Genomic DNA, 139,347 nt, shown 5'->3' on the forward strand with positions numbered 1-139,347 from the left:
CTATTCAAACTTGAAGTTTCAGAGAGCTACACCAAATAGTGTAGCAACTTGACTACCGCATGGAGTATTTTTTTGCTGACATGGCACTTCTAAGATGGTTTGTTTTCGATTTTGCTATCTTCTTTGGAGATGCTCTAATACCCTGTAGTGGGTAAACCTCATGATATTTGGAGTATGTCCCAGAAATTTGATTAGGGAACATTTTTGAGGAAGTTTATTAGATTCTTGGGATTGAGCCTGTAAGTCTAAGGTTACTATCGGAGATTGTGGGGATCATCTTGCTAGTCAAATCAATTTGGGAATGTGATTCTAGTTTGATCACCACAATTTCCAATAGTAACCTTAAGTTACAGGCTCAATCGTGGAACTCTATTTACATCCTAAAAATGTATTCTGGGTTGATTGTAGTTACGAATCAGTTTCCTGTTCAGAATATAACCCATTCCAAACGACGATGTTGAAACCATGGAGACCTGGAAGCACATTCCCATTATCATTCACATCCTTTCCATCCTAACTGAGCCTAAGAAATGAAGATCATTTTTTCTCCATATGGGGCTGATAAAATAAAATGAAAAAGGATAATGTGAGTTGAAAATTTGGTATTCATCCACAGAGATTCCAAAGAGAGTATTGCGAAGACCTTGGAGGGTCATCATGTTTTATGCTGCATATGATGAAATTGAGTCATATGCATCCACGGGTATTTCATTTTCTGTTGTGCTTTGTTTTTTAATTAGACTTTTGCTTATTCGGAGCTTGTAATTGCTGTTGTTAGGATGTACGGATCAGATAAAAGAATCTGGTTGTTTTTTCACTGGCAGGTACTTTTTGTGAACATGATGTCATTCTGTTTTTTATCATGCCTAAATGTATAACGCATGTGTGCGTGTGTGGTGTGATGCACTGATTTGAAGGTGGCTAATTAGTGTAGTGTGCCAGGTTGGGAAATGTAGAGTATGTGGTATGCCGGGGTGATAATGGTGATGTTCATGCCTTTCACAATGTGTGTCGCCATCATGCCTCTCTTCTTGCCTTTGGAAGTGGGAAAAAATCTTGCTTTGTGTGCCCCTATCATGTGAGTTCCTGTGTCGCCTCATGGAGATCATCTACTTGATTCATTTTGAAATTTTTTGTGTCTTTACTACTTTTTCTACTGATAACCTGGTATCGTTGTTGAGGATGTGAAGGCTTCCAAAAACATTCTTATTCACTACTTAGGATGCCATGTTTCTCATGGCATGAAAATGGTTGGCAACAACCAGGTTTATTGAAACAAGGCTTCTTTCCAGATGAAAAATAAACAGATTAAGCTAATGCTTTTGAGTCCTTGTCATGTATCTAATGGCCGATGGCATAGAATTACAGCACTCAAGTCCACTCTTACCCTTTTCATTCTGTAAGTTAGATTTTATTACAAAAATAACATGGAAAATGTAAAAATTACTAAATGTTCTCAAGTAAATCTTCTGTGTCTTCTCTCTGTTCCATTTCATGTTTTCTTCTTTTACAGTCTGTTAGTTTTAACTGCTTGTTGGGTATATCCAATCTAGCTATGGAGTTACTCCATGGTGTTGGTGATTTGTGGAAGTACTGGTTGGATAAGAAATCATAAGTGAGCTTACTTACCCTGGTAGGGAGCGGGAGTGGGAGCATGTAGAAGCTTCTAAGGTTGGGAGCATCAACAGGAGCTCATTTGTCTTTCATAAATAAGCAATTAATATTGTGAAAAATACATTTTGAAGTTGTATGAATGAATATTTGAGATTATCATATTGATGTCAGGAATTAGTTTTTCTACATATAAAAACGTATTATGTTAATTCGCCGACACTTTTCAAATGGAAAAGCCAGTTGACACCAAGGCCCATGGTTACCTCTTGCTCATGCAGCCAAAATTGGCAGTCATCCTCATAGCCCACTTCACTATCCTTTCATTATTTGGCAGACTGTCCAAATATTTCTTTGGATTGGTCTCTCTTCTTCTTTTTCTTTAGGAGTATGGATTTGAGAGATTCCTTCCAATTAGGAACACGATCCTACTCCATGGGATAGAGTTTTTCTTTCTTGCTTTAGAGTACAAGAATTGATTTGGGTCTCTAGGCCTGCCCTCTCTGATGCCTTTCAGCTTTGATTTAGGGGCATGGTTCCGCAACAAAAAAGTCCCTTTGGCTCCTCGGTTCTTGGAGGTATAGGGGGCCACTGTTTAGAGCAAGCCACTTTATGCATATATTGCCAAATGTTAGGTCTATCTCCAATCCTCCCCCGCCCAAACACCCAATGACTGGGGACTAAATGGGTTATGTTATTTTTCTGTTGTGTAACTTTAGAGTACAGGAGCAAGGTTCAGGAGCAGAATCATGACCCTAGTAGGCAGATCCTGCCACTAAGGGTCTGATTTACAGGACTAATCTTTGTTGCACAATGCATTGATATGGTAGATTCCCAAGGGGTGCCCAGCATGTTTTACGGTTGATATATTTCCTGTTTTTTGTTTTATAGATTCAGTTAATATAGATAATTTATTTGTAGCCAACTAACTAGAATTTGATGGACACCTTGTCATAGTGCCCTAAGTTTAAACTCCATAGTATGTCTAGTTACTCATGTTTCTCTGTTATCACCGTCATCAATGTGTTGCTTGTTGATTTCTCAAGCTTATAAGCTGTTCCTCATAGCTGTCTATAGTTCATTTAAGCCATTTTCTTGTGTTGTAAATATAGGATGGTAAAGGAAAAGTTTAAGAGTTGGATAAAAATTAAAGCAAATTGTATAAATTGTATGGTCACAAGCACCTAATGGCTGATGCCCTTAAATTCTGATCCCTCAGATGCGTAGATAATTTGGACATAATGACAGATACAAGGTCTGTAACTGAAATTGGAAAGAAAGGATAAAATCTTTAACGATCGAGTGTTTTATTTATTTTTGGTTCCTCTGTTAATTATTTGTAGATTAATTAATGATCGAGTGACTGATTTGTTATTTTCTGTAGGGTTGGACTTATGGGTTGGATGGAGCACTTCTAAAGGCAACTAGAATAACAGGAATACAGAACTTCAATGTTAATGTATGAAGCAATTTCATTGCAGTAGCAACCTCATTTTCTCATTCTAATAACATACTCTAGGATAATTTGGCTGATATATCGGCCATGGAGGGCAGGAATTTGGACTTAAGCCGCTGAAAGTAGCTATTTGGGGACCATTTGTCCTGCTCAACATGGAACAGAGTTCTTCTCAACAAGGAGCTGATGGAAAAGCTGTAGCAAATGAATGGCTAGGTAGCTCGTCAGAGATACTGAGTACAAATGGAGTTGACTCTTCCCTGAGTTATGTTTGCAGACGAGAATACACCATTGAATGTAACTGGAAGGTTTAATTTTTTCATCGTTGTTTGCCCGTTTGATTGTTTATTTTGGTTGATGACCCTACATCCATGAAGGGCTACCCCTCAATGCCATCATGTTGTTATTTGTTTGACTCACATTGCTTATTTTGGTGAATAAGCAAAACTGCATGAAATAAAAATTGTTCTCACTACCCGGTGCTTATTTGGTCATTCCGTCTGTTGATTACAGCTAAGCAATATGCAAAGAAGGAATCGAATCTAAGGGAACCTAAGGACAGTATTGGGCCTATTGGCCCATCCTGGTTTTCTCTGATTGATAGAAATTGAAGTTCTTTGACTAATACTTCAAAGGGGAACAAGATGTTCTTCTTTTCTTTCTTTTTTTAAATCAATTTTATTGTCTGATTTCAGTGTCTTTTACTTATTAAGTTGTCTCTCCATTATGGAAACAAGCAACTCGCACTCCAGCAGCAAAGTTCCCAGTGCTGTTTATTTTTTTTATGTCCGTGGATCACCGATGATTTTGCAAGCTTCTTGTTGCAGGTTTTTTGTGACAACTACTTGGATGGTGGTTATCATGTTCCATATGCACACAAGGGTCTTGCTTCTGGTCTTAAGCTCAACTCCTATTCTACAACAGTATGGTCATCGAGTTCATCTTTCTGAAATTTGTACTTTCATATTCCAAATAAGATACTATGGCTATGATATTTAGTCTGAGGCACCTTGAAATTTGTACTTTACCAGTTTGAGTTATGTTTAGCGATTCTGTTACTTCTAGTATTAACTTTTTATATCATTCTTCTGACGGTTGTCTTTACTATCTCTTGCTCATTGCCTCCAATAAGAAAGGTATTTGAGAAAGTTAGCATCCAACGATGTGGCAGCGGTTCAGCGGAAACTGAAGATAAGATTGATCGACTTGGATCTGAAGCACTATATGCTTTCATTTATCCAAATTTCATGATTAATCGGTAAGTTCGCATAAAATGATTTGGGTTGATTTACCCGTGAGGAATTGATAAGCAACGAAATGGCATATCCTTGGCTTTTCCCTTTTCGTCCTTGCAGGTATGGACCTTGGATGGACACCAATCTAGTACTTCCACTAGGACCCAGAAAATGTCAAGTTATATTTGACTATTTTCTTGATCCTTCCCTTAAGGTATTCTCTTTTGTCCCAATTTGCACATTTAAATTTGTACCATAACAATTACAACCCTCTTGTAAACCCAACCTGAATGCTCATCCCTTTCGGAATTAGACAAAACAAAACAAGGGGAACGAACTCAAAAGAAAAGAAGATTGATGCGATTTTTGGGAATTATTTTGATGGCAAGTTGGCAATCACTTTGTACATGTGTTGCCAAAGGTTAGATACCAATGGTTAGATATGCACGCAATCGACTATTCCAGATGCTCGTTACTGGAGTCTAAGCTAAAGTAGTCTTAGCTAAAATGAACCATAGTGCTCTCACTTTTCGTGTTGCTTTGCCATCTATTTGGCTTCAGGATGACAAAGCTTTCATAGAGAGAAGTCTAGAAGAGAGTGAGAGAGTGCAGGTATGATCAAAATACATGTTAGAAGGTCCTTGTAATCTATTGAAATTCCATTAGCTCCTTTTCCCGAAATGTATTTTGTCATGTGACCAGATGGAAGATATCATGTTGAGTGAATCTGTTCAGAAGGGCCTTGAATCACCAGCGTACTCTACCGGAAGATATGCCCCATCTGTGGAGGAAGCCATGCACCACTTCCACCATCTGCTGTATGAAAACCTTACAAATTGACTGCTTTTTCTAGTTAATGTAAATTTCCAGTTGATAACCAACTTTCAGGTTTCTGCCTCTTTGCCCATATTCCTGTGTACTATCATATCTATCCATTGGATACTGTGTTTTGGGGGATACTGTTTCTCATGCTCTTAATGCTTTATTAAGATGTGTCTACGATTTTGAGTCTCTCTCTCTCTCCCTTCCCCGGTTTTACACTGTTTTAGAGATTGTTGTCTTAAACTAATGTGAGGCTCATGTATTATTACTCTTATCTTTTGGTACAAAATAGCTGCTAGAAATGTACGTGGGGCTACCTGCCTTTTTCTTTTCTTTTTTCCAAATTTGATTGGGAAGGCAAAGTGCCTAACTATATTGCAACACCGAAAAGATCGAAGTTGACCAATGAAGTGCATCGATGCACATTGAAGCTCCATTTTTCTGTAACCATCCTAAGGATGTTGTAGTCCCCACCTTTGGTTTGCAAGGTAGATCTTTTCCACACGGAGGTGGTTGCCCATCATGAAAGAACACGATAAATGGTGTCAGACTAAGGACTTGGGGCAGATTGAGACTAGATTTGTATGGGAGGGGGCGAGGATGTTGAGGCCCGGGTCCACATACTCCCTTAAGGGACATCAATATTTGTCGTCGGAGTACTACAATTATGAGATGGATGGAGTATTTATTAGGAGGATTTCAGTAAATTTTATAGAAAAAGATGACAATGGACAGCTTCCAATGGGCACAGATCCTTTGTCCGAAAATCCTCGTGTACTTTATTTCTTACCACATCGTTCTGAGATAGGGGACAGTTTTTTCAAGTTAATCTATAATGCATTTTATGGATGTATTTTGATCTACATACAAAGTGGAAGCAAGAAAATAACAACCAGAATGAACGATTGCAACCATTTCTGTTAAGCTGGAGATTGAAGTATACTTCAAGCAGCTGGTACTACAACCTACTTGCTACTACTGCCCTGATTCAACCGTTCGCCTTCTAGCCGGTTGACTGAAGCATCCAGTTTCCATGGCAATGGCCTCCAGCCTCGGTTTTTTGGTGAGACCCTAGAACGAGTGTGGATTCGAATATTTCGTGCTTGTTGCCGTCAACTGGACTGCATGCATGATCTTGTGATTGTTGCAGGAGAGATGGCACCGTGGATTCATGCTTAACGCATTCATTTCCAGAAATGCCAAATCTCTGGCCATGTCATAGTTTCACTTGCGAGATTGCTAGAGCCTAGAGGGGGTATGAAGAACGAGTCTATGGGTTTGGTGATGTTTTTGCCTTGGCATGGTCTTATGACATAGAGTACTCATAAGATCAACGAGAGAAACTTATTCATAGCTTCGTGCAATCTCAGCTGTCCAAAAGTGTTTTGGCCGGCCGAGATTGAGTGCCGTAAACCTTAATCACGGCTCTCCGTGAATAAGATTTTCTCAATATCTACAAGTAAACCAGCAGCTTCCCATGTGATTTCCTCATGCATGGGGAAATGGGTTCGCCATGGTTCATTTTTATGATTTGAGTCATTCATTTTACGGAAAAATTTTGTCCACTGTTGTTTTTGAAACTTATTCCTAACTAGGTCAAACAACATTGATATTTGTGCAAAGTACATTGAAACTCTAATTTTTTTTTTACATTAAATATGGATTTATCCACTGCTTAGTGGGGCTGAAGTTGGCAAAACCCTTTTGTTTTTTGCTTTAGGAATGGGGAAACCTTTCCATGAGTAGCCTGAGAGAAGGATTAGTCTATAGTTCACTCCTTTTTGATGTTCACAATAGCAAGTTACTGATATCCGATTGACATTATCTTTTCCACAAATAATTTATGCATGGTCACTTGCAAATTGAAGAGCTCATATCATCTCATCTCAAATGCCCACAGCTTTACTTTCATGTTTTGCCATCGAAACCCTGAATTCGAATTAAGGTGAAGTACAGTGATCTACTTCCAACGATTCCATACATTAATCTGGACCGGGGCAGGATTTAGAGTTCCAACTTAGGTAATGCTTAATGCAGCCCATCTGGTCCTTAAGCGTACGTCACATCTTACGTAAACGGTCGCAGCCAGTGCACGAGCATGCAGGGACTGTACGTAAACGGTCGCAGCCCACGAGCATGCAGGGACTGGGAAAAGGCTGATGTATCCCTCCATACAGGCAAGAGAAAATAAAGAGCAGATGCTAGTCACAAACTCTAAAGAATAACATCCAATACATCAATTAAGTAACACTGGGGGGATGAGAAGGGGCAAGGTTGACACTAAAAATTTAAAATGCAGAATAATTGAGCTGAAGTATCACCGTTATCATTATGCGTAAATAACTGAGTAGAATCAAAATTTTGATACAATTTCAGACATAAATAACAACAAAAAGGGGAGAACTTTGTAGAATCAAAATTTGGATACAGTTTCAGACATAAAAGACAACAAAAAGGAGAGAACTTTCCATCGCAATTAGAAGCCTCTCAATCCTCGTCCGAATAATTGAACTTCACTGAGTGGGCTTGCAGATCGATCTGTCCTCCTCTGTAACTACCACGCTTCTTCTTTGTTTTTTCATGGCGAAAATCCCTAGAGAGAGAGAGAGAGAGAGAGAGAGAGATCAACAACAATATTAAACAAAGCCCACAAAGATCATACCAACATGAATTAAGTTTTTGTCAGCCTAATGCAAACATAAAGGGAAGCTGGCTTTATTCCTCTATTTTACAAGATTCCAAGATGTCACCTGACTCGCCCCTATTATCTTCTGGGTTTTTTTTTAATCGGCCCCTATTATCTTTAGTTAAATCAGAGAATGTTAACCCAATCAATAGGAAGAAGAAAAATCAAGTTCTTGAAGGACAGACTAAATCATAACAATAACAAAACAAGGAAAACATTCTATTCTAAAAGAAGATAGAAGTAGGATTTTGCAAACATACTAATTACGGCTGTCCACGGGTCGGATTTGGGCGGGTTCGGGGGTCCGACCCGACTTTTGTCAGATTGGTTAAATGGTCACCCGAGTCCGACCGAAACCCTTGTCGGGTTCAAACCGAACCGAGCATTGATTGGTTCGGGTCGGATTCGATCGGGTTGTAAATCAAAATCACATATTCACAGTAAACTCTGAAAATCACAGATCCAGAGGAAACTACCACAAAATCACCAATTTACTACCACAAAATCACAAATTTTTGTTTACAAATTCGCAGCTATTTTTTTCGATAGACAAATTACAGCTTTTCCACAGGCCATGGTTTATTCTAGAGAGAGAGAGAGAGAGATGATTACATATCAAGGCTTGAAAAAGAGTATATCTGCAAACCTAAATACAGTATCATCGTTTTCAGGGGAACAATATTGTCGTCATTAGCCTCCATGGGTTTGATCTTGCTGCTTTGATCGCTGGGACAAACTCTTTGGAGTCTCCATACAAGAATCAGGAAGGATTTCTCTTGACAGTTTCAAATCGAAGAGAGAGAGAGAGAGAGAGATTTAGGGTTCTTGGGGGAGGGGAAATGGAGGAGGATGACGACTATTAAGGTTCTTAGGCTTGGGAGGTGGGTCGGTGGGGGTGGCCTGGGTGGGGGAGAAGTGGCGTGGCATGGGATGGTGGGGTGGGGTGGGGGAGAACTGGAGAAGTCCAGATTGCAGAAAAGAAGTAGCCTGGTATTTCAGCAGTGTATCTTGACTGTATCAGGGATTTTTTCACTTTATATACTATTTTTTCGGTCGGGTCGGGTCCACCCGAGAAGTTATATACTACACCCGACACCCGACCGAAACTTTGCAAAATCCGACGAATGGGACCCAAATCCGACCGAAAAAGGGAATCAGATCCGTCCATTAGGTATATTTTCAGGTCGGGCCGGGTCCATGGACAGCCCTAATGCTAATGGAAAGTATAGTCTTGATACCATTAAAAGTAGCCACAGATAAGTTTACACCCGAAAAGATGAAAAAAAAAAAGTTTTCAATAGATACGTAGAGAAATACAATTAATCCTGCACCTTACGTACTAGTTCGGTCTCTATTCTTGTCATTCATCACCTAACACAAAAAGATACACAAGGCAATCTACTTGCCATGGCTTCTAGCTGTAAAAAGTTTTTCTAATCAGTTAGGACAAGGAAATTGCTTCATGACCGTGCCCAAATTAACTAGTTCTGGCTTTTCCAGGAATCACTGTTCCTCCAAAACTTCTTCCTTTAAATGCACAATATGAAGGATTAAAAGGATAAAACGGAGATAAAAGAGGATGCCATAGTCCTTAAACATACCTTCCTTTGACCTGCCCCAGTATTTCCTGTGCTTTTGCTCCATATCCATTGTCCGCACCACTCTGCAAGACGTTTCAAAAAAGAGATAAACGAACACTGTAGCCTACGAACAGAAGAAATTGAGAAACAAGAATAATAATTACTAAGAATAAAAGTATAACAAAATAACAGGGAAAAACAACCATACCTTGGCCCAATAAGAATTATCTTGGAGCCTCTCATCAGCGAATTTCACCTCGTCAATTTTCACCCTCTGAAATGCATTTACTGTCTTTGGCTGCCAAAAACAAAAACAAAAAAGAAGCAGACATTGAGGTGACAGTTATACTAAGTGGACCTGTTATATTAACAAAGATGGCATTGATACTACCAAAGATTAAATCATCAAAATGAAAAAGAAGGAAAACAGGGCAGTAGAAAGGGACCAAGAAAATAAACAAACATCGACTAAAAGAATCTATGCTGAAGCCAAGGATGTTCTATTTGTTAACAACACACTGAACGTCTGAACCTGTCGAGGGAAGGGAAGAAATCATAAGGAAATTTTTAATAGTGCTGCTTTATACTCACTGAAATTTGCATTTGGGGCAGCATTTGGTTTCTGAAAGGTGTAGTTTAGTTTTAAAAGGGTGGGACAAATATAGACTAATTTAACTATATTTGGGTTCCCGCAGAACACTGAATTTAAAAGAACCAGTGTTTTCCTCACACCAACTAGTAGTAATTCAAGGCCACAAGTTAGGGTAAAAGATGAGCATTATTGAGCAGTCGAGAGACGGGTTTCTGGACATGGGGCTGCTTGGGGGCTAACTAGGCTTGTGTACAGCGACTTGGATACTGGCCAAAACACACACAGAAGAACAGTGACAGTTATTATCATGGAATAAGGATAATACACTCGACTTTACCCATCCAAAGATTGAAGTAAATTCCAAAAGCATGATTGTAGTATATAATATATCACATAAAATCAACTCCCGCAAACAAAATGAATCGACAACCTTTTATAAGCTACTGAGCTACTCAAATTCTCCTAATATATTCTAATATATCAAGGGAGAATACCAATTTGTGACTCCTATTCGAAGTTGGCTCACACTTATAATTTCCGCAATCTATAAGAAAACAAACCCAATTTTTACTGATGTTTTTTACCTTCCCTAATCAAATAACTGAATAGAGGAAAACAGATGTTGACATAAAACAGAAAGCACAGAAGCATCCTGTCCCATGGTGCCTAAAACACCACTACACCAGTAGAAAAGAACCTCTTACAAAATAGCAGGCATATTAGGTACTAAACCTGATTAAGCAAATGGAACAAAGGCGACTCTGTTCATGCTTCAGAGGATCTGGCTAATTCTATATACTACATAATTATACTACTTCTGTTATACGAAGAGAGATTACTTATCAATCTGTTGTCTGAGAACATACAGCGATTTAGGTACTACTGTACTTTCTTTACCTGAAAGGCATGTCATATAAGGAAGTACAACTTTGATATAGCCTAACGCAAGGTCAAACAAATGTGGACCAAGGCAGAGTTTGCAAATTTAACTCAAGCACAAACAGATGATCCGTTCACGAGTTGCATGCACCACCTCTAGGCGGCTCATGCTACAAGATTCAGCCTACGTGTTTATCTCTTTGAATTACAACTTAATTTACTCTTCTAACAAATTAGCACCCACACAATAGAGGCACAAAGAATAAATTAATTGCTTTCATGAAATAACTTTTAAGAATGCACCAGAGTACACAAAAACCACCTAAAAATCATCTTCATACATTATCAAATAATAAATTCAACTTCCAGAACACAATAACTAATTAGAAACCAGAAGCACCATACCTCTGCTGAACCCTGATGTTGCTTTCTTCTGGTTTTCGGAGTAGCAGATTTCACTCCATCTTTCTCGAAGTTCCTATTTGTGGGTGCCTCAGTCTGTTCACTAGATGTGTTTTGCAGCTCATATTCACTAACGGAGCCATTTTCTCTTTTACTTTCTATCCCATCTCCTGCATTTGCATTAACTTCTGTAATCTTCTCACAGATCTTTGTTTCTTCCAAAGTAACAGTTTTTCTGCGTTTTGATTCCTCGCTTGCTAATTTCTCCGCCGGGTGTACCTCATTTTCTTCAGAAGCCAGTCTTTTCCTTTTCTTTGAACTCTTTTTCTCCTCCAAGGGAACATCATGCATGTTCTCCAATGCAGATTTATCAACATTTTCAATGTGAGAATCCATACTCTTCTTCTTTTTCTTCTTCTTTTTATCTTTAGATTTACCTTCTGCCTCAGAATCAATTTTAACTTCGTCTAAGGACAGTTTTGAATTCTCTTCATTCGCCGGTGGTAATGGATCTACTGGCACTGGTTCAACATTAGCATCATGTGGTTCGGAAATATATTTGCTTTTCTTTTTCTTCTTATCCGTTTTTTTCTCAAGGGATTCATCTATTTGCAGCTGACCAACTGTATCAGCAGTGGATTCCTTCAATGCTTGTGTAATCACTTGTTCTGTTTGAACCTTTTTGCTTTTCTTCTTCGCTTTCAACTCAGCATTTGGTGATGCAAGAGAATCTTTCACTAGTATCTCCATGGAGTTCTTAGAAGATTCAGCAATTCCATTTTCAGACTGATTTTCTACAGCATTAGTTTCACCTTTATTGCTTTTCTTTTTCTTCTTCTCTCCAACAGTTTGCTTAATGGCAGAACCAAGGCTATCTCCAGATTTCTTGTTAGTAACATCAGTCACCAATTCTGTAATTCCACAGAACTAGTGTAAAGATACAGCTAGATATCATCAAATGGATTGATGGTGAATATATTTTGAGAGAAAAGAGGAGGGTGGGTGAGAGACAGAGAGAGAGTGCAGGAGATAAAAATATAGAATGTACTTCCATTAGAATAGTATACCTTGGTTCTTGTAAGTGTCAAGATTTGTTTCAGCACGAGCACTGCACACCAGAGAAGCTTAAGTAGCATGAAAATGGAGATTGGGATATAGAGGTACGATTAACAAAAGCAAAAGAAATGAAAGTGCCGCACTAGATTTCTTAGACACTTATGCTGCACAGACACTTCCAAGGTGGCACATCACATTACTAAAACCATACTATTGCTTTTAATTACTTAGAACGACGATAATGACACTCAAAATTATGATGATTTATTCAGATCTAGAATGACATACATCCAAACCCTAAAGGAAATGAATTTTATAGTCACAGACAGCAAAGAATATGCTATCACTCTAATGAGATGCATCAACGCTCAAAAGACATCAGCTATGCCAACAGAGATGAAGTAAGAGGTCTTTATACATTTACATCGCACACCTCAGAGTCTCAGACCCAAAACCTACACAAGCATCCCAGTCCCCACCTTATAAATGGCTATACTGTATGCTTGCTGGGAAGATGCAACTAAACCAACAGTTATCTTTAGTCTTGTCAAATACTGGTAAAAGAAGAGAAAATAAGTTTCAGAGATAGGTTGGAAAAGCATAAACAGTTGGACTAAAGGATCAGCTTCATGAATCCCAGGGTTGTAATGACACACGCATCTGTTACACATACAAACTCAAGGATAAATCACTTCTAGTCCTACCATGTCGCCAAATATTTGCCGTACAAATCTTCCAAGTTCAGCGAACACGCCTTCCAGTTGTTAGTCTGCACCAAAAGATCAGGATCATTCACATGCTACAGTCCAAACTGCAAAGAAACATTATGAGCCTACCGAATAAGAAATCATACTGCCTATTGCTGTTGATTGTATTGAATCGAAATCCTTTTTCTTTATTTCAAGCCAAAAATCATGTTGGGCAGTAGACAGAAGAAGAAGGATATGTATGCAGTAGACAGAAGAAGAAGGCTATGTATAAGAAGTGTTCGACTACTATCCGATGTGTTTAGTATTCCTTTATTGCTTTATGATGCATATTCTATTCGCTAGACATTAGGCCAAGGTTAAAATTGTTTAAAGCTCCGGAGAACCTTTACCAAAGAAAGCGATAAAATGTGCCTTTACAGAAATAGCGGCATAACTCTTCATGAGCGCCTCAGAGATTGACATGCAACTAGAAGGGGGGAGTTCTAACAAAAAAGAGATTAAAAGTATCTAAAGACACGCCTTTCTTTCCAAAACATTCAAACTTCACACCATAAACTCAATGCACAGATTTGTTTTCAATCATAGCTACCTTAAAAAAACCAGGATATTGACTTAAAATATCTAATGGAATTTCCAACGTGTCACGAGTTCAAGGTGAAAGCTGTTAACCAGCATAAGCATTTATTAGTTTCCGGATGCAACAGCATTAAAGTGAACAATCCAAACAAAAAATACAATCTCTAGTTTACAATATGACATCATCATCTAAATTATGATCACAGACACATCACAGCGAAATTCCACACAGAGACAATTTTTTCTTATGTTTTCAGAAAGATAATAGAGTTGGTCTTTCCAACTTGCAATCAATTCCGCACACAATGAAACGGCTAGATGGAACAAGACAAGAACACCCTTTGATCAAGTGAATTCTTATTCTACCAAAAAGGTCCTTCCCACACACAACATCCCAAGCATGTAACATGCATGGAAAATAAATTTATTCAGACTAGAAACTATCAACAATCCAAGAAAGTAGTATATTTGCCACAAGGTTGTGTTTCTGCAGAAAAAACAGGATTGTGTTTGCTTTTGGTCTCTAGGATCAACCCCTCTCTCTGCACACGGCCCCCAATAAGTTTTCTCTCCAATTATTACTCTCATTTCTCTATCTCTCTCCCCCCTCATTTCCCCAAAAACCTACCTCTAAACCAGTGTTCTAAAACAAGGAATTAATCAGCGATTAATCGCCGATTAATCGTTGGCAGAGCCTATCTGATTAGGTCCGACTAACGATTAATCACCGATTACTAATTAATATGAGCCGATTAATCGCTCGAAGGTAGCTGACCGCCCGACTAGCGCCAAACGACTTTTAGAACATTGCTCAAAACTCAAAACGAACACAGCCCTTGTGTTCTTGCAATGGAGACGACAGGAGCTCCATGGTACAAATTCACATTTCCATATCTTAATGGTCTAACGGTGTTTCTTTTGATGAAAACATTATTGATAAGATTAAGATACTAGTATAGATCACACTTTCATCTCACAAAATAAACTTTTCCACTTCCGGGAAGCATTCAAATAAGTTCCAACATGTAAAATCTCAAGTACTAAAACTTTGAAATGACAATGAGATAAATGAAAAAAGAACTTCAACGAGTCTCGTCTTTTTTGGTGGGATCGTTTTGAACAGACAAGTTTCCATTCTTCCAAAAGTCGGCCGCCTAAGCCGACTAATCCTTGCCTAGGCGCTAGGCAGTGGTCCAACGCATAGATTAGGCAGCCGAATAGTCAGCACCTAGTCCCCGCCTAGGTGCTATGAGGCCAACTAGTTGGCGACCAGCGGCCCTTTTTCCGCCCGACCAGTGCCTTTATGAACATTGCAAGTTCCGCAATCCAGAACCGATGCAAGTTTCTCATAACGAGACCCAAAAGTCTACGTATAGGACACTGCCATTCTTTATATCTTATCTACCACCTATCCAAACAAATAAAATGTAACTACGATGCCAAAACAATAAACTCTACCTTTATTTGGCAAAACACACTTATTGGCCTGCTCAGTGTATTTGAACCTTAGGCCTGAAGTTTGAACCTTAGGCCTGCTTACTCTACTCAGTGTGTATTAAAAGCATCTCCAGCCGTCATTCTATCCGTCACTTAAACTCAAATAGATACATTAAAAGCATCTCCAGCCGTTACTCTATTCTTCACCGAAACTCAAAATCTGAGTAGAAAAATCACATAAACTCATCTTCAATCATATACTCAAACTCACACCAAAATGAACTCTCAAACTCATACCCAAATCAAGGGAGACCCTAATTATTTACTCAAACCCTATCCAACTCAAATATAACACTTGTCATCTTCTATCTAAATTTGCTCTCTCGCCTACTTTACTTCCACTTGAAAGTTAAGACATGGCAATTGGCAATTTTATAACAAAAGACTAGAGTTTGTCCACTGATGAGTTATATCAAATGGAGCTTTTACTCAAATTTGAGCGAAATTACAAGTAATTATTCAGTGGTCTTGGGGCACCCCACTTGGTGGCTCGACACTCTTAACCACCACACATTTCCGTGACACTTAGTACTAGGCCCCACACAAATGCATGGTGGATAAGGGCGTCAGGGCGCCACGTGGCACCACCAAATATTTTTTCCATATATTACATACAAATATTCCTCTGTTTAGAACCAAATTTGGCTCCCCATCGGAGCTCAAAAGTTCGAAAGTTCTATTCTCTGGTTCCAAATTATGGGTACAGCACCAAAAATGACTATTATTGGACTTGCTCTTAAGAACTGCAAAATACACAAACTGAGCAGCACCAAACGTATATGTACAATAGTGAAGTAAGAGGCAAGGATACCTCGATTTGAGCTTCGGAGAGTAAGCGTTTGAGAGCTTTGGAGAAGCCGTTGCGTTCGAGGTAGCCGAGGACGGATTGGAGAAGAAGGGCCTTCTGGTCAGGATTCAGGGCTGGGGTTTCGCGGTTGCTGCATTGCTTCATCGTCGTCGACACCTTAGTGCTTCTCTCGGCGAGCAATACCTGGCGAGGCTTGAAAGCTAGTAGGGTTTGGTAATTAGGGTTCGTGAGCGCGCTTCCGCTGTTCTTTGCTCGGAGCATGCAGGAAACGAGACCCCTTTTGTGTGTGTGTTTTGTCTGCTCCAGGCCAGGTGTTGATTAGGGTTTTAGGAGTGGGGTTTCACAGAGGGGAATTTTCACTTACACCCCTGTACTTTGAAGATATTTTACGGATACCTCCTCAACTCTATTTTTAACCAATGATACCCCTCGTACTATCAACCAGAGTGAGATGGCTAAGACCTAGGTTGGCATAATAAGCCAAATGGCTTCTTTTTCCTTTTTTTTTCTTATTTAATTTTTTTTTGCATGTGTTAGTTTCTGGTCGATTTTTGTAGGATTATTACTTTGTCATGATATGATCAATCTATAAAGTAAAAAATTGCGATTGAAATTCAATTTTTTTGAATAAAGACAAAAATAAGACAATTTTTTCATCTTTATTCAAAAAAATTAGATTTTGATTGTAATTTTTTACATTTTAAATTCCTCTCGTCGTGATGAAGCAATAATTTTTAAAAAATAACGAAAAATTAACAAATGCGAAAAAATTTTGAATAAAGAAAAAAAGAAGTCATTTGGCCAAACTCCCTAAGTTCCTCTAAAGGCTATTTGGGATTTTTCTTGTTTTGTCCCTATTCAATTTTTTTTTTTTTTGCATATTTCTTTTTGGACTTTTCGTTGGATATTTTCAAAAAATATTTGGGTAAAAGTCATAAATTTAAAATTTTTCGAGACGAATCAATAATTTTAAAAAGTTAGGTGTAAAAGCGAAAAAAATTTAAATAAAAACAAAAAGTCCAAAAAGATTAGCGGAATTAGTCTTATATCTTAAAAGATGAAAAATACTTTTGTGACACAGCTTCAAAAAGAGGTCACGCTAAAAGGAATTCAATCTTTATATATTATAAACAATAGATAGATACTTCCCCAAAATGTAAGACGAATTACGTGTCATTTTAGATCGTTTATATCTTTCGATTTATAAAATTTGACTATAAATTTCGTTTTGGGATTTTGGATTTTCTTTTTGTACACGGTCCCCAATAAATTTTCTATCAATTATTACTTTCATTTCTCTCTCTAATTCTCTCCACTCATTATCCAAATCATAAAATGAACGCGGCTCGTGATTTTCAAAACTTTATTTAATATAACTAATTAGATTATATCTTTCGATTCATATTGCATAATTTTTACTATTAAAAATAATTAAAAATGACACGTCCTGAAAGATTCTAATCATTCTAAAATTACAAACACTTAAATTCGCTTACATTTACATTAAGACCAACACACAATACACCTCCGGTATGGGCTCCACCAAAAAATATGAGTGTGTAAAGTGTATTTGTGTAGTTATAAAATTATTGTAGATTTTTTGAGCATAAAATTAGGGCGCTGCTATTCGCAACCCTTTATTTTCTCCAATAGCCCACTATATTTCGGTAAATAGTTGTTGAAAATCATACATAACATTTTGGTAAATAGCTGTTGAAAACAAGATTATATTTCGGTAACTACATGTCGAAAATATGTTCAACTCTCGGTAAACAACCGCCAAACATACATTTTCGGTAAATAGCTGTTGAAAAAATTATTATATTTCGGTAATTGGATGCTGAAAATATATCTCAATTTCGATAACTAACTCTCGAGTATAATTGAAAATTTTTAACGGGTTATAAAAGAAAATAAAAGGCTGCGAATAGTAGCGCCCTAAAATTATTCGCCCGCCAATGAGCCGCAAGGATTACCTCCGTCTCTGAAACAAAGAGAAAATAAATAAATCAATAAATCAATTCCGTCGCTGTAAAAAAAAAAAAAAAAGGATTAACTCCGTCCATCAAGGGCTCAGATTTCTCCTCACGAAAGTAACCAAAATATGAGCCGTCGGATGTCTCATTCGCATCACTGATCGAAACCACCCCTACACAAAACCCTAATCTGGTTCGTCACCTACCTATATACGCAGCCGAGCATCCAGCTCCTAAACCTTCGCTCCTCAGACCTATCAAACTCCTCCTCCTTCCGGATCTTCCAGGCACTTCTAAGGTTCTCTCTCTCTCTCTCTCTCTGAAGTATGTATCTATAGATCTCGTAAATGGATACGGATTGTTGTATATGCATCGATGCCTATTTCTTTCTTGATCTGTTTTACTGAAGCGATGATTTGAATTGTTGTTTTTTTCCTTCCTCGACTCCTGAGGGAGTTTTGGAAAAGCATTTGTGTGTTACATTTTCTTCATTGAACAGTGGATCATTTAAGCAAATGAATGAAGGCGTTGATCCTGTTTCTGTTTCTTTGCCAGTTAATTGGAGGGTTAATGTTTCTTGTAGTCCCACCAGTTTGACGTTGATCCGACTTTGCAAAGTTAGCGTTGTTTAGTATATCGGTCTAGTCTAATGTATGGATAGTCCTATTATGCAGTGAGCCTTATTGAAATCTGTGTTTATTGTTTTGTGGGTTATAGAAGTGAATAAAGGCTCTGTGAATCGGCTAGTTTAGTGTGAGATTGAGATAGGCGTGGTGTGTTTTGAACCACCTTCAGCTCTGTCTCTGTTGGTTTGTAGAATTGGATGAAGGCTTTCCAAATTTGGTTTATTTACTTAATAACTTTATTATGGCATGGTCTATGTCGAAGATGGTATTGTGTAGAAGCTTGTTTTATCATGAAAGCTGAGAAACAGAGTTGGGAAGATGGAAATGTTCAACTCATGAGTGCCTTTACAAGTCCTTGAGATTATTTTTGTACTCTAAATGTCCTGTAAGTTATATGGTGGATAAATTTTCGGCTGTAGTGTAAAATATTAGTTTTTGTTTTGTTGGAAACCAGTGGTCCATGGAATCAAGTGGTCTATGGTAACCCGTTTTGCAGATTGCCGGTAGGTTTATCTTTTATTTTGTTTGACTCCCTTGTCCAACTGATTGTCATTTTCTTCCTTTTTGCGATTCTTTTTATCACAGAGATGGGTGAAGAAGTTAAGTGTGCAGTGGTTCCGGAGTCAGTGTTGAAGAAGCAGAAAAGGAATGAGGAATGGGCTCTTGCAAAGAAGCAAGATCTTGAAGCTGCAAAGAAGAAGAATGCCGAGAATAGGAAGTTGATCTTCAACAGAGCAAAGCAGTACTCGAAGGAGTATGAGGAGCAGGTACTGATGAATGCATTCTTCTTCTCAACTAGGCACCCTCTGATTTTTCTTGCATTTTTTTTTCTCCCTGTCAATTAACTGTTGGCATCTCTGCTTTTCAGGGTAAGGATTTGATTCGATTGAAGCGTGAGGCAAGGTTGAAGGGGGGATTCTATGTCAGCCCGGAAGCCAAGCTGCTGTTTATTGTCAGAATCCGTGGGTAAGAGATTTCTTAGTCTGATACTGTACTAAAACTGTAAGCAATTATGATTATCTCAGTGGGGTCCAATTTTAAATATGTAGGATCAATGCAATGGACCCAAAGACGAGAAAAATTCTGCAGCTTCTGCGATTGAGACAGGTAATTTATAAGTTACCTCGATATGTATTAAGTACTGGAAATTAGCTAGATCTGGGTTTCTAGGACAGTTAGAAGGTTTGCGTCCTTGATGGACCAGAAATATGTGTGGGCTTTGAATAACTATGGTATCTTCTTACTCCAGCATTGATTAACACTGTTTTTGTGTCACTTGTGAGTTCTTACCAGCGTGTTCATCCATTCAGTTAGCATTGTAATTTTGTACCTGTTGTAATCAACATTACGATAAACCAGTTCTATAAAGAGTTAGAATATGTTGCTTGTTTAGGCTGCTTGGGAAAGCTAAAATATGCTATCCAAGAGTTATCTAGTTCTTATTTTTAAATTTTTATTAGTTTGTTTATAGTCGCTGGTATTTGGAATTATAAAACTTCATGCCATTGGAGCCAGAGGCCTGGTCATGTCTCTATGTTGGATTTGTTTTTGGTAGTTTGAAGCAAATTGTTTGTGTTTGACTTGCCCCAGTTATGAGTTATGAAAGAATCGATAATTCGATATTAGTTCCTGGACTGTGGTAGAGGATAAAATGTGGTTCAACAAGGGAGCGTCTATCTGAAGTTATTGGGTTCAATTTTTGATTTTTCATGACAGCTCCACCCTACATCACTTCCACTTTATTATTTTTGTTTGTTCCCCCATAATTTAACCTTGAAGGAGATAAAATATGAAAAATTTGGTTGCTCAATACCCTAAATTCACGCTTTTGGTACTAAAGGTTAACCATGCTTGTGAATGTGCTTTCGTAAATGTCCACTGAAGGCTTCAAACACTAATTTTTTTACTTGATCGCTATGATTCCTCTTCGCATTGTGAATGTACGAGTAACGACTCAACACCTATTGGCGTATAAGTGTTTGCTTTTCCAATGCTCAGCAATGATGACACATTTCCTGTTTTCCACTTGTGTATGTTTACTCTTGAGATCCTAACATAGAGTGATTGTGTAATTGAGTTCTGAACTGCTGATATTTATGTAATAACCGAGCAGAATGGATTAGAAGGCCCTTTACGAAGAACCTGGCTATGATGTAGGTTGCGCTTCTAGACCCCTATTCATTAGTGTGCTCCACCTTTTTGTTTACCATGCTTTGGTGATTGACTGATTCAAGAACGCTGCTATTTTATGTAGTTTGATATCTTAAGTTATCAAAAGAGTTAACCTGTGAAGTATTTTTTATAAGAATATTAGATTTTTGACTGTGCGGTTTTTATATTCTCTCTTTGCTTGGTTCCTTCTTTCTTATGACATTTACTGTTAATACAAAAGTTTGTATAAGGTGTGTTGATTTATTGTTATTTGTTGGATTTCAGATATTTAATGGTGTCTTTTTGAAAGTCAACAAAGCCACCGTGAATATGTTGCATAGGGTTGAGCCTTACGTGACCTATGGGTATGCAATTTTATCATGCAACTCGTAGTTTAGAACTTTCCCCAGGTTAACAAATTATCTGAGAAATTGATTCATATGGAAACGCAACTGTTTCAGGTATCCAAATCTGAAAAGCGTTAAAGAGTTGATTTACAAGAGAGGCTATGGGAAACTAAACAAGCAGAGGACTGCTTTGACTGACAATTGTATCGTTGAACAGGTTTGTTCATTATAATTCTAGTTTATTTTCTGTTATTTTGCTGCTCTCTGCAATGTTTCTCTGCGTAAACTTTTACCTTGTGATACAGGCTTTGGGTAAGTACGGAATCATTTGTGTTGAAGATCTGATCCATGAGATCATGACTGTCGGACCCCACTTTAAGGAAGCAAACAACTTTTTGTGGCCCTTCAAGCTTAAGGCACCACTCGGTGGTCTGAAAAAGAAGAGGAATCACTATGTAGAAGGCGGCGATGCTGGGAATCGCGAAGACTACATCAATGAGCTCATCAGGAGGATGAACTAGCTGGGGTTTTCTGCGGTATCTGATTTTCTTCAAACTTAATTTTTGTAGTTGCTCTCTGTTGTTGTTTTGAGATGATAGTAATTCTGTTCCTTAGTTTGGATAAAGATAGTTGCCGTTGTGGTGTTAAATCTATGCTATTTATCCTGGGATTCAAAATATTTTTCAGCATGTTCTTTGAAATTTGCTGGGGTGGCTTTATTCTTGAAAACCATACTTATTTTGATTATTGCCTTGTGCCATTGTTCATTGCAATAGCAGTGTCCTGAAAAGTTCTACTCCAGTCAAGAAGTCGCAGAAGACTGAGTGAAAGGTTTGTTTGCTAAACAGCAAATTCACCATTACCTGTTCCTGTTCACCATTACTATCCATCTCGGTGGTGAACAGATCTCGTGGTAGCCCTCTTCTCTTGAGGGGGAGGGGGAGGGCACACAGGAATCATATCGAGTATTTTTGGGTGGACTTTATTTTGCAGTTTACCCTTGATCTCCCTTCCCGTTTGATTTCAAAATTTGACGGTTAAATTCCTGCACTTATCAGTATCGTTCCAATTCTATCGGATGCCTGCAATGAGACAATTTCTGCACTTCTTATCCTGCACAAGATACAACTCTCTGTTTCATAATTTCCTTACAAAAATTATGTCGTTTATCGATTGGAACTTACTATCTTGTATCTTGTAGGAGTACTAAAACGAAAAATCTACGCCTACCTCTACTTTTCACCCTTCTCCCACCATACTCAATCTTACCGTCCAAAAGTATTTTGCACGATCTGAATTTTAAACCAGACCATTGATTTCCGTAGTAATTTCATATCTCAATTAATTTTTGGTTATGGCTTTTAAAAATAACACACAATGTCAAAAAACGAAAGGGTCACCAAAGAAAGGGTCTTCCTTTCTATATTAGAGAATGGACAAGTGTTATACTCCCTCCGTCTCTTTTTTAAGTGTCCTGCTTCGTAACACCAACTTATTAAAAAGACATCATCATTACACCTTTCACATCAATTTTTTTCTCCACTTTTCCTACTTACCCATCATCATTACACTTTTACTCACTAACTTTTCAAAATAAAATCTACTTTTAGGGACAAAAATAGACAATATACCAACTTTTACCCCCCTAACTTTACAAAATAGACATTTATTAAGGGACAGCCCAAAATGGAATACTGGACACAAAAAAATGGACGGAGGGAGTAGGTTTTTTAGAATGGCTAGGGTACATACCTTCCAAAAAGGGTGAATCGTGTGCCCTTCGTATTTTAAGCCATAAAATCTTATAACGATCACAAAATTTTATAAAAGTAAAACACAAAATTCGTATTTTGAACCACAAAAATTCATAAATAACTCAACAAAAATTCGTAAAAGTGACCCAAAAAATTCATAAACCTAGAGCCATTTTTATTCACCTTTAGCCATCATTTTTACCACAATTCGAAAAAGTAAACCACAAAATCCGTAAAAGTAACCACAAAAATCATAATAGTTCATTTGTATTTGACCGAAAAATCTCATTATAGGAACCACAAAAAATTCATAAAAAGAGCCACAAAAATTCATAAAATTAAACTACCACAAACCTCATGTGTCGGACCACAAAAATCCGTAAAGCACGTACGGTATAACCCAAAAAAAAAAAAAAAGAGGGTGTGTATAGGAGATTTTTCCATTTTTAGATGATACGTTCTTAGAAAAATATAAATAATGAGACGGAAAAATATTATCTATGGGCTATTTCTTCCACGTTATCTGGTGGTGATACGTCCCCATAAATTTATGGTTATTAAAGCTACGTGTTACTCTTTATACATGTTCCAGAAGCATGCATTTCACGTAAACGCAACACCTGTATCTGATCAAGATTATAATTATGTAATGCTCCATTACATGAAGGGAGAGAGAGAGAGAGAGAGAGAGAGAGAGAGAGGCCATATGGAAGCACACAACGAGAGGAAAGAGCAGGTAGAGAAAGAGGAGAGAGAGAGGATGATGAAGAAAGAGGAAGAAAGAGGTGAGGAGGTGCACAGCAAGATGCCGGAGGATCCAGCGACAAAGGCTAAGGAGGTGATTCGCGAGGCAATTGTCAGCGGAGGTGATGATCAGAGAGATGATCAGGAGGAGGATAAAGCCAGAGAGCCCGATGACGTTCTCGTATTTTCAAGAGCCGTAAACAAAGTTGATTCTTCCCTCGAATGATTGATTCATCGTCTCGACTATAACTTCGTTGTAATGGTGTATCGAATTCGTCTTGAATAAATTAAATTAGTGCGTACGTAACTTCTGTCCTGATTTGTAAGGGTCGCAAAATGCTTATCCAATTGACTTGGAACGGATGAGGTTCTCATTTTGCCCTCCCTTGGAGATAAGGTAGGAGTATCTTCTGTTTTTTTGGAAAAATGAAGGGTAAATGTTGGAGATTGAAACCTTTTAGGTGTAACCGTTGTATTCCCCACAAATTTTGAATTTTAAAAATAGCCAAATAAATTGGGATGGGATTGAAGGAGTGTCGGTCTCGACATGTGGTTTGTTCAAGCCCAACTTCATACTTTGTTGTCAATCTACTATTAAGTCGTACAAATAAAAAATATATATACAAGTACAAAAAATAACATCAAATTTTCAATGTTTATTTAGCTTGAATAACATAAAAAAAAAAAATCAACATCGTAATGTAATTTCAGTTATAGTACTTTATAATTAGCATAGTACTTTATAATTAGCACGATCAGATTCGAAGAAAATAACTTCTCCTTGCATTTTTTTTGAAGTAAATTTGTCAATTTAGTTGTCGTACTTTACTTATCTAAGAACTCGGGATCTGTTCCGCTAATTTTTGATTATTTGGCTTTTTGGGCTTTTTAGTTGATATATGCGGGGTTGGTTCTAACTTTTTGGAGGCTTAAAGTAAAAATAAAAAATATGGCATTTTTTGTTGGATTATAATAAGGGATAAAAAAAAAAGTAGGATAAGCCCTTACAATTCAAAAAATTTCGGCCGCAATATTCTTCAGTATGAATAGGAGATTTATTTTTTTTGCCAAAATGTTAGGAGGTTTCAATGATAAGAGAAACAATACATCAAGAGGAGCACGATCTTCACAACACAACGGGCAAATCAAGCTACAAGGGAGAGGCCAACAAGAAAGCACCTCATTCCCACACACAAACCTTCTGGGCACAATATTCGCCGCAGAAAAATCGCACAACCAAACCAATGGAATCCCCTAAAGGGGAGGAAACGGCCCCATCAAGGGTAGGAAACCAAAAAAACAAATGCAGTAGAGAAAAATAAACCAAAACCTACAGAAACAAATCTACACTCCTAAATCTAGTCACCGAGATCGCAGATCACCGCAGCAATCATACCCCACCATCTAGCAACACCAACAACTATCTCCTTCCCATAACAACAACCTTGTCAGGCTCGAACAAGCGACACCCAAACGACAAGACTGGGTCGGCCTAATAACGCCGATAAAACTCGCACGGTGAGGAAGATTGAAAAAGAGAGCACATAGCGCGGTCTGCATGCGGACGATTGGCGCCCTTGATGGGGAGCACCAAACTCAGGGAGGGACAGATCTGGAGAGAGAGAGGAGGAGGAAAGAGAACCCAAACCATAATCATATCATCAGACAAACTGTCGCTCTAGTTTCGGGACTTATTTGCAGTAGGATCTCACCAAGCGGCTCAACAACTCGTCATAGTACGGAGTGGACGACTGGTGATGGAGGGGTGGGGCCGTGGGGGGTGGGGTAGGGTGAGGCGGCAGCCCCAACCCCCACCAAGAAACCCTACCAAATGTTTGTAAAGAGAAGACAGAGAAAAGAAAAGTTAGAGAGAGAGGAGGCGAGAATAGGAGTATGAGTACTTGTTGGTTATGTTTGGATGACCGATGTCTCAGTAGGACTGTAGGAATATCAATATGATTTTTAAAGAATCAATTTCTTAGGATTTTTTTTTTTTAAGTAGGAGTAGGAGGATTATGATCTAGGAATTGAATTTTTAGGGTATAATACTTTAAGTAATTTCAAACACAGTTTTTGAATTGATTCAATCCGAAACGATTATTTTGGAAATTATCAAAGTCAACATTTCTTTTTTTTATTGATTGAGTCAGGAATCTAAAATTAACATGGTGAAGGAGAGATCAAATTTCCACTTAGTTTAGGAAGTGATTCCTTTTTGAATATGTCATTATATACATTCAGAGATCATATTTTCACTCACTCTTTGAATGTGTCTTTTGGTTGAATATGTCATCCGTAATTACATTTTTATTTATGTCTCTTTCAAACGTCAAAATTAGATGTGGCAAATGGGCGAGTCTGGACGGGTTGAAACAGGTTGCGGGTCAAATATGAACGGGTCAAATAGTAAACAAGTTGAAACGGGTCGGGTCGAATATGAATCAAATCAGACCCAAACACGCCCGCCCGATCCGTTTTTTTTTTTTCTTTTTTTTTTTTTCCTTCTCTCTCGTCCCCGTTTCCCCCTTCCTTCTTTTCCTTCTCTACTATCTTCCCCCGATATGGGTTGAAACACGTTCACAAATGGGCAAAACTCCGTGGGGTCTTTTGACTATATAAGCCAATTTTTAATTTTATTTATTTGTATGTTCTGCGTCATTTTTTTGTGAATTATTGTTTTGTTCAAAGAGAGGAATCAAAAAAGAAAGACAATGAACAAAATAACCCTCCCCTTTTTTTTCCCTCCTTCTTTTCCTTCATACTTATAAAGTCTATCAAATTTTGCTAAAAATGGTCCAGTTTTTTTTTTCATTCAAAATTTCCGTCCCTGAATTTTGTAGCATGTCACAATGGTAACCCTCTATTGATAGTGCTCCAAATGAGCCGAATTTAAAAATGTTCAAGCTCGGCTTGTTCACCGGACTACATAAATTGGAGTAGAGTTGCAACTACTTTGACATCAACTTGTTTATTAAACAAGTCAAAAATTTTGCTTGAGTTTAGCTATTTTACTAAACAAACAAATCATCTAGTTTTCATTCAAAAAACGAAAAAAATAAAATAAAATTGGACCATTTTTTTGCAAGATTTGATCGACTTTATAAGCAAGTGGATCCGGATCGTAACAGTACGTGGCACTTCCTCTGATAAAAGTAAGAGAGAGAGAGAGAGAAGAGGAGCATGTGCTTTGTGACTTGTATTTTGTTTTGTGAGAGAGCCGAGTGACTGTGACTGTCCTTTGTATTGATGGCAATTCTGTAACAGAAAGTCTGCTTACACAGCAAAAGCTGCACAGCAGCCGTGCACAGATCAGTTTTGCGCCTTTGGAAGATCCGAGACGGGCGCAAAATTGGTTTGTGCACGGCTGCTGTGCAGCCTTTGCTGTGCAAGTAGCAGCGTTGATTCTGTAATTAGCTTGACCTTTATTTCCGTGTTTTGTGTTTCCTTCCTTGTTTTATAACAGGCTGTGAGTGTTTTTCCCAACTCATATTGGACTCATTTTTAACTCATCTAAACTCATATAAATATGAGTTTATATAGGTCGCGGGTTAGGTTGGGTTATAAATGGACGGATTGGACGGGTTAAAAAAATATGAATTAGAATTGTCACTTCTAGTCAAAATTATGAAAAAAATATAGCATTACATTCCTATTATTGTCTCTCAAACGTTAAAATCATGAAAATATGAGATTACATTCTCATTTATCTTCAAGATTCCAGCCATCACCCTAACAAAAGAATACTCTGCCCTTGTTCGGTTGTGGATTTAGAAAAAAATTTCCAAACCCAAATTCACTTATTACCTATATATCAATCATTACTTTTATTTTTCTCTCCACTCGTTACTCTTATATCCAATCATTAATATCATTTCACTCTCAATCCCTTTTTACTCATTATCTTATTTCCAATTATTGTATTACCTTATTTTCTCTCTTCACTCATTAGCCAAAAATGCCGCAATAATAAAAGTTGTGTTGTAAACGCGACAGATGTCATCACTAGCTTGTACGTCCCTAAAATGGTCCCAGGTTCTTAATTTGTTTCGTCCCAACCAGAGCCTTTTTCTCGGATAAAAAAAAAAAAAAAAAACCAGAGCCTTTTTCTTCTTGCGAATAGATAGAAAACAAAAACTCTTGTCAACAAAAAAGAAAATAAAAACTGCATAAATTTCGAACATATACTTTTTTAACGTCACTTCATATTTTATCTTACAAACTGGAGTTTTTTTTTTTTAAAACAAAAAAAACAAAAGAAAAACTCGAAATATCAAACACTCACTTTGATATTGGATCAACCAAAAAAGAGGGGGGAAAACACTCACTTAAAAATGGTATAGTATTCTAACTTAATCATCCATAGTACCAAAAAATTTACACATTTTCATAATTTAATCATCCGTCATATAGACACAAGTAGTTTAACGATCTATCAAAATGAAACTCGATGTACTTTTCAATCCCGAAAATCGTCCGGAGTCATTATAAATTAAGCTTCAATGAATTTTTTAAAAAAGAATGATTTTTCTATTGAATTGGACTGAGGGATAACAAATTTTCGGTGCTTAGAGAACGTTTTTGCATACGTAGACCCACATTTTTTTGCTATTATTTTTGGACCTAGGGGTGGCATGTGCTGCCACTTCCCCCACCAATTGCCTCCGCCACTGCACCACTTTCCCACGCCACAGGCACATAGCAATAACCATAAACGGAAAAATTTCTGTTGTGCCGTACGGATCAAAATCATATAAAAAAACGAGACACACACGTACACAAGATATTTACGTGGTTCGACAAATAGCCTACTCCATGTGAAAGGAGATTTCTTATTGACAGATAGATGCAAATAAAATGCTAACTGATTGCTCTTGTGCAATTAAAAGTTCGTTGAACTTAAAATCGAACAAATATTTCGAAACGCGTTGAAGTAAGAAAAACGGACAAATAAATTGGAACGGACGGAATATAAGCCTGCCATGATTGTCTATCTATGGGTACAAGAAGATCAAACGTTTGGCACACAGAGTACATAAATACTTCCTTTTGATCTTGCAGCAAATGGGAAGAAAGCAGAACCTCCACTTCCTCTCCACATCCACAGCTTCCACCTTTCCTCCACAGTGTGGGCATCCCCCAGGGGCTTGCTCTCTCCCCAACTCTACCTCCTTTTCCTCACATACGTACCCCAGACACATTCTCTCTCTCTCTCTCTCTCTCTCTCTCTCTCTCTCTCTCTCTCCTTATATTTGTTGGTGTTTGTAGATATTTTTTGGTTTGATAGAAGTAGCTACGATGCTATATATTGTCATGACTATGTACTTGCAGGAACTGAGGTCCCTGTAGTGCCACGACACTACAAGGGTCTATTTTGGCTATCAATAGTTTAGATTTCATTTTGGCAAAACGGTTCGTATTTGCAAGTTAGAGTTGAGATGAGATTCGGGAAGTTGATCGTTGAGATAGACGGGTCGGGCTGCACGCTACACCCCGTAGTGCATTTATTAAGCATTCTAACAAATTTTGGCACAAGCCAAACGTTTAATAGGATGCTTCTTGTAAAAATAGCAAACGGTTAATGCACCTTTTACACGCACTTTCCCCCCCTTTCTTTCTCAAACCCCAATTATGGCCCTGTTTGCTAGTGAGAAACGGGGCTTCTCTAGCACTTGTCCTTTTCGATTCAACCCAAGGACAGCTCTATTTCAAAGATCAGTTCTAATACATCTGGACGGTTAGAATTATAAGCACAATTAAGTTAGAATTATAAGCACAATTAACATAACGGTTGTACGCGTAGCATTTTTGTTCAAAGATTATGGATAGGCTGAGTTTTTTTCTTTTTTCACCAATATTATATACATCAGCTAGCCTCGCCTATTTATTTGCATAGTTGAAAGTGGGTGTTAGTATGTTTTATTTGCATAGTTGAAAGCGGGTGTTAGTATGTTAGTTCACTGAGGGTTCAAAAACTATCCATAGTCCTGAACTTCAAACCGCCTCTTGTGGGGCTCAAACCATGCCTCCACTAAAGGAGGCATACCAACTGAGCTAAGAGCTCATCTATCTATCAATATATTTATAGAAATGTGTTGATATCTCACAAGCCTCCAACTCCTAATCCTTAATTTTCTAGATTTTTTTATTTTTTTTAAGTTTTAAAATTGGGGGGGGGGGGGGGGGGGGGAGGGGGTGAGAGAAAGGGGAGAAAGAGATTTTGGAGAAAATATGGAAATATTATTCAATGTCCCATGGGCATTCTCACTTGGCGGCCCAATTTAAACGCGTGTGTTTTATACGTTTTTTTTTTGAATTTTTAAAATTTCCATCATGATTAATCATCTGTCTCAATAAGAGAGTCTAAAAAGTAAAATTTGTGAACAAAAGCGCTCACGCGCGCTTGCACACACACATATATGTATATGTATTTCGCGAGAGGGAGTTCCTAACTTCTTCGCATAGAGTTTTTTTTAAATTTTTTTTACCAAAAAAAAAAAATTACAATTAGGGGTGGCAAATTAAACCAAAACCCATTAAGAAACCCAAACCCACCTATTAAAAAATAGATCTAATCCAACCCATTTATTAGTTGGATTAGAATGAGTTCTAACCCATTTATTGTTGGGTCTAAATTGGATCAACTTAAATGCCTAATGGGTCATGAACATTACCCAACAAAAAAATACTGTAGCAGATTTTACGGTGAAACTAGACGGACCAAGATTTGCGATTGGGCTCCAACGGCCGAATCTTCATCGACTTCATCCAAACCCAAAGCCACTAGATTGAAACTCTAATCAATTCATTGTTTCGTTTTTTCCTAAACAAAACCCAAATTGGTTTGGGGGTTTCAATTTCACCAAAACCAAACCCAAATCAAATTCTCCTGATGAAGTCAAATTCCCCTCCAATCCTCGACGACGAAGTCGTTACGGGGAGAGAGAGAGTTCACGGGCAAGTGGCACAGTGATTCACTGGGTGTGGCAAGTCCGGAGTCACTATAGAAAATGGGGTTTTGACAAGGAGGAAGGCAAGACTGCGAGAAGAAGGATTTGAGCCGTTTTGCTTGTCAATATTCCTCAAAATCGGAGAAAACGTGAGGCCGTGGGAAATACTAGTATAACTTGATAATTGATTTTTGTGGAAGAAAAGTACAGTAATTTTACGAGGGTATTTTAGTCATTTAGATTTACAGGGGTAAAATGGTCATTTTAGTGTACATTGGTATTTTTAGTTATTTTAAATTTTAGTATATACTCCGTAGTATGTAATTGGGTTAATGAGCGAGGTGGGTTTGATTTTAAATAAATGGGTCGGATTGAGTATAGAATATTGAACTCGTAATTAATGGGTCTAAGGGGGGGGGGGGGGGCTTCTGTCCCAATTTTGGGGCCCACCCCGGTCTCTCTCCGATGATCTGAATCGTTCACTTTGTAGAGCTCGTCGAGTAGAACAATTATGCAAAAAATTAGCTTAATTGAATATCATTAAGGGGGCCCCAAAATGGGGTGCAGCAGCACGCTGATCATCGGAGCGAGATCGGGGTGGGCCCCAAAATGGGGTGCAGCAGCACGCTGCTGTCCCCTTGGGGACAGCAGCCCCCCTCCCTCCGTCTAAGGGGGTGCTCCAACTTTCAAAAAAGAAGGTTTTGGAAAAAATAATGTAATTTCAAACCCAAAAATTATGTGTTTACGCAAATAATTTTCTTACTAATATGGATCTTGTTTGATAGATTTCATTGAGATCTTTTATACGGTGCAAAAAAAATCAAAAAATTATTTTTCATTTTCATTATATTTGAATTTAAAAATTGAAGAAAAAATACTTTTTAAAAAAGAAGGTTAGTTGGAACACCACTTAAATGGATCAATAACCTATTAAAGACCTAACACACTTATAACTTATCAAATTTGACCCAAACCTGCACATTTGAGACCCTTATGTTCGGACAAATAAGTCAAAGTGGCTTATTTTTTGTCGTTATTCAAATTTTTTTCGTATCACTTGACTTATTGTCATTTTTTTTGGAGATTATTGCATCCTCACGACAAGAGGTATCTAAAAAGTAAAATTTTTTGACCGAAATCTAATTTTTTTTTGAATAAAGACGAAAATAAATCAATAAGCCAATTTTTTCGTCTTTATTTAAAAAAAATTGAATTTCGGTCAAAATTTTTTACTTTTTAGATTCCTCTTATCATGAGGATGCAATAATCCTCAAAAAATTAATAAGGACAAAAAATAAGCCACAGTGACTTATTTGTCCCATCGGTAATTAGCAAAGTACTACAATTATTTATTTTTTTTTGATCCGTACTACAATTATTTGATCCTTTGACCTTTTGCCTTCAAAAAAAAAAAAAAAAAAGTACAGATTTTTTGAGGAGTGGTAGAGACATAAAAAATTAAAAAAGAAAATACCCTTAAAGTATATATGAACGACTCAGATTCACTGTGCAATGCATCTGAACAGTTCATGTACACTTTGAGGATATTTTCTTTGTCCATTTTCTTTTCACCTTAACATTTCTCAATTTTTTATCCTAGTTGATGAGCCACATGGGTGAAATTAATGCATGCAGAGTACGGGTGAAAGCTTTACACAGTGGTACTGCATAGTGCAGCGATCACATGGGGCGCGGGACCTATAGGCTATAGGCACATATAAACTCACATTGTTTATAAACTCACATTATTGTTTGAGATGAAGTTACAAATAATTATTCCATTGAAGGAATTTTTTTAAAGGTGGCAATTTAAATTCAGTAACGTGGTTTCATCCGAACTCTTCCATTTATAATTAGTCCATATCCATCCAAATTTAAATATGAGTTTTTTAATTGAGCCAACTTAATAAATTTACTGATTTTATAAATTTAGATGAGTTGGAAATGGATCCAACTTTAAGAAACTCATCTATTCTTTTACCGGGGCTTTTCACGAACGAATGACGGATTCAGTTAAGGTAAAAATTCAATTTCTCGCCTCCAAACTATTCTCGGTCTCAATTATTCGATCAGATTCTCTCTCTCTCCTCTAATTAGCATATCGCACTTTCTTTGCTGTTGTTCAACCAAGTCGTTCCATTTTTTCCCATCTCTCCATCTCAAATAACTATATTTATATTCTGTTTGACATACTCCTCTCTCTCCAATTTATTTATTTTTTGATCAGATACTCCTCTCTCTCCGTGACGATCAGTCCACCACATTTTAACTCCCATGGAGGAATTTTTCAGTACTTGGTGGGTACATCTCACGTGGTATCCGCTCAGCACATTCAAACAGTTCAATACACTTTTGAACGGCTTGGATTGAAACTCTCTCTATCCTCTCACCCCAACACTTTCTCTCTCATTTTTCTCTTTTCAAATCCGAATCATTCAAAAACGTAATGAATGGCTCGGATGCACCGAGCGAACACCACGAGGTACCGCTCGGCACTGAAATTTTTTTCACTCTCAAGGCTTAGATATCCTTTCTTTTAAGCCTAAAATGGCTTCAATACTTGTTTTTCGAAGACCTTCTTGTGAGTCAATTTTTCGAGGTCCGAGGTGATCGATAGATTTTAAACCCAAAAATCCCGTTCTTTTGTATCCTGAACGAGCGTCGTTCCACGTGCTCACTTTCAGCAGCGGGCACCAAAACAAAACTGATTCAACTGAAGGTTAGTTTTTTTTTTTTTTTTTTTAAACTCAAAAAAACTGAAGGTTAACTTGCCGATCAATAAAAAGTAAAAACTGAAAGGTTAATTAAAGTTTTTTTTAGATGCAAAAAAAAAAATTTTTTTTACACGTTCAGGCCTAATCCCATCCCTCACTTGTGGGAAGCTTATTAGACTTTAAAAAAAAAAAAAAACTTTTTTTCTTACACGACTAGACTTAATTTCATCCCTCACTTGTGGGGAGTTGGACAAAACTTCATAAGGATTGGATTGGATTGGGTTGGGGGGGGGGGGGGGGGGGGGGGGCTAATTTCATCCCTCACTTGGGAGAGGACCTAATTTCATCCCTCACTTGTGGGGAGTTGGACCCCGGGGGTGCCCTAATTTCATCCCTCACTTGGGGGGAGTTGGACGGGGGGGGGGGGGGGGGCTAAGTTCATCCCTCACTTGTGGGGAGTTGGACAAAACTTCATAAGGATTTGGGGGGGGGGGGGGGGGGGGGCGGGTCGGGTATGTCTTGACTCATATTCGACCCAACCCATTTCAACCTGCATATCATTGACCCATATTCAACCTGTCCATATTCAACCCATAACCCGTTTCAACCCGTCCAATCCCGCCCATTTGCCACCTTTATTTTTTTTTAACGTAGAACAGATCCTCTAATGTGATGATCATGTTAGTAGATCCGAAAATACAGGGATACGATGGAGGAAGTTCTAGTTTCTAGAAAAAATATTTTTTGAAAAATAAGGTAATTTCAAACAGACAGAAGACCACAGTCTCCACTCCACCAAAAAGTTTTTTTTTAATATATTGTGTCTCTCTATAAAGCGTATAAATGTAAGTATATTTGTATTCTCTAATACGAATATATAAATTCGGTTTGATCCGGGCAAAATAGTTTTGATTTGTCATATTTCGATTTATCATGGGAAACTAATCCATGGAAGAGAATGTGGAGTCTACAGTGGCTTCAGCCTTCAGTCTGCGACAGGACCAAGCTCAAGTTGGTGGGTCCATCCAGGAGAATCTGCTCTATGTTCATACTTGACCAATTAACACTTGGCCATTCCAACCCCCCTTCACAAGTGTGCTTGACGGGTCTGACTCCGGCGTCTTGGATCCATGCGGCTTTTCTTTTCTTTTTTGTTTTGTTTGTTTGTTGTATTTTATTTTTGGTTTGTTGTTTTTCTGTAATTTCGGACCGATGGAGTTCCGGTCCTTTCTATTTTGATTATATATATAAATCGAGTTTATTTTTGTCAAAAAAATTATGAATGGTATGTAGTGCAGTGTTGGATGTGTTGGTTTGAAATGAAAAATGTTTTCAAATGACATTAATATTATTCTTGCAATGAAGTTTGTAGTCGGATTGGATTAATTACTCCTACATCTGGACTCGAAGGATCATCTGAGTTACAATCGAACAAATTGTTAAATCCGGATAAAAAATAGAAAAGAAAAAAGAACAAATTGTTAAATTCTATCAATTTTAAAATTAATCCTAGAAATCTGTGTGTGTTTTCGACATCAATTTATCAAGGAAACGAAATTTGGTAGCAAGCACAAAGGAAAAGAAAACATCATACAATATAAGTTTGAGATGCTACTTCTTAATTTAGGCCAGTAAATATTTACAAAATTAAGAGTTCCATCTTTTATCTTCGCTTTAGACCGGCTTTTCTTGTCCGTTGCATTTCCTATTTCACGAATCGAAAAGCAAATACAGCCCAACAAATGAATTACGTGCCTCATAAGATACGGATACTGGATATATGACGACGGATGAAAGGAAAAGCAACTGTCTTTCTCTTTCTTAAATTCTCTACGTATTAAAGTTGTTTATGATTTCAAAAAAAAAATCCCTAAATATAAAAGAAAAATGGAAAGAAGCTTTTATTAAAGTTGTTTATGATTTCAAAAAACAAAAATCTCTAAATATAAAAGAAAAATGGAAAGAAGCTTTTTCATGGTGACTGCACCACTCATAGCCATTTCAGGTTCAAAATGGCAATAGTCGGTTGTGTTCGGTACGCATTTTAGTTTAGTTTTTCAATCATTACTCTACTTCTTCCTCTAATCATTATCATATTTTTTCAATTATTACTTTCTCATCTCTCTCTATCTCTCCAATCATTACTACTCTCTTCAATTATTACCTTATTTTTCCTTCAACTTATTATCAAAACTAAACTAAACTACCGATCAAACCTGTTTCCAAGATTTGGGAAGTTGTTGTGACATTTTATGGGGTTTACTTTTTGATATGCCTCCACAGAAGAATTCTGACAATGACCATTAACAGAACAAAATTTAGTGGAACAGTATCAATACATTGACGTCTTACCAACGAGGTTGCCTTTTTCACGGAGGTTCCGTAAAAGAAATTTTCGTGCCGTCTCATTTTACAGGTTCGTCTCGATTATCAATGTTCTGAATTTTAAATAAATCATTCGCGCTTTTAAACTATTCACACGAATAATTTATTTAAAATCTGAACCACCGAAAACACTTTTGAACGAGTGATATTGTTTACCTCCGTAAAAAAGGTTTTTACGTAAAAAAAGGTTTTTACGGCGCCTCCGTAAATAAGTTTGGGAAAATGACGGCCAAAAACGTGTTCTGATAATTAATACTCGCCAAGTGCATATTAAGGACATTTGTTAAGTTTTCCTGAGCCCTCATTTTTCCAATAAGTTTTCCTCCTTACCGACACAACTTCTTCAGACCAAGAAGCTTTCCTCCCTACCGACACAACTTCTTCGGACGCACCCATCAGGTAGGAGTGATGTATGGGCACGTGTGGTCCATTGACTCGTACAGTTTTCTAAGGTTTCGTTCCGGTAATTAAAAATAAGTATTTATTTTTTAAATTAAAGATGATGTATAATGTATTGTAAAAAAACGACCTACCACGTAAGAAGGAAAATAAGTACTTAAAAAATAAAAAACTAAACGAAACAAAACTTAAATTTCTCTGATAGAGATATAGCTTGAAACTTAAATTTTTAAATTTGACCGCATGAAGATCATAGCATCGCCTCAAAGGTTGATCCTCTTTATTCATTAAAGGCTAAGTTCCGCTAAGGGCTTTTTTTGTGAATTTTCAATTTTTTTACACGTTTGTTGATTTTGCGCCTAATTTTTGTGTATTATTAATTCGTCTCGACCAAGAATCTTAGCAGAACTCAGCCAGAGTCTATTCTAAATGAATCAGAAAAGTAAGGGGAAAAAAAAACATCTACCAAAAGCTAGAATCATGTTTAAAAAGTTCACAGAGAAAACCAGATGGGTCCAAAACACTGTACACTGGAGATTAGGAGAACCTCCATTGACATATACAAAAGGTACAGATTAAGTCTAGAGCAGTAACAACACAATAGGGACGCCTTCTATCGTGCCAAGATCAGGCTGATAACAAACTGGGGAGCCAAAAAATCACCAGCCAAAACTACCATTTCAGAAACCGAGAATCTTTACTTTCGAACGATACCGACTTTGAATATGACCTCGCGCTCGTTCTTGGATGTGCCCTCGCACTCGTTCTCAACTTCGAAAGCACATTCGTCTCCTGGTTGAATGCTGTTTTCCTTAACAAACGCTTCCCATCCACTTGTCAGTGCTTTGATTTGAGATTTCTCATGGTAGACGACGGGCCATAATCTAGATTCCGGGTCCCGTAGGAGAACAACTGCCCTTCGGCTTCCCGAATCCCCTTGGCCCTTTGGCTTTACTTTAGGCAAGCGCCTTGGTAACTCCTGCACAGTTGTGAGAAAAGTTCAGACATTCGAAAAGAAAGAACTTGTAATTTCACCATCTGAGAAAAGGACAAAATATGGACACCCCCTAAAAAATACGCTCATTTCAGGACACAAAAATGAAAGCAGGAACTAAAACTACTCATATTATTCTCTAGTCAATTCAATTGGTTATTGATATCCAGTGGCCAAACTGCCTGATTCCCGTAGGTCGCACTATGTTCTCGTCGTCTGATACACGGAGGCCTGTAAATAGAGGCCAATAGGAAGAACAACGGGAAAGAGCAGAAGTAATTTATCTGGAAAGACTCGAAACTAGCCTGACATGTGAATAGATGGAAAAGAATCCTCTACCACATATAGTATTGGACCTAATCGAACAAAGTCTAGGGCGCACAGAATGGGCAGAGCCCAACTTGCCGAAAGGTGGAGAACATAAGAGCCTGATACAGGCCAACCAACTGGTGTGGGTTGGACGATCAGGAAACAAGCGAACAACCCATGGTACGGCGGGCTAAAGGGCTGGACTGGACTGGATTAGGTCTAACCCGTTTGGGTGCTTGGGACATGTTGGCGCAGCATGGATGCCGAGTGGCATTGCTCAGCCACGTAAAAGCCGACTACGTGGACAAACCGAATCCTCATGCATGATGTCATATGGGAAAACGGTTGTAAGTGACATCGTGCAGGCCCGAGCTCGACCAAACTTACTTGGCACCAAATTAAAGTCCCTCTAGAGAAAGTACACTATAAACCCTAGAAAGATACGATGTTTAGTTTTACTTCCTTTAGTTGAGACTGACTTTGGCATCAGCGTGCCCTCCGACTAGAATCCGTCCTTTTGCATTTGTGACTCTCAAGAAAGGCAAAGGCTAAGTGGAAGGCATGAAAGGAAGGATAAAACCTTTTTTATTTGAGTAAATAGTTAAATTAGCAAAAAGGCAGTAATGGAACGCCCGTATTAAAAAAAATAAAATAAACCCCACCAAATAACCCACATCAAACAAAGAGGAATCATGACCCAACTATACAAGCTATTCACCCAAAAACTTTTGATTCTAAAGAATCTAAACAGAGGCTTTTTCGACCCCTTCAAAACATCTCGAATTTCTTTCAGGCCAAATAACCAACATCAAACAAAGAGGAATCATGACCCAAACTTGTTTCCTTCTCTTCCCCACTCTAGCACCTCTCCAAGCAATTAAGAGTTCCATCACATTCCCTGACATGGCCCACTGCATTCTGGACCAATAGAACACCAAGATCCATAGCTCCCAAACCACAGGGCAATGAATAAAGAGGTAATCAATCGTCTCTGCATCCCTTTTGCACATACAACATCAATTCCCAATGATTCTCCGTCTTCTAATCAAATTATCAATAGTAAGAATCTTGCCTTAAGCCACGCACCAAACAAAAAGACTAACCTTAAGCGATGCCGGAGTTTTCCAAATAACTTGCAAAGGATTTCACCAGAAAAGATCCTGACATAGATAAACACCAACGCATCTCATTCTCCCCTTCTCCTAACCCTCTAATAACATACACTTTAGAAAGCAACGTAATCAAAGCCTCCTCTTCCCACTCATGCACCTCCCTTTGCAAGCGAATATTCCATACAATAACCCCATCCTCATCCTGAAATAGTAGATAATCATAAACATTTGCTTCTCTGTCACAAAGTCAAATGATAGATATTTGGGAAAGCATCCGGCAAACTCACATCCCCACACCACATGTGCTCCCAAAATTTAAATCTTTTTTCCATCACTAACCACCATATGAGTATTCCTTACAAAAACATCCCACCCATTCATGATACATCTCCAAAGTGCCACCCTATAAGGCAATCTCACATGAAGGGAAGACCAACCTCCCCATCCGCACCCATACTTCGCCACTATTACCTTCCTCCACCATCTCTTGCTTTCACACGCAATCTCCAAAGCCATTTACCCAACAAGGCTTATCTCCTCACTCCCTAGCCTCCCTCTCTAATGGGAGCACAAACTGTATCCCAGTCAACTAGATGGTATTTGAACTCTTCCCCCACTTCTTTCCAAGGGAAATCTCTTTGGATTTTCTGTAGCCTCTTTGCAACCGAACCCAGAATGACAAACAAGGACATTTAATAAGTGGGCAAACTAGAAAGCGTACTTTTGATTAAAGTTACTATGCCACCTTTAGTAATATTTTGCTACTTCCAACCCGCCAATCTTTTTCTTTCCACAACTGAGTCCCACACTGCCTTTGATTTAAAGGAGGAGCCCAACAGTAAGCCCAATTACAACGCCGCAAGCGGTCCCACCCTACAACCCAAAAACTGAGCAAGAGCACTAATATCATCAACCGCCCCTACCGGGATCATCTCGGACTTCCCAAGTTCACCTTAAGACCGGACACAACTTTGAAGCACAAAAGAACACACCGAAGGTAGCTCGCCTGCATCAATCCACATCACAAAACAACCGAGTGTCATCAACATAAATGATGTGAGAAACCATCAACCCCAAACCATCTTCCCTTCCCACCTCGAAACCTTGCAAGAAACCACCTAGAACAGCTTTCTGAATCAGTAGGGCCCTACAAAAACTCTAGCATTTCACAAAAATTGTGGCGCTTTGATATCCATGATCTATGAAGGATCAACACCCTAAGACATTCTCGTATCCATGTTGGACACTCAGAGACGCAAGGGACACATGGACACGTGGCATGTCCATTAAAATTTCCTTTTATAAATTTTAAAAGCTTTTCAAAGTTGAAATACTTGTAACTTCAAACTCAAAAGTATCGGACCAAAAGTCTAATATAAAACATCAGAGTACGTCTTAGTTATATCATCTTCACACATAAAACTGGCATTTGTTGGGTGTTGTTAGAAGGAAAGTGTTTCATCTGCCTACAAGTTACATCAAATCCACCTTCCAATTAAGAACGGAGAGAGAGAAAGGGAAGCAAGAAACGCAAAGGCCCACAACACCTAATCACAAAGGAAACAACCTTAACCAACTCAAGATTCCATTAATGCACATTTCAAAGCCTATCGTTTGTGGCTAAAAACCTTGTAATAATCGGAAACTAAAAACCTGACATAAGGAAACAAAAGCCTAAAACTGCTTACTAAAAACATATTGAAAAGAAACTAAATGCAAATGTTCCACTTCACCTTCCGCAAACATGTTTCTGCCCCTATTTTGGGACCTTAGCATCATTGCATAGTCTTTTTTAGTACCAACAGTAAAGCAAAGGTATATTAAGATTATTGACATCTAATATTGGACAACCACAAAAACAATTAACAATCAAAAGTAATTCCATAAGTTGATGTTGCGATAACATTTTGGGGGTAGCATTGAACGTTAAACATTTTCTACTAGCTTAATTTTGACATCATGATTGAGGAAGAAAAGATACATAGCATCACGCTTAGCTCTGATTTACTAGCATTAGCCATGCATGCCTGCAAGCACGCAGTATTAATACAACTGACAGCCAACCATTGCACCAATCATTTGGGAATGTCTTATCATCCTGTGTGAAATGAAAACAGAACTTATATCTCAAGTTATAGCAACTGTGAAAAAAGATATATGAATGCAATCAACTGTCTACAGTTCAAGTTTCTAGCATCCATCCATGATATCGTTCATCATCAGCATCAGATGACACAAAAGTGTAACTCAAATAGCCCTCAGTCAAGGTGAACATGACTAAAAAGTATCTCTAAGACAAAGATATTATATAGTCGAAACAAGGAGAACAATAAAGATGAAGCAGTGCACATGCATCTGTAGCTAGAACTTGCTTAAAATGAATGGTTTAGAGTCTTTTCTATTAATGACTTAATGAGATTGAGGTATATATTGACGGTAGAATCACAAACTCAGTGAGTCGACGAGAAACATACAAGAAAAGCCTTCGTTTCAGCCACCATTAAGGAGGTGGTGCCAGAATCTGCAGACAGCGAATCAGATGTATCAACAGGTTCAGTTTTGACAGCTTTGAAGACATAATCTTCCTTTTTTGCAGGATGGTTGGAACTGTTACCAGAGTCTTTGGGCTCTGGATACTTTTCTGCAATTCATTCATCACAGTTATACTAAAGATTGGAGACTGCAAGGAATTTGTGCACGTGCCAAAAATGCAAGTACATGATTTAGACAGCAGCACTTTTGTATTAGGTAAGCGCACAAGCAGAACTGAAACTAATCATACCATTTACAATATCCCTAAAGCCACAGACTTCTGTTTTCATCTCCAATTGCTTGGTTTTTGCTTCGTTGATTTTCTCTCCTGCTGATGATAGCATTAGGTTATCAGTCACAGATATATCTTTCAACTACCCGCAAAAAAAAGAAGATATATCTTTCAACTAGGGGAAGGCAACCCAAATTTTGATAGATACAATATGAAAGCAAAGTCAATGTAAGAATAACGTGCTACCCGTACGAGGGAGTAGCAGAAAATAAACAGGGAAGGAACACACCGGATTGAAAATTGTGAGTTTGAACAGAGGCTGGTAAGCCACAGAACTTTGAAGCACCAGCAGATTTCTGTGGTGCACTTTGACAGCTGGGCATGATGGGGGTATCTTCTGTTTGGGGAATCAGAATCTGATAGCTACCTGGTTAATGATGAATCATAACACATACAATAAAATCAAATCAAATACAATTTTAGTCAAGGATGAACCCAAGGGCGGATGAGCCCAGGCGACCGCCCTACTTATGTTTCAAATTTTTTCTTATTAGTATAGTAATAAATTTTCAAAAATTGGAAAGCTATATAGGTTTGCCACCCCATGGGTTTTTCAAAAATCTATTACCGCCCGTCTAAGACTTTTGGAAAATTTAATATCTACCATTTTACCATTCTTTCTCTTTAAATATCTGCGAATATCTTAGTAGTATTGGAGTAGAGAAGATAGCAAGTCAAACTTTTAACCTTTACCCTTACCTAGCTAGCACGTGGATAAGAAATCAACCTTTAAGTTGCTTCGCATTTATGTTCTCTCAGAGTTCTAGAATTTGTCCACGATTTTTTAGCTGAGGCAAGTATTGATAACAACAAGAAAGTCGATCACTTATCCCCTTGTTGATAGATTTATTCGTCTTGCGTTAACTTTACCAATTTCTACAGCAACAACAGAGCAAGCATTTTCAGCCATGAAACTGGTAAAGACTAGACTATGGAATAGGATAGAGGACAATATCCTTGCGAGTTATATGCTCACTTACACTAAAAAAGACATTGCCCGACGCTTTGACGTTAATTCCATTGTAAATGCTTTTTACAACATGAAAGAGCATTGAGTACAGTTTTAGTACGCTAGGTTGTACATTTTGCTTTTGAAATAGAAATTGATGCATTATACCGTATGCACGTAATTATTTACGATAACATTTTTGTAATTGTATAGGTTGATACTTGATCGAATCTATCTATATGATAATTTTGTTAAAAATATTTTTACAATTTGTATTGGATTCATTGTTCCCATACCCCCAATGATTGAGGACTACATGGGTTCTGTTGTTGTTGTTGTATTGGATTCATTGTTGTCATCTTCATATGTTCTAAATTTTGCTGTAAGGTCCATCCAACCTACACTTGAATCCTACGTCCGTCCCTGATTTTATTGTGTAGGATTAGAACAAAGATCATAGACTTACAATTCAAAATACCTAGAGCTCAAATACATTCACATCACACGTATACGACATGGCCACGTCACTCTTATATACACAAACACGCTGGCGACACCTTGAATACAAACACATACATCATAGGTGTATCTTATATACTTGTAAAAGATTAAAGGACTAATCTAGGTCAAATTAGGGTTTTTATAAATCCATGACTATATGAACCGACACTAAATAAGTATTCAAGAACTAACCATTCATCACAATTTTCAATCTAGACTAACTTGTTAAAATAAATTATGAGCTCCTAATGTGTTCCAGGAATGTGTCCTAGCGTGTCCCCAAGGTGTCTTGATTAGAGAAAACGTGATACCAAACATGGAAACAACTCTAAACGTGTCGGACATGAGTCCGGCACATGTCATGTTCATGTCATAACGACACCGAGACACAAGGATGGTAGACATGTCTCTGGTTCTTAATTCCACCAAATTAACAGAAAAATAGAACAACTAACTTGATTTTGTCTTTTCACTCTGCTCGCCTCCAATTGTGTTTCCATCGCCAGAATCTTTCGTAGAGACAAGTACTACTTTCTCCGTCACTTGAAAATCTTCATTGGCCTCAGGAACTTCCAAGTTAGGTACATCCGGGGCAACAACCTTTTCAGTCGCTGGAATTCTATCCACTATATCTGCTCCGGCTTGAGATGTTAACAGTATATTACCATCGCAAGGAGACCATTCATGTTCTAAAACTACAGCAGTTCCATCAACATCAGATGTCCTCTGCATTTCAAAGTTAGACAAGTCATATAGAGAGTTCCTGTGATCCTCATGCCTGTGTCTAGCCTCCATGCCAATCATACACAACTGTACTTCATTCAACATTTTTCTTGGAGAACCATTAGCAGTAATCAAAGCGTTGTCTGTGACTATTTCCATGTTTGAACCAGATAAAACAGAAGCAACTTGATCCTGTTCGTTCATTGTATTACGATCAGTCGAGTGATATTTTCCATCTTTGGCAGCAGAAGGTGTGTTTTTCCTTCTTTTCTTCCGGCTGCCATTTTCTGCAGAAAAATGGAGTCTTTCACACCCATTTTTCCCATAGATTTGCACAACAAAGTGAGAACCCAAAATGTAATGGAACACCAAGAGATCTCCAACTTCCAGGCCATGTTCTCGAGAGAAAGAAGCCCAACCTTGATGAAAAGCCAAGGACTCCTCTCGCCAGGATAATGTCACCGTCCACCTTTGTCCACTTGCATCCTCCAGCTGAGTTTCCTTACTTGCCAAGTTTGGCATCGTCCGGCCGATTTTAGGAGGCAAGAACTGCAGAGGCCCATAGCTTAGAGCCTTAGGAATAATATATGAATGGATTTAACGAAAATCTGTCGAAGTTTGATGCACATAACATCATTGCAAGACATAACTACATTTTTACTTATTTGCCAAAGAACCTAAAATTATTCAACTCATGCAAATCCAACGTTATTTATACAAGTTTCCAGATTTTGACACCAATATCAAACCATTTCATGGGTAATAATACTTTAAGAAGACGGGAAAAAAAGAAAAGAACATGTCTCAAAAGAATGATGCTATAACAAAAGAGAAAATTCTTAGTCAAGTAAAGATAAATAATTCATTCAGCTGAACTCCTAATTTAGACAAGCACTCAATATTGACTTAGGTAAAAGTAAAATCCATTCTAAACTGTTTATTTCTGACTACCCCATGTACTAAAGTACTCTTTGCAGATTCCAACTCCACAGCCCCCCCCCCCCCTGATAATACATTCTTTGCAGACTGCAACTACAGAAGTGAACAAGACATCTTAGGTTCATCATTCATTTTCTTTTTGGCAATAGAAGAGCAAGATGTGTTGAATTTGTCTACCTGATAAAATCTCCATAATAGGCTATTGGTTAAAATTTTAGCTGTAAAAATATCTAATGAAATATTTCATAAAAAATCCGAAGGTTGATGATTCTTAACAACAGAAGTATAGCAACTCAATAAACCCAAAAGAAATTTATGTAAGGGCATGCCGACCATGCTTCAATACTCAATTTTGAACAGAAATTTTGGGCCTTTAAGAGTAACCAGTTTTCGATGGACCATTCCGAAACAGTATAAACCACAAGAAAATATTACAAGAAGCACAAAGAATATATTTTGGAAATAAATGCATATTCATGATAAATTCCTTCTACAATCCGCATTATACTAAACTACAACCTCTACTTCGTTGGCAGTAGCAATAAGAATAAAGCACTTTCGTGAATAGATTGTGTAGCAGACAGAAATAAATTATGTTTACCTAAATGACATGCTTTTAAAATATGAGATGTGAATCCAAACAGAGCATGAAAGTATATCGACTTCTATTCATTTTACAGCCGTAAGACTTCCACTTTACATGAATATATAGATGGCATACTAGACCCCAACTATTTGTGTAGGAGCAGACAGGATTGGATTCACCCTAATAGTATTAGCATACACTATATTGTGGCACCAATATTGGACAACCAATACGTTGAAACAACTCAACAGGAATAAGAGATATGTAGTTGTACCAAAACTTTTGAAAAATTATCGCCAATCATGATTTTGAAAAAGGATTGGACAACAGGTGACGGGTCTTTATTCTTTCCATGAATCAATAAGCAATTCCGATCACACTCCGCACACGCTGGTGTACCCATCTGTTCGTTCCTCTAACTGAACTCCCTTGGCTGTGTATCTGTTATGCCCATAGAGACAAAAATAAAATAAAATCAATGAGAAAAGAAAGGACGGAGGAAAATAAGAATCATAGGCTGCATTTATTAGACTAGACCAATAGTGAAGGGATACGATATTTGATGGAGACCGGACTAATAATGACAAGACTATTAATATCTCACTACCCCAGGTTGCTACATGAAATGGAACGGGAATGAGAAGCAGTACGCCACATGCATTAAATTGCGTTGAAGTGATCAGTACAAGCTTACAACATGAGAAGTTATTTTAACAGAGAAACATCCAACAAATATGATATCACTTTTCTAATAAACACAAACTGTACAAGTTTTTTTTTTTGAAGTTTTTGCACTGTTCAATGAGTACTTTTAAACGGTGGAAAAAGGTTCAAAAAATTATTCTCGAAAGCACCTTTTATTCGAGGTCAAAATGGCACGACTTTTCATATGAAGCAAACAAAATAGGATGGATGGAATAAGAAATAGGAAATACATAGGGATAGGTATGAACACATGGAATGACACAATGTAGAGCACGACTCGTAATCGATTCTGATTCTCTAATTCTGCCAAATAAACAGGGCCCTAGGCAGGATAAACTCCCCAAATTGGATAATATAATCAAAGAACTGGTGAGAGCAATCAAACAAGTGAACAACTCAATACTAAAGAAGCAATTTTCACACACTTAGTAAAGTACTATTTAACAACCCCCCCCAATAAAAAAAAAACAAAAAACAAAAAAAAACGAAACAAAAAAAACCTTAGTTAACAACTACAATCGTTAATCAAAAACGAAACAAAAGCAAATTTGTTCAATTGGAGTAAAAACTCATCTCAAAATTTTCAAAATGAAAAGACCAACTAAGAAAAGACAATCCTCTGTTTATCAAACAAGTTTTGAAAATTTTATACACATATGTACACGAAATACAGCAGATAGTATGGACATAACAACAATGCAGGGCCGGCCCTGGCAGAAGCCAAGAAACCCACTGCCTCGGTCCCCCAAACAATTTGCTAAAAACAAGGGCCCCATAAATGTAGGGTACTCCTGCATATGGGTTAAATTTATCAGTCTTGGGGTGTGGATCGGACTTAGCAATACTTCTGGAGGAGTGTTTATTCACAAAACCCAAAACATATATAAAGTTCCATTTTTTTTTAAAACAACATAGGAGCTATCCTCACACCCAAGTGGGATCAGACTAATCCAACCAGGGGCACCACTTTACGCGCCCATGAGGCTATCCGAATGGACTCTCGCCTCCTAACTGCTTGGCCTACCCAAAAATCGAACTCACGGGTGGGAGCAAACCCAGAGCCAGTGGAGTGAGACAATCCTCTTGGGTCAAAACATACAAAGTTAAAGCTTCTAAATTTCGCATAAATAACAGCAGACAGAGAGAGAGAAGACCGGAGAGAGAGGAAGACGAAGAGACAGAGTGAGAGAGGTACCCGTTCGAAGTAAGATTCTTGGGTGATTCTGGTTGGGGCCGCGTAGGAATTTGGTACTATTTATAGTGCGACAATTACGTAGCGAACGCCTGGATTTGTAGCGGTGTAAATTATTCCCCGTCAGTTTACCTTTCCAGTTCACTTCCTAACAAGGCTTTTTAATTTCAGCGTCAACTGTTCCTATATCCTGCTCAATTTAGGCCCACAAGGATAGAAAAAACACAAAGGCAATAAACATAACAACCATTCCGTGACTATACACAAATACTTACACACACTCACAAAGGAGTAGGCCCCACACACATATGGGGCCTACCTCCTTTGTGAATGTGTGTAAGTGTTTGTATGGTTATAAAATTATTGTAAACATAAACGATATGAATATAGATAAACTGTCTTTATCCGGAATAATAAATTGTCTTGGGACCAGTTTCGGGTTTACAAAAAAGATCAGCATAGTTCATTTTGTTTAAGATCTATGTAAAAGAAAATCAGCTCAATCGAATATTGCTGAGGAATAATGAATAAATAACACCAATAATCTACGATATCAAACCAGAAAGAATGAATCAGCTTGTTTATGAAAGTTTTGCAAGGATGGATATAATTAAAGAGAATTTTTTCACGGTTGTTTACGGAGCTAATTGCAACCATCTAAAAATATTTTGAACAGTTTAGATGTTAATGAAACTTCGTTAAACTCTTTCCTTGAAAAGTTTTATTTAAATTCGAATTATCCAAAAGTTGAAACGGACGGTCGAAATTTCGCGAAGCCGTGAATAAATTTCTCTCCTAACTGGTATTAAAAGGTTTGAGTGAAGACAAATGAAAACTAGACATCAGACCTATACCAACAAGACCGAAAGTAGCTCAAAATAAAATGGAACAAAGTGTGATGCAGTTACTAGTTTAAGGAAACATTGGACATAGTCAAAAAAAGTCATTGACGGCTAACGCATATTGTGGAAGTTGGATGAAATTGCATTCACTTTTCTACCAACTTTTCTATGATGCCCCAATGTGGTACTGGGGCATGATGCCTCATTTAATATGGGCCTTTAGATCAGGTTTTAAGTGAATTTGAGCCGTTAGATCAAAATCACCCATACAAAGTACGGTGGTTTTGCCTTTTTTTGAAAAAAAAACGTCATTGTACTTACTATGAATACTGACTCTAGTTACCATAGTTTATGCTGACTCTTACCACAAAATATTGTATACTTGCCATAAAAAAAGACTACACTTCAATGTTTTTGCCCTTTCTCTCTCTAACTTGTTCTCTAAGTAGCCGGTTTGGCGGGAAAATAAATTTTATTGGCGGAAAAATGTACCTTTTTGCAATAATTTTTTTAATTATTGAAAATTTATTACTTCACACCACTTTTTGCCATATTCATCCTATTTTTTTGTCATTTTTCTAATCATTTGTGTAATAGACTATCAAATATTGGGCGGAAATATAAATATAATTTAATAATATTTAATTTATAAACAAATTTTTATAACAAATTTTCGAAACTAAATATTTAAGCCAAAAAATTGCCTTGATTTTAGATTCATGTTGTTAATATATTTCATTAAATTATTTTTAATTAAAAAATATTTTACAAATATTATTGTGAAAACAATTATTCATTTACTATTTTGAATAACTTACAATTAATGTTGTTAAGAAATTCCATTAAATTTTTACTTTGTGTGTATATGTTTCTTATAACAAATTTATAAAAATAATAAATATAAACCATATAATTGTAATAATTTCCTAATTATATTTAAATAATTTATGCAATCGATTAACGTGATATTGTAATGATTAGTAGCTATACTTGACATTAGACTATTCAATTAGTGGTAGAGTGATGATTAATCTCTATAATTGACTATAGTATTCAGAATCATTTGACGGAGAGTTTAATTGATTGATCATATTCAATAAGTGATGGTTGACTATAGTAGCCAAAGTCATTGGCTAATTGTACTAATAATATAGTGATGACTAGTGTTTATCCGTGTCTAAGGCACTAGATACTGATCATGGCTAATATAAGAGTAACCACTAACTATTGAGCATCGATACAATTGGTAGTTATGAGTCAGGTAACTAGATATTAATCAATTAATAAGGATGAATACAGATATACTAATACTTAATAATATATGTGATTGACAATGATCATTGATCATAGATATAAAGGACTAAAAGAATTTAATCAAGTGATTGAACCATTTGATTCGGTCAATATGACATAATTAGCAGATGTGGTTGTTAACAATGATGTTGGTAGAAGTGACCAATGAGAACCGACAAAATTAATTAAAGTGAATTGCTTAATTTGTTTAGTTGAAATAACTCATTCAATTAGTTATGTTTTTTCATTTATTAAGAAGGTAATACACTTTTATTCAATTAACCATAAAGCAATTTATTGTGGTAGGTGTCTTATTAACTACTCCGTACCTCATTACAGTAGTGCATTAATGAAGATTCATATAATACTTACCTACCCGTAATTAGTGTCTTACTTACCACGTAGTAAGGCTACAAATACTACAAATCGGGGTTATTCTTACCCAATGTATTACTATAGGACTCAAGTTTACCATGGTTTTTGGTAATACTTACCACGTTGTTTGTCCATACTTGCCCTGTTGAAACGAAACAATGACTATAATTGAACCACTTATTTGACAAATTTTCAAGCTTACCTACCTCAAATTGTAGCATTAATTTTATTAGATTTCTCCATACCTACCTTAAAATCTTCAATCTTATCCAAAAAAATATATACTTTACCAATTTTTTCACTATCTCATGCATCTCCTTCCTTCTCTCAAGATATGACTAATGAAGAAGCTTTCTAACTTTCCAAGACAATAAGTTGAAGAAGTTAAACAAGTACGTTCTCCACAACAAGAAACTAATTTTAATTGCGATTATCTGCTCTTTAACACAATGATTTGATTTGAGTAAAAAAATTTGTTGTACAGTTTCTTTTTGCCATGATTATCATCTTGTAGTGAATTACATACCACTAGTTAGGATATGTAACAACCCGTGTTTTTACCATTAATAATTTCGTTAATATATATATATATATATATATATATATATATAGGGGGCCGGTTCTAGGGACAATACATTTGACAACAGATTTTTCAAAATTCCACGTGGGACCTTCATACAATTGATCGGAGCCATTCAATATATTTAAAACATGTTTTTAAGGGGTCTCATTAAAAATCAACTCATTTGGATATCGGTAAGGGCTTGATCGGCTCATTTAATTGATTTTTATCAAATTTGACAGGATAAAATTGAATAAGCCGATCAAGCCCTTGTCGATATCTAAATGAGTTGATTTTTTATGAGAACCTTTAAAAACATGTTTTAAACAAATTGAACAGCTCCGATTATTCACGTGGGGCTCTGAAAAATGTGTTGTCAAAAGTGTTGTCAAATGTATTGTCCCTAGAACCGGCCCCTATATATATATATATATATTATTTGTAATAATAAAAAAATTCCTTCCTTAATAGATATATACAAATATAATGATTTTATCTTTTTTATCTTATTTTTATTCAATTTGCATGCATGCATACTCCTTCCGTCTCTCCCTCTCCTACTCAGTCTCTACTTTCTCCCTGATCATATATTCGTCCTTATCTCGTCCATCTCAAAGCCCAAGAGATAGAATTTTCATTAAAATCAATCCTATCCTACACCACCAAAATTCATCTATAAATACCCCACCCCATTGACCCACGAGCATACCACGATATTTCCCACACTCCACCGACCAGAAAAGAAGAGGAAAACAGAAGAAAATCAAGCTCCAATCAATGGAGTTTTAGAGAGATAAAGTTAGAGTGAGAAAAGTGGGTTTCATAGTTATGTTCAACCGAAATCCAATTCCCCCGTTCCAATCACTTCCTATAACTCCAAGCATCACCAAACACCCCTCAATTCGATCCCAAGGTCTCCCGATCAAAGAACCCGAAGCCTTCTTCCCCAAAATTTAAGATTCGTTTTTAAATCAATCCGTTCCAATTCAAGGTATTATAATCCATTCCAACATCTTCTCTAAGTATATTAAGTGTTTATATGCTTAACCTTATGCCCCGAACGAACCCATGCATCGAAACCATGACGAGAAGATTAAAAAAACAAAATCTGGACGCGACCTTGCGGTCGCAACCTTCAGGATTTCCAGCCGCAAGAACCAGGCCCTCCAACCTTGCGGGCCACAAGGTCAACTCGGCCATACCTTGTGATAGATACCGTTTTGATTCGAAATCGTTTTGCGACCTTCCGAACAACGTTTTTGACACCCAAACTATTTTTTCTAGACTTTTCACACCTCAAAGATGATATCTTGTTAGTTTCAAATTTTATTTATTTAATTATCTATTTATTATTTATTTTACAAAATTTTCAAATGAAAAATCTTTGCGACCTCCTAATTCATGTCATTAATACCCGAATAATTTTTTTTAGACTCTTTATATTCCTAAGATGAAACTTTGTTAATCTCAACATATTTTATTTATTAGATTATTTATTATCTATTTATTTTACTTTCGGCAACCTTCGTTAATATCTTTATTTAAAATAATCCCGCGACCATCCGAACCTAACTTTTGATACTCAACTGGTTGCATAGGACCTTTAGGACTCTTATTAAGGTTATGTTAATTATTCTAATATTTTTACCTAATTAATGTATTTAATTAGTTTTTAATCAATCTAATTACTTAGAAATAATTAAAGAGAGCCTAGAAAAATATTTTTTTAAAAATTCTTTTAAAAAGTTCTTACTTATTATCATCTTGGCCATACGAGATTAAGGGCAACGGCCCATTCATAAAAAGTTGCGTGATTGCATTGCTTACTAATTGTTTTGTTTATTATTTGATTAATTTTATGTTGCACCACTACTTGATTTGAATGCTAGATTGGACCATAGAGACATGGGGTGGTATGCGAAATAGAATTCACTTAGACGGTGCTAGGTAATGGATAAATTGAGAAGTTTTTCTTTTTAGAGATTGCCTGCATGCGAGATTTTGAGATGTGATGAGATTTGTGAAGAGATTGAAACTGGCGGGAGTCCAGTGACGAATTGATAGACTGGCGGGAGTCCAGTGATGATTATGAAGTAATTTGTAAAGTGATGTATAAGATAAGCGAACTCTAGTTGTGATTCAGGCATGATAAGCTTTCCCTTTGTTGTAGTTATTGGGGTGTACACTCGGTACATAACTTAGGTGTATCTGCGACAGCAAAGGGAAATGATCTCATGGGACCGAGCATGGCTAGCGGTGGGGGAGGAAATATCTCGCGGATGAGATCTTAGATTACACGATAGGTTAATGGATAGTAATGAACTGGCTTATGTGAAAAATATCTGTTTGACTTCTTCGATTCAATATTATCTTGTTACCTGGTAGTTGTATAGTAGGAGGGGTGGTTGGGTTGGATTATTCTACTGAGTGATTTATCACTCACGGATACGTCTGTATCCTGACAAATCGTTTGCTTCGGCGATCAATTTGCCAGAGGGCGCAGGATTCAATGGAGAGGATTCAAAGATGGTGCAGTTCGACACGGAAAGAATATCAGGAACGAAGATCGAGTATGCTTCGGATTTGTATCAAGCCTAGAGTCAGCTCTGAAGTTAATGCATTTTGAATCAGTAAATTTATCTTGTGACTGTAATAGCTAAACTTTATTTTGAAAAATTATATTTCTTTAGCAAATTTTTTTAAGATTTTATTTTATATTGCTTCCGGAAAATCGGGGCGTTACAGGATAATACATACCATAAAAACTCATTTAGTTTTTATTCTTGTAAGAATGTGTATTTAGTTTTTATTCTTGTAAGAATGTGTATTTACTTTGATATATGAAAATACTTATCAGTAATTGTGATCGTATTTGACCAAATTCGGAGATGGATGACAGTGTTTGTTTGAAAGATAAGAATGTAGTGACATTTCTGATGACGGTAGCGATGATTTACCGGAGACACTCATCCGCATATTAGTAGGAATCCCCCAATTTTAGCGGGGAGACTCACGACTGTGGTAAGAATGTCCAATTTAAGTTTAATATGTCCTTTATTCGTGGTAAGTATGTTCCTCGACATGCTAAGTACCTTCAGTTGCTATTTGTTTTTTCACAACTGTGGAAGGAATGTCCAGTTTTTGTTAAGTATGCCCATTATTCGTGGTAAGTATGTTCCTCGTATAAAATAGATGGGAGGTTCATCCATGATCCATGGCTGGTCGAAGCTTCAAGCTCATCGTAGAATACCAGACAACAGGGAATGCAAAGTTAAACATACACCCAAGTCTGCAAATCAAGTTGCACTAACGCAAATCGTTTGCTTACCCATAAACAACATCATTCATTAAACAAAAAAATTCCAAAAGTTCAAAATTTCTAATGTGAGAAAAATCCCAAATTACAAATTTACGACATTCTAAATTTTGAATGCCAATATAAGCTTTGCTCGATGAACATGTCGACAGCTTATTTCCCAAATGTCCAAACTTTTCACTTATTAGTTTGAAATTAAAGATCTTGAACTGAATATCAAATTTATTAAACTTATTTTGTTTCTGCAACTTCCAAGAAATTGCAAAACCCCATTTTATAACTCCATTGCCAAGTCTGATTACTATTGAGATCCTTAACCTTTTTGCACTAAAATTCTTCGAGTTCTTGCATAGACTATGAATTGAACCCACGGTGTTGTCGAAATTGAGGGAGTTGCCGTTGTTGGAGTTGCTACGGGATTCAGAGTCGGAATGGAATAGAGAGAGAGAAAGAGAAGACAATGTGAGAGCTGATAGAGATAAACTTGGGCTGAAGAGAGAGAGAGAGAGAGAGAGAGAGAGAGATTACCTGTTACAGCTGGTAAGAGTTTTTCTGAAATCAATGGCTGGAAACTAAATGGGCAATCCAACGACCAAAAACATTTGGGGGCATGATGCCCCAAAACCGCTCTGGGGCATCATAGCCGGACGCCTTTTCTACCGATAGCAAGACAGTTTTACCGGAGTACTAGTATTGATTTGCAAAGGAAAAAGAAAAAAAAGAGTATTACTACTAGGAGTAGCTTTTATGGGCTAACTTTTTCTCGAGAGACATTTTTTTGGGGACAACAAAAAGTGCAGCAAAAATGGAACAAAAGGGGAAAAAGATGGACCATATAGAACCTTTAAACATTCAGTTCAGAGGGAAAATTGTGATATGGACTTAAAGAGTTTGTACTATGGAGTGAGGTTCACTATACCATGCTTCGCATCTTTGAGCCGTCGAATCGTACACCCGACGGCTCGGATTTCATCTTGGCAACAACGATTGAGAGCTGTTCATTGTCGAGATAAAATTCGAGTCGTCAGATGCACAATCCAACAGCTCAGAGTTCGCAGTACGATGCACCATCTCCCAATTGGGTTTCAAAAATCCAAATCTTGTGCGTTTAAACCCCAGAATTATGGATATATTTTGGAGGGAGGGAAAGTGCTGGCAGAAAATACATACGAATGAAGTGGAGAACACTAATTTATTTCTTTCTAATTTGCTAATCATTCTTTTGTTGGTAATTGGTAAAACCCTCCGCATCTGTTCTTCTAAAAATTTGTTTTGGTATTTTTTCCGTCTTTTTTGAATTTTTTAGATTAATCATTAGTCTTGACAAAAGTAAAAAATCATGATCAAAAGCAAAAGAAAAAAAATCAGTAAAGACGAAAAAGCGCAAACATTAGTATTTTTGTCTTCATTTTATGATTTTTTTTTTCAACTTCGGTTCGAAGAGTAAAATATACTGACAAAAATACCAGACAAAAGATTTAGCTAAACAAAAAAATTACCTTATGTTTAAGACTCTCTCTTCTTTAGCTATCAATACAAGAAGTTGTATTCTTTTTGTCTAGAACAAAACATTCCATAGCACTACAGCAGACTCTGGTCTCCCTAACTCCAACCATCATTCAGGCTATTGAACTGGGAAGAAGGATTCAATTGTGAACAACATTTCTATCCACAGAAAGCACAGCTGTTTTTTTTTTTCCTTTCCTCACAAAAGCACGGCTTCGAATCACAGAACAAACACCACTGGATGCTTTGTGGAGTTTGTGGTAACACTCAACTATTATGAAACCCTGCACCTTTTAGCCCTCTTTCAAACCATGTACCTGTCTTTTGAGGACCTCATTCTCCTTTCTCAGTTTCATGATTTTCTGCTTCAGTGTCTCAACATGTCGATTTGAGGTGGTATCTCGGTGATGCTCGGCTAGCTTTGTTCTGCTAATTAGCACTGCAACAAACCAGATAGAAGGTAACTTTTTTACATTTACATGAAACTGTACGTATCTATACCAGAGTATCTATTTCTAGTATACGAATTAGGAATATTTTTCGAACATGAGGCGTAACATAAAATAAGGTTCATTCAGCTATATATGTACCATATCTAAAAGTCCAAAAAAGCTGATCAACCTAATTATGAGATAGAGCATACATGACAGGGATATTTTTTTCCTCTGTTTATTCACTCACATTCTTTTTCCAAATTCTGGAGCTTCTTGTTTAGTTCATTCTTCTCTTCCTGTTCAATCATAAGGCAATCCTTCAAATCCTGAATCTCGTGATGATCTGTGATGAAATTAACAGCAGACTCATTGACAGTTCCCATTAGACAAGTGATTTCAAGAGTTCAAAATTAGCTTCCTTGGGCACTTACATTGGGTTTCCACATCAAAATGAACTCGTTTCAACCTGTTACTTAGAGATTCTGAATGGGTTTTATGCACAACCACATCTTCATGCAGTTGTTTGATAGTTCCATCATCTGCTGTCTTCTGAACTTGAAAGCCTCTGGTATGAGCAGTCCTCAAATATCAGCGTATAAAGCATAATATAAATATACAATTGACAATCACTGTTATGCATTGACATTCGCCTGATCTGATTCTCCAAATCTTCAATCTTTCCTGCGTAATCTTGTTGAAGCAATTCCATGGCATTCCTGTATTCCTGCTTCCACATTTACTACCTCTGTCACTTTGTTTTAGTGAAAAAAAAAAAACCTACAGTACAAATTATCTAGCATCAGACACTTGGGGTTGACCAACCAAAACTATGGCAAGGGTTTTCTTTTTCGTATTTTTTACTTGCTCCATCCCGTATTGTTTGTCTGTTTAGGAAAGTCGTGCTACTTTTCTGATAAAAAATGTACTTTTCTGTATAATTTTTTGAGTTTTTTGTACCATTTTATAACTCTCGTTCGTTCTTTAAACTAGAGCGAAAAAATAGGAAAATAAGAACAAAAGTGCTTCATTATTTTATCCGAAATGTGACCTGATTTTTCAAAAAGAACAAACAAGACGGGACGAAGGGAATAACACCCTTTTCCATTGCTCATATGATACTCATCAAGACAACGTGCTTTTTGTCCATTTTTTTAGACAGGCATACACCTAATTCCTCCATTATAAACCAAATACTCACATTTTCTTTCCTACGATGATCATCTCTAACTGTCTCCAGTTCTTCTTTCAAGCTCTGGCAACTGGTACGTCGTTCAAGCTGTTACCACATGCAAATAATCCATTGAAACAGAAGTAAATTAGACTAATAGTACAAGTAAAGGTCATATGCTTAATGTCAAGAACTCAAGACAAGTGGGACACAATTTTTCATTCAATGGGCTTAATAGACAGCAAAAGGGATGCACCTGATCAGCCAATTTGTTAAGCAATCCCGTATATAACTTTGCCAGCCTCTGGTTATCTGATTATAACAATGCAATTCTAGTTTTAATTAGGAAATACATGCTGTATCTTCACAAACATTTCTTAAACAAAGGAGGTTAACACTGAACATGAAAGATACAGACTTCCCTGTTTCTGTTTGCGAAGCAGTGGGGGTCGACGTAACAGAATCCAGGTTAAAAAATAGTTTTCATAAGCTGAAGTTTCATATTAGTCTACAACTGCCATTCGAAAAGAAAAAGGAGATGTGCTGATACTCAAAATTAAAGATATGCTCAGAAGGACTAAACAAGATTATCTCACCCACATGCCAGAACATAGTGCTCTAAGCACCAAACGAGACTCATCTGCAGTTATGCCTAATATCTAGGTGCTTCAAGTAATGTCGTGTTCATCTCAGACTACTCGAAGCCTTAGTTACTAACTTCATTTTTCTATAACTTTTTATATAACCTGGTTGGCTGAAATTGTTTGGGTAATTAAAGATATAGATTGACATTCTACAAATTCCAATTTTCGAGACTAGCTTAACCAATGTTGCCCTCCTTTTGTGTACAACAGAACTAGGCATAAATACTGGGAGCATGACAAGAAGAGAGACTTCACGAATCATGCCTTGATATTCCAGATTCCAAAAACATGCAGGACAGCCAGACAACTAAAACTTGGCATGTGTGATGGTCTTAGGAAGGAAATACATCCAACAATTTTAGGAAGTCTCAAGGGAGATGTATATACATACACGTCTGTGTACAGATATTGATGTATCTACAAGTAGTCAAGAAATTGTATGTACATGGATGCATAAATATATGGGAAATTTTCACTCTAACTCATGTGGACGTTATGGTAATGAGCACATAACCCCCATGCCATGAACCACAAATATCTAGAGATGGGACGTATTGGATATCTATATCCTTTGGATACTCAAATATAAGTATCCAATTGGCAATCGTATACCAGAATCTCCAAATCCGCTTTGTAAATTTTTTAGTTTTGTATACTCAAGATCATGTATCCGAACTTTTACGATGTTGAGATTGTGGCACTTCTTTCATAGTTTTGAATAAAATTGTTTGGGTAATTAAAGATATAGATATTAATAATTTGCTTACTTTTGCGACAGGAAGACAACAGTGAGATGAAAATACTACTAATAGTTTTTTGAATTGCTATCCTTATTGTGTCATGCGTGTGTTCAATAAAACTAGTTTCCAATAATTAAACAAGCACACAAGTAAACTTGTATACGAAATTTTTTCGTATAAGACTCAAGTGTAAAATGTAAAAACACATGCGAAACATGTCATAAATAGGTTTCACACTCGATAGGGAAATATCATATTTGCAGGACCTAATTAAGATTAAAAAGCAAAGCTCCTAAATTAATGCCTATTTTCCAAATTGTTAGTACTTGTCATTAGAATACAACTGTTTATCGAGATGTCTGCATCTAGTTAAACTTCAATGTCTGTAGATGCTTCTACAGTTAATTAATTAGAACTCACAAGAGGAGTGGGACAAGAACTGTGGTCTGTGGACAAAAATTAATGAAGACACCAGATATCAACCATAGTGAAGACAAGAAGGATGGCATAAACAATGCATGTTAACTGCGATATACCAATTACCTAAATTGTTGACCAACTCATTTCCCAGTATCTGATTCTCCCTTCAACTACCTCTCTCCCTAACTCGTCAATTATCTCAGGAAGCATGAAACAAACCCAAAAAGGATTCAAGTCCACATGTTCAAAAACTCTGACATTTTGGTAACACTTAGTAACTCAACTGAATGATAAAGGGAAGTATACACCAAAAGAGAAAGCAAAGGTGCAGCAGAGAAGAGTGACGAAGAAAGGAATCAAGCTCGTGTCTACCATCACCTTCATCGCCCTGCTAGGGTGGTGTTCCAAAACCCATCTCTTCTTGTTGAACTAGCAGTCTAGCAGAATCCAATGGAAGCCAGTTTTTTGATGTACTAAATGCTTGGTAGTCACAGTTATGCTAATTGTTTTTATTTCCAAATCATATGTTTGGTTTTTTTTTTTCGTTGGCTTAGCATCTATTTCATTTTTCTCTTTATTCCTTACTTTTTGTTCTTGTTCCTACCATACCTCAATTGCTGCAGGAGAACTAGTGAAGATTCCTATGATAGGATTTTCTATTCTTTATTAGCTTGGTTTAGGGACTCCATATGCCTGCTTAGGTTAGCCTTTCTTACTGTTGTCCATTCCAGAAACCTAATATGCAGGCTTCAGAAAAGTGACCTGGCTTTTGAGCTTGATAAGAAGCACGGAGTTCTGAGATTTGTTCAAGTTGGCCAATAAAATGTGCAACTTTTCTCTTGGATATATGGTTCTTTCTGATGAAGAATCAAGAATATGAGGAACTGTAAGAATCATAAGTGCTAAAACCATTCTGAAAAGAACCATAATTGCAACACTTTACCTGATTCACAACAGTAGGATAGTTATGAAACTAGGCTTCCAAAAGTCTCATTATCCATGCTTAACAGATTTCCTTCTCAGATAGGTCAAGTCGATTAATATGCCACATGCCCAAACAAATGTCATCTACATTAACTAGTGACATAACAGTATCTAACCTAATTTTAATGTCGTTACATTCGAAGATTTCGGCCACCAATTATCAACGCCATTACAAAATATTAGTCCTTTCTACATAAGTAGAACCTAACAGGAAGTTAAGGAGCCAATTTGTTAAGGATGCTTACTACACCTTCGAAAACACTATGCCTACGTAAGAAGGCATTCCAAGCAACTGTATCCTCGTCACTTTTCACACATACCTCTATCCCTTTGCTAGTATTTTGCTAGATGGCATTCAGAGGTCCAACATGATTTATTTTTCTCAAACTTATGGTTCTCATCCTATAAACTACCCATCAGAAATGTAACCAAATGACTGATAATGCCATTAACAATCTGATTTGAATCATGAAATACGTTTGGATACGTCGTGTCATGGAAAAATCATGAAGTGAAATTTAACACTCAGGCTCCGTTTGTTTCGGTGTAAAATATTTTCCTCATTTTCTATTGTTTGGTTGGACAAAAGAAAGTAAAACATTTTCCACCATATGGGCACAAATGATTTCATCCTAAACTCCCCGTAAGTTGTTTTACCCAATGGCCCGGAGAGTGTCTTCCCCGTTATCAAATCCCAACACGAGAGGAGAGAAGGGTTCAATTACCAATTGCATGTTGGACTGTTCTATAAATACTCCAAATCAATCTCTCGCTCTCTCTCTCTCTCTCTCTCTCTCTCTCTCTCTCTCTCTCTCTCTCTCTCTCTCTCTCTCTCTCTCTCTCTCTCTCTCTCTCTCTCTCATACATGCATACAGCCCACTGTAATGTATAGCTATGTATATATTTTGAAACATTGTATTCGTTAAGTCAACTCAAACATTGGATTTTCTTTTGTTTTGGAAAATACCTTTTCAACTGCTACCAAACACAGGAAAATAAAGACAAGAAGATTATTTGTTGCAAAAGTATTTAAACGAAAAATATTTTTAAGTACTAGAATATTTTACTTTGAAACAAATGGAACCTCAATTGCACAGGCCAGTAAGTATAAAAACAGTTCAGAATTTCACAAAATTTGCAGTTATTTGGGGCTTAAGAGATGAGAAGCAGACCTTATCGTTTCTTCTTTTCATTTTCCAATTTTCTCGAGCAATTATACTTAACACCGGAGTAAAGTCACACTGTTGCACATCCGTGTGTGCAAAATGTCCCACATTCAACAGCTTTAAACGTCATATCATTTTCCAATCATTGAAGCACCATCGTTGATTCCGCAGAAACATCGGGAAAAAAAAGTCTATTCAACCGAAAGACTATTTCATCATCATCATCTTCTTTCCTCGAGAACCAAACAGAGAAAATAGACAGATGAAGAACTGACCTAATTTAAGGCTGTTTGCAGTGAGTTGAAGCGCTTCTCGATTCCTGACTTCGGCATTACAGTTTGATTGCAGCATTTGCATCTGTGCAATTCCACTCTTTACGTCCTAAACAATAGAGCAAATTAGGCGTTTCAAATCCAGATTTGATTACAAGGGGAAACGACTCGGAATTCATTCGTGACGAAATGGTAAAGATGTATTGCGCATACATTGTATATCTGATCGAAAGAGGAAAGCAGCAAATCCATTTCCTCGTCGCTTGTTGCCGCCATTTCTTCTTTTTCAAACTCTCGATCTCTTTCTCTCCCTCCCTTCCTTTGAGACCCCTTCCCTTTCCTAGTATGTTTTAAACCTGAACTTTTAGGCCAAGTTCTGCTAATATTTTTAATTTTTTTAATTTAATTTTTTCATATTCGGTAGTTTTGCGCTTTTTTTTTTTTGAATTATTGAATCTGAAAAATAAAAAATTATGAATTTCAGCCAATTTCTTTTTATAATATCTAAGATAAAGTCCAAAAAACTGTCCTTCAATAGTTTTAAATTTTTTGGGGTAAAAGTCATAGAAACTCATAGCTGATTTTAGAATGTATAATCTTTCAATCTCTATAATTCGAATAATGTCGAGATCAAGATCAGATTCATTACATTCAATTTGCATTTTTTGTTTTATAAATATCGTAGCGCGTATAATCTATAACGGATGGGAAATTCTAGATTTTCTTTAAAATCGAACAACTCTATCAATTGTGTGTAATCGATTATGTATGATGCATCACCTACTACAAATCTCCACTCCCTACCTCAACAAAATTCCCCCCATTATTTGGACTTGAATTTTGAAAGTTACTCCCACACTATTTTCGCAACTTCATAAATTTAAAATCTTATTAACAATAAATCTCTTATTAGATGGTGCTCCTACCCAATCTGATTCAACAAAGACTTCAACAAGCAAATGACCACTAGCTCGATACCACAAGCCATGATTTAGATAAGCCTTGAAATACTTTAAAATTAGAGAGAAAAAAATACTCTTCCTTATGTGGAAGTCTATGTGCAAATATAAACTCACTCACCACTAATGAAAGCAAACGAATTATCGAAAGTGTCACCGGTAAGATAAGTTGAAATTAACATCGATGATAATTGTCATGATAGAGAATCAACTCTTCGATCAACACAAAGTTTAATGTTGGGATCCAGAGGTATACCCAGAGCCGGCCCAGGCACAAGGCCCACGAGGCCTGGTCCTTGGGCATCCCCGAGATGCCCAATTTTTGGGGCATCCCAATTTTTTTTAGTATTTGGGTTGGGTAGAACCCTTTTTAGGAAAGGTTTAGTCTAAGTTTTAGAAGCAAGGCCCAGTCTCTAGAGCATTGGTACTGAGGCAGTAAGACTTTCTATTTATAAAAGATTATTTGCCTTCATTGTTTCCTTCAACTAGAAATGTTGGACTATAGGTGAGAGACTTTGTTTTGCAACTTATTTGTCTCACATTGACATAGCAAAGACTTAATTGGCAAAGTGCTCACCTATAAAGCCTTCTACTCCACCTATTCCACTTGCTCACAGAGTGGTTGCACTTGAAAGCAACACGTGGGCAACAAGTATCGGAATTAAAATTAAAATCGTATTGAAAGAAAATTTCAAATTTTGAAATATGTATGTATGCATTACTAGTTAAAAGGATTTAATACTATAGTTTTAGTATTATATAAAATTTTGGGCCGGCCCTAAGTATACCCAAATATCTAAAATTTTGGGCCGGCCCTGAGTATACCCAAATATCTTGGGCCAGCCCTGAGTATACCCACAAGTTTTGATCCGGAAAATTATATCTAAATATCTTGGGCCGGCCCTGAGTATACCCACAAGTTTTGATCCCGAAAATTAAATCCATCATCATATTCTCCTCATACCCGACCGGGTATTATATAAAATTCCTACTGCTATTAGGTTAGAAAATGACCACTCCTTCGGATTGGGTATAATGGATATGAGCATAAATGACATCCTTTTTTATTGTCTTTGTTTTCCTTTTTTGGCACCTCTCTATTTCGACTAATTATTCAGCGCTCCTGAATTGCCATGTGGCATTACTAATCATTTAAGTGCTTTCGAACTGTCATGTGGCATTATTAATCATTTACATAGGCGACAAATTATGCGTACGTAGCGATAAATTATGCGATAAAAACATTACCATATACTTTTGTTAGGTGATTGAGAGATAAAGAATGACTCACATTATGTGTTAATGATATTTGATGAGAATTGATTTTTAATTTTGCCACAGGCAAAATCACTCCCCTATTTTATTGCGAAAAATACCACATAATAACGTTACACGGAACTCCGAAAGTATACCAAATAATTTGCACGAAGAATTCATTTTAAATCCGAATAGTTGATAAAACTATTGGAGGGCTGTGATCGAGCCCCTGCACCCATGCACTACAGGTTTTCGAATCCCCCCTTTTGTACTTCGACAAAAAACGAGGATTCTACTTCTTCCTTTGGCGGTGGAGTATTAAATGCTCGCCACCTGCCTCGTCGATGCCCTCGGCATGTCTCGCCAGTCCTACGATGCCCGCCGCCTCTTCAACTGGCGGAAGGGCGGACCCCAAACCGGACCCAACGCCGGGAACTTCGCCCTCGTTGCCGCCGAGGTTGGTTTTAATATGCCAAATCTTGATTTGTTATTATAACTCAAGTGTCCGAACCAGTTTATGCTCATCTAATATTTATATTTTATTTTTGGTAACTCACCTAATATGTTTCTAGTTATCTCTATGTTTTTGTGGTTTTTATTACCTCGCATTTGTTATTGTTATCACCGAGAAGGGTTTAAATATCGACCGCTACTTGGACCGCCACAGCCTCTTGAGGTGCTACACCCGATTCCCGCTACTTATCATTTGACACTCCCATAAAAAACTTTATATCTTTCTCAAAACCAATTGACAAAGAGTGAAGAGGTCCCAAATGTTATTAAGTGATCATCCATTCCACTCCTAAGCAATGTCGGACTTTATTCCCTTAGCATTCCCCTTCACGTGCATGTAGCCTCTTTATGGGTCTATCATCGTGCAGCCTTTTTGCTTGTCTGTCATTGCGGGATTGGGGATTGTAAATTTTTAAAATATGGGGTGGAATGGGGAGTGCAATTTTGTTCACCCTCCTTAAAAGATGGTGAACATTACCCTCCCTCTTATTGGTTGAAATGGTGTGGATCCCACTACAAAGTGATGTCATGCTTACCATGCAATACACTTTTTGGTAAACATGACATCACTTTGTGGTGGGATCCATATCATTTCAACCACTCCATATCATTTCAACCAATAAGAAGGAGGGTAATGTTCACCCTCTTATACCATGCGGAAAACTTTACATCTATTTCAAAATCAATTGACAATAAGTGGAAAGGTCCCAAAGGTTATTAAGTGATCACCCATTCCACTTTTAAGCAATGTGGGACTTTATTTCCTTAGCGACTCCCGCTATAGCTATTTAAAACCTTGTTGCTATGTGTCCCAAAAGCATTTTTTAAACCTTGATCACCACATCCCTAGATTGTGGAATGTCACTTATTCGGTGAAGTGCACCTCCCCGCTTTCTCACCTATGTCGGGATATGTAAACTTTTGTCCTTGTATCATGCTCCCTTTTTATATGCTTTCTCTTTCCTTTGAATTTATCGTTTTATCGTTTTACCATTTTACTAGTTTGTTTTTTGGTAGAAGTGCACAAATCAATTTCTTTGTATTTATACATATTTTTTTGGGCCATTTGGTTATTGCAAATGTGCATTGCGCAACTAGAAATTGTGTAATTCATCGACTAGATTGTTTGCATGTTCTCTTTTGTTTGTACCATGGGGCAATATAAAAGCTGTATCTTATGCATTTCTTTGAAGACATAATTGAAATTCTTTGATCACTTCGTTCGTTACACATGATTGTCGAACTTTAAATGTTTTGTGTTCAATACGCATAAAGAGAAAAAGAAGTGAATCCGTTCATTGATAAGTTTATTATACTTTCTTCGATTGTTGGAATGAATCTTGCTCATCTAAATAGACAAAATGTGGATTAGCTCATTTACAAATAGACGATGTTTGAATTAATCAAACCTAAAAACGATGATTTGGCTAGCTATTCAAATGTTCCTCTATTCCTTTTCCTCTTCTTGTTGTTTCTAAGGCCTTGACATGGTTAATTTGTTTCTAAGGCCTTGACATGGTTAATTGATACAAATCAAATAAGTCGAGATTAGTTTCTTGCTAATGACAGTTCTGATAATATTTTTTCGAAAGTACCAGAGAAAAATAATGACAGTTCTGATAATACTTGAAAGATCATCACACTAAATGAAGGGTACATTTAAATTATTTAATCAACAGGAGGAAAGAAAAACTTATATTTGCATGTTATTTGATATGTTTTAGTAAGTGATGGATAGAGAAAAAGAGTATACCTTTTTATGTGTTTTTTTTTTTACCTCGTGAGAGGGAGGAAAAAGATTCATGTAGCCGACCCCAAGTGATTGGGACATAAGGCTTGGTTTGGTTCGTGAAAGGGAGGGTTTGTGTTCAACCAAAATATGCATTAAACTCTTATTATGCTTAGACTTCTTAGTTGCACGAAGCGGGAGCGGGGGAGCAATGATCATAGAAGTGTGGGAGCGCCGTTGGGAGCGTTAGGAAAAATTATAAAAGTTATAGATATTTTTATGTATTTTAATATAGTTAAATGTCCAATTTTTTTTATTTATTCTACCACTTAAATTGCAAAACACAAAAATATTTATAATTTTAATATGTGATTCCAGCTGGGGCGGGAGCGAGATCGGTGGCGGAGGACTATAGGAGCTCCTATTTCGAGACGGGGAGCGTTTACCAATAATACATGAATATATGTAATGCAAGTAAATATTATTATGCGTCATTCATGTTAATTGCAAAGATTGTCTTAGTGACTAAGTAATATTATAGTTATATCAAGTAATTGAGCAAATTTAAGTTAATATTTTTATAATATCTTATCATTATTTGGTCTCTCTCTTTTATTTTTGTTTCTTTTGGGATTTATACACCTAAGAGGTTCTTTCCTAGTTGGGAGCGGGTTCCTCAATGGGAGCGAGGTTCCCAGGAAGGAGCACGGAAGCGAGGTTCCGAGGTGGATTCGCCACCCACATAGGAGGTTCCTGCAACTAATCTCTTATGTCCTTTGCTTTGAAATAATCATGAAAATTTAGCGAGTTCCATCCCTGCTTGTAGAAATAAATTGGTTATGGTATGTACGACTGAAGGTGGTTGTGTCGCAGGCAGCTATTTTGTAGGTACTAAATAAAGATAGCTTGGTCGGCAAAGTTAGAACTGAAATCCGTCCACTGGATTTGTTGGGGTTATCACAATGATCTGTTCCCTGTTACTCATTAACAGGTGTTGCAGAACAGGCAGGGCTCGACTTCTGGTGTACTAACCATTATGGGATTAAATGAGTTGCTTGATCGTCTAGCGTCAAGCGAGAACAGGTAAACCACTCCTGATGTTTGTAGGTGGTTATGAGTCGGTGGTTCTGGAATGTTGATCTTGTTATACAGTTCCCTGTATTTTAATTTGAACCCACTGATTTTTTTTCTTTTCATGGAGTTAGTTACTGATCAAGAGCAGATTTCCATGCGTCTTTGGCGTCTGAATACCATTTATTTTGTTGTATGCTGATACTTTGCTAACAGTCAATGGCCTTTTCTGATGTTTTGACTTAGGGGTTGTAAAGGAGTAGGCTATGGCTATGTAAACAGCTTCAAATCGTGTAGCCAGACGCAGTTCTTTTCCGTCTTTGGAAGTCCCACTTGTGTACCTTCGTTTGGAAAATCTAAAAGTTGATCATCACCTTTTCAGTTTTTCTCTACTTCCTAAATTGTTTAAAAGTACAATTCAATGGCCCAAACAGTATTCCAATAAATCGGCTACTTTTGTGAAGTTGTCATTCAAAGAGAACTTTGCCCATGGTCAACCATCTGGGAGTAACATTTTGGATGCCCTGAACTGAATCATGATCTAGGGGATAAAATATGTACAATTTGTTTAAGATGCAATGCATGCTCACAGGGAGAAAAAGGCGTGATACTTACGGTCTCTCGAATTGATTGTTTCATAGGGTATCTACTCCAGTACTTTTCTCAATTGGACCTTTCATCTCCAAAATTTCTGATTGTGAAATTTCAAAGTCTTAAAACCCATTCACTTTCCAGACCCAATTTGTACTTGGAAATATTAATGTTTCATGCAAGTCATAACCTGATTTTATGTGTAATTTGCTTATGGACTTACACATTCAATGAATAAGTATGGTTTTACTTGGCCAAAATTTCTGGAGGTTATTCACCTAAGTGAATTCTGTTGAAGAATCTCCTACTAATTCTCTCTTCCTTTTCTTTGACCCTTCCCCCTGTCCCGGACTTCAAGCCTCTTATTCTCTTCTCCTTCACGATGAACATTGAGCACTTGAGAAATTAATTTATTTCAATTTACAGTGTAAATAGCTTGTCACATTTGATCCAACCTCTCACACAATAGTGAGTCCCTTATAACTGTTGCCAGGACATAGACCATGCCGAATGCAGGTTTCACAGATTACTCCAGGAACATACTTCTCCAGATCTGCAAAAACTTGTCAGTAAAATGTTTCAAAATGCCATGTAGTTGTTGCCTTGCATTGTAACCGTATTATTTCCTAGTCTATTCAAGAGAGTATTTTTTGTCGGAAATCCTTCTAAATTGTGGTTCTCGTCACGCTGATTTCTAGCTTATTTTTTTTTCGTGTAGTACACTTTCCAATTGTGGAAGCAGAGCGGAGAAGATTTCTGTTCTTTCTGATCTGATCAAGGAAACTAGTGCACAGGAAATGAGGTGGATTATAATGATAATTCTGAAAGGTTGTTCCTATTTGTAATCATGATTACACGGTGTTGCCCTTCTAACATGTTCAAGCAATTAAACTTTTGTCTTTTCACTTTCTCTCTCTGCTCTCCCCCTTCATGAATTTCATCCTGATGCTGAAGACTTGTTCAATGTCACCTGTGACTTGAAGCTAGTATGTGAAAAATTAAGAGATCGAAATGAACGGCATAAACGCCAGGTTTGTTCAAGTCTTGGAGTGGTTCTTTTTAACATGGGAATCCTGTAGCCAGTTGCCACAGATGTATTGTCTGGTGTTATTAACTTTTAAACGTGTTATTCTGCCTTCATTGTGAGGGTAAAATTCTGTCCATTTCTTTGCCCTTTTATTGTAGTAGATAATATCACGTAGTTCACTCTTTATTGAGGAGGTTTGTTATTCAACCATGCTCTCATGATGTTTCTTATCATGTGTATTAAAGTTGGGATACATTTCTTTATGCTGCAGTTAATTTGGAGCTCCTGAGCTGTCTCTTATTGTTTTGGGATGTCAAGACTATATTTTGACAAGTTATGTTTTGCTTTGGATAAAAAATGCTTAGAATTGAGCTATTTTGCGATTCTAACCTTCTTTATTTACCTTTTAGCTGTCCAAGTCTTATCATCTCGTAAACTACTAGGATAGTGGAGGGATATCACTAAATTTTACCACATATGGAAGATTCTCCATTGTCTAATGACATTCTACTGTGCAATGTCGACTTTGCGCCCTAACTTTGTCTTCTATGAATGCGGAGAGTAGGGGTTACTATGATTTACATGACTTGGGTTGTTGACCTAAAGGCCCTAATTCTTCATTACGGGTAATATCATTTTAAATGTCTATACTATAAGGGGAGCCTTCCATTGTTTCATTTAGATTTCAATTGAAGCAAATTGGATCCTGTACTTTTAACTGTTCAACAACGTCCATCCAGAAACCCCATTAGGGATTCGGACGTGAAAAACAACTGTGAAGTCTATGTGGATGTTGAATTTACGTGCAGTCCATGTGCAGAGAGATCCCGAAGTTTACAATCTTAAAATGTTGAATGCAAATTCTAAAGGCCCCAATCACATAATTATAATGGACAACGCATTACTTCCAAATAACTTGTGCTTAAGCTTTTCGGTGGCTCCAACAAGTTATTGGGCTAGTGGAGGGTGGGTTGTTACAAATTTTATCAGAGAAAAGCCCCGCTCTTCATGGTGGGAGCTGAGTACTACAGCATTGCCACTAGGAGAAGGCTGGTGGCCATGTGTGGCGCAATGAGAATGCTGTGGATTTTGACACCCTAATCCCACTTTGGTGGGTTAGAAGAGGAGTGCAGGATAGTAACTTGGGCTTAAGTATTTTAGGCCATGTTGTTAGGCTCTAACAAGTTACTCGGCCCGTGGTATACACGGGTGGTTGATCCAAGTTAATTGGTAGTAACGGGTGATCCATTATATATCCTTCATGCTTCTCCTAACCCAGCAATATGGGATTGGGGTATCACACATTTGGTCAAAGAAAGCTGTGTAGCTTTGACCATTAGGGCTTTAATGGAAAAAGAACATGTCAAAACCTTGATAACAAAATCTAAATTGTACGGTGATGCAATGCATAGTGATTTATCTATGTTTTCCTTCTGTTTCATCAAGTTAAGAGTTCAGCGTCTATCTTCATTCTTAAATTATGGAATTTTCTTATGTACTCAACTTAGTTAAAAAGGAAATTACAGCCTTCGAAATGAAATTGCCGATGCAAAATGATAAAGCCAATCGAAAGTACATATGGCTCATTTCCCTGTGATAGTTATGTTTGGAAAACAATTTGTTTCCTAGGCTTTTATCGGAGTGAAGATGGAGTTATCTTTATATACATTTTTGGGAGTGCAGTTTCTAGTTTGAGCACTAAGATTGAGCAAGAAACTGCAGATCGCTTTAGGCCTCCATGGAAAAATGGTTCACTTAATAGTTTGGTTTTGGGTGGTCTTTTTTTGTGGGGATACTTCATAAGCAAGTTTGTTTCAGTGCCATACAGTAACTCTGGACTGATCCCTCTGTAACGTGATGGTAGTAGCATCACATAGTTAAAGCAGAGTAGCAGACATTCTTCCCCCATGGTTGCTTCCCAATGCCTACCAAAACCAAACTGCCTACATTGGTCTATTTCTTTAGACATTTTTCCCATTCATAAATCTGCTAGAAGAACTCCACAGGGTGGGGATGTGCAGCATTTGGAAAGTTGGAAAATAAACATGGATAGATATTGACACATTTCTTCAATAGAATACCTATTGATACAAATTATGAGGAATGGGTAACAATTGAAAACAGAGGCTGTTCAAAAAAAAAAAAAAATGAAAACAGAGACACAGAACATATTGTATGTACGTAGATTTGTCTAAACTTTATTGACAAAATTATATGTCCTGGAGGAAAATGTCAAATGTTGTATGATGGGATGCATGAAAGTGGAAGAACGTATGTAGATACATATGTAGCTACCATGAGCCTTTATCATAGTTTGGATTAGCTATTGATAGTTTGACATAATTTCCATTGCAATTTAGGATATCGAAGTTGGAAAACCTATGTGCCCGCAACTAGCTATGAGAGTTGGTAATGCAAACACTGCATGGAAAAAGATTTGGCTTTTGATTTAGTTCAATGTAATCGAATATGATCTAAAAGTCATATCCTTGATTTTATATGTATGCGTTATGATTTCTAAACTAGGATGATGATGATGTTGTAGAGACAGTTTTTAGGAACTTCATAATAGGACGAATTACGGATTCTATTCTTAACGCCCATTTGTTTTTTCTTTCACATGCATCTTTTATTTACTTGCTCTCTTTCATTTGAAATATGTGGCTTGTTCACGCAATTCAGTGTCCTAGCTCCACTGAACAATTTTGCTGACTATACTTTCTTGCTTCCGTCTAGGTTCATGGGAAGGAAGTAGTCATCGAGTGCAAATTTGATGGTGACCGCATTCAAATCCATAAAAATGGACAAGAGATACACTTCTTCTCGAGGTAGTTGCTGCCTGATAGTTGCAAACCTGTTGAAATCTGGTTTGATTTTATTTCTGATATAGTTCTGTTGGTCAGGTTATTCCATAATTTTGGAGTTTTCAGGCATGAACTGTAGGGTTCACCCATATGTTAAGCAACTTTTTCTTTTCTTGCTCTTTTTTGGTATGTGATAGGGTATTAGGTTAGAAAAGTGAAAAATCTCGTTCCTATTTAGGAATCCTAGTCCAAGTTGGTGTAAGGATTCTCACACTGGTGTAATGCCTTTAACTCAATGGGGATGATCTTTACATACTTTCAGAGCTTCGGAACTTTCATTCAGATTTTTGATGCTATTAAACCAAGGGTTGATGCAAATGGCTTCTAGACTTGCCTTCTTTTTGCTGCTTCTCTTCAAAGTTTGAACCCTTTGAAGCAAGGACCTTATTCGCATTGGTTGCCTTTAGTTCCATTTCTGGAATTTGAGTACCCACTAAGAAAAGAGAATTCTTTTTGTAGACCAAGTATGTGATGGATCTCTGTCAACTGAACTGTTTTCATTTTAACAACTCTGAAGATTTTAGATGTACTCTACAACTATGGCACTCATGCAGGAACTTTCTTGACCACCCTGAATATGGGCATTCCGTGACAGATGTTATAATGCAAAATGTTCTTGTTCACAGGTACTAACTATATCATTATCATGTTCATACTAAATGTAGTATTTGCAAGTGAACACTTGCTGATTGTATCCTTCCTTTCCGTGGTGGTCACTTCTGGATATGGTGTTGCATCTTCAGGAGTATGTATTTGTTAAGATACTAACTGTCCTAAAAGGTTAAGTTGTTAGGAATAGGACATGGGCCTAACATTGTATATCAAGCTATCTAATATCCTCCCTCACGTGCAACCCCGTCTTGCACGTGGAGATGCAAACATCAACACATATTGCGATAGAATGCAGAGGGGAGAAAATGCAAATAGAGAGACTTGACCCAAGACCTCTCTCCACTTGTTGAGCTCTGATACCATGTTAAGTTACCAATTGTCCCAAAAGCTTAAGCTGTTAGGAAATGGGCCCACAATGTATATCAAGCTATCTAATAGTATTGTCCATATGGAAGCATCATCCCATTATTCTATTTTTCTCTCTCGTTGCTTTGCCCTTCTTCTCAGGTGCATACTTGATGGTGAGATGTTGGTTTGGGATTGAACTATGAACCGTTTTGCAGAGTTTGGTTCAAACCAGGAGATAGGTCGATACTTTTTCCTTAATTGTTATCATCTTAACTTTTTGAGGTCTTTGGAAAATCAAGTTGGTTATATGGTCTGTTATTTCTTGTTTCGTAGCCAAGATAGCAAAGGAGGGATTTGATACTGACAGACAGGTTTGCTATTGTACAATGGCTGTGATGTTGTGTTTTTTCTAAACTACTTATAGATTTAAAGTTTGCACTTTCTTTTGGTGCAGCTGTGCTGTATCCTTTCTCTGATTATTGTTTTCTTCCGCATAGAGCTGTTGCCTGGATTTTCAATGCTGTTATTTGTTTCAGATGATGTAAAAGTATGAGTAATGAAATGTCTTATTTTCTGGAGTTTAAACTTGCACTCATGACAATGCCTTGGTTTTGTTTACCTTAACTTGAGATATGGCTAGATGTTGCTTTTGACATTCTGTATGTTGGAGACACAAGTGTTATTCATCAAAGCTTGAAAGAGCGGCAGGAGCTTCTCCGTAAAGTTGTTATGCCTATAAAGGGTCGGTTGGAAATTTTGGTTCCTAGTGGTGGTTTTAATGACCATCGGCCTTCTGGTAAGCGATGATTTGCGATCTCTAGTAAATAGCTGGTACAGTGCTGGAATATTTTTAGTACCCGGTGCAGAAGACATACTTGGTGTGAGTTTGGATAAAATGGTCTATGACGCCTTGTAAACACAATTTTCCTTGGAAAATAAAGGAAGTATGCTACAAAAATTATGAATTTTGTAGTGTTCCGGATCCTTAACATGAAAATTAGGTGAATCCGACACTTATACTCATATCCAGCACCTGCACGCGATTTCATGTAACATAGGTGCTTCATGCTGTTAGAAGTTTTGTAACTAGCCTGTTACCTAACCATTGCACCATGGTGTAACAACCCAGAGTTTATGCACCTTACTCAAGAGAGTTACTAGCCACTAGGCCTCTTTTTCATCCCTTATTACAACTTGCCTATCAAATAAGGCAAGGAAATTTCAATTCAGCCAATTCTCAAATTTGGATAAGAAACGATCTATGAGTTATAGGTTATAAAAACTTAAACCACGGGCAGTTGGCTATAACAAACTCACACCAAGTATGTTTAAACCTGAGGTTGACCACCTCCAGATGAGTCTTACGACTCTTATCCATAATCTGAGTCTTATGCCTAGTTTGGCATTAAAGTTGAAAACTGAATATGCTTCCTACGTGATTGTCCAACCAGATCGGACACATACCCCATATCCTTACGAAACTGTCGAGTGTCTGATGTGGTTATTTCATTCCATTTCAAAGAGCCCATTTTTTTTTTTTGAACGGCGAAATATTATTATTGGGGAAAGGGGTCCAACCAAGAGTTGGAAAACAGCCATAAGGGACAAAGTCCCAACACCAAAGAGCCAAAGAAGCCCAGATAAAACAACGAAGCACAAAAACACCTAAGGGCCAAATAAGCCCAAATACAACTAAGGGCCTAAAACCCAGATCAAACAGTGAAAGCCCACACACCAAGAAGACCCAAAACCTAGCCCTAATCAACAGATCCCCCCCGTCCACCCTCTTCCACCACCGCCACCAGACAGAGACAGAGCATGTACCACCAACCACTGGACCACCCAGTCGACAACCACCGTGCTACCTCCAGCAACCCATCGACTAAGCGAACCGAAACCCAAAAATCAGCCACTGCTGTGGATGCTCAACCTAAGCCGTTAAGCAAACATAGGAAAACTCAATAGTAGATCCGTGGGGGAGACCACACCGGCCGACTACCACACACACCTTTAGGCAGCACATCGGAAAACCCAAGGGAGAACCAATAAGTGAGGAAGCCAGCCATGGGGAAGCAGAGAAACAGATCTGCCGATCAAGATAGGGGAACGAAAATAAAGGGAGGGGAGGATCGAGACGGATGAAACCGGATCTTACCAATACCACTCACTGGTGACTGAGAAACCCCAAAGTTGACCCGTCGGCCGAAATCAGCACACACAAGACAGATCTGGAAAAGCCCACTCGTAATCATTCACAAGCATCGGCCAAAACCCCGCCACAATCCGCTGAAACAGTACGCCGTTCATTTTGTGAATAACATGAAAAAAGAGAGATCAGAAGCAGGAGGGTGGATGGAGGTAGAGAACGGATAGAGGGAGAGGGATGAGATAAGGTGGAGAAAGGAAGACCGGGGGGGGGGGGGGGGGGGGGGGAATGCCTTTTAGAGAGAGAGGAGAGAGAAAGGAGTCGTCTCTTTCAAAGAGCCCATTAACGTACTTCGACAATGTCTTGAGGCACGTTGGGAATATGTTATCTTGTGAGATTTTAAAGATGTGGTGAGATGTTCGGTTGCGATGGCTTTTAAGGGTTGGGTTCCAGTTTCTGAAAACTCGCCCTAGTATCAAGCGATTCATCTGATGATTTAGTTCCTCGTTTCTATGTTTTTCCACCCAAAGTTGTTTATGCACTTCAAGAATCCATGTAAGTTTTCACTATTACTGGTATGATGCTTCCTGAATAAAAGTGTGCAGCGGCTTCAAGTGTTATACCAGAGCAGTGTGTAGTAATGTCATCGTGAAAAGTAGATTATTTCGGTTGGATTCGCTAGACTAACTATAAATTTTGTTCTAAAGTTAAGTCACTGCTTAGGAAGTAGTTATATGTTTTTTAGCAGTAGTTTATTCCATTTCCTAGTGATAATGAAAGGGCCCTATCGTTGGAAAGCCAACGGTGAAAATATGCTCTACTCTGCTCGTTATTGCCGACGTTGTACTTGTCATGCAGGGGAACCATGCTGGTCGGTTATTGCTTACAACATTGATGATGTAGAGAGATTTTTTAAAGAAGCTGTTGAAAACATGTCTGAAAACTGTTTACTTTGTTGTACCTTTATTTAATTGGGTGGTTATAGATCGCCTGAGACTTATTTGGGCATCCGTGGATAGTAGGCCACATAAAGATACTTTTAACTGTATATGATATCCTTTTTTGGGTATCAAGTTAGAATTTGACCACAGCAACTGCAGATCAGTCTGAAACTGTGATATGTGATAAGTCGATCAAAGTTCAACAAAGGTAGCACTATCAAGTGAAATCGTATTGGGTTTTTTTGAGTTCAACACTCCGCTGTCTCCTTTCTAGTGATATGTTTCAAAAGGGTTTTTGAAGTGTAAATTATTTCCAAGGACTTCCCTATGCCTTATCAAAATATCTCAAATCATATCCTATACATTTGTAGGAGGCATTATTTTTTATAATTTTTAGAAGTATAGAAACAATTTTTTGAAGAGTCTATGAACTTTAGGAATAGTTTCGCTGAGTTTCTTGCCAGTGTCCCTTAGTTCTTAGGGGATACCCTTACATTTTTTCCTGAAGGTTTGGAATGTTTCCCCATTATTATCGTAAGACAGTCGTGGTTGTACAGGAAGACCAATTTTGTTCCCAAGCCAAATAGAGTTTGCTGGTGACTTTTGTTGAACTGTTGGCCACCAACTCGGCTTAAAGCTCAAACTATTGGAGAGAGCCAACTTTACTACTCCCTCCATCCCTTTTTAAATGTCCATTATAGGAATACTTGCATTTTCAAAGCCCCCCCAAAAATGTATTCCATATATTTTTTATTTTGCACTAAATGAGCACTTTAATTTGGTGCAAAAAAAATTAAAAAAATTATATGAAAATACTTTTTTTGGGGGTTTGAAAATGTACGTATTCCTATAGTTGACATTTAAAAGGGACAGAGGGAGTATTATATCTTAAAAATGGCCCATCTTGTCTTGTTAAACTCTCATCCATAAGTGGGCTAAACAAGTGCAAGTACTTTAATTATCAGGTACACTTTGAATATATCATCTATTTCAAACTCTCATGCCAGGTTGAGTTATTCACAACCCCCTCATGTAAACGCTTAAGCTGTTATAAAGGGGTTATTTTTTGTTTATATCCCTAGGATTTCATCTTTATGGTCGTCGAAACTGGGTGTAATAAGAAATTTTTTTCTTGAAATATTGTCAAAATTAATTTGAGGTTGAGAGAGGAGGTCTAAGCATCCTGCTATTTTGGCTTTTGTGGTGAGAATTTCAAGAGAGTTTTTCTGTTTGTGGGCCTTGTCGCATCAAAGTGATAAACGACTGTCCAATCAGGCTTGTTTTTATTTTCTGATTAGTGACGTGTAAGAACAGAATGCATGTACCGGAATGGTATGGGGATGTCTGTGGTGTTTCCCTTGCATGATTCTTGCATTTGCTTGGTTTCAGCATCGAACAGTCAAATACTTGTAGCTTGCAATTCGATTTTTTATTTATTACCAAGACCTGGAATTCGATTGAGAAGTTTGTAGAATGATCTTGTCACATCCCAAGTTATTGTTAACATCGTACGCTTGTCCAATACTATTGTTTGTTCTATTTGATTCACATGGTTGTGATAATTAGTTTCGGAATTCTGTCCACTGGTTGAAGAAATTGATTGACAGTATGTCCTCACCTAAATCATTCTTTGTCTTAGAGACGAAGGTATTGTGCTAAAAGACTGTGGTTCCAAATGGGAACTAGGGGATCGAAGTGGGAAGTGGTTAAAGTTGAAGCCTTAGTATGTTCGAGCTGGCTTTGATTTAGATGTTCTTATAATAGGTATCTGATTACTATTCTTTAACCTCTCTTTTACTTGAAACTGTTAGGGACATAGTTTGTACCTTATTTCATATTTCGTTTGAGTTTTTGCATAGGAGGATACTACAGGTCTGGGTGTCGTGGAGGAGAGGTGAGCATTTTGTCCTTCTCCTTGCGATAAAGTTTTCTGAGTGTTACCACTCCGCTAAATGACTTATCGATTTCTTTATATACCTGAATTTGGCTAAAGTTGACTTTTGGTGTCCTTGTGGTACTGAAGGTGGCTCAATTTCTGGTGGGCCTTGTAGTGCGTTCAAGCCCAAACACATTCCCTAGCCGGTAAGCATTTTTTTTTTTTGTAGACGTACTGGAATGAGCTGCCTTTCTTAAATGAAGTTTGGGGACTGTGTTTATTTATTGTTTTCATTTTGTATGCTCTTTTTAGGTCTTTCAGAATTTTAACCTACCTTTACTCTCAATTTACTTCGGGATGAGTTTCAAGGCTGCTATCTATGATAATCTTGTCATAAAGGCCCCGTTTCACTAACTAAAATAAGTAATTATTTTTCAAAGTATAGGTGATGTATTGTGAGAGAATGACCAGTCTAGTAAAACGGAAAATAAGTGCTTAAAAAATAAGAACCTTAGCAGAACGGGGCCAAAGTGGTTTCACTTGAGCATGTGGGAGAAATCATGGTTGCCAAACTTCCTTTGATGTGGGAGAGCACTAGAACACTCAGAATAGCATTGAATATGGTAATAACTTCCCCCAATAATGGTTGAATCACTGTAACCAATTTTGTATAAAAGGCCATGAGCTCTATTGAACCATGTGCTACCATGTCCATGTCTTCGATTTACATATCAACTTTTGTTAACATTGGTCTTGCTTATTATTGGTTTTTCTTGTATTCCTTACTGGATATTGGTGCATGGGATGTTTCAATAGTTGGTGTTTAAAGGGATAGCGACATGGTTTAGCATATCCATATGGTAGATTAGAAATAGGGTACTAGTCGTGTTGGTTAGGTTGAGACATTCAACTCAATTGGCTGATAATTTGAAATATCAACATAATACAATCGAATGAGTGATGACGATACGTATCTCGATACCACGGTTTAGAACCCTGCCCCAGGCTCATATACTAGCTTTGGAGGTGATATTTTACCATTGTGGGACAAAGCTCCTCCTCTTCTTTGTACGTACGGCCCCCAACTGGGCCCAACAATGTACTTCAAGCTATCTAACACCCTCCCTCACATGCAACCACGCTTGCACGCCAAATTTGATAGATAGAGCGAAACATAATACAAAATGGAGAAGCAGAATGAAAATGGGGAATAAATGCAAACAGAGAGAGTTGAACCGAAGACCTCTTGGAACTTGAGCTCTGATACCATGTTAAGTTACCAGTAGTCCCAAAAGCTTAATGCTGTGTTCGGATGACAACTTTGGAAAATTTGGAAAGGATTTTTGGGGTAATGAGTGGTGAGAGAAATTAGGGTAATACTTGAAGATAGGTGTAATGGGAGGAGGGAGAAATGATAGTAATGATTGAAAGTAGGGGTAAGAGTGTTTTTGGAGTTGGAATTTTTTTTTCATGTTATGATCCGAACAAGGCATAAGCTGTTAGGAAATAGGCCCAACAATGCATATCAAGCTATCTAACAAAATGAAGGATCTATATCATAGGGATCGAAACGAAATAAATTGCTCTATGGCCCAAACAAAGGGGCAATCAATGAATCCTTAACGTTGATAGGAAGATGATTTCCAATTGATTTTGTTCTACGATATCCTATTGTCAGCAGTACCTATGTTACATCGACGTTGGTGCAGCCATGCGGATTTCGGGTCTGGGTATGGACCTAAGTAACCTGATTTTTGTAATTGTTGTCGAAAGAATACCAGGACACGCCAAATATTATAGTCCTTAGGTATGTCTTCCTTTTTTTAGGATAAATATAGCTTACTAGCTGCCTTCAAGCTTTTGTACATAACATAGTTGTATGCATACATTTTGGTAAATTTGAGTTACAAAATTTGGTTGTGGGTGAATGTCCAACTACACATTGTGGGTGGTGGTTTTGAGAGCTCTTCTCGGGTAGACCCGTCCGCCTTCCTTCTCCACCGAGTAACCTGCAAAACAAATCATAGGGCTGTGACCAGCCAAACGACCCTCTGACGCTCAAGTTAGTGAGTGGAGAAGGAGTAAGTACTGTAGACTCAGGATGTCGTACATTGCTTAGGGTTTATCCTTTGGTGTTTGTAGGCAGTGCGTACTTGCTCCCAAAGTAAAGCCGTGCCTGTGAGTCACGCGTAACCGCTTCAGTTAGTGACGTCTGGCCATCACATGGCCTCCATGTACACTAATCGAGATTCTTCTAGAAACATCCAGAACTGACTCTCGGGTCATCACGCGGTTGGCACTTTGGGTTGGGTTGACCGTTGGCACTGACCGTCCTACCGGAACGCAGACCTTGGGCTTACACCTGCGTCGCTCAACGGGTGGACTGTTTGGCATGGCCCACCACCGCTCGTCTTGTGGGTTTGGTTTACTCATTATCTCATCTCAGCCCAATATAGGTTTGGCCCAATACATGGGTCGGGTTTGGCCCTCCACACAAATTCCGGACATAGAGTCGTGTCAGTGTCCGAGACAAGTACTTGAATATTTAGAAGAGCCCATGTAATGTAGATCATTACATCCTCTTTGCATTTATCCAGAGACGTCACCAGTGCTATGGGCTTTCAGGTAGGACCGTAGGATGCAAATACGTTGGGGCCTGAGACAACTGTCTCCAATGAACTGGACAAAATTGCCTCGTAACTTGGACCTTCGATGCAGTCCCTCCCTTAAAAAACCTCGTCCAGAAGGTTTTCTGTGATGTAATAGATGGAAGTTAGACTATGAGTAACCCACGTTGTGGAGTTTAATTGTTTGCACGGCACTTAGAATATGTATGTACCCTTTTGTTTTCTGAAGTCTGTCAATCTTCAAATGATTCTGACCGCATTATGTTGTTGCAGATTCATTTCTTTTTGCATGGTGGGAACTGGACTTTCTGACGAAGAGCTTGACGCTGTTGTCACTAAGTTAAAGCCTTTTTTTCAGGTATTATTTAGATAAAGGTGTTGTCTATGTAGTGTTTTCTTTAATTACCCGCATTCAGAAGGCCATGGAGACAAAGAAGACTGCTCTGTATATTAAGGTCTCCCTTCGCACTTACTCTGTGGTCTTGGTCCTAAATCAGTTGTGACAGTGGTCTTTGAAGCCATGTTTGTGCATTTTTTAGGCCCCTCAGTTTGGCCCAATATGCAATCAATTTCACATTAGGCAGGTTGCAATTAGCTTAGAAAGGCATTTTTTTGGGGTGGGCAAATGATAGATTGGCATGTTTGGTTCAACTTACTCCAAGCTTGATGCTAATGAGTAATGATCCATAAGCACATTCTACAAACATTCCACCTCCAGCTTCAAGACAATCAGCTGCTTTTCAGCTTAACTGACATATTTTTCCCCTCGTACGCTGCAAGAAGAAGCTGCACCAAACACACTTGCACTAGCGACTCCCACTTAAAAAGCCATAAGGAGCCATCATATGGTCAAAACATAAAATGTTATTTAAAATATTTTCAGGAGTGAATCTGTTGCTTGCGTGTATGAACATTTACATGTCCTATTGGCTGTTACAGTCTAGATTAAGCTGAACAGTTGACTTTTCAGGAGAAACGAACACCCAAAGAAGGCACCGCCAAGTTTTTATGCAGTTACAAATAACTCCAAAGAGCGACCAGATGTTTGGATTGACAACCCTGAAAAGTGAGCTTCTTTTTTCCTCTTTTTGAGCATGAGAAAATCTTTTATAAAAGATCACATTGTTCACCTTTTTTCTCTTTTTACTTTATTATTTTTCGCAGATCAATTATTCTATCTATTACCAGTGATATTAGAACAATAAGGTCGGAGGTATGGTCTTAGAAGATGGCTTTGATTGTTCTCTTCTTATTAACTACACAAAGATTTCTAGTTCAGTCGTAGAAAGCTTATGCGGTTTTCACCCACACAGCTTGGTTGTTTGATATCACATTCTTTGACATACTCATTGTCATATTTGTTTCATTTCCCAGGTATTTGCTGCTCCATACAGCTTGAGATATCCGCGTATAGACAGAGTGAGATATGACAAGCCTTGGCATGAATGTCTTGATGTGCAATGTAAGCTGATGAAATGTGTGAAAGTGATATTGTCCATAATTGAATCTTTTTATTTAACTCAAATGGTTTTGTGTATGGGTTTCTGCCTCCTTTCTTTAGTTTTTTTTTTTTCTGTTAAGATTGTTTTTAAAAGTATTCGGTTGGTTACTTTAGGTTTTACTCATGTTTCTTACAAGTTAGTATGTTTTATTTCCTCAATTGCAGCTTTTGTAGAATTGGTGGATTCAAGCAATGGCACCGCAAAGAGGGGGGCTGATTGTGGAGAAGTGCAGAACAATAAACTAAGAGGCATGAAATTATCACGCAAAGGAGAGAAGAAGAGAGTTTCTGTTGTTTCTCCTCGTTTCATTCAGACTGATGTTTCTTACGTAACGGAAGCGACCTTGATATTTTCAGACATGGTGTTTTGTATCCTCAATCATGTGGATTTAAATAGTTCTTAGTTCTGCACAAAATAAGTTATACAAAATTTGTCATGAATGGAAACCTTTGTATGTGTTACTATAATGTACATTTGTTAAGAGATTCCTCAAAATTGCAATAGTGTATCTTATGTGCATAAGTTGTTTAGAGACTTTTGCTGACCAGGTCAACTTGACCTGATGAACCGGATGAACATTTTAGTGTTTTAAGGTTTATGTATGCCGTGACAACTTACATATCGAGATGTGATCCTTTCAGAGGTATGCTGTCACTAAATAACTTTGGCACCTTTAGGTTTTTTAAGTGTTTTATGTAGTGTTTTTTCTTCCTTGACATCTATAGACTTTGTCAACGTGCCTCCAACCCATTCACTGGATTCCTTGCACAAAATGGTAGCGGAGAATGGATGAACTTTCTCCATGAATTTGAACAATTCAGTTACTCACTGCATTGCATCTGAATGTAAAGGTCTCTCTCTCTCTGTACATGGACTTCCATTCCCATATTTTTTTGCTTCTGCTTCTTTTTGTTCAATCTGGCTAATGGGACCTCTAAACTGAAAGAGGAAGGAATGGGACATGTAACAGGCACCCGTAGCTCTTACCTCTTATTAATAATAATAATAATAATAATAATAATAATAATAATAATAATAATATTATTATTATTATTGTTGTTGTTGTTGTTGTTGTTGTTGTTGTTGTTATTACTATTATTGTTGTTGTTATGATTATTATTATGATCACCATTTTTATTAGGAGTTTTTAAATATCCATCCTCATAGCTCATCCCACGTAAGTATTCATCCTGGTCATTTTGAACAGTTATGTTTTAATCTTTTCAATGTGTGAAATACCCTTGTTACCCCTTATTGTTATTAAGGTGTGAATATGTGTGTGTATATATATTTATTGCTTGTTTGATTCCTAAATTAAAGGGATTTGGATGAATACCACAATCCTTCTTGATTCCTAAATTAAACCTTATTGAAGAAAAATTAAAGGGATTCCGTTTCACATCACAATCCTCCAATTAAGTGAGAAATAATAGGAGAATTTCAAATTTCCAAATTTTTGAATGTGCAGATTATCAAATCCCAATTATTTCTATTTTCCTTTATGAAATATTCCTACAAATGCACCATGAAAATCAAACTTTAAAAACATGACCACATATTCATGAATTCGCCATGAATAATCACAGGAAATTTATTTTTGATCAGCAAAAAGATTATATTAAAAACTTGATAAGGATACATCAAGAAAAAAAGAAAGCCTAAACCATGATATTGATACATGGAAAAAGGGAAAATAAACTTCCAATAATGCATTGGAAGAGAGAAATAGGAAAAAAGAGAAAAAGGCCAAAACAATAGGCCAAAATTAGCAACAGACTAATTCATAGACAGCCCAGGCAGAAAAACAACTTGAAACACCTTCGGAATCTCCAGTCTTCAACATCAAAGTGTTAGCATATGAAGCATCAGCAATAGTGGGAAAGATCATACAGTTCCCTACTAGACTTTTAGCATGCCGTCTATTCCTCTTGTGAGGGAAAGAAGAGAAATTGTAGTAAGTTAGTAACTCCTTGGTCCTTCTCGCATATGCTCCCCTATTTAGATACTTTTAATTTCTATTACCAATGGAGAATCTTTCTAAAGTATCTCCCTGGAAAATGCAACTTGTCGATTTCAATCCAGGGTGCACCTTGCCTTCTTCCAGCCATTTCAGGTTTTATTTCATCATGCTTGTTCAAATGAACACGTGCAGGGATCAAATTTGAGGCAGCAAAACTTCGTGGAGATATTATTCATTACTCTTGGCTCTTGGATTGTCATTCACAGAAAAAGCTCCTCACATTGCAGCCAAAGTTAGTATTTCCTTCTCTGGCCTTGGTGTGGCTCATTAATTGAATATTTTGCAACTTTACACATAAAGATATTTGCTATCATCTTCCTCTTGAAGGTACTTCCTCTTCCTTTCCGACTCTTCAAGGAAAAAGTTGCAACAAGAACTCGATGAAAACTTTGACCCTTACTACTCGGATCTCAACATTGAAGACCTTAAACAGGTAGACTTAACAAGGGGACTGGCCTCCTGTATCTTCATTTATAGGGTTGTAAGCATATTAAGTGTCTAACTAATGGAAGAACAGAGAGTAAGGAATTTGGAGAAGGCTTTGCAATTTCAGCTTTCTATGCTGAATAAGTAGGATCATATCTCTCTGCACAAAGCTCGTAATAATTTTTATGCATATTTTATTTTTCCTATGTTGTGGAACTGTGTCCTTTTCAGCACTTAAGCAACATAAGTAGTTCAGAAGATTCCAAGACCATTGACTACTACAAAGGGAAATTCTGTCCAAGGGATAAATGGTCCTGTTTTCATGGTTGCTGCATTTACATCCACTCTTTACCTCAGACTTTGTAAGATTCTCTGTGTGGTTCTTCAACTTCTTACGAGTGGACTGTATTTTACCTAGTATAAAGGACCTACTTTTATGAAAATTGTTTACTTCGTTTTAAAGGAATTCAGATTCAAAAGTTTTAGACGAACTGGCGGTGAGGAGGATGAAGCTTGAAATTTCAATGTGTGGTGGCAAAGTCAGCAAGAGTCTTTCTCAGGCTACCCATTTAGTTGTCATATCTCCATTTGGATTCAACATGGACTTCAGTACAATATTGAGAGGGTATGGTACTAGTCCTCATATGATGAAATTGAGAATGAGGTTATTTTCTACAGCCACGAGTTGCATGCTTAAATCAATCATTTTAACTGGATTATGTGAGGTCATCAATTTAGAATTTAGGAATTATTTAGGGTGTGCTCGTTGCTTCAATCTGCTTGTGTAGGTTGCCTATTGATGATCGTCATCAATTAGGCTGGATGCTATGCAGTAAATCAATGCCGTTCTACTGTGCACCTTGCTTTGTACTTGCCAACAATAGCTCAAAAAACATTGTTGGGTCCATTTTCAAACATTAAGCTTTTGAGACTTAACATGGTATCAAAGCTCAGGTTGGAAGAGGTTTTGGGTTCTTGTCTCGCTATTTGCATTTGTTTCCTATTTGCATTCTACTTCGCCCCTTTATATTTTGTTTCGCTCTATGTATAAAAATTGTATCTCCACGTGCAAAACGGGGTTGCACGTGAGGGAGGATGTTGAATAGTTTGATATACATTGTTGAGTTCATATCCTAACAGCTTAAGCTTTGGGGACTGCTTAACGGTACTAAGTTGAGCATTGATGGAGGTTCTGGTTTGCCAGTAGAAGTTGTGTACTTGCTGCGGCTAAGTTCATTGCTATAATGAGGCCCGAAATAACAAAAGTAAAGAAATCCGAACAAACATGAAATTTGAACTTTGTGGGCTATGTTTTCTTCTGCCTTACCTAATCTCTTGTAGTGAAAAATTTGATATCAATCCTAGTTATTACATCTTTTTCACATAAATGTTTGATTATTAAGATTATACTTACTGGTGGATTACAGTAGTTGTTATTACATCACCTTCACACAAACTATAAATTATTCTTGTGCTTTGGTATATTTATAGTTCAACCAATGTTTTCAAAGGCTAACTTGAGGCTCGCCTCGAGCTAGGCTGTCAAAAAAGGCCTCAAGGCCCTCGAATTTGTGCCTTATCCTCAAAAAGCCTACATGTTATGGATTCTCTACAGCTTTCTATTTCGAATGTCAAGTTGGAAGGTCCCTAGCAATTGGATCTTTGAGACATTCGTACAAGGTGCACCTTTTGTGCATTTTTACATATTTCCTGTCAGGTGTATATTGTTTTGGGACGGCGTGGCCAGTGGCCTATAGATCTTCACAACCTCACCCTCTCTCTCAACCTGCCAATCTTTGCTTGAAGTGAAGGCACACCTTTTTGGGTATTTTGTTATTGTAAAAATTGGTGTACAGTATATGCATGCATATATATATATATATATATATATATATATATATATATATATATATATTTGTAGGTTTAGAGGTTTTATATTTCAGTTTAATCTTTTCAAATAAATTTATGAATCTATTAGACTTAAACTTAGAATTCTAAATGCTTACGCCTCAATACATCAAGCGATAAAACACCTCGCATTGCACATTCACTTGTCGGTACACTGATTTATACATTTGTATGATGAGAAATGGTTCAATTTCAGGTTATGGATTACCGTTGTTTTTTATGTTCAGAATTATAAGCTCAATTTGCATTGAGAGGCCATCTTATAATATTTCTGTATTTTTGCTCTTTGTTCCCTCTCATTGTACAGCTTGTTGTCATCTGAGGTAAATGTTATACGTGGAAGAACCTTGCATGTTGTTGGATCTCAATGGTTGGAAGACTGCTTCAACAAGGGACAGAAATTGCAAGAGGAAAGATATAGTTTCAAGCCCACTAGCTTGGAAGAGTCAAGGTTTGGAGAGTGGTAATATGAATATCCTGTATATAAGTGGTATGGCACACGAGCATGCTTCCTTTGAGATCATATTACTAAAGGAACTTCATAGGAAGTTATGTAAAGTTTCAAATGGATTTCTGATGTAGGACAGATTTAGAACCCTTAGCGTATCGCTGCCTGCAACTGGAATCGTGGTGGTTTTGGGTGGGGAAATAAGAATATTGCTTGAATAAGTGCGCAAAGTAGAAGAAATGAGAGAGAGAGAGAGAGAGAGAGAGAGAGAGAGAGAGAGAGAGAGAGAGAGAGAGAGAGAGAGAGAGAGAGAGAGAGAGATGTGCTTCACCCTTGCAAGGGCTAGGCAGTTTTTGCAAGGAAGGACCACAGCAAAAACCCAATTACAAAGGCCTTAACCTTGTAAACTCAATTCATTAATCAACTCTATTCCAAATGAAAGATTACATCTCAATTTATAATCAGAGAGAGAGAGAGAGAGAGAGATGTGCTTCACCCTCGCAAGGAGAGATGTGCTTCACCCTCGCAAGGGCTAGGCAGTTTCTGCAAGGAAGGACCACAGCCCAAACCCCAATTACGAAGGCCTTAAACTTGTAAACTCAATTCATTAATCAACTCTATTCCAAATGAAAGATTACATCTCAATTTATAATCCATGGGAAAGACTCTTCGAATTCCTAGTACTCTAAATGAAATGAACCTAATTAATGAATACATCCAAAAAGATGTGAGGCTGAACCTAGATATATGCGCACATTGAACCTACTAGCATGTGTTTAATGCATCTAGATGAGTATTAATGCAAACACTAAATACATGATGACCACCCTTTTAACTATCAATGAATATTAATGCAAACACTTAATTCATGATGTCCTTTTAATTACCAAACTACCGTAGATGACCCTTGAACTACCAACTACCAAGGACACTTATTTTTGGACCAAAAAGCCTTCTTGATGCTTGTGCTATCCTTAGCCTTTGGTGTAGGCTTCCAAAGCCTATGACTTGTCTAACCACTCCATGGCTATGTCATCAATTTCATAAGTTTTGCATGATTGCATTTGATGATGAAAATATTTTGCAATTACGGTTGAAGACTAATGGCATTATTGTAACGCCCCAAACAGACTACTGGCCAGTACCTTAATTCTAAATCCATAGGCCACACCACATGGCCAAAATGCTTAAGCCCCATGGATTGCTCTGATACCACCTGTAACGCTCCAAACATACTCCTGGCCCAAGATCATCCATGTAGAATTCCGATGTGGGACGGGGTGTTACAATCGCCCCACTTTTATAGCCTTGTGTCCTCACGAGGGGTTTAGCACTAAAATAATCAAACCAAACCAAATCCAAAGTCTAGGGCCCACATGGTTGTGTACAGAAATTGCTATGATATCACCTGTGAGTCTGTAACACCCCAAGTAGACTACTGGCCCGGTACCTTAATTATAAATCCACATGCCACACCACATGGCCAAAATGCTTAAGCCCAAGTTACTAGTAGTAGCACACATGGTTTGTTATATACCCAAGATTATCCATGTAGGCTTCCGACGTGGGACAGGGTGTTACAAATACACAGCCATGAGCAATTTGAAGTAATAAGATCAAGGCTAGGCGAGGGCACTTAGAGCAGTCCAGGGTAAAGCAATGGCAGAAATGATTTCACATTTGAGTTCTATTGTAGTAAACAACTGCATAGTCAAAGTTGCCCAATTTTTAAAGTCAGTCTGATTACCTTGTGTGGAACTTATTAAGCAGTAGGTTGTGGAACTTATTAAGCAGTAGGTCATGCATACGGATCGCTAAATAACAAAATATTTCAATGAGTTGAAGACTTCTTAGTTAAGTGTGTTTTCAACTTAGGTTTACTTCGCAGAGATAGAGGCAGATACTTTTGCACTTCTCAACGAATTTCCCAGAAAGAGTGAGCCTTAGTAGAGTTGGAGGGGAAAAAGAGCAGTAAAGGTTTGCCCTGTATTGTCAAGTAATGTGTAAGATGCATATAATGATTATAACTAGCTTAGTTTGGTTTCAATTGATGCTTTCTAGTTACTATGTTCTTCACGCTATAGTTTGCCATGAATTTGTTGTTTGTCGGCTTAATAGGTCTATCATTTGGTCACCGGATGATTGTAGGAAGGATGCATTTTGTGATGTGATGATGTTTCAATATCTCCTTGCTGATGCTCATAAATCTAGTGCCTAAACTTCCACCTATGCTTATCAAATGTATGCAAAAGTCTTGGAAGTTAATAGAGAAAATTCCTTGCTTGTGAGATCTTAAAGAGAGGTCAAGCAGAAATTCCTTACTTCTAAGAGGACTCATTTTTGTTTGTCGTCTAGTTTCATAATTTGATGGAGAAAATTCCTTGCTGTTTCAACTAACAAATTCTGAAACCGCAAACTTCCACACACTAATATTTGTTCAAATTAGACTGCTAGTTGTACCTAATTACATCTTTTGCAAAATTTGTTTTTGTCACAAGTATGCTTGTTTCCACATCTATTTGATGTGGTGTGCAGTTCCGAGTGTCTTAACATATTTGTTCTTGGAAATCAGACAAATCATTGTGTCATTAATGAGCAAAAGTCTCCATCTAATACAGTGTGTTGTCTAAAATTTATGTAGTTTAGATTTACTGTCTTGTAAATTTGCTTTAGTCAGAAGCACGTAATATCTATTTATGTAACTTGTGTTCTGTGGTTTTCTTGTCTAGGAAGCAAGATCCTAGTCAATGTGACTCGTCTTGCATGGACAATGGTGAACAGCAGAATATGTCATCTCCTCCCACCAAAGATGGAAAACAGAGAAAGGGCAAAGCTTCTTCAAGACTTTCGAGCTCTCCCTGGAAAGATGAAATAAGGGAAAGAGGAAGACCTACAATCACGAATGGACATAAAAGGAAAATTAGTGTCATCCAACTTCAAAGACCACGGGGACGTCCCAGAAAGTCTACTACCGTACATGGAAATGAATCTGACGTGAATCCGTCTTCCAAGAAGAATGGCATTGCGGAAGAGATTGAAATGGAAATAGGAGATTACTGAAGTCCAACAGTAGAAGATTCTGGTTTATCAAAAGAAAGGCGAATAGTAAATACACATGCGGTTGGAGAAGATAGCAAACGAGGAGAGTGGGTTGGCAAAGCTCAGGGAATTGAATCAGCAAGTGGAAGTAAAGTCCATGACTGCGAGAAGCTGGAAGTGATGGTTGGTCCGGCTCAATTTATGCTGACAAATATGATACCGAGCATTGGGATGATGAAAGTTGACGGTATAGATACTGCTGTTGAAGAAGGGAAGCAACCAGAAGATAACAAAGGAGATAGTGTGAAGAAGAAAAAGAGAGTCAGCTACAAAGATGTCGCAGGTGAGCTACTCAGGGATGGGTGAATTGCCCCAAGTTAATGTATTGAAACCTTGTACCTCACATCAGTTGTGTATAGAAGAATTTCCAGGGTTGTAAATTTCAGTTGTTGGATGGTTATCTTTTGTTTTTTGTATTTAGCAGTGTAGGGGGTGTTTCGGTCATTAGGGTTGGTTAGAGCTTTGTTATCTTTTACTTGGTGTAAATCTGTCTTTCTTGGTTAGAATCTTGTTCCCAGGTTCAAGTGCCCATATTCACTGGGGCTAAACAGCCTAAACATACTCCTTGCACCACCCAAACGTGGTGGGATCTTAGCTTCGGTCCCGATATAAGTGCGGTTCCCCTAAAGATAGTGATGTGCTGTGTGGGACAGTACTCTTTTTCGGAAGTGATGGGTACCACACCTACGCTTACATTTGATGTACCAAAAAAAAAAAAAAAAACTTGTTACTTGAAATAGCATTTGGGTGTGATCCTTTAGGAGATATGTTTTGGTGTAAAGTATATTGCCGTGAACATGTATTGTGATAATCAAGCGACGATCTACGTTGCATCTAGTTCTGTTTTTAATGAGAGGGCTAAGCACATTGAGAGAGATTATCACGTTGTTTTGAAAAAGGTAAATAGTGGAGCTTCTTAGCTATTTTTCCAAATGCGGAATTACTCAAAAAGCGTGTGTTCTATCATAGACATCTGATTTGAGCATTTTCAATCCAACAGCAGATAAATTCATTCCTATGATTACAAAGCTACATTCGTTTGATAGGGCGATACGCATATCACTATCGCTACAAATCAACCAATAACTGTCCAATCATTTTTTCGATGATCTAGAAGGAACCCTGTCTAACTTCTGCCAACTTTTCGCGAGTTTCTTTCATTTCTTGCCGGAGGCTCTGCCCGATTATTCCCGACGTTTCATGTGATTCTCACAATCCCTGCTGGATTTTTGCCTGTTTCTTTCTAGTTTTTCCGGGTGACCTTCATTTCCTGCTGGAAGCTCTACCCTGGCAATCTTCCAGTTCATGCAGGGGCTGTGCCCAATTTTTTCCCGATGTTTCAGGAGATTCTTCCAGTTTCTGTAGGAGTTTTGCAAGTTTTTCCCCAGTTTTCTTAGGTAATCTTTCATTTCCTCGCCGGAGGCTATACCCGTTTTTTCATCTTTTCCAGGCAATCTTCTAGTTTGTGCCGAAGGCGCTACCTGATTTTTACGGACAAACTGCTCATTTCCTTTCCGAATTGCAATCGACAGTCTGTAAGTGAATGTCAATTATATCCTTGAATTTCTGCATAGTTTAGGTTTACTTTTAGACTTGTAGCATAGTTGGCTTCGAGCGGAGTAGATGTCAGCAATCTGGCATGTCGCTCGACCCAGGCCGGGTTCCATTCTTCCTCCAGTCTTCATAAACTTGAGAAATATTTTGAAGAACGGACGTCTAGTCCAAACTAGATTCGACCTGATTCCCCTTGTCCAGGGATTACGTACGTAACTTTTTTTGTAGGCCCGGTCGACTTTTTTCAACCCTTTTTAAAAAAAAATCTTTCTCTCATCATTCGTGATACGATTTCACGCTTAAAAACGGCTCGCTGGCGATTCTACTCCTCTCGGCATCGTTTTTGCAAGCCCGGGAAATTTTTTGACTATTTTCAAAATTTTCGATTCTACTCCTCCCTGCAGCCTTGTTACAGGTGATAAGCACCCGTTAATGCAATGCAGGGTGCGCTAGTATCTAGTTTTAGTTAATTTCATCGCTTAATTAGTTGTTTCTTAATTGCATTTACTCATAAGGTATGTTTTTAGTGCTTTCAGGTAAATCGTGTGAATAAGACATATTTTGACATCATCCATGGCCCGAGTGCGTCCAAGTACCCAAGGAACCAATGAAGACCCTGTCGGCCCCTGAAAATCTGTCTAAGTATGGAAAAATCACTTTTCGAAAAAATATCGATTTTCGAGATAAAAAATGGCGGTAATTGATCCTTGAATTTTTCTAAGAGCAACTTCAAAATTGCAAGGTTTTATTCAAAGATTAAGGTCATGTTTTGAGCCATTTATTCGATAGAAAAGTATGCTGTTTTCTGTTTTACACTAAAAGCTGGGGGTCAACATTTTGATTGGATTGAAATATCAAAATTCTGGTAATGCCATTGTTTCCCAATGGAGGGTACTTCCTTATTTTTATTAAATAAATTAAAGTAAAGAAAAGGTAAAAGAAAGGTTTAAAATGCAATCTTTACTTAAGTTTAGAGAATGAAAATAAGATGTCAATCGACGTGTTAAGCCCTACGCTTGGGATATTAATGCTTCGCTTACTCCGATGATAATGTGGAATAATACCCCAAGCGTAGGGCTTAACACGTCGATTGAAACATAATAAACCGGAAATCCGGGATCGTACCCAAGGAAAAATTTATATGGCTTGGTTGGATTTGTAGATGCAAGTAAGGGCTTTCGGCTTTTAGACAGCCAACTTTGTTTTACTTTAAACGGTGGAAATAAAAGGCTAAATTAAAAACGAATTAACTAGAGAAAAGATAGGCTAAGTCTAGGAATTATCAACACTCAAGACTCAAGCTAAATCACACTCTTCATCCAATTTACAAAATTTAAGATACTTGATTATAGTTCTCAAATCGAAAGATAAAATGATTTGAAAACCAAGCTAGCTTTAGAATTCATTTGGCAAATACCTCGAGCGACAGAGCTCTAAGCATCATGTGTGGTGGGTAGGCGATGCTCCCACCTACACATGATCAAAGAGGTTAACACATCGGTAATTTGTCAAACAAACCCGAACCCTACATCAATTTCCAAATCAAAGATTAAAATTTTATTGGGTGCAAAATGCAATTTTCGCCCGAGCCATGAGATGCTAATCATCTCATGACCTAACATTGGAAAACTACTCACTCATATCTAGAGAGATAAGAGCAAGCAAAAATCTACTTAACATAATGAAATAACAAGACTTGAATTAAACTAGAGATTAAGATAGATCGGGAGAAAATAAACAACTTTAATTAAAGAGACAATGTCAAAAACTAACAACTAAAGGCAGAAATTAAAATATTTAAAACTGAAAATGAAGAACACTCAAGAACAATTTGAATTGCAATGAAATCTAATCTAGATCTAAAAATTATGCTACTTGAATCTATCTACTTGTTTGTACAAAACAATGACATAAGCTTTTATACTCCGGGGATTCACACCTGGAATATTCCCAAAATGCTCTGAAAATTCGCCCTTAAGTCCCTCGGCATCGATGGCAACGGTCTTAGAGTGCTCTACTATGGGGCTCGGCATCGATGTAACACAATACATCCCATCGATGCCGAGATAGTTAAGGGACTGGACCACTAAGGGGCTCGGCATCAATGGACCTTCTCCCTTGACATCGATGCCGAGCTCAATAGCTCGATGTTTGGCCGTCATCTTCTGCCTTGGCTGCCTGCCTCTTGCTCGGACAATTCTGCTTTTGCTCGGGCAAATTTCCTTCTGCTCGGGCAAATCTCCACAGCATCTTATTTTCATTCTCTAACATTTCTTTTACCTTTTCTTTACTTTAATTTATTTAATGAAAATAAGGAAGTACCCCTCATTTGGAAACAATGGCATTACCAGAATTTTGATATTTCAATCCAATCAAAATGTTGACCCCCAGCTTTTAGTGTAAAACAGAAAACAACACACTTTTCTATCGAATAAATGACTCAAAACATGACCTTAATCTTTGAATAAAACCTTGCAATTTTGAAGTTGCTCTCAGAAAAATTCAAGGATCAATTACCGCTATTTTTTTTTATCGAAAATCGATATTTTTTTTAAAAGTGATTTTTTCATACTTAGACAGATTTTCAGGGGCCGACAGGGTCTTCATTTCGAGATAAAAAATGGCGGTAATTGATCCTTGAATTTTTCTAAGAGCAACTTCAAAATTGCAAGGTTTTATTCAAAGATTAAGGTCATGTTTTGAGCCATTTATTCGATAGAAAAGTGTGCTATTTTCTGTTTTACACTAAAAGCTGGGGGTCAACATTTTGATTGGATTGAAATATTAAAATTCTGGTAATGCCATTGTTTCCAAATGAGGGGTACTTCCTTATTTTCATTAAATAAATTAAAGTAAAGAAAAGGTAAAAGAAAGGTTTAAAATGCAATTTTTACTTAAGTTTAGAGAATGAAAATAAGATGCTGTGGAGATTTGCCCGAGCAGAAGCAGAATTGCCCGAGCAAGAGGCAGGCAGCCAAGGCAGAAGATGACGGCCAAACATCGAGCTATTGAGCTCGGCATCGATGTCAAGGGAGAAGGTCCATTGATGCCGAGCCCCTTAGTGGTCCAGTCCCTTAACTATCTCGGCATCGATGGGATGTATTGTGTTACATCGATGCCGAGCCCCATAGTAGAGCACTCTAAGGCCGTTGCCATCGATGCCGAGGGACTTAAGGGCGAATTTTCAAAGCATCTTGGAAATATTCCAGGCGTGGATCCCCGGAATATAAAAGCTTATGTCATTGTTTTGTACAAACAAGTAGATAGATTCAAGTAGCATAATTTCTAGATCTAGATTAGATTTCTTTGCAATTCAAATTGTTTTTGAGTGTTCTTCATTTTTCAGTTTTAAATACTTTAATTTCTGCCTTTAGTTGTTAGTTTTTTTTTTTTTTTCCACGGAAGAAGCAAATTCATTAATCAAGCCATACGGCATCTACAGATAATTGCAAATAGAGAATAGGACATACGGCAAGTACAGATTTCCACCAAAATACAGAGAAACAGAGACACAATACAAAAAAAGATTAAGAGACGAAATTAATGTCTAGCGCCTATGCAAGAGCCAAACGCTCACTTCTTCACACCGTCAACATAGCCGGCTAACGTGGAGCTAGTACCCAGACACCACCGTCTCGGGATGGCGGAGCTCCGAATCAAAGATAACATTAAACCTGTGGAAATCAGTCACCCGATCTGGAAAAACCAGATCATAACAAAACCACCCAGGAAGACCCACCGGGACAAAAACCGGACCAACATCCGGACAGAAACCGGCCTCAACATCCGGATATAACCAGACAAGAGTCCGGACAAAACAAAAAACGAAACACAAAATCAAAACCCTAACCTGCCGAAACACTCAAAACAACCACCGCATCACCGCTGCTACAACCACCACACCAACCACAGGAATCACGACAGCCCCTACTGCCGCCATGCCCAATCCCAACACACCATATCCACTCACAGCATCGCCACCAACAACCCAGCAAAATCGCACCATCCACCACTCGAAACGGCTAAAGCGTCGCTAAGCAAGAGACCGGCTATCTCCAACAAGATAGAAAGGCGGTCCACAACGGGATCCAGAAAGCCGGCGGAACAGGATACACCCAGCAGAGTATCCGGCGAGATCTTACCGGAGGGGGGAGGGGGTGGAAACGAGGAAGGTGGAGGGAAGGGGAAGAAGGAGGGGGGAACAACAGCCCACAGAGGAGAGGAGCGGCGGCAAGGGAAGGGGAGAAGAAAAAAGAAGACAAAAAAAGGCGCCCGGGGGTGGAGGCGGCGCCTCCCCCCAAGCAAGCAAACAACGGCGGCTAGGGTTTCTCTAGTAAAAGTTTAGAGAGAGAAAGAAGAGAGAAGGGAGAGAAACAGTTGTTAGTTTTTGACATTGTCTCTTTAATTAAAGTTGTTTATTTTCTCCCGATCTATCTTCATCTCTAATTTTCTTCTAGTGTTGCTTTTCAATTATGTTAAGTAGATTTTTGCTTACTTTTATCTCTCTAGATATGAATGAGTAGTTTCAAGGGTTAGGTCATGGGGTGATTAGCACCTCATGGCTCGGGCAAAAATTGCATTTTGTACCCAATAAAGCTTTAAACTTTGATTTGAAAATTGATGTGGGGTTCGGGTTTGTTTGTCAAATCACTGAGGTGTTAACCTCTTTGATCATGTGTAGGTGGGAGCATCGCCTACCCACCACACATGATGCTTAGAGCTCTGTCGCTCGAGGTATTTGCCAAATGAATTCTAAAGCTAGCTTGGTTATCAAATCATTTTATCTTCCGATTTGAGAACTATAATCGAGTATCTTAAATTGTGTAATTGGGTGAAGAGTGCGATTTAGTTCGAGTCTTGAGTGTTAATAATTCCTAGACCTAACCTATCTTTTCTCTAGTTGATTCGTTTTTAATTTAGCCTTTTATTTCCACCGCTTAAAGTAAAACAAAGTTGGCTGTCTAAAAGCCGAAAGCCCTTACTTGCATCTACAAATCCGATCAAGCCATATAATTATTCCCTTGGGTACGATTCCGGATTTCCGGTTTATCATGCTTCAATCGACGTGTTAAACCCTACGCTTGGGGTATTATTTCATTACATCGGAGAAAACGAAGCAGCAGGTCCGAAAATATTTGTCAAACTTATTCCAGAATATTTTTCTTTAAATTTATAAGATGTGTTTTCATGTTAAAAATGCCTCATGGGCGTCACAGCCTCTTCTTTTTTTCTAGGCACCGATGGATTTTTCTTTTTCCCCCTAATCATTTTCTTTTAATTTTTAACATGTTTCCACGCTTAAAAATGTCTCACGGATATCTCTACCCCTCCTGCCAGCCTTTTTGCGGGCCTGGACGGATCTTTTGAACTTTCTTCAAAACTTTTCTTTTTAAGTCTACTAGAGGCCGAGCACAAACTATGTGTGCAAATCGAATTTTGATTCAAATATGCACAATATCTCCCGAACTATTACTTGTTTTTTTTTTTTTTTTTTGTGATATTGTATATATTAACAATTTTGTTCCAGATAAACAACAACAAAATTGAGAATCTAATAATTGTAGCAATCTTGTGATTGTAAGCTGAGAGCTAAATCACTTTGACAATTAAATTCTATTTGTATTGTTATAGGAAATTTCCAAGCAAACAAAGCACGCCAACCATGAATCTACAACAATTAATCTTTGTATTGTTATAGGAAATCTTTCTTAGCTAATAACATGGAGAACAAGCTTCTAATTAGAATCCCATTAATTATCCAAAATGCTCTGATAATAATAACATTCCGAATTTGTCATTATCTTCTAATTCACACACAGTACATTGAATTAGGCTCAACGATACAACAGATAGAGTCTATACATCAGTAGTTCAAAAATTCGTCACTAGTCAATTGAAAGGGAGATTTCTAATTAGGCTCGACGATACAATAGATAGAGTCTATATCTTTCTCACTCAGATTCGACAATAACTTCCAACTTGCTGTGATGGAGACCTTCCGCAGTTCCACTTGCTTGTCCCGGGACCATTGTTGGATTTGTGGAGACAAACGGATTGGGAGGCTTGATTAGCGTGTCTCCGTCTCCTTCCAGCATTTGAATCACGACATGCATTGAAGGCCTGTCAACTGGGTACCACTGAATGCACCAAAGTCCCACAATTGCTAACTTCTTCGCAATCTTGGCATCTTCTTCATCTTGAATACCGATACCTAGCTCTTCTCCACTATCCAAATGAATGTAAATCCATTCGGGAAAGTAAATTTGGTTGGTGTTATTGGCCATTACATTAGAATTCTTCTTCCCTCCGACCATTTCAAGCAACAACATACCGAAACTATAAATATCTGATTTGTATGACACGTTTCCAAAGTTCCTTGAGAACACTTCTGGTGCAATATAGCCAATAGTACCACGAGCAGTAGTCATGGACACAACACTTTGTTCTTTCGAACACAACTTTGCTTGACCAAAATCCGTTATCTTTGGATTCAAGTTCTCGTCCAACAAGATGTTATGTGGTTTAATATCGAAATGAAGGATTTGTTGATCACACCCTTGGTGAAGATACTCAATTCCTTTTGTTACCCAAATTATGCAACCTAGAGGGGGGGTGAATAGGATTGCTAGTAATAATTACCAATAAAAATTTATCTCTAACAATATATGCAAACAATAAGTATGCAATCAAAATAGAGAGATAGAGAGATAGAACCCGTTTATAGTGGTTCGGTCCGGATTTGTCCACGGTCCGGCCCTACTCCACTTCTCCTCAAGCAATTACTTGAAGGTTAGACTAATCTTTAAAAGATTACAACTTGTAAGTCTTGCGGGTGCTTACAAGAACCGAATGCCTCTAGCTTTCCCGAGGAGCTAGCACAACCGCAAGAATTTTCTCCGAAAACTTCTCAAAAACAATAACACCCAAATTCCAACCCGAATTTGGTCTTCTAAGCTTTCAAGTGTTTGACTCAAACACTCACTTAGGAAATACAAGTATGTGAAGAAGGTATGAAAATTATCGCTCACGACTTGTACAAATTTTCTCTCAAGAATAATATGAAAGTGGAAGAACAATGAGAATTTTTGGCTTTGATCTTTTGAGAATTTGCTCTTGCAATAATATGGAATGTTGTAGCTTGTGTATGTACTCATTAATGAGTTCTTGATGCCTTATATAGCCATCCATATGCTTCCTAGCCGTTGGAAACTAGCCGTTGGAAACTAGCCGTTTGAAACTAGCCGTTGGAAACTAGCCGTTTGAAACTAGCCGTTGGAAACTAGCCGTTGGAAACTAGCCGTTTGAAACTAGCCGTTTGATAGAGAGGTCATCCGGGTGGTCGTCCGGTTGTCACAGCTTTCTGTTCAGACAGCCGGCTTGTCAGCCGGTTCGTCAACCTGTGGCTCACAATTTCATCTAAATAAACCGTTAAAGCATGTATTGAGCTCAATAAAGTCTTTGTAAATATAAATCATGAATCCAAGAGACTTTATGCTATATTTCAAGGTCACGAAAATATTTAATTCGGGAATCGACTTTTCGATAATTTTGTATTTGCCGAATAAAAATATCATTGAATTAATCATCAAAATAATTAATAGAGATGCATATAAATTTTCACAAATTATAATGCATACATTTTTCAACAATCTCCCCCTTTTTGATGATGACACAAAATGATAGTTTTTATTCAAGTAGGAGTTATGCCAATCTCCCCCTTAATACATGCACCAAAGCAGTTATCTACGATCAACGAGTAATAGCAATAATCATCAGATCATAGCAAGCAATTTTTTAAATTTGCCCAAAATGGCAAGATAGATCAATTAAAACTTGGCTTTTTCTCCCCCTGTGACATCATAAAAAAAAACTAAAAAGAGAAAAACAATAGGGCCATGGTTCCAGCACCATGCCGCTCTTGCCCTGTAGCACTCTATCTTCGTTCATTGAGAGCTTGGCGTCCTTGATTTTCGTATTCTCGAATAATGGCTGCTACAACGGCAGCTATAATGCCAATCCAATACCACAGAGTATCCACATTTACATTCCATCCGAACCATGGTGGTATTCTCATGGTAAGTAACGCACACAGCAGAATGAAGATAAAGAGTTGCATCCAAATGGTTTGGATAAACAACCTGAACTCTGCTCGTTCGGCATCTCTTTCGTAAAACTCAATCGGTAATCCTTGCGGTATGTTTGCCATTGCTCGATTTTGAAGGATAGAGATTTGGAGAGTTTTAGGCCGAGAAAGAAGGAGAGATAGATAGATGAAGAGATAGAGATTGTGTTGTTGAATTTATAGAGTATGAGATTGCCGAATTGTTTGAAATGCTGCGCCGAAAGAGAGATAGATGAAGAGATAGAGATAGGATAGGGGTGGCGGTAGAGATGCGGCGCCGAAAGAGATAAGAATAGGGGATGCGGCCGAATTGTTTGAAATTTGAGATTGAGGATAGGGGATGCGGCGCCGATTAGGACAAGAATAGGGGAAGAAAATTGTGTTCGGGTGTTTATTGTTGTGTCCCCTTAATACATGCTCCCCCTAAAAGAGAGCTTTTTAAAGAATGCGAGGGGTATTACCGAGAATGATTATCCCTGCAAGCTTAGAGACAAGAAATTCATATCGGCGAAGTATATAAGAGACAATTTAAGCACTAAGCCATGAAGTTCATACAAACTAAGTGTAACAGACTTAATAAATCAGAGTTAGCAACGCAAAAGCTTGAATAAGTCTCAACCTCACGGTTGTCCGGTTGGACATCCGCTTGGACATCCGACTGACTGTCACGACCCTGACCCGCCCCTTGAGGTCTTAATCATGACAAATGCCAGTGATTTCTAGCAGAGGGCTCCCAAAAGACAGATTTCCAAAACCCACGAAATTATCAGCATATAACAGATTTGTTCAAGACTCAAAATAAATGATCAAACTTGATTCTTGTACATCTAACCAACACTTAAACATGTAAAGAAGGTAGGAGATCCCTACCTCGAGGGTTAGAAGCAAGCCCGAACATGGAGGAAACCTCAAAGTGCTCCGATCATGATTCTTCTTCGATCAATAGGAAGATCTCGTCGCGTAGAACAACTTTAGTACTTGGGATTTTTCCGAAATCTCATTCTAAGGCGATGAAATCGAAGAGAGAAGTTTGGAGGAGAGGTGAGAAAGAGAGAGAGTCGGTCGAGGGAGTAGAGAGAGAGAAACGTGTGTGTGTCTGCCCGGAAAAGAAAAGAAATATATGTGGGGGAGAATTATCCCCTACACACACCTTCACTTATACACCCATGCATATTACACTTGCATCCCGAACTTCTAAATTCTAGCACATTCGACATCCGAACTCATTCTCCATTTTATATCACAACTCATGCCTTAATAAAACATAAAGAATTATGGAAATAAAATACGGGTCTCTACACTGACAAATGCAGGTTAAGTCCAGAAAACGTTTAAGAGGAGTAGCATTAAAGACCATAAAACTGTTTTTCTGCATACCAAACACAGGAAAATGAATCATATGATAAAATGTTTGGAGGGTGATTTCTTTATCAAGATCATTTGTACTCTCCATCAAGTATGATATTTACGAATTCAATCAACTCAACATTGAATCCAAAAAAAAAACTTTTGACATCAAGAACACAAAACTTTTTCATAAATGATTAGACATGCCGAGTTCTCGTCGAATGAAACAAAATTGTTCTTCACCAAGGGGTTTTGTGAAAATGTCCGCCAATTGCTTGTCGGTACTAATAAAGTTAAGTTCAATATCCCCTTTTTGAACATGATCTCTTATAAAATGATGTCTAATCTCAATATGTTTTGTTCGAGAATGTTGAATTGGATTCTTGGTTAAGCTAATTGCACTAGAATTATCACATTTAATAGGAATATGATCATATTGCAAATTGAAATCCTCCATTTGTTGTTTGATCCACAATATTTGGGCACAACAACTTCCGGCCGCTACATATTCCGCCTCGGCGGTAGATAGAGCTACGGAATTTTGTTTCTTGCTATGCCAAGACACTAGAGAGTGCCCTAGAAATTGGCAAGTCCCACTTGTACTTTTACGATCAACTTTGAAACCTCCAAAATCCGCATCCGAATAACCAATTAAATCAAATGCAACTCCACGTGGATAAAACAATCCTAAGTCATGAGAACCGCCAACATATTTAAAGATACGTTTAATAGCTTTTAAATGCGATTCTTTAGGACATGATTGAAATCTAGCACACATGCAAACACTAAACATTATATCCGGTCTACTTGCAGTGAGATAAAGTAATGAGCCGATCATACCTCGATACATCTTTTCATTGACGGCCTTACCATTCTCATCTTTGTCTAGCTTAGTTGATGTGCTCATTGGTGTGCTCGTTGGCTTTGATCCTTCCATGCCAAACTTCTTAATAAGTTCTTTCGCATACTTGGCTTGGTTGATTAGGATCCCCTCATTAGTTTGCTTGATTTGAAGTCCGAGGAAGAAGTTAAGCTCCCCCATCATACTCATTTCAAATTCACCTTGCATACACTTAGCAAACTCTTTGCACATATTATCATTAGTGGCACCAAAGACAATATCATCAACATATATTTGAATAATGAGCATATCTTTACCTTTGGCTTTAATGAAAAGAGTAGTATCAATTTTTCCACGAGTAAAGCCATTGTCAAGCAAGAATGAACTAAGTCTATCATACCATGCACGTGGTGCTTGCTTCAAACCATATAAAGCTTTTGAGAGTTTAAAAACATGATCGGGGTATACATGATCTTCAAAGCCGGGAGGTTGTTTGACATAAACTTTCTCATTTATGAACCCATTCAAAAATGCACTTTTCACATCCATTTGATAAAGCTTGAAATTTTTGAAAGATGCAAAGGCAAGTAATATGCGAATAGCCTCTAATCTAGCTACCGGTGCAAAAGTTTCTTCAAAATCAATACCTTCTTCTTGATTATAACCTTGAGCAACAAGTCTAGCTTTATTCCTAACAATATTTCCGAATTCATCTAGCTTGTTACGAAAAACCCATTTAGTACCTATAATAGTGTGATCAAGAGGCTTAGGTACTAATGCCCAAACTTTATTCCTTTCAAATTGATTTAACTCATCTTGCATGGCCAAAATCCAATTTTCATCATCTTGAGCTTCCGGAAAGTTTTTAGGCTCAATTTGAGAAACAAAAGCTTGATTTTCACAAAAATTTCTATGAGACGAGCGAGTGGTTACCCCTTTCGAAACTTCTCCAAGAATCAAGTCCTTTGGATGGTTTTGCACGAATCTCCAATCCTTGGAAAGATCTTGGTTGTCTCCCATGGCATCTTGAGGTTGATTAATAACTTCATCTTCTTTGATTTGAGAGCTTTCTACTTGAGTATCACCATCAACTTTTTCTTGAATTGTCAAGTCATGAATCTCATGTGTAATTTCTAAGTCATCATTATCAACAACATCCTTAGTAGCACAAGGATTAGATTCATCAAAGGAAACGTGAATAGATTCTTCAACAAGATTAGTGCGCTTATTATAAATTCTATATGCTTTGCTAGTAAGAGAGTAACCAATAAAGATGCCTTCATCCGATTTTGAATCAAATTTACCCAAGTTATCTTTTCCATTGTTTAATACATAACATTTACAACCGAAGGCATGAAAGTAATTAATGTTGGGTATTCTACCATTCCAAAGCTCATAAGGAGTTTTCTTGAGGATAGGCCTAATTAAAACTCGATTCAAAATATAGCATGAGGTATTAACGGCTTCCGCCCAAAAATATTTTGGCAAAGAGTTTTCACAAAGCATAGTGCGGGCCATTTCTTCCAGAGTACGATTTTTTCTCTCTACTACTCCATTTTGTTGAGGAGTACGAGGTACGGAAAAGTTATGACCAATACCATGTTCATCACAAAACTTTTCATATAAAGAATTGTCAAGTTCTTTTCCATGATCCGTACGAATGTTAGAAATAACAAATCCTTTTTCATTTTGAACTCTTCTACAAAGTTTAGTGAAATTAGGATAAGCCTCATTCTTATGAGCTAGGAACATCACCCATGTATATCTAGAGAAATCATCAACAACAACAAGACAATAATAGTTTCCACAAAGACTTGGAGAGCGAGTTGGTCCAAACAAATCCATATGAAGTAATTGCAAAGGTCTAGTAGTTGAAACAACATTTTTGGACTTAAAAGAAACCTTGGTTTGTTTTCCTTGTTGGCAAGGACCACAAAGTCTATCTTTTTCAAATTTGATTTTAGGAAGACCTTTTACCAAATTTTTTCTAGAGAGTTTTGAAATAGCATCCATACTTGCATGTCCTAGGCGCCTATGCCAAAGCCAACTATTTTCACTCAAAGCGGAAAAACATTTTATATCACAATTACTTAAATCATTGAGATTAAAAACATATACATTTTCAAATCTTTGTCCAACGAAGAGTGTCTTGTTGCTTTTGTCATTTTCAATGATACATTTGGATTTTTCAAAGATAACACGATTTCCTCTATCACATAATTGACTTATGCTAAGAAGATTGTGTTTTAAACCATTAACAAGTAAAACATCTTCAATAATCGGAGAATTACCTATATTGCCGATTCCTATGATTTTACCTTTGTTGTTGTCTCCAAATGTGACATGTCCACCATCTTTAGACGAAAGAGAATTGAAAGCCCTCTTGTCACCGGTCATGTGTCTTGAACATCCACTATCAAGGTACCAACTTCCTTCCTTGAGAGAACTTTTGAAGCATACCTACAATAGCACATCAATTCTTGACTTTTGGTACCCAAATCATCTTGGGTCCTTGAAGGTTAGCATTGATACGGTTCTTAGGAACCCAAACCTTTTTTGCATTAGAAGATGAGTATCCTTTCATAGGACATGTAGGAGAAATATGACCAATTTTACCACAATAATGACATGTCAATTTAGAATGGCTAGAAGGAGGAACATCTTTTTCAAAAAGATTTTTGTGTTGAGTGGGATTATAACCAATTCCGGCCTTGTGAAAAGAAACCATTTGTTTTCCAAGAAGAATGTCTAAACTTTCTTTTCCATTAGTGAGTTTTGAAAGAGAATTAGTTAAATCATCAATTTGTTTTTCTAAAGATTCGTTTTTGGAAGTATCCTTCAAATACTCTTTTTCTTTTTCCAAAGAGGTTCTTAAACTTTCATTTTCTTCCTCCAAAATATCTTTCTCTTCAATTAAATCATCTATTTCTAGTGAAAGATCTTTAGCAACCTTTTTAAGAAATTTGTTTTTAGAAACAACCTTTTCAAATTCTACTTTCAACTCTTTATAGGCAATAAATAATTCATCAAAGGAATAGGATGAGTCGAGATCTACCTCGTTTTCTTCGATGGCCATGAAACACAAGTTAGCGACCTCTTGTTGCTCATCGTCCTCATCGGAGCTACTATCGTCACTATTGTCCCATGCGGCCATCATAGCTCTCTTTTTGTCCTTCTTTGAATATTTTTTTGCATATGGACATTCACTTTTGATGTGGCCGGGCTTCTTGCACTCGTAGCAAATGATTGGATCCTTTTTACTATTTTCTTCTTTGCCTCCATCTTTTCTTGAAAATCCTCTGCCTTTGTGAGATGCTCTATTTTTGAGGAGTTTCTTGAACGTTTTTGTGATGAGCGCCATTTCATCATCCTCACTTTCGTTGCTTGAATCCTCCTTGCTTTTTGATTTGCTTGTTGTACTTTTGAAGGCAAGATCCTTAACTTTCTTCTCTTTTTCACCCTTGAGGTTGTGATGCATTTCCTCCGTCATGAGAGATCCCATGAGCTTGTCCATCGTGTATGTTGAGAAATCTTTGGATTGTAGGATGATGGAGGTGGTAGTGTCCCAATTGGTTGGCATGGAACGGAGCACCTTCCTTGTCATTTCGGATTGACTGTAAATCTTTCCAAGAGCTTTTAAACCGTTAGTAATACTAGCAAATCTAGCAAACATTTGAGATATAGATTCATCCGGTTTCATTTTGAAGAGCTCATAGCTATGCACAAGAATATCAATTTTGGACTCCTTAACTTGACTATCTCCTTCATGTGACATTTCTAACTTATCCCATATTTCTTTAGCCGATTCACATGCGGAAACACAATCATATTCATTGGGAGTAATAGCACAAAAAAGAAGGTTCATAGCTCTATAGTTCTTTTCTATTGAAGCCTTTTCCAAATGACTCCACTCATAATCTGGTTTAGGCATAGTCTCTTCTCCAACTTTCTTAGTAGGAATAATGGGACCATTTTTGATAATTTTCCATAGATCATAATCCGTGGATTGAATAAAGATCATCATTCTATTTTTCCAATGAGAGTAATTTTCTCCGGTGAACAAGGGAGGTCTATTGGACGATTGACCTTCGATACAAGAAACATTACTAGTGGTTGCCATGGATCTTAACTCTTAGATGGTTAAATCTACAAACAAGAGCCGAGGCTCTGATACCAATTGTTACCCAAATTATGCAACCTAGAGGGGGGGTGAATAGGATTGCTAGTAATAATTACCAATAAAAATTTATCTCTAACAATATATGCAAACAATAAGTATGCAATCAAAATAGAGAGATAGAGAGATAGAACCCGTTTATAGTGGTTCGGTCCGGATTTGTCCACGGTCCGGCCCTACTCCACTTCTCCTCAAGCAATTACTTGAAGGTTAGACTAATCTTTAAAAGATTACAACTTGTAAGTCTTGCGGGTGCTTACAAGAACCGAATGCCTCTAGCTTTCCCGAGGAGCTAGCACAACCGCAAGAATTTTCTCCGAAAACTTCTCAAAAACAATAACACCCAAATTCCAACCCGAATTTGGTCTTCTAAGCTTTCAAGTGTTTGACTCAAACACTCACTTAGGAAATACAAGTATGTGAAGAAGGTATGAAAATTATCGCTCACGACTTGTACAAATTTTCTCTCAAGAATAATATGAAAGTGGAAGAACAATGAGAATTTTTGGCTTTGATCTTTTGAGAATTTGCTCTTGCAATAATATGGAATGTTGTAGCTTGTGTATGTACTCATTAATGAGTTCTTGATGCCTTATATAGCCATCCATATGCTTCCTAGCCGTTGGAAACTAGCCGTTGGAAACTAGCCGTTTGAAACTAGCCGTTGGAAACTAGCCGTTTGAAACTAGCCGTTGGAAACTAGCCGTTGGAAACTAGCCGTTTGAAACTAGCCGTTTGATAGAGAGGTCATCCGGGTGGTCGTCCGGTTGTCACAGCTTTCTGTTCAGACAGCCGGCTTGTCAGCCGGTTCGTCAACCTGTGGCTCACAATTTCATCTAAATAAACCGTTAAAGCATGTATTGAGCTCAATAAAGTCTTTGTAAATATAAATCATGAATCCAAGAGACTTTATGCTATATTTCAAGGTCACGAAAATATTTAATTCGGGAATCGACTTTTCGATAATTTTGTATTTGCCGAATAAAAATATCATTGAATTAATCATCAAAATAATTAATAGAGATGCATATAAATTTTCACAAATTATAATGCATACATTTTTCAACACCTTTAGCTATACCCAAAGCAATTTCAAGCTGCTTCTTCCAACCAAGTAAATGCTTGTCATGATCATGAGATGATGCAAACTTTTCAAGCGAATCATTTGGTAAAAACTCGTATATAAGAGCTCTCCTAAATCCACCCGCACAATATCCAACAAAGCGAACCACATTGATGTGGTGGATTTTACCAATTATTCCCACTTCATTGATGAAGTCTTCCCCATTTCCCTTAGTATTATTGAGGATCTTAACTGCGACATGTACATCATCGGAAAGTTGTCCCCTATACACTGTCCCATATCCTCCTTGGCCTACTTTGTCCTTAAACTGATTTGTAATTTTCTTAATATCAGCATAAGAGTATCTTGCCGGCTTCAAAGATCTATAATCCTCCAAGAACTTCTCAATCTTTAGATGATCCTCTCTCTTAGTTTTCCTTTGTCTGTGGAGCAAATACATTGCAATGAGGATTACAAGAAGCAGAAATGAGCCCAAAGTCACATCTGCAATCACTGATGGCCTTTTCCAGTCACCTGCGAAAGATAGAGAAAGACTCGTCATATACTATTTTCTATGTTTTGACAATGGTGTTCAAAGCTTCAGCCTAATAATTTACCCAGGCCCGTTCGTTGGATGGGACAAACAGTGAAGGATGTATAATTCCACCAAATTAGTATAATAACTAGATTAATATTAGCAGATCGCACGATATAAATAGGCTTTGATTAGTTGTCTTTTCTCTGTCTTCATCAAAGTTGTGGTTGGTGTCTTGCCCACCTAGCTTTTATATATCTTGCTAGGGCTTTGGTGGCATGTGATTGTCAGGTGCTCGGGTGTCAACCTTGTTAGGATGCGTGTGTCCCGTTGGGTACTTCCCACCTGGCTCTAGCCAAGTGGTTCAGAAAACAAGGCCTAATTGAATGCAAAGAAAAGAAAAGAAAAGCAAAGGAAAACTAAATCAATGGAGGGTACCTGGATTGATGAAGCATTCAAGTTCATCACTAGTACTGCTGTTACTCACAAACCTACAAAACTTGCCTTCAGCCTCACACTTCCCACAAACCCGATGGGGCCATTTCAATTGAATATCTACTCGTCCGTGATCAAATGCCCCAAGGGGAACCGACCGGACATTATACATCTTTTTGCAAGACGTTGGACCATAAGCGACAGGCATGAAACCCAAATCGGCATAAACTTGATCATGTCCATTGCCATTGAGGCAAGGGAACCATTCCATATCCAGCCCTGGGGAAGGGCAACTGAAAAAGCTTAAATTCTGCAAGGGACCTGCAAATCGAAAGGGAGTGGTGGACAAGTTGAGGTTTTGAAACTGTTGCATGAAGCAGTTGTTTGGGTCTTGGATGGAAATGGATTGGGACGCGTAATTGATATTGGTAACTTGAACTTGGACGGAATAGGGGAGGTTGAGGAGAGTGGCGGTGTTGTTTGGAGAGCAGGAGAGATCGAACCCGGGGTAGCCACAGTGCGGTGGGTGGTGGTTCTTTAGGCGGAACGGGAAGCGGATTGTTGGACCTTGTTTGGAGCATCTTGTCGGGGCGCAGTCGTCGTTTTGGGATGTTGAGAGGTGAAGCAGAAACAAGAGAACAAAGAAGATGGACATGTTTACAGCTCCATTGGCTGACTATGTTGAGAAATGAAAAGAAATGATCATTTTTTTTGAAGCGAATCAATCTCTCCCTCATCAACGTTTTTTTGGTATATGATTGCTTTAACTTTTCATTAGGCATACATACAGAGCCGGCCACGAACATATGAGTTTCAAATCTAGTCCATGACATGGGATTTCATATTTCATATAAAAATAATCAGTTGAATATAAAGTAGTATTCCGTTCAAAAAAAATATACTCCCTCCGTCCTTTTTTTTGTGTTCAGTATTCCATTTTGGGCTGTCCTTTAATAAGTGTCCATTTTGTAAAGTTAGGGGCGTAAAAGTTGGTGTATTGTCTATTTTGTCCCTAAAAGTAGATTTTATTTTGAAAAGTTAGTGAGTAGAAGTGTAATGATGATGGGTAAGTAAGGAAAGTGAAGGAAAAAGTTGATGTGAAAGGTGTAATGATAATGTCTTTTTAATAAGTTGGAGTTACGAAGCAGGACACTTAAAAAGGGACGGAGGGAGTAGTACGTTGTATAACTTATAGTCTAATATGTATATATTGGAAAGCAGACTAAATAATCTAGAATAAGCGTTAAAAAATTATCAAACACATGCATTTTTATATAAACTATAGTCTAATTTGTATTAATTGAAAAGCAGAATCTTTGTATCTCTTTTAAAGATTAATAAAATTTCTTTTGCGATGATGGTGGCAGCGGGTCCGTCTCATTCCAAGTGGTTGCAGTGGGTGGTGGTGTAGGGTTGCTATTTTAGGCTGGCCTGTATTGTCTATGGGTTGGTCTCCGGCTTGACCTATGTTATCTATGGGTAATGCCTTTTAGTTTTGGGGCTAAGATTTCGGCTCTTGGGCTTCATGTTGTTTTTGGGACGTTATGGATTTCTTTATTGTTATATTTATCGGAAAATGACGATCAAGGACATGTTTTGATAATTAATACCCGGTAAGGACATTTTCAGTATTAACAAATGTTCTCAACATGTCCTTGGCGGGTATTAATTATCAAAACACGTTCTGAGCCGTCATTTTCGCCATATTTATACCTGTTTAGACCCTTTTAAGTAATCTGGGCTAGGCTCGTTGGGGTTCTCTGTGTTGGCTTCTTGCCAACAAGAGCTTGCTTTGTAATCCTTTTCTTTTCGATAAAAACTTTTGTTTTGCGGTTAAAAAAAAAATGAAAGAGAAGATGTCAATCGTTCAAACTTTTTAAAAAACCAAATATGATTCTATGTCACTTTTTTTTAAAAGTGATTTGATTGCAACACTATTAATGTGTAATCAGCCTGGTCAACTTGATTACAATTAGGAATAAAACATCGGATCCAATTTATTTGTATCTCTCTTTCTTCTCAAAGCACCTATAAAAGTCCCTTATGTAGAAGTTTAATGAAGCTAATTAGTAACATAATTAAGAATAAATTTGACCTGTCATATCAGTTAAAAAAAGAAAGAAAGTTTGAACTGTCATAATTTGTCTTTCTTTAAAAAAAAAAAGAAGGTTTTGTTGCAAACACGTTTTCATATAAAATTCAGAGATAGAACGACCGATATCCTCTTTTTTAAATGACGAGAAAATATCAATCGTTCAAAACTTTTTAAAACTAAATATGATTTCAATGGACGCGGGGGCTCTGCTGCCCACCATTGGGCAGCAGCCCCTACCCACACTCACACATGGCACTGTTTTATCAAATGAAAAAAAAGCAATCTCTTCCGCTTGCAATCCTATGGAGCAGAAACGTGATTATGAGAGCCCTAGAGTTAAAATTTAATTATGTCTCTTTAGAATAATATGATCAGAATAATAAGATCTTCACGTCAATTCAAATAGATTGAAAATTGGAGCACTTAATTTTTTAATCGTATTTTTTAATATATAAACGGTCTAAAAAATTAAGTGTGCCACTTTTTAATTCATTTGAACAAGTACGAATATCTTATTATTCTAATCATATTATTCTAAAGTATCATAATTAATTTTTGTCTCTAGGACTCTCATAATTAAGTATCTGCTCTTTATTTAGGATCCTGTAGATTAGAAACGTGATTATGAGAGTCCTATAGACAAAAGTTAAAATTAGAATAATAAGATATTCGTACTTGTTCAAACGAATTAAAAAGTGGCACACTTAATTTTTTAGACCGTTTATATATTAAAAAATATGATTAAAAAATTAAGTGTTCCAATTTTCAATCCGTTTGAATTGACTTGAAGATCTTATTATTCTGATCATATTATTCTAAAGAGACATAATTAAATTTTAACTCTAAGGCTCTCATAATCACGTTTCTGCTCCATAGAATTGCAAGCGGAAGAGTTGTTGTTTTTTCCTTCGATAAAACGGTGCCGTGTGTGAGTGTGGGTAGGGGCTGTTGCCGATGGTGGGCAGCAGAGCCCCCGCGTCCGATTTCAATGTCACTTTGTTTAAGTGATTTGATTACAACACTATTGATGTGTAATCAACCTGGTGATCAAGAGTTGGATCTTAGATAGACACTTGTTATCATTCTACTTAATCCTTTTAGTCTTTGTAAATCTTCAAAGATCAATAAATTTTTTTGCCGTTAAAAAAAAAATGCTGTTTTTAATATCTTGTCAAAGATCTCGCACATAAAACGAACTATATTCCTCTTTTTTAATGATAAGGAGATCAAAAATGATACTCACACAACAATTCAAACACAATCTCTCATATACATGTGGGGCCCACACATATGTGAGAGATTGTGTAAGTTGTTATGTTTGGATTGTTGTATGAGTAGCATTACTGTAAGGAGATATCAATCATTCACACTGTTAATGTATGTTTAGGAAATGTAGTAGTCTCATATTGTTTATGAGTAGAATGGGTGATCACTAGCTTAATAACATTTAAGATCTCTTTATTAATTGTCAATTAGTTTTGAGATTGATTTAAAGTTTTTATATGCTATCAGAGCGGGCTTGTTCTACCCCACATTTTATAAAATTCACATCCCCACGATGACAGAGTAGCAAAAAGGTTGCACGATCGATGATAGAACCAAAAAGAAGTTACGCGTGACACAGACTTCAAACGAGCTTGCACGTGAGGGGGGATGTTAAGAAAATGTATTATCACATTACCTGAGAGTGGAATGAGTGACCACTTAATAACTTTTGTGATTTCTTCATTCATTACCAATTGATTTTGAGATGGATATAAACTTATGATAATCAATTTGGATTTTGAAATGGATATAAACTTAGCGATAATCAATTTGGATTACAACACAGAATCCGATGTAGCTATATTTTCCCAAAGCAGTTATGGCAGTCCCTTGCGTAGTGGATCAGTGCACCATCAATAAAGATATTGAAGAATAAAGTTTGACCTGACTGAATTATCTTTCTGTAAATTTATTATTTTTTGTTGCTAGTGATTTTTATTTTAATCAATATATTTAGTCGTTATGCTGAAGAGAGAAATTTCAATCGACTTTTTAAAAAAAAAATTATCCACAAAACAATATAAAGACGAAAGCAAATTAAAAAGCTAAATTAATTAATTTCTTTTTGTCTACAATAATTTTTTGCTACAACTTCTGATCAAATATGTTTTTATTCTTCTCATGAGATTCAAACCTAAAATATTTTGATCATGCATAGGAAGCAGAACTAGTAGTCACGGTGTTTTTCTATTTTGAATCTCTCTCTCTCTCTCTCTCTCTCTCTCTCTCTCTCTGAATGTTTGTTTGGCTCTCTTTAATCTCGATTTCAGTTTGATAAATTATGTATGTTTATAGAAAACGGGACTCGGGCAAAGGTGATTTTGATTTTTTTTTTTTTTAAATTTCGACAAAATTTTTGAGAGTGTTTTAGAACTTTCTTCTATGTGTGTGTGTATATATATATTTATAAATTAGAGTGATTCTCTTTTAATTTTACTAATAGTCCACCATGTATTTGTGGCAGTAGTGGAGTGGTGATTGCTGTGGAGTAGTGTTGATTGTTGAGGAGAGGTGGTGGTGGTGGTGAAGTGATGGTCGTGGTAGAGTGGTTGTGATAGTGGTGGTGGTGCAGTAGTGGCGCGGTGGTGGTGGTGCGAAGGTGGTGGTTATGGTTATGGTGGTGGAGTGGTGGTGGTGGTGCAGGGGTGGTGGAGTGGTGGTGGTGATGAAGTGACGGTGATGATGGAGTGGCTGTGGTCCTTGTAGTTGTGGTGGTGTATTGGTGGTAGAATATTAGCGGTGGTGGTATGGTGAGGGTGGAGGTAGGGGTGATATGGTGGCGCGGTGGTGATATTGGTGCGTGCTGGTGGTGTTGGTAGTGGTTGTGGCAGCAACAAAGTGTTTGTGGTAGTGGTGGAGTGGTGATGGTAATGCCAGTGGCGGAGGCGACTTTGGTGGTGAGTGATGGTGGTGGTGCTAGTGGTGGTAGTGGTTGTGGTGCTTATAGTAGCAGTAGTACGTGGTAGTGGCAACTAGCCATCGGTGGTGGTGGAGTGGTGAAAATGTAGGTAAAATGGTGGAGATGGTGGTGGTGAATGTGAGGCAATGACATTGGTGGCGTTGTGAAGGGTAATGATGGAGGAGAAAATGGTTGAATGAAAGTACTCATGAATTCGATCACTTAGAATTAAATAGCTCAAGATAATTTTTTATCAACTTTTTAGATTATATTTAAGAGGCACTTAATCTTTTAAACAATATAAAAATATAGTTATCAAACTTATTTAATTATACTAACTAAAAAAATCTTATTTAATTGCTTATTATTTAATTCATTTAGTTTTAAGTGTTGAATTTGAATTATCAAATAAGCCAGTATTCAGTGATATTGAACTTGCAGTATTCTTCTTCTTGTTCTTCCTCTCTCTCTCTATGATTATCAGAAACCTTGCACGTGCGGTCATCCCACCCCTCCTCCTCCTCCTCCTCCTCCTCCTCCTTACAGTAACCAGCAGCTACGGAAATCAAAACCAGCAATTCAACAATTCATGTGGAGACATCCACAACATCACCTTCCCTTTCCAACTACAAGGCGACCCATCCCACGCCGCTTACCACGATGATTTCATCCTTTCCTGCGACGAAAACAATCGCACAGTCCTTAACCTTTCATTGGGAAAATACTACGTGCAATCAATCAATTACACCAACTCCTCAATCCGTCTCGTGGACATAGGAATCCAGACCAACGATATTTGCTCATCTTTCCCTCTCTCCTCTTTAACCCCTCTCGATTTCTTCCACGGGGCTGGTCCTTACAGTTTCTTGCCGGGTACGGTGATCAGCGTCGTGTTCCTCAGATGTGGAAACCCAATCCATTCTCCTGCTTACATAAACAGGACTGGTTATTGTGTAACCGGAGACGAGTCGGGAAGTGGGTATTATTCGTATGTTGTGGCGGGAGACGTTACGCTTTGGGATTTTCCCGATTCGTGCCTTCTGGATCAGGTGGCATGGGGTTCTTCGTCACGGTTGATCAGTGATCAAGGGTTGCTGATTTTGTCGTGGTTGGATTTGAATAGGGAATTGGCTTATGGGTTTGAAGCTTCGTATACGTGGTACTCTTCGCAAAACTGCAAAATATGCAAAGAAAGTTATTACAAAAACTATCATTCAGAGGATTCCTCCTATAATTGCGGTGATTGCAAGTTCGAGCCTCCCTTTTTAAGTGAGTGATCCCTTACTTTGGAGCTGTTTGATAAAACTGAAACTGAAAGTTGAAAAATTAAGTATTGAAAGCTGAATTTTTTAAGATGAAAAGCTGCTTGATAAATATATTAAGCGCTGAATTAAAAAATAATGAATTAATTTTAGTTCCGATTCTCTCATAATTTACAAGTAGTCACAATGATGGAGTAATGATTGTGGTGGTGGTGGGTTGGTGGTGATGGAGTGAGCATGGTGGTGGCGGCGGCGTTAGAGTGGTGGCAGTGGTGGTGTAATGGTGGGGTGGTGGCAGTGGAGTGCTGGTGGTGTAATGGTGGCAGTGAGTGATGTTGGTGGTGGCGGCGGCGGAGGCGGCATGCAGTGGTGGTAGTGGTGGTGGTGGGGGTGAGTGGTGGTTGTGCAATAGCGGCGGCGGCGGCGGCGGCGGTATGGTAGTAGTGGTGGTGGTGGTAGCGGTATGGTTGTTGAATGCAAGTACACACAAATTTAACAAGAATTAAGTAGTTCAAAACTACTACGGAGTAAATTTTTTCAACTTTTTACCGTACAGTTTGAGTACGAGTAGTACTTAATTTGTTAAGTAATGTAAAATATGGTTATCAAACCTACTGAATCATTTATTACTTAATTAATTCAGTTTTAATTGCTGAATTTAGGTTATCAAACAATCCATTATAGTACCGATTTTCTTAATTAGTTGGTTTAAAGAGACTTACGTACGTACCCGCCAAAAAAATGGAAAAAAATCTAATAAGTATTGGTAGAGTAATTATGATTTTCTTTGGCTTACATAATTCTTTTCCATACGAAAAATGCAGGTTTCTTGTGGATACAAATTTATTGTAAGTATTCCTTCTCCGTTGAATTTTGTGGTTTTTTGTTTTTTTTACCGTAAAACTGTAAGTATTTGTTTTCGACAGCTGTTTGTGATTTTTGCGAAAATTAAAGCAGAAGTTGCATGCATATTGCATGTAGACCGAATATATAGCAAGTTCATCTTGCAAGTTCCAGTGTCTGATTTTCACATACATCAATCCCTTCCCGAATGTTTTTTTCGTCGATCTGTTGCATGATATATGCTACTGAAAGCGATTCACCCGTATTTTTTTAAAAGTCCTACCAATATATGTTGAGAGAAAGAAAACTTCTTGGCCGGCCGGCCGGGTTGGTCTCGTTGTCGATCATATATATATACCAATATTGGTTCCAACATTAGATATTCATAGTGGTTTTATATCCAGTTGCATTTCTCATTGCTTCTTCCCACGATGTCTGCACTTTCCTGATGAGCAAGTGATTTGCTAGACTTGTTGAACCTTAATTTCTTCTAGCTTAGATGCATTGTTCTATGATCACCTATTAATTCTTCAGTTTTTTTACCTCTAAGTACAAAAAAAATGACACTTAATTCCCATTAAAGAGAGATGGAATACTTAATTACCACTAGATCCACTTTTACAAAAATACATTTACCATTAATGGAAGTGTCACTCTAGGGTTTTAGGGTACCTTAAGATTTTAGGGTTTAGGTTTATGCGCTTTAATAGAGCCCTAGATTTTAGGTTTAGGCAATTTCATAGGGGTTTTAGGGTGCACTTTCCAATTATAGGGTTTTTAGCGGTTTAAGCACTTTTATAGGGTACCCTATGGGTTTAGGCATTTTTATAGGGTACTCTAGAGTTTAAACACTTTCATGGGGTGCCCTAGGGGTTAGGCACTTTCAGTATTTAGGGTTTTAGGTACTTTCATTGAGTTTTAGTGTTTTGTTAATTAAAGGAGACCTGAAAAATTATTTTCTATTTTCTGGACCTAAAGGTAAAATGCCCTTACTTTTTCCGCAACTCGTTCATCACATGTCTCATATTTTTCTCTCTTTCTTTTCACAGCTAATCGATTGCTTCTGTTCGACATTATAGGTAAGAGCTTATCTTTGCTGGAAGATCCTATATTTAATGAAACAATGTAAAACAACATGTTGTAATATACAGTATTGAATATAGATTTGACATAGAACACAAACCGCAGGATAGAGTACACGAAAGGCCAAATGAATTGTGACACACACACACACGTCACATTTCACAAGCAAATTAAATAGTACATGGACAACATAGTTTTTCTAATCTTATTGCTTCATTTTCTTTGATTGCATTACATAGGAGCGATCCTTGGAGCAAGGCTTCTATTGGCACCATGTGTGTTTGGATTTTTAATCAATAAGTTCAGGAGAAGACATTTATCCACATTTGATAACATAGAAGGTTTCTTACAAAGTCAGAATCACTTTGTCCCTATTAGGTACTCCTACTTGGATATCAAGAGGATGACCAATGGTTTTAGGGACAAGTTGGGCGAAGGAGGCTATGGTTCAGTATACAAAGGGAAGCTTCGAAGTGGCCCTCTTGTAGCGATTAAAATCCTAAGCAAGCCGAAAGCTAATGGGCAAGAGTTCATCAATGAAGTAGCTACCATTGGAAGGATTCATCACATCAATGTTGTTCAGCTAATTGGGTATTGCGCCGAGAGATCTAAGCGTGCTCTTGTGTATGACTTCATGCCTAATGGGTCTCTTGAGAAGTACATTTTTTCTTCAGAACAAAAATTGTCGTTAAGTTGTAGGCAAATCTATGAGATTTCTCTTGGGGTGGCTCGTGGCGTTGAATATTTGCATCAGGGTTGTGACATGCAGATCTTGCATTTTGATATAAAGCCTCATAACATTCTTCTTGATGAGAATTTGACTCCAAAAGTTTCCGATTTTGGACTTGCAAAATTGTATCCGACAGATGATAGCATTGTGACAGTGACTGCAGCAAGAGGAACCTTGGGCTACATGGCTCCAGAGTTGTTCTACAAGAACATTGGAGGTGTTTCCTATAAAGCTGACATTTATAGTTTTGGGATGTTGTTGATGGAAATGGCAGGCAGGAGAAGAAATTGGAATTCATCGGTTGACTCAAGCCAAATTTTCTTCCCTTCATGGGTTTATGACCAATTTGCGGAAGGAAAAAACATACAAATTGGAGAGACAACCGAGGAGGAGAGTGAGATGGTAAAGAAGATTATGTTAGTAGGCTTATGGTGTATACAAGTGAGGCCTAGTGACCGTCCTTCCATGAACAAAGTTGTCGAGATGCTTGAAGGAGATATAGAATTGCTTCACACGCCTCCAAAGCCTTTTCTGTATTCACAAGCTATGCAGGCTGAGAATAATGGAATGAACAAAAGTTTGTCCAATCTATCAGGTGCTTGTATGGATTCTCTCACTCGCGATATAAGTGGACGCTAAATTCTCAAGCCCAAACATCTAGGCCTAATGTCGATTCCATATGATTTTGGATTTGATGGTTTTGGAAGACAAGACTATCAGCTTCATGAAAGGCGCTTTTCTTCATGGATTAGCACTCATAGGCGATTGCTTAGCAGACCTTGTACCTTGGTTTTGAATCAAACAAGGGAACACTGACATGTCTATGTTAAGCTCTTCAAAATTGTACGTATATCATTGTTTGTATTGGGGCCGAGATTTGTCTCTTAGACTGATTAATCTGATGTTTATACCGTTGGTTTTGGCTAGAAATATGCAAAATTTTGGAAACTTGATAGAGTCAAAATTTCTCAAGCCATCAGACCCTAGACTTTTTTCTGTTTCTTTTGTTTCTACCCAGTCAAATTCTAAACCATTCACACTTCAAGAACAAGAACACTAAGAATACTAGCTTGCAGAATTGAGGTTTTGACGGAATTGGGGAGGTTAAGGATATCTGCTACACCTTCTCGCTGATACCTGCATCTGATGTGCCGATGTGAGACTTCCTCCTGTCTGCTAGGCTTGAAGACCAACAGAAGCTGAACAAGCCTTCAACTTTTCCATAGTAACAACCTTTTCTTTGAAGAGCATCCATAGTAAGCACATTCGTAAATATGTCTGCAATACTATCCTTTATGTGAATTTGCTCCAACGGAAACCAAACATTCTTGAACTGTGAGCTCAATAAAATGATTTATGCTGCTATGCTTGGTCCTCGAATGAAAGGCTGCGTTCTTCGCCCTTGTCACTGAACAATTGACAATTGTCTTGCTTCTTACCCAACTCTTTCATGAAGCTCCTCAACCATATCATTTTCATGCACGCCTTCGTGGCTGCAACACGCTCTGCTTCTGTCGTGGAGATAGACACTATTTTTCGTGGCCGCGAGACCCAACTGATTGCTGCACTTCCCAAAATAAACACACACCTTGTTTGCCAGATCTAGAGAGGTACTACAAGTCCTCCGTCCCAGATTCCATCCATCAATGTCAGCCACTAAATTTGAATCCACAAACCTGCATCTGAGCCCCCAAACACAAAGCCATACCAGTAGTACCTCTGACATACCGCAAAATCCACTTGAGACACCGTCAGGGAGATGGTCACTATTTTCAGCTAGAATCATTGAATACTCATACTGAACGATTACTTTGAAACAGATTCATTTGGAAGGAATGCATTTGATCCTTTATACATGTGGTTCCTAATAGCAGCATGAGAAGTAACGAGAGCCACATTGATTCAGATTTCAAAACAAGGTGAGAAGGAAAGCCAAATTACGTATGGCTATGGCAATTGTATAACATAACAGAAACCACTAACATATCGAAGAAGATTTCTCCATTAATTAAACAGGCAATCCATGGAGCTTTGTTCTCTCCAAAGTAAGATTACACATGACCAAGGCTTTAGAAGTCATGTATTTTGAACATGGTTTAGAAGCCATTAGGCAAATGAGTACTAACTTCAGCTTCCATCATCTATTTATTTGGACCAAATGCTGCTCAAAATGTTGAGCCATTAAATCCGAAGAACGAGCGCTGGACCAAAGAAAGATAATTCAGTCAGTAAAGAACACAATAATACCATTTTGTGAACTTCAATAACATTCAGTGAGACAGAAGAAGTTAGAAGAAATTTCTCATATTGCAATGCCATGCTAGTAGGTTTTTTTTTTTGCCTTTCTGCACTAGCCAAAAAAAATATGTAATGAATTCGGGAGAGGACGAATTGCATTATGTACCTACATGGAAGCTAGTAACAAGATTGTTGGATAATAGAATTGCTCTACCTCTAGGAGGTGATGCTTGAATTAAAAAAAGAAGAAGAAGAAGTCAGACAGCACAAAAATAAGGTCAAATTCAGATTCAAGTAAACAATGCTAGGTTGTATGCGCAAAAGGCGTACCTCCATCCAGAAATAATATTCTACTTTATACAAAATGAAAACAACTTGATTACACCTTTTTTTTTCCCACTTAGCATGCTTGTCGAATTAAGATTTTGGCCTATAGATTTTTTGGGGTATGACAATAAACTCTAGTTTGCAACTTAATTATGATACTAAAATATGGCTCTTATGGTGAATTTCTTAGCATTCAAAGTAATTAAACTATTGTCTTCATTTCTTAAGTGAAATTACTACCTAGCTATAATTCATTCCTCTAAAATATAAAAACAAATTGGTCATAACCCTGCCCGAGTCGTACACGTAGGGCTGACCCTACTTTTTCAATGGAACTACCTAGCTATAATTCATTCCTCTAAAATATAAAAACAAATTGGTTATAGCCCTACCCGAGTCATGCGCGTAGGGCTGACCCTACTTTTTCAATGGTACTACCTAGCTATAATTCATTCCTCTAAAATATAAAAACAAATTGGTTATAGCCCTACCCGAGTCGTACACGTAGGGCTGACCCTACTTTTTCAATGGTATACCATATCTATCAGATCGGTTTTCATATTTGTACTTGTATATATGCTTCATAGTATTATGAGAGGCCACAGTGAAATTCTCTAATTTCAAAAGCTGAATAGACGAAGCAAATTACTTCAAATACTATAGTACACTACATGAATCCAGGCCGCCTCTGTTCTATTCTCACCTTTGTGCCTTCCGACACCCAACCCCCTACTGGGTATTTGTGAATATAAGCATCTAAACCCGTCCAATGAAATCATCCAGCCGAACAAAATCTAACCTTAGTTTATGAAACTATTGCAACATTAATGATACATAATAGGTATATCATTAGTGGCCTACATTTGGCTATTTATCTTAGATTCTTCAGCAGATCTATACGTAGTGCGTTTGTGTATGCGTCCAGATCAGGTCGCGGAGAGGTTCAAGCAAGATTCAAGATACTGAGAATGGTGTCACAAAAAGCCACTTATTCTCTTAATGTCACAAGCCAACACCCAATTACAATCACAGAAAACTTACATATTAAGTGCTCCAGTATTTGTTTCTCTGATTAAAATAAATCACATAACCAATGAAAAATGAAAGAACAATAAAATCAAGAAGCTTTGTTAAACTACAAAGCTGAAGCTAACAATGGGACTAGTGATCAAGTAAAGGTCCATTTTCTAATAAGATTATGTAGACCAAACTTTTGGAACCACTGAAAAGAAAGTTTTATTTGCTTCATTCTGGTGTGAAGAAAACCACAACTATCAAAAGATGTTGTTCTACGAAGACTTTTACAATGTCACTTGTACAATATATACATAAACGAAGCATATATTGGATTGTGAAAAATGGTGGGCAACCACAAATCAGAAAGGAACAAGTGAAATAGTTACCTGAACATCATAAAATTTGATATAGAACCGTGAACTATCTATGGAAAGTTTAGTTTGAAGAATATCTGCAATTGTTGAACTCAATTGTCCATTAACACTTGGTCCCAAGCCCCCAATGGAGATCAATTCTCCATATGCAGCTGGCTCTTCTGTACCAGCAAATGCAACAGGCACTGCTGCATTCAGCACTATCATCACGTACTGAAGAATGAAGTCGAGAAAGAAAGACAAGGCTATTAGTATACATCAACAATAAAGGCTCGGGAATGGCAGAAGTTATTACCAAACTGAAAAGCATACTTTAATTTGTCATAAGGAAATGCCCAAAAACTAAAACCTATTTCACTAGAATTTGTCATGCCTTTTTAGTTTTTACTTTCAAGTACGCATTTGAGACAGGTTAATACAAATATTTAAACATACAAACCGCATGAATGAACGCCTGCAGACAAATGGAGCATAGTCTATCTTAATTCTTAGAACGGTAATCTCTAGGCTTAACACAAAGGAAAAAAGTTGTATAAGTATCACTTCTACAAGGAGTTTTTTTCCCTTTCATACAATACATCTCGTCTGCAACATGTGATCAAATACAAACTTAAAACCCTAATGCTTCATCTTTTGCAAGGTCAGCAAGAAATGAAAGATTCAGCGCAGTTGTCACGGGAGCACCAATAGCACACAACGGCACAGATGTGGTTGGGCATGCCAAAAACATAACCCAACACCGAAGGTATTACCATACAAGTATACCAAACAGCTTTATCATTCAACATCAATTGGAAGATGAACGACGTAACCAATACGAGGTGGTTACGTAAAGCATACAAATTATGCCAGGTTTCGGTTCGACATTGTACATGGTTTGGAGGAAACCCAACCAAATAGCTGAATTTCAGAGGGAAAGATAGTGTTTTACTAACGAAAAAGTGAGGGCTTCAATGGGTTTTCCACTTTGAAAAGAGGAAAAAATTGTGGTCGGGAAGGTTAGAGTAGCCAACGTTACTGAAAGCAAGAGATATTCAGGACAGTATCATATATTTTCGAACGAACAATCTTCCAATTTAACAGGAAAACAATACACTAACAAAACCCATCAAGGGAAAAAGGAATAGAAGAAGCAATCTTTCAGAGTAATATTATCAAACAGTTGACTGACATTACAGTGAACCTGCAAGCACAAGCACAAGCGAGGGCTTCTGTGGGTTTTCACTACTAAAAGCAAGAGATATTCATGTTGCGGCAACAAATACTTCCACACAGAGAACTTTCCCATTTAATAGGCAAACAATACACTAAGAAAAGGGAAAATGACGTGTTTTGATAATTACTGCCCGCCAATAACATGCCGGAAATATTTGTTAATGCTGAAAATATCCTTGGCGGGTATTAATTATCAAAACATATCATGAACCGTCATTTTTCCCTAAGAAAACCTAGTAAGGGGACACACACAAAAAGAAAAAGAAGCAGCAATCTTTTAGAGTAATATTATCAAACAGGTGACGGTCATTCAAGTGATAAAACGTATTATATGGCAGGAGGTAGGGAAAACGGAAACTTAACAGACTCGGGTTTGCCAATGATCTTGGCGACAGCTTTAGTGGCATCCTTGAGGATGTCAGACGTAACCACAGCATCCACTGGAACATTTGTAAAGAGATTCAAAGTGGGCATTTTTGCTACTTTCTTCAACTTCTGTTTCTTGACAATTTCTTTGAGGATTCTCTGTGTGTAGTTCAAAGCTCACCAAGCAAATGGGAGTTTGGCTCGGCAAATGGGTGGTTTCAGATTAGGGAAGTTTGTAGATAACAGTTAACCGTTCCTCCAGACCTGTTTTGTCTATACGCCCAAAATCCCGTAGTAGCTTGGTTCCCTTAGGCTGTGTTCCACGATCCAAATAATAACTTATTTTTTGTTGAATAAGAAGGCTTGTTCCAAAAAATAAGAAATAAGAAGGAGATGCTTATTTTTCAGAATTTATATAGGAATCAATGGGCGCCGGAGAGGGAAATCGTATCAGCAGCCGCGCCGGGCCATCTCCAGCCACCGGACGGTCGATCCGAGCCGTCCAAAAATTCTAAAAAAAAAACCGAGGGGGCCACTACGGAAATCAAAGGCATCTGAAGTGTGTAGGGTGCTTGATCCGAGCACCCCTTTTCCGTGTATATATGATCATCACATATACACGGAAAAGGGGTGCTCGGATCAAGCACCCTATACACCTCGGATGCCATTGATTCCCGCGGTAGCCCCCTCGGTTTTTTTTTTAAGAATTTTTGGACGGCTGGGATCGGCCATCCGGTGGCCGGAGACGGTCCGGCGCGGCCGCCGGTACGATTTTCCTCCGCCGGCACCCATTATCATAGCAACAGTCTTATTTTTTGTATAAGGCAACTTCAAGCTCAAAAATCATGTGTTTACGCAAATAATTTTCCTATCACTATGGATCTTGTTTGATAGATCTCATTGAGATCTTTAATACGATGCAAAAAAATTGATTTTTTTTTTTCATTTAGATGATTTTTGAGTTTGAAAATGTGAAATGAACTTTTCATTTGGGTTTTGTGGAATGACCCTTCTTATTTTTGAATGAGAAGTTGCAAAATAAGTACTTATTTTTTAAGAAGGTTTCCGGAACGGGGCCTTAGTCACATAATTTAACCAAAATGTGATGTGCTTTCGCTTTCAAAATTCGTGTTCACGCTCATGCTCTCATTTCACACGCACGCACGCGAATTATGTCATTTAGGTCCTAATTTGTAATAGCCGAGCAAATTAGTGCAATGAAATTGTGTCTAATAAATGAGATGATGTAATAGAAAAAAAGAATTGTATTTTTCTTCACATGTTCATTTAATCAAAAATATTTGTGATGGAAGTTTAAAATATACTAATAGTTTAATTGTTCGGGAAATTAATAAACAACAAGATTCCTGTAAAATTTTGTGCTTTTTGCAAGACGTCTTTTGACGGTGAAGAAATTCTAATTAAAAAGTTTGAGATGCTAAATGAACATATGAAAAATTCAAAAGTTATATATTCTCATACTTCTTCATTTTTTCCACAAGTAGCTCAAGAGAGCTAATAATCAATATGATTTCCCCTCCATCGACTCTTTCCCTTTGCTTATTGTCTTTTAGCCCCTTTCCTTATTGTCTTTTAGCTCCATACGAATCTGTTCTAACGACACCTGTAAAACTTGAGTCTCGGTTATAAGATGTGAAGTATTACGGAGATTCGAAATTGTTTATTACTATTTGTCTCAGATTAGTGAAGTTTCATAAACTTCCTATTGTGTTGTATTTTGTACCTTAAGTGGAGTGTTACCCATGCATTTTCCAACAATATTCTGATTTTCCAAGATTGATATTACTAGTACTCCCTACGTCCCATTTTTAAAATCTAGTATTCCATTTTGGGCTGTCCCTTAATAATTGTCAATTTTGTAAAGTTGGTAAAAGTTGGTACATTTTTCATTTTGCCCCTAAAAATAGATTCTATTTTGAAAAGTTAGTGAGTAAGGACCTGTTTGATAAAACTGAAACTGAATGCTGAAAAATTAAGTATTGAAAGCTGAATGCTAAATTTTTTAAGCTGAAAAGCTGTTTGGTAAACATATTAAGTACTGAATTAAAAAAATAATAAATTAATTTTAGTTTCGATTCTCACTTAATTTACTAATGGTCACAATGTACTTATAATAATGGTGGAATGGTGATTGTGGTGGTGATGATGGAGTGGCGGCGATGGCGGTGTTGGAGTGCCGGCGATAGTAGTGTAATGGTGGTGGTGGAGTGATGGTGGTGGTGGTGGAGTAGTTGTAAGAGTGGTGGTGGTGATGAGAGTGGTTGTGGTGGTGGTATAGTGATTAAATGTAAGTACACAAGAAGAAGTAAGTACTCAATATTTAGAATTAAGTAGCTCAAAGCTATTTAATTTTTTTCAACTTTTTAGCCTACATTTTAAGTAGCATTTAATTTGTTAAGCAATATATAATGTTGTTATCAAACCTACTGAATCACTTATTACTTAATTGATTCAGTTTTAAGTGCTGAATTTAGGTTATCAAACAAACCCTAAAAGTGTAATGATGATGTCTCCATAGAAGGTAAATAGGGAAAATGGAGGTAAAAGTTAATGTGAAAGGTATAATGATGTAGCTTTGTTTGGTTGAGAGTTTAGTTTATTTTAGTTTTGATAGTGGGTGGAGAGAGAAATATGGTAATGATTGAAGAGAGTGGTAATGATTAGAGAGGATAGAGAGAGATGAGAAAGTAATAATTGAAGAAATATGATAATGATTAGAAAACAAAACAAAAACAAAACTACACTAAGAACTGAACAAATTTCTTAATAAGTTAGAGTTACGAAGCGGGACATTTAAGAAGGGACAGAGGGAGTAATACACCTGTTGTCTAAATTTTATTTTTTTATTTTTTATCCGACTTGTGTCTAAATTACTACTCCCTCCGTCCCTAAAAAAATGTCCAGACCGCAAACCTAGACCTTTGAAAAAGATGCATTTGTTTCGCTAAAACATTTAAACTTTTTCCACAAATCTATTAATGAGTTCTTTCAAAATGTAAAAATAAAAAAGAAAAACAAAAGTTTGAATTTTTTAACAAAAAAAACTGCATGTTTTTAAAAGTCTAGATTTGAGAACCAGACATTTATTAGGGACGGAGTGAGTATTTCTTTTTTAATTAGTTAGAAAAACTTATTAAAAGCATAGGCACGTGGTATGAGGTCTGGGTGAAGTTCTGTAGGAGTTTAAGTTTTGCTATTTACCATGTTAAGAACAAAAACTCTTTCCATGTTCAATTTAGGTTAATATGTTGTGAAGCGAATAACTTCACCAGTAAAAAAAAAAAAAATTAACTACACGAAGATACTACACACAACGATTGTGTGTATTGTGTAACAAATTCTGACAGTTCAGATGTGTTTGGACAGTTTAGATTTAAAAAAAAAAAAACTCTTCCAGGAAAAAGTTTAACAGTTAGAGATTGGTTGTGTTTGGTTGGTTGCACAACCGTTATGCGAGTATTTTTTTGTTAAATTTTATTGGTTGGATAATGAAATTGGCTTACATTATACTGGTCTGATGACACAGCTCAACCGGATTGGTCGGATGACGCAATCGTCCCCTTAATCTTCAACTATAAATAGGGACATCTGCTTTCTGTTTCATTACTTCAGAAATAGATATACTATTTTTTTTTTCCTCAGCAAAAAGAATTTTATTAATTTTTATAAAGTATTACGAAGATATAAACCTAAAAGAGAACACTCAAAAATCCAAAACGAAATGCCAAAAACTAACCTCACAACCCACACCTACAAACAAACCAAGAAGCCAAATGACACCGACCTACCAAGTTGAGAGGCGGACCCAATATGGGGCACGTGGGGTCACGTGCCTCCACCCCCATTCAATTACTTTCTCATACACACTTAGCCAAATTCTTTTGGGTTAAAATAGCTTTTGTTCAAGATAAAACATGGAAAACGTATATTCATTTTAGAAACTGTATGCAAACATATAGATTATAAACTTTTATTCACTACTAAATATTTGGGCTTGCATCTTATGTTTGTTTATGAATTTTTTCCTCAAGATTACAAAAAAATCATGCCCCCAGTGTGTTGATTTTCTGGGCCCGCCACTACTACCAACACCTTACAATAGTGGCGGCTCCAGGAATTCTTCTAAGGGTATTCAGAAATTGCACTATACTATCGTGAGAAACCACAACTATATATAAACAAAAAGTTATACATAAGCAGTCTCCTTCTTATAAGGGAGTCCTTACTTAGCTAAAGTAAGGACTTCGCATTTTTCGATTGAATTTCATGATCCGAGTCGTTCAATGTGTTCAGAACGTGATTTTAAGGGTATTTGCGAGAAATCAGCAAAAAGAAAAAGGCCGGGAAGGGCTCCATTAGAGCAATTTTTTTTTAACCGTTCAATAAAAACTTCTCGGATGAAGCTCTTCTCGGTCTTTTTTTTGTTGATTTTTCGCAGGTACCCTTAAAATCACATTCTGATCACATTGAGTGGCTCAGATCATCGAAATCCAGTCGAAAAAGGGGACGTCCGCACTTTGTGGAGTGCAGACGCCCTTAGGTGAAACTATACATAATATCTAAAATGCAACCCAAAAATAGCAAAGTATATAAGCTATTAGAATTGTCTTCGACGAGTTTTCATAGTTTGAAATCGTTGCATGATATCCTCGTTATCAACGGTATCGAATACATCACTCTTTATATAAGTAATTAAGCAATCATTTATCCATTGATCTCCCATTCGATTGCACAAAATGCTTTCAATTTCAAGTGGATTAATTTGTGGGCTATTTTTGGGGTGGATGTTCATTAACATTTGGATTGAGTGTTCAAACAATTGGGTTGGGTATTCATTGACAATTAGATTGGGTGTTCAAAGTAAGGCTAGTTCAAAAAATTTACATGTATTCTAAGTGGAAAAAAAAAAAATTGGATGGTCAGTTGACCATGGAAGGACACACATGGAGCCGCCTCTGCGGGCTTACAAACTGAACCAAAAACCTATGACCCGAGGAGCAAGATAGACTACTTTGTAAAGAGTGATGACTGATAATTGTAAGAAATGCTTTCAATAATATTTAGTTGGTCTTGCAATTGCTTCAATGATATTTTGTATTTTTAATCCTCCAGGTTTCCCTTGTTTACTACCGGCAGTTGTTCACTTCAACAGCACACACTCATTTGCAAATTTAAAGTGTAGTCTGATTCACTGATTGACAAGGACCAGTCTCATGTCTAGGTTTTTTTCTTTTCAGTCTGGTATTAGACCTTCGCGGGGTCCTCTCAGGCCCGTTACAATGATCACAATAGTTTATTTTGTAGAACTCATTGATTATGTCGTCCACGTAAGAAATAAGCTCCATCAAACATCGATAGGTAGATGAACGAGAAAGATTTGTACAAGGAAAAAATTGGGCAATTTAAGTTTCAACTTCTCGTACAAATGTGTCTTGTTCATGCACCTACCAAGGTGCAATCAATCTAATTTTAAACATGGACTGCATACTCGAAGAGCACTACAAAAAGAACAAATTCCAGTCGTCGTTGTGGACCCGAGAGAGGCCCACAAAGGTCCAAAACTCGACCGGACTGGACACAAAAAAAAAACTGGTTGACAAACTGCATTCCTCTCAAAACAATAAAAACACTTAAGAATGACATTCTTCTGTTGCCCCATCTCATAAGAACAAATTCAACAACCCTAAATTACTCAAAAATTAATTCAAACATTTCTGACATAAATCCCAATCCACAAACCTTCACTTATTACCAAGTTCCCATCTCTTCTACTGTAAACACACAAGTCCCATTACAAAAGCTTTGGAGCCAATAAAAGGAAAATAATCACATGAAGCTATACAACCGGTTAAAACTGAAAAGGACACCACCAACACAACCATATCAAAACTAACAAACAAATTTGATCTCCAATCAGCAAGAACATGAACTGGAGTTTTACGCATGCCGATACAGTTACACTGGTATAACATCGATCTTCGAACTGTCCTCACATCTCAATACAAGGCCCTCGAGGGTGGCGGGAAGAATACATTTACCCCACTGGCATCCTGTGGGTATTGGCTCTGGTGGAGGAACAATCATAAGGACATTATCGTTACGCTGGACAACTCCCATTACACTCACAGCGCTGCCTTCTTTGATGTACCTATTTGTCATTCGTCACCAAAACGCAAAAGCAGGAAGAGTAAGGTAGCCAGCTGGGCTTTGGAAGCAAAACCGGAAAGTATCATATCAAATCCACAGATGCATAGCCAATAACCAACATCTCCTAGCAAGCATTTATCAAGTACTTCTGGGTTGCAACTACTTCTATTCCACGTAACAGAAAGAATATGCTCAAAGAATTTCTACAGTAGCCCAATTTAGACTCAATTTTTGTGTTAATAGCTTTTCCTTCTAAAAAACGTCCATAAACTAGTGTAATATCTATAGCTAAAGTTAATATTTAGCTATAGGTCATCACATCAACGATCTAAGATAGAAACAAAAGACGACAAGGTAGATGTTTAGAAAAACTCAACTTCGTAAAGTCTTTTACTAACTAGAAAATTCCCTTATCGACCAACCAAGGCAACATACCATTTCTTTCTTCTCTTTTTTCTTTTTTTCCTACGGCTAAACAATTTTGTGCTTTCACTTCTTGACATAAACGATAATGTCTGGGGCACAAGGAAACTGAGAGGTGCATAAAGAGGTCGAAGTTTTACCCTTCTTTCAATCGCATTATCCGGTCGTCACTTGAAAGCTTCCTCTCTCCCAGCCATCTGACGAATTCCGGGGACATATCCCTGTTTGACTGATTGATGTCAACAACAACAGAATAATCAACATATGGAGTAACCTTAGCACCATGCCCAGCCTTAACCAATGCCCTTAACCCAGACTGGAAGTCAGAAATGTAGAAATCGGTCACATGCTTCTGCAATTACACAAAGAAAATAGTTGGATCATGCATGGTTGTGAAATATGCAAAGCAAATTTTCATAAGAAGAATGATTCTTCAACATAGTCCAGATCCAAGTAAGAAACAAATTGTAAAGGTGCATCCTGTAGAGGCGTACGAGTGATTGAAAAGAAGTGTTCGGTACTCATGGTTGCTTGGAGCCCAAACATAAACCATGTGTCCATTCAGGTATAAACTCTATGATGAGCTTAAAAATTGTGCATGAGGATTCGAGAGCATAATCTACAATGAAGAATTCACATCTCGAGTGAGATAAGGTTAAATTTGTTACAACTGAATTGCTGGGGTCCAGACATGTCCAACCCAACAAATTTGAGTTGATTCGAAGAATAGAGGTAGCCTGTTGAATTCACTCTGCTGGAAATAAGAAGCTCCGGACAGTAATTAATATTTAGTACGAAAATTCAAGATTTTCATGTGAGTTATGCAACCCGTTAATTGCCTCCTCACATTGTTCCACTCAAAACCAGTAGAGCTTATATTGACTCCTTCCATTTGAAATAAAACAGCATCACGGATGACATACTAATTTATCAACAAAATATAATAAACACAAATGAGCTTGTGCAACCAAAATCCCTACTGGCTATTTGTTTTCCCAGCAATAGTCATACAAAAGGAATTTCGAGAAATGCTTATCATACGAAGAAAGAATTGACAACCTACACAAAACCCACTAAGAAAGCAGGTGCCCAGACAAACACATTTATGATGCAGGGATGTCAAGAACAAATACTAATAAAATTAAGGGGTCCTCCTGCTACCCAGATGCTACCTAAAAGCTTGTCCATTGGAATTCATCATCATAAGGTGAATTGAGGCTGAAAACATAAGAAATCAAGACGATCTTATAAACGTCAGAAACTAGCTGTTACAACATGTAAACACAGACAGCCATCCAGCTTAAGTACGAGGACAAACTATCTTTCTCACCTCAACTGCTCGGAGACCCCATGTGAAGCGGCGATGGGTAGGGTTGGCAGCTTTGGAATCACACCCCCGATACTCATATAAACTTGTGGATGTGTAAACACATCTAGGAACCTTCTGGAATGATGACTCCAGAGGAACATTTCCACAAGTAACCACCTTCAAGAAATTATAATCACCTTGGTCAAAATACACATATTCAATAAGCACAGAAACAAGAGGATAAATTGCTAAGAACATTGCAACAACAGTTACCAGAACAAATATCATAATAACATCATCTCCCAAAAACAAAATTTGGCTATAATTTTAAGACCAGCAACAGCTCAATACATAATAGGAACGTAAAAGAAATGTTGGCGAAAAATGAAAACCCTTGACAAAATTTTCTTCTTGATCATAATTGACACCGGCAAAGAGAATGAAAGACTGGTTCATTGCATCTTGATTTTATCTTAAATATATCAAAGATGAGATCACAGGCACATCAACCCCGAGGACTTGTAATTTACCATACAAGACTTTCAAGTTTCAACATAATAGCTAGACACTTCATTATCCTAGTTAATAACCTTCCCACTTGTCAACATGGCAGGTCCACCAGAGTAAATTTTTTGCCCAAGTTCCTGTCTTTTTACTTGCCTCCTCCCTATTCTACCATGTAGCAAATTTCACATCATAACCCTCCTTCCTCTCTCAAACAGGAGGATTTTCACCTATAGATTTCATGCTCTCTTTTGAAAGAAAATTTCCTAGCATGAAGCTATGTTCTGCATTTATATAAAACATGTAGTTGACAAGAAAAAGGAATCCGCAGCAGGGCATATATATTACAGAGAGTTTTAATTTATGACTCTTGACATGCTGCAACAGTTACATAGGCTATCACTCTTGTAATACAAGTTTCCAGCAAAACATGGCTACACCTCCAAAACTAGAAGAAATTCCCCGATTCCACTTCTCAAGCAGTTGTTTCTACTAAAATCTCTTCTGAGATCAGTTCCTTGTCCAACAACTTCCTTCGAAATTCCCAAATTACTTTAACCAAAAACAAAAGAGAGGAACAAAAAAGATCGGTCACAGCCCTGAAACCGACCAATGGAAGATTATCAATTTTTAGCCAGCAAGAAATTAGTAGGGAATCTGTAAAACAACTAATAAGTAAAGAACATGCAAAAATGCGCATAATCATGCGAGTCAGAGCAATCTCCTGGTAGCCCATGCAAAGAGGCAAAGAGAATTAAAACATTATTCATGCATTATTTAAGTTGTTCCATACCCCAGAAACCTTTACAAATTGGCCATCCCTTGCAGTCCTTAGCTCAGTGTCCGGATAACGGGCAATGAAACCAGTAATAGATTTTCTTCCCCAACAAGTATTCCAAGTGAACACTGCAGCAACAGCAACAAAAAGAACAAAAACCACAACAAGAAGAATAGGATTGTGAACTGCCCCAAGAATAAAACCTCCAGCGATAAACCCCATGACAAACAGCAAACCCATTGCCCAAAGGATTGGCTTAGGGAAACTCCGGTGGAAGGAGTATTCTTCCTCTTGACTAAGGTTAGTAACAGCCGGATTGTGAACAATAGCTGCACTGTGTAACTTGAGCGAGCCTGTGGAATCCAATGAACCAGAAACTTTACGAGGAGCCCCAGATGAGTTCAGTGGGCCCGAAGAAATGGGTCCTGAAGTGATGAGGCCAGTGGTGGGCAGAAGTGGGGCTATTGGGCCAGAATTTTGGCGGGAAACAGATGCAGTTCCTCCTACTTGAGGACCAGATGACTTCTTCATCGACTCTCCATGTTTATTAAGAGGCCCAGAATTAGTCTTCTTTAGTGAAGCGGAACCACCACCCCCAGTGGAAGAAACGGAACTACGGTTTGCAGCATTGGGCGTCAATTGGCCAGAGAGTGAACCAACACCACCAAAGGATGCAGTCCTTGAAGGGGCATTGTTTATAGGTCCAGACTTCCTTGACTTGGAGCCATCTGTAGGAATATCAAACATTTTTCCGAGTTCTCCAGACTTTTTGATATCACCACCCGTGTAAGGCATGGCTACTGAGCTCATTGTGGGAGACTTTTCTTTTTGTTGCTCAGGCCGGCCTGATACGTAAAGGCCATTGCTCAACTGATGAGATCGGGATCGGGACCCCATCAAATCAATTTGTTTGATCACAATAGAAGCCAGACAACAACTAGTGCAGCACAGTGGCAATCGGGCACACAATTCCAAGTATATGAAGTTAAGAACCAAGTCTGAAGAACACTCAACTTACTGCATCCAGTAACATAATATCATCATACCTAGTCAATAGTGGAAGAAATAAGTGTTTTAGGGATTTAAGAACAAAAGAAAAAACTCCATCCAAAACTATGTATATCAATGGATAAATTCCATGATTGAAGAACAAATATCACTGCAATAGGTACTGTCAGAAGCTTCAATCAGTCATGAGATGAAAAATAGAGGACTTGGGTCATGACCCAATGTTGAGAATTTCAACAACTCCATCTACAGCAACAAACAATACTTGTACATGTTTTTTCGTGGGGGAATGTGTGTGGGTGTGTTTTTCATAACCAAGTGTCCGAGCCAGCTTACACGCACTTTGACTAATCCTGGGGATCATAAACCCATTGTCTACTAGCAGGGGGCCCACTTGAAACCAGAGCAAATGCTCCGTATGAATTGGCCCCAAAGGAGTTGGTAGCACCTGATAGGTTTCGAATGATAGACCTTAGGAGGAGCAAACCCCTAAGCCTCTAAGTCCCATACCTTGACCAATAGGCCAACCCCTTGGGGTTTTGTGTGTGTGTTGACCAACCATGGCATTAGCTAACCAGATTTCCCTAAATCAGGATATATATTTACTGATACAAGGAGAAAGAGAGAACATGCCATGATTGGCAGAAGTCTTACTGTAAAACTAACATAGATCTGAAAAAGAAGCAGCTAAAACTCCAATCTGAAGACCATGGAAGGCTGTGGAGTCCCTTTTAAAGCCACAATCTGCAGAATTTGTATTGGTAAACGACAAAGTTGCAAGCAGATATAACATTCAAAAGCACAATGCAATCAAAATAAACCCCGATTGACCAATCAAAATCTGGAAAAAAAAAAAAATCTAAACTCGGTATTCACATTCAACTTTCAAGATCCAAACCACGGAAAATGCTACCCTAAGCAAGAAACCCCCACGTACCCAGTTCACCATTCACAATGGGAAGTGAAATCTGACAGATCTAAAGCCCCCAGAATGGACATTGTAATAAAGGGTAACTTACAAATTTCAGACATTTGGCATGGGGAAAGAGAGATATGGAAACCAAATTTAAATGGTTAGTTTCCATGTTCAACATTAGAATCCCAAGGAAATCAGAACCCATGTGCCAAATGAGGAAACAAACAAAACCCACATTTTCAGATCATAAGCCGTGCACTGAGTTGAAACTCGAGAAGAACAGAATAAGAAGAGCACCTGAAAGAGAGCTTGGTGCTGGAATCTGGAGATGCACAGACACGGTGAATCAGAGAGAGACAGAGAGAGTTGAAATGGGGTTGTTTTGTTGGTAAGACGACATTACGTTTTGTTTGGTAGAACTGAAATTTTAAGTTAACCCAGAAAAATAGTGGACATGATACTAGGAGTACACATTGTATATACAGTAGAAATGTGGAAACAGAAAACACACCACCCACCTTCCTCCTTGCTCGAGGAAGTTCTATTTGCACTCATTGTTTTTTCTCAGTACCCACTCGTTGTTTTACCATTTTTTGTTCCTTTGTTTTTTTTCTCCACACTCTCTTTTTTCTCTATCCTCTCAACCTCTGTCATTCCTTCACCGCCGCCGCCAGTCGCAGAGGCACCTTGTGATAGATGGGTTCGGTCGGTTGACCCCGTGGAAAGTTGTTTCTTACAATGGTTGTACGGAAATTATTTATGAACTAGTAAATGACTCTCTAGAATTTAGGTTCTGTTTGGAACTCAGGAAAAAAAAAAAAGAAAGGAAAGAAAAATGAGAGGAAAATAGAAGAGAAAATTTATTATTCACTACACTCAAAATTTTTATTTTCTTCTCTCTTTCTCTACAACCAAACAATAGGAGGGAAAATTTTTTAATTTTCCTTTCTTTTTCCTGAGTTTCAAACAGATTTTAGTGCTAACAACCATACAAAATTAATTTTCTCCCTTAATTCAGCGATCTCGATATTTCGCGTCGATCAGAAAAAGTGTAAACGCAATGTATGCTCATCTCTTGCGTAATTGTGCTCTGTGTGCACTTCTCTCATGCAAATTAGTGTTATACATTATATATGTATATGAGCTAACTGATAGAGATGCTGCTTCAGCAGCAGAAAAAGCAACAAGATACTCAAGGATGAAAAGCAACGAGCAAAGCTTTATGAAGGGATCGATCCCGGACTGGGAATCCTAGATTTCTAGATGGCGAGAATTTAGCCCTTTGTTAGCATATGTTATTGATGGAAGTGTAACACCCGAATTCTGAGGAATATTTGATTGTTTGGAAAATCACATATATTTAGGTTATCAGTATCTTGTCATGAAATTGTTTCTTTTGATGGATGAAGCAATAAGTTTTTGTTCTTTTACATGTTTAACACCTGAATTCTGAGGAATGTTTGATTGTTTTTAAAATCACATATATTTAGGTTATCGGTATCTTGTCATGAAATTGTTTCTTTTGATGGATGAAGAAATAAGTTTTTGTTCTTTTGCATGTTCAACTCATATAATGTGGACAAATTTCTAATAAGAAAACCGACCACCACACAAGATCCATCTTCTTTCAGTCTTCCAGAATATGAAATTTTTTCGATTCCAAAATATTGAGAACATGGTGAACAATCAAAGGTCCCTTTGCACGATCTGGGTGAAGGATTGTTTCTTTCTCTAATTTGTTAATATATTTTCCACCAACGGGCAATGGCTGATTGTTCGATAATACTTTTCTAAACAAAACTTCATTTGTTTGACTGTAAATTTTGGACAAAAGGTAGTGGTGGCCAATCGTTGGGCGGGGTTCAAAAGGGTAGTGGTTGATGGTGGCTAAGACTGGGCTAGGTGTTGAGGTTAAAAGCGGTTGGGTCTAGGGAAATTAGGGGTACTTGGGTAATTAAAAGGAATAAATGGATCTGGTGGGAATACTGAGGAAGAATGAGGGTCGAGAATAGAAATCTCCACCCTTTCGGTTTTGTACCCATTCTATCAGGATTCTGCCACTATATCAAACCAAGCTAATCAAGCTGATTTTTTTCGTGAATATACTACACTATAGTCATACAAGATGAATGATTTGGATATAATAATAATTTATATGATGGGGTCTGCAATGGGCGGTAGATCAAACCGTTCATCTTGTATGACTTATAGTGTAGTATATTCACGAAAAAAAAATAACTTAATTGGATATCGATAAATCAATTAAGAGTTCAATTTTAGTTTATAAAATAGACGGTGTGATCCTGTCAAGTTAAATTGTCCATGACCATCTATTTTATAAAACAAAATTCGATTTTGCTAACCTTCACCTACTAGGCGGATGATAATATGCACATAATTCCAAACAAGTTTAGATATTAGTTCATATCTCACGGATATCAATATACTTTCATAAATATCAATACACTTTTTTCGAATATCAATACACCTTTTACCAATTATACTACACCATTTAGACGGATGTTAGAATAATCCAACAAAATTTAAATTTTGATACACCTATCAATGTTCTATGAAGCTAATTTTTTGAACAAGAATACTACTCTTCAGGCCCCTACAAGATGAACGATTCAGATCGACAATTAACACACCGTGGGACCCAAAATAATAGTGGTGGAAAACCTATAATTTTTGCTATCGGCGGAAGGAATTTAATCTCGTAATATTTTTTGCTAGATCAATTTTGAATTAATGAATTGTTTCAATTGTGATATAGTCCTGATTTTGGGAAATTTTATTTTAGGATAAATGGAACCAGAGATGAAGTTTCATGGAAGTCAGAATTGGTATTTAAGTGATCGATAGAACCCTTATCAATAAAACAACTCAATATTTGAATTATATGTACATAAATTTAATGGCCCAAATTTATTCCTCATAAATCCTACGGCTGAGAAGAGTCCTAAGGCTGGAAAATCCTATTTTCAATCTTCTCTAACATTTCCTATTCCAACTCTCTTTTGTTATGGAAAGATAGAAAGCAATAAAATTTCATTGCCTAAAAAAATAGCCGGATTTTGAAATAAGAAAGGGAAGTAATTTTTGAAACCTTAGCACTCTCTCTCTCCAAAACAAGGCGAAATATTCTCTAATTTTTCCTATCCCAATATCATGTATAAAATTAGTGCAAGGCAGATCGTAAACTAAACAAAAGGGTAATAAATATTTTTGTCTATCGGTTGATCAATTTAAATTTTTTTGGTTTGTGTTTTTTTTTTTTTTGTAAACTAAACAAAAGGGTAAGAAAAAAATCTTTCTGTATAAATTAGTTTCGTTGGCGGGGGTGGTCAATAATTTCGTAATTTATTTTAATTGTGTTCAAAACGCTTTGCGCCAAACTCTAGTACATTTCTATTATAGAAACATGTTTCCATGTTAGTAGCTATTAATAAGAGATCTTTCAGAGTATTTTTTTTTTTGATAAGTGAGATCTTTCAGAGTTATACAATTCATGGTACTTCTTACAAAAATCAAAATTTAGTAACTCTCTCTACAAATCCAACTCTCTCTCTCTCTCTCTCTCTCTCTCTCTCTCTCTTGTTAACAATGTTGGGCAGATGAACTAACAAAATTTTCCAATTTCATCGAAGGAGATACTACATTTTCTAATAAAAATCTGAAACGTGCATGGTTGGAGCGGTCTTCCGCCTCTCAGTCCGTCCTCCAAAATAGCAACAGGGCACGCTTAGTTAACCTGGCAAAAATAATACCTATATGTTGTACTAGCATTTTCCGTCAAAGAATAGGTTAGTTTTGGTATTATTTTTTTCTTTCGTGATTATCAACCAGTGCACTTAGCACGCGTTTTAGGCTAATATATATAATATAGTAGTACAATAAACTATGCAGATACATCCAACTGATAATTAAATATAAGGGCAAATTGAGTAGCACCAAAATTATTTTTCTTTCTTGTACAGCTATACTAGTGTGGCGTTGAGGTTTTACCTAATGGGCAGTGACGGTCCAACGAAGAACCAGGAGGTCAATTTTCCTTTTCCTTTTTTTTTTTTTCCCCCAACGGCCAATAGTGGCGTAGTCAGAAATTTAGGTCGGTGGAAGCACCATTGAGCATGGTTTTAGAATTTTCTATCTTTTACTTATAGTAAACAACTATAACATGAAATAAATGAACTTAAGACATAAAATTGTGCTACAATACACACACACACACACACACACACACACACACACATATATATATATATATATATATATATAATTAGTTTTTGGGGAAAACAAGTACGTAGAAGAGTACTTTTTTTGAAAACTTGACAAAGATACTAAGGAGGTAAGTGTTATAAGAGAAAAAAATGTGTATAATTTTTTAATACAAATTGTAATGGCATTTATAATTTGGGATAAAAGTAAAATGATTGAAAAATGTAGTGGGGGCGCGTGCCCCCACTGGAGACCATGTGGCTCCGCTTACTCATATCTGCACTATTCTCCTCTCGAGTTCGGCCAAAGGCAGGCCATCCATGTCAAGACTAAGAGATTCACAAAAGATTTTTCTCTTGCAGTCTGACCTCAAGAGGTTCTCAAATTTTGAACTCTGGTCCATGTTGACACTTGAGCTATCTTTGGTTTTTCTAACATCTACGTCATTTATTATTATTTTTTTTTTTGTAATGCAGGGTGTTGCAGATCAGCTTGCGCATACCTCGGACTAATCACTACAGCCACTCCCACAGTTGTTTCACACGCTTACGCGTGAGATAAGTTTCTTTGTGCTTTAATTATACGATCTTTCACTTAAAAAGAAATCCTTAATAAATACTAATACTGCCCATTCAAACTACTTAATCGATAATATAAATGATGAACTTTTTATGCACCAGCTTAATGTAGGAGTAGTAATTTAGATTTTTAAATTGGTGTAAAAAAAGTTTATTAAACACATACTATATTTTTTAAAAGAGAGACTTATTTACGGCACAGCCGGTGAATAACTTATTCATGGCGTACAATCTCGGCCGTCCATTTCGGCAATCAATGGTTGAGATCTGCTTTTCAATTTTGACCGGTAACAATTAATTTTTATCGGTCAAAATTAATTTTCAATCCGGACCGTCTAAAACACTTTTGGACAGCTGCGATTGAGCATGATAAATTTCATTTACGGATTGCTCCATATAGAAGTGTTTCTCTTCTTAAAAAGACTAACCCGTGGAATGAATTTTATGATACGTTTTTATGGTGCCCCTCTGCTTTCAACTGCTAATGGTCACCTAGTTGGTCATCGCTACAGATATCCTTAATTATACCAACGTGACTCTCGTTAATTATAAATATTTAGTTTATAAAAGGACATAATTAACACAATCTCCTTGTTTATAATTCGGTATTTCTATTGTCAGCCCAGTGGGTTGACAATAAGCACACAAAAGAATAAGGAAAACACATATTTCTATATATTTTTTTACACTTTTTAATACACATTCACACTTTTTATTGTCAGCCCAGTGGCTGATTTTAGATTTTTCCTTTATAATTATATTCTTTTCTTATTTTATATTCGAATTCATAAAGTTACCATTTCATGTATTGATGAGTCGGTTTCCGGCACGGTCAGTCTCGGTGTTCTACAATAAAAAACTTGATCACACCGGTGTGGTGTCAGCCAACACCCATATGATGACTAAGTTAGTACGTTTGCAGAGAAAGAAGTATTGAACTCAAGCAAATTTATTTATTTTTGATCGGCAAAAGTAATATTTTATTAGGGAAACCTTAACAAAGGGTACATCAAGTTGGGGGGAAGGGAAAGGGAATCCAACCAACAGTTGAATGAAACACCTAGTGAGTCAAAACCCAAACACCTAAAAAGGAGCAATCACTAGGTTTTGTTACGAAAGCGTCTTCTAATGACGAGGTTCAGCATAAGTTTTATTTGGGGGAATCTTCTTGCCCTAAAGCGGAGTCCTGCGAGGCCATAGCAATAGATCCTTTAAGGGAAGTGCTTAATGAGGATCATGAGGTGAGCTCTTCCAATTTTGCCAGTATGCCGTGTTCTAGGCCTAGTAAATCTAGCCAGCGCAAGAAAAGAGTGATTATGGGGCATGACTTCCTTCTTGTTAGACGCTTTGGTCTTTCTGATCTTGATCAAGGCAAGAAGTTTCACTTCTTTCATGGGCCTAGTCATTCGGTTGTAGAGGTTCAAGTCAAGGATTCTTCTGTGGCCAGCAAGCTGGAACTTTTGAAATCCATGTTGCCTCGGGAGGTTAGTCACATTGTCAAGGAAGAGGTAGTTCTTATGGATGGATTGTCAGAAACTCTTAGTCCTTCCGATTTGGAAGGTGTTTCCTCCTGTGTCTGATGGTGTGTGTGTGTTTGATGGTGTGCCGGTTCCTCCAAGTACGCCTGAACCTTTCCAACATATTAGTGTCCATTCATATTTTCCGCATCCCTCAGCGTCGTACATTACATTGACTTATTGGTATCTTCCTCCTTACCTTTGTTTTGCAGGTATCCTTGATCTTGGGCATGGCATTGGGGGCATACATTATGTTTGGCCTTGTTTGTTTTTTTCTGTTTTGTTGGATCCTTGTCAGCTTTTGGTCTTATGGTTGCTGTTTGTGGGGTCTTGTGGGTTGTCTGCTTGTTGTGTGTCTGTTTAGTTCATCTTGTATGTGTTGTACAACTATATGTTGTACCTTTAATATATGCATTGAGTTTAATTCTGGTAAAAAAAAAAACAGATAACAAGCAAGGTACTCTTGATGAACGCGTAAATGGAGAAGGCTCTAACTCAAGAAAGGCTAATCAATACGGATCCTACAACTCAAAATCCTCAAATTGGGGAATGATTTTATAGGCATTTCAAAGGTAGAGTCCTCCGTTCCAGAGAACCTTCTTAAAAAATAAGTACTTATTTCACATATTCAAACTCAAAAATAATATAAATGAAAAATAATTTTTTAATTTTTTTTGCACTGTATTAAATATCTCAATGAGATCTATTAAACAAGATCCATAGTGATAGAAAAATTATTTGCGTAAGCATATGATTTTTGAGCTTGAAATTGCCTTCTTAAAAAATAAGTACTTATTTATCATTCTGGAACGAACATTTTAAGGCAAAAGCAATATTCCGGCTGGGTTCTTAGATCGTGGGATATTGATAAGGATAACACCGAT

At 37.5% G+C, this 139,347-nt stretch overlaps 12 protein-coding genes and 1 pseudogene across 20 annotated transcripts in view; 6 read left to right on the forward strand and 7 right to left on the reverse strand.

The window, feature by feature from the left end:
- Nucleotides 1-5,313, forward strand: part of LOC131306722 (choline monooxygenase, chloroplastic) — a 6,532-nt gene extending 1,219 nt beyond the window's left edge. The window contains exons 2-10 of the mRNA XM_058333141.1: nt 779-824; nt 943-1,078; nt 2,996-3,070; nt 3,166-3,375; nt 3,895-3,990; nt 4,204-4,325; nt 4,423-4,516; nt 4,864-4,914; nt 5,005-5,313. Coding sequence (XP_058189124.1) covers nt 779-824; nt 943-1,078; nt 2,996-3,070; nt 3,166-3,375; nt 3,895-3,990; nt 4,204-4,325; nt 4,423-4,516; nt 4,864-4,914; nt 5,005-5,142 — 968 coding nt within the window. The 3' untranslated portion in view covers nt 5,143-5,313. The remainder of the gene's footprint in view (nt 1-778; nt 825-942; nt 1,079-2,995; nt 3,071-3,165; nt 3,376-3,894; nt 3,991-4,203; nt 4,326-4,422; nt 4,517-4,863; nt 4,915-5,004) is intronic.
- Nucleotides 5,314-7,405: 2,092 nt separating this feature from the next.
- LOC131306730 (uncharacterized) lies at nt 7,406-16,223 on the reverse strand. Its single transcript, XM_058333153.1, has 7 exons — nt 15,914-16,223; nt 13,024-13,088; nt 12,331-12,371; nt 11,267-12,174; nt 9,599-9,688; nt 9,412-9,473; nt 7,406-7,717 (listed from the first exon to the last, which is right to left on the reverse strand). Exons 1-7 carry the CDS (start codon nt 16,169-16,171, stop codon nt 7,612-7,614), a joined length of 1,530 nt encoding a protein of 509 aa, XP_058189136.1. The 5' UTR covers nt 16,172-16,223; the 3' UTR covers nt 7,406-7,611.
- A 1,804-nt stretch (nt 16,224-18,027) lies between these two features.
- Nucleotides 18,028-21,711, forward strand: LOC131306741 (large ribosomal subunit protein uL30w). Its single transcript, XM_058333160.1, has 7 exons — nt 18,028-18,184; nt 19,098-19,279; nt 19,381-19,478; nt 19,562-19,619; nt 20,949-21,028; nt 21,125-21,227; nt 21,316-21,711. Exons 2-7 carry the CDS (start codon nt 19,100-19,102, stop codon nt 21,529-21,531), a joined length of 735 nt encoding a protein of 244 aa, XP_058189143.1. The 5' UTR covers nt 18,028-18,184; nt 19,098-19,099; the 3' UTR covers nt 21,532-21,711.
- A 1,558-nt stretch (nt 21,712-23,269) lies between these two features.
- On the forward strand, nt 23,270-23,810 carry LOC131306749 (uncharacterized). The gene has a single exon (XM_058333172.1). It carries the CDS (start codon nt 23,315-23,317, stop codon nt 23,732-23,734), a length of 420 nt encoding a protein of 139 aa, XP_058189155.1. The 5' UTR covers nt 23,270-23,314; the 3' UTR covers nt 23,735-23,810.
- A 4,550-nt stretch (nt 23,811-28,360) lies between these two features.
- LOC131306755 (uncharacterized) lies at nt 28,361-28,786 on the reverse strand. The gene has a single exon (XM_058333181.1). It carries the CDS (start codon nt 28,704-28,706, stop codon nt 28,500-28,502), a length of 207 nt encoding a protein of 68 aa, XP_058189164.1. The 5' UTR covers nt 28,707-28,786; the 3' UTR covers nt 28,361-28,499.
- A 7,633-nt stretch (nt 28,787-36,419) lies between these two features.
- Nucleotides 36,420-46,941, reverse strand: LOC131306764 (B3 domain-containing protein Os02g0598200-like). 6 transcript variants are annotated; one of them, XM_058333204.1, is made up of 7 exons: nt 46,791-46,941; nt 45,165-45,331; nt 43,098-43,914; nt 41,479-41,559; nt 41,151-41,228; nt 40,843-41,009; nt 36,420-36,932 (listed from the first exon to the last, which is right to left on the reverse strand). In XM_058333204.1, the coding sequence occupies exons 2-7, from the start codon at nt 45,291-45,293 to the stop codon at nt 36,651-36,653; spliced, it is 1,554 nt and encodes a 517-aa protein (XP_058189187.1). In that variant the 5' UTR covers nt 45,294-45,331; nt 46,791-46,941; the 3' UTR covers nt 36,420-36,650. The 6 variants fall into 6 exon arrangements, with proteins under 6 accessions (XP_058189187.1, XP_058189182.1, XP_058189177.1 ...); XM_058333199.1 differs by having other exon boundaries at nt 41,151-41,231; XM_058333194.1 differs by having other exon boundaries at nt 41,422-41,559.
- A 7,697-nt stretch (nt 46,942-54,638) lies between these two features.
- LOC131306788 (protein At-4/1) lies at nt 54,639-60,848 on the reverse strand. The gene is made up of 8 exons (XM_058333219.1): nt 60,723-60,848; nt 60,513-60,618; nt 56,540-56,595; nt 56,314-56,391; nt 55,766-55,839; nt 55,547-55,680; nt 55,363-55,458; nt 54,639-55,120 (listed from the first exon to the last, which is right to left on the reverse strand). The coding sequence occupies exons 1-8, from the start codon at nt 60,783-60,785 to the stop codon at nt 54,975-54,977; spliced, it is 753 nt and encodes a 250-aa protein (XP_058189202.1). The 5' UTR covers nt 60,786-60,848; the 3' UTR covers nt 54,639-54,974.
- A 2,152-nt stretch (nt 60,849-63,000) lies between these two features.
- Nucleotides 63,001-89,251, forward strand: LOC131328802 (DNA ligase 4-like; annotated as a pseudogene).
- Nucleotides 89,252-95,793: 6,542 nt separating this feature from the next.
- LOC131306796 (rust resistance kinase Lr10-like) lies at nt 95,794-107,323 on the reverse strand. Its single transcript, XM_058333226.1, has 3 exons — nt 106,551-107,323; nt 105,584-106,111; nt 95,794-96,604 (listed from the first exon to the last, which is right to left on the reverse strand). The coding sequence occupies exons 1-3, from the start codon at nt 107,200-107,202 to the stop codon at nt 95,979-95,981; spliced, it is 1,806 nt and encodes a 601-aa protein (XP_058189209.1). The 5' UTR covers nt 107,203-107,323; the 3' UTR covers nt 95,794-95,978.
- Nucleotides 107,324-111,700: 4,377 nt separating this feature from the next.
- LOC131328808 (uncharacterized) lies at nt 111,701-112,863 on the forward strand. Its single transcript, XM_058361724.1, has 2 exons — nt 111,701-111,729; nt 111,975-112,863. The coding sequence occupies exons 1-2, from the start codon at nt 111,701-111,703 to the stop codon at nt 112,861-112,863; spliced, it is 918 nt and encodes a 305-aa protein (XP_058217707.1).
- A 317-nt stretch (nt 112,864-113,180) lies between these two features.
- LOC131328814 (rust resistance kinase Lr10-like) lies at nt 113,181-116,452 on the forward strand. Its single transcript, XM_058361736.1, has 3 exons — nt 113,181-113,280; nt 114,741-114,770; nt 115,014-116,452. The coding sequence occupies exons 1-3, from the start codon at nt 113,181-113,183 to the stop codon at nt 116,141-116,143; spliced, it is 1,260 nt and encodes a 419-aa protein (XP_058217719.1). The 3' UTR covers nt 116,144-116,452.
- Nucleotides 116,453-117,488: 1,036 nt separating this feature from the next.
- LOC131306804 (uncharacterized) lies at nt 117,489-121,384 on the reverse strand. The gene is made up of 3 exons (XM_058333232.1): nt 121,039-121,384; nt 119,473-119,673; nt 117,489-117,705 (listed from the first exon to the last, which is right to left on the reverse strand). The coding sequence occupies exons 1-3, from the start codon at nt 121,147-121,149 to the stop codon at nt 117,670-117,672; spliced, it is 348 nt and encodes a 115-aa protein (XP_058189215.1). The 5' UTR covers nt 121,150-121,384; the 3' UTR covers nt 117,489-117,669.
- A 5,341-nt stretch (nt 121,385-126,725) lies between these two features.
- On the reverse strand, nt 126,726-132,651 carry LOC131306810 (uncharacterized membrane protein At1g16860-like). Of its 4 annotated transcripts, none has more exons than XM_058333237.1 (6): nt 132,445-132,619; nt 131,886-131,975; nt 130,239-131,269; nt 128,963-129,118; nt 127,773-127,984; nt 126,726-127,210 (listed from the first exon to the last, which is right to left on the reverse strand). In XM_058333237.1, the coding sequence occupies exons 3-6, from the start codon at nt 131,118-131,120 to the stop codon at nt 127,018-127,020; spliced, it is 1,443 nt and encodes a 480-aa protein (XP_058189220.1). In that variant the 5' UTR covers nt 131,121-131,269; nt 131,886-131,975; nt 132,445-132,619; the 3' UTR covers nt 126,726-127,017. The 4 variants fall into 4 exon arrangements, with proteins under 4 accessions (XP_058189220.1, XP_058189223.1, XP_058189226.1 ...); XM_058333240.1 differs by having other exon boundaries at nt 132,251-132,460; XM_058333243.1 differs by lacking the exon at nt 131,886-131,975 and having other exon boundaries at nt 132,445-132,651.
- Nucleotides 132,652-139,347: the final 6,696 nt, after the last annotated feature.

Source organism: Rhododendron vialii, chromosome 1a (genome assembly GCF_030253575.1).
Source record: "Rhododendron vialii isolate Sample 1 chromosome 1a, ASM3025357v1".
NCBI classification, from domain to species: domain Eukaryota; kingdom Viridiplantae; phylum Streptophyta; class Magnoliopsida; order Ericales; family Ericaceae; genus Rhododendron; species Rhododendron vialii.

Coding starts and splice junctions, on each gene's coding strand:
- LOC131306730 (XM_058333153.1), bottom strand. CDS start 16,171: ATGCTCCGAGCAAAGAACAGCGGAAGCGCGCTCACGAACCCTAATTAC. Junction 13,089..15,913: donor TCTCCGAAGCTCAAATCGAG/GTATCCTTGCCT, acceptor CTTTTGGTGCAG/ACTAACAACTGGAAGGCGTG. Junction 12,372..13,023: donor GGCAAATATTTGGCGACATG/GTAGGACTAGAA, acceptor TCTGGTGTGCAG/TGCTCGTGCTGAAACAAATC.
- LOC131306741 (XM_058333160.1), top strand. CDS start 19,100: ATGGGTGAAGAAGTTAAGTGTGCAGTGGTTCCGGAGTCAGTGTTGAAG. Junction 21,029..21,124: donor GAGCCTTACGTGACCTATGG/GTATGCAATTTT, acceptor CAACTGTTTCAG/GTATCCAAATCTGAAAAGCG. Junction 21,228..21,315: donor ACAATTGTATCGTTGAACAG/GTTTGTTCATTA, acceptor CTTGTGATACAG/GCTTTGGGTAAGTACGGAAT.
- LOC131306749 (XM_058333172.1), top strand. CDS start 23,315: ATGGTTATTAAAGCTACGTGTTACTCTTTATACATGTTCCAGAAGCAT.
- LOC131306755 (XM_058333181.1), bottom strand. CDS start 28,706: ATGTGTCTGGGGTACGTATGTGAGGAAAAGGAGGTAGAGTTGGGGAGA.
- LOC131306764 (XM_058333190.1), bottom strand. CDS start 45,293: ATGGGTACACCAGCGTGTGCGGAGTGTGATCGGAATTGCTTATTGATT. Junction 41,232..41,421: donor AACTCACAATTTTCAATCCG/GTGTGTTCCTTC, acceptor TGCTATCATCAG/CAGGAGAGAAAATCAACGAA. Junction 41,010..41,150: donor CTTTAGGGATATTGTAAATG/GTATGATTAGTT, acceptor AATGAATTGCAG/AAAAGTATCCAGAGCCCAAA.
- LOC131306788 (XM_058333219.1), bottom strand. CDS start 60,785: ATGGCGGCAACAAGCGACGAGGAAATGGATTTGCTGCTTTCCTCTTTC. Junction 56,392..56,539: donor TTAACAAATTGGCTGATCAG/GTGCATCCCTTT, acceptor ATGTGGTAACAG/CTTGAACGACGTACCAGTTG. Junction 55,681..55,765: donor GATTTGGAGAATCAGATCAG/GCGAATGTCAAT, acceptor TGCTCATACCAG/AGGCTTTCAAGTTCAGAAGA.
- LOC131306796 (XM_058333226.1), bottom strand. CDS start 107,202: ATGTCCATCTTCTTTGTTCTCTTGTTTCTGCTTCACCTCTCAACATCC. Junction 106,112..106,550: donor TGAATGCTTCATCAATCCAG/GTACCCTCCATT, acceptor TATCTTTCGCAG/GTGACTGGAAAAGGCCATCA. Junction 96,605..105,583: donor TGCTTTGGGTATAGCTAAAG/GTGTTGAAAAAT, acceptor GGGTAACAAAAG/GAATTGAGTATCTTCACCAA.
- LOC131328808 (XM_058361724.1), top strand. CDS start 111,701: ATGGTGGAGATGGTGGTGGTGAATGTGAG. Junction 111,730..111,974: donor ATGGTGGTGGTGAATGTGAG/GCAATGACATTG, acceptor TTTAGTTTTAAG/TGTTGAATTTGAATTATCAA.
- LOC131328814 (XM_058361736.1), top strand. CDS start 113,181: ATGTTGGTGGTGGCGGCGGCGGAGGCGGCATGCAGTGGTGGTAGTGGT. Junction 113,281..114,740: donor CGGCGGCGGCGGCGGCGGCG/GTATGGTAGTAG, acceptor TTCTTTTCACAG/CTAATCGATTGCTTCTGTTC. Junction 114,771..115,013: donor GCTTCTGTTCGACATTATAG/GTAAGAGCTTAT, acceptor TGCATTACATAG/GAGCGATCCTTGGAGCAAGG.
- LOC131306804 (XM_058333232.1), bottom strand. CDS start 121,149: ATGCCCACTTTGAATCTCTTTACAAATGTTCCAGTGGATGCTGTGGTT. Junction 119,674..121,038: donor TCATTGGCAAACCCGAGTCT/GTTAAGTTTCCG, acceptor TTCATTCTTCAG/TACGTGATGATAGTGCTGAA. Junction 117,706..119,472: donor TCAAATTTTATGATGTTCAG/GTAACTATTTCA, acceptor TCTTTGGTCCAG/CGCTCGTTCTTCGGATTTAA.
- LOC131306810 (XM_058333243.1), bottom strand. CDS start 131,120: ATGGGGTCCCGATCCCGATCTCATCAGTTGAGCAATGGCCTTTACGTA. Junction 129,119..130,238: donor AATTTGTAAAGGTTTCTGGG/GTATGGAACAAC, acceptor AATTTCTTGAAG/GTGGTTACTTGTGGAAATGT. Junction 127,211..127,772: donor ATAATGCGATTGAAAGAAGG/GTAAAACTTCGA, acceptor AATGACAAATAG/GTACATCAAAGAAGGCAGCG.